The sequence below is a fragment of the Porites lutea genome, chromosome 3 (genome assembly GCF_958299795.1).
Source record: "Porites lutea chromosome 3, jaPorLute2.1, whole genome shotgun sequence".
NCBI lineage: Eukaryota > Metazoa > Cnidaria > Anthozoa > Scleractinia > Poritidae > Porites > Porites lutea.
Window position 1 is genome coordinate 309,371 of NC_133203.1, and position 141,311 is coordinate 450,681.

The 141,311-nt window shown below is 37.8% G+C and overlaps 12 protein-coding genes across 14 annotated transcripts in view; 6 read left to right on the forward strand and 6 right to left on the reverse strand.

Moving 5' to 3' along the window:
* The first annotated feature begins 4,767 nt into the window (after positions 1 to 4,767).
* On the forward strand, positions 4,768 to 8,908 carry LOC140930025 (uncharacterized). The gene is made up of 8 exons (XM_073379683.1): positions 4,768 to 4,836; positions 5,328 to 5,406; positions 6,194 to 6,258; positions 6,805 to 6,848; positions 7,185 to 7,260; positions 8,102 to 8,176; positions 8,314 to 8,445; positions 8,790 to 8,908. The coding sequence occupies exons 1-8, from the start codon at positions 4,768 to 4,770 to the stop codon at positions 8,904 to 8,906; spliced, it is 657 nt and encodes a 218-aa protein (XP_073235784.1). The 3' UTR covers positions 8,907 to 8,908.
* A 6,260-nt stretch (positions 8,909 to 15,168) lies between these two features.
* On the forward strand, positions 15,169 to 25,648 carry LOC140930092 (uncharacterized). The gene is made up of 8 exons (XM_073379753.1): positions 15,169 to 19,272; positions 19,785 to 19,910; positions 20,510 to 20,622; positions 21,185 to 21,252; positions 21,548 to 21,690; positions 22,142 to 22,270; positions 23,240 to 23,351; positions 24,745 to 25,648. The coding sequence occupies exons 1-8, from the start codon at positions 15,243 to 15,245 to the stop codon at positions 25,154 to 25,156; spliced, it is 5,133 nt and encodes a 1,710-aa protein (XP_073235854.1). The 5' UTR covers positions 15,169 to 15,242; the 3' UTR covers positions 25,157 to 25,648.
* A 7,289-nt stretch (positions 25,649 to 32,937) lies between these two features.
* On the reverse strand, positions 32,938 to 58,303 carry LOC140930093 (uncharacterized). 3 transcript variants are annotated; one of them, XM_073379756.1, is made up of 22 exons: positions 58,143 to 58,303; positions 57,829 to 58,017; positions 55,941 to 56,267; positions 54,530 to 54,577; positions 52,690 to 52,746; positions 52,243 to 52,341; positions 50,245 to 50,314; positions 49,638 to 49,687; positions 49,262 to 49,318; positions 48,319 to 48,624; positions 47,537 to 47,791; positions 47,157 to 47,376; positions 46,575 to 46,624; positions 41,989 to 45,690; positions 39,564 to 41,144; positions 38,811 to 38,846; positions 38,409 to 38,477; positions 37,467 to 37,607; positions 37,329 to 37,376; positions 37,143 to 37,232; positions 35,358 to 35,427; positions 32,938 to 34,469 (listed from the first exon to the last, which is right to left on the reverse strand). In XM_073379756.1, exons 1-21 carry the CDS (start codon positions 58,224 to 58,226, stop codon positions 35,398 to 35,400), a joined length of 7,509 nt encoding a protein of 2,502 aa, XP_073235857.1. In that variant the 5' UTR covers positions 58,227 to 58,303; the 3' UTR covers positions 32,938 to 34,469; positions 35,358 to 35,397. The 3 variants fall into 3 exon arrangements, with proteins under 3 accessions (XP_073235857.1, XP_073235855.1, XP_073235856.1); XM_073379754.1 differs by having other exon boundaries at positions 55,941 to 56,276; XM_073379755.1 differs by lacking the exon at positions 35,358 to 35,427 and having other exon boundaries at positions 55,941 to 56,276.
* Positions 58,304 to 58,983: 680 nt separating this feature from the next.
* LOC140930095 (fimbrin-like) lies at positions 58,984 to 63,724 on the forward strand. The gene is made up of 5 exons (XM_073379758.1): positions 58,984 to 59,480; positions 60,028 to 60,308; positions 60,570 to 60,788; positions 61,665 to 62,012; positions 62,739 to 63,724. The coding sequence occupies exons 1-5, from the start codon at positions 59,054 to 59,056 to the stop codon at positions 63,336 to 63,338; spliced, it is 1,875 nt and encodes a 624-aa protein (XP_073235859.1). The 5' UTR covers positions 58,984 to 59,053; the 3' UTR covers positions 63,339 to 63,724.
* On the reverse strand, positions 63,625 to 70,680 carry LOC140930094 (all-trans-retinol 13,14-reductase-like). Its single transcript, XM_073379757.1, has 7 exons — positions 70,213 to 70,680; positions 68,307 to 68,569; positions 67,681 to 67,882; positions 66,580 to 66,780; positions 65,878 to 66,249; positions 65,234 to 65,438; positions 63,625 to 64,470 (listed from the first exon to the last, which is right to left on the reverse strand). Exons 1-7 carry the CDS (start codon positions 70,601 to 70,603, stop codon positions 64,218 to 64,220), a joined length of 1,887 nt encoding a protein of 628 aa, XP_073235858.1. The 5' UTR covers positions 70,604 to 70,680; the 3' UTR covers positions 63,625 to 64,217.
* A 1,964-nt stretch (positions 70,681 to 72,644) lies between these two features.
* LOC140930097 (homeobox protein MSH-B-like) lies at positions 72,645 to 76,982 on the forward strand. The gene is made up of 2 exons (XM_073379759.1): positions 72,645 to 72,988; positions 75,119 to 76,982. Exons 1-2 carry the CDS (start codon positions 72,742 to 72,744, stop codon positions 75,526 to 75,528), a joined length of 657 nt encoding a protein of 218 aa, XP_073235860.1. The 5' UTR covers positions 72,645 to 72,741; the 3' UTR covers positions 75,529 to 76,982.
* Positions 76,983 to 82,279: 5,297 nt separating this feature from the next.
* Positions 82,280 to 89,115, forward strand: LOC140930098 (homeobox protein Dlx6a-like). Its single transcript, XM_073379760.1, has 3 exons — positions 82,280 to 82,413; positions 87,762 to 88,083; positions 88,419 to 89,115. Exons 1-3 carry the CDS (start codon positions 82,369 to 82,371, stop codon positions 88,910 to 88,912), a joined length of 861 nt encoding a protein of 286 aa, XP_073235861.1. The 5' UTR covers positions 82,280 to 82,368; the 3' UTR covers positions 88,913 to 89,115.
* A 13,994-nt stretch (positions 89,116 to 103,109) lies between these two features.
* On the reverse strand, positions 103,110 to 104,615 carry LOC140930026 (homeobox protein MSX-2-like). The gene is made up of 2 exons (XM_073379684.1): positions 104,408 to 104,615; positions 103,110 to 103,579 (listed from the first exon to the last, which is right to left on the reverse strand). Exons 1-2 carry the CDS (start codon positions 104,613 to 104,615, stop codon positions 103,110 to 103,112), a joined length of 678 nt encoding a protein of 225 aa, XP_073235785.1.
* A 5,783-nt stretch (positions 104,616 to 110,398) lies between these two features.
* On the forward strand, positions 110,399 to 119,798 carry LOC140930027 (transmembrane protease serine 9-like). Its single transcript, XM_073379685.1, has 8 exons — positions 110,399 to 110,459; positions 110,913 to 111,267; positions 111,711 to 111,931; positions 115,309 to 115,490; positions 117,291 to 117,426; positions 117,868 to 118,072; positions 119,026 to 119,246; positions 119,472 to 119,798. Exons 1-8 carry the CDS (start codon positions 110,399 to 110,401, stop codon positions 119,792 to 119,794), a joined length of 1,704 nt encoding a protein of 567 aa, XP_073235786.1. The 3' UTR covers positions 119,795 to 119,798.
* Positions 119,799 to 121,920: 2,122 nt separating this feature from the next.
* On the reverse strand, positions 121,921 to 124,795 carry LOC140930101 (trypsin-like). The gene is made up of 4 exons (XM_073379764.1): positions 124,482 to 124,795; positions 123,155 to 123,545; positions 122,601 to 122,824; positions 121,921 to 122,270 (listed from the first exon to the last, which is right to left on the reverse strand). Exons 1-4 carry the CDS (start codon positions 124,672 to 124,674, stop codon positions 121,954 to 121,956), a joined length of 1,125 nt encoding a protein of 374 aa, XP_073235865.1. The 5' UTR covers positions 124,675 to 124,795; the 3' UTR covers positions 121,921 to 121,953.
* A 2,910-nt stretch (positions 124,796 to 127,705) lies between these two features.
* On the reverse strand, positions 127,706 to 132,212 carry LOC140930100 (CUB and peptidase domain-containing protein 1-like). Its single transcript, XM_073379763.1, has 5 exons — positions 132,152 to 132,212; positions 131,298 to 131,321; positions 130,956 to 131,148; positions 129,803 to 130,029; positions 127,706 to 128,051 (listed from the first exon to the last, which is right to left on the reverse strand). Exons 1-5 carry the CDS (start codon positions 132,204 to 132,206, stop codon positions 127,729 to 127,731), a joined length of 822 nt encoding a protein of 273 aa, XP_073235864.1. The 5' UTR covers positions 132,207 to 132,212; the 3' UTR covers positions 127,706 to 127,728.
* Positions 132,213 to 137,445: 5,233 nt separating this feature from the next.
* Positions 137,446 to 141,311, reverse strand: part of LOC140930099 (chymotrypsin-like protease CTRL-1) — a 4,405-nt gene continuing 539 nt past the window's right edge. The window contains exons 2-5 of the mRNA XM_073379761.1: positions 141,019 to 141,216; positions 139,723 to 139,926; positions 138,538 to 138,855; positions 137,446 to 137,584 (exon numbers count right to left, since the gene is read on the reverse strand). Of these exons, the coding sequence (XP_073235862.1) occupies positions 137,469 to 137,584; positions 138,538 to 138,855; positions 139,723 to 139,926; positions 141,019 to 141,216 (836 nt within the window). The 3' untranslated portion in view covers positions 137,446 to 137,468. The remainder of the gene's footprint in view (positions 137,585 to 138,537; positions 138,856 to 139,722; positions 139,927 to 141,018; positions 141,217 to 141,311) is intronic.

Consider the following 141,311-nt stretch of genomic DNA (forward strand, 5'->3'; position numbering starts at 1 on the left):
GGAACAGCGAGCTTGTATTTATTCAGGGGCACCCAACGACTGTTTTCTCTGAAATATCTGAATTTTTTATAGCTTGAGGAAGGCTAGAAATTTCTATATGACCGTTCCAGTTGTGTACAATTTTCGAAGCCTATCTAATAAAATCCCCGCGACTCTCCCAAAATGCCGTCTTGGCGGTTTTTTTGGTGATTTCATTTATTTTTTCGATCCGGTTTTGTTTTACATTTTTATTTTCGCGGCTTTCGCAGCGAGCGATAAAAATTTATTCGTCGAAAGGAATAATTTTACTGTGGTCGGCAAGTCCTTTTGTTTGCGATATAAACTTAATTTATTTTAGTTGTGACGGCATTGACACCTTTGGAAGAAACTGAAGGTATCCGTATTGCGCCTCGCGTTTTCGGAAAACGGCGGCGGGAGGGATAATATTTTCTTCCAACTAGAGTCATTATCGAGGCAAATAATTTTCAATTATCTCGTTTCCCAAAGTGCGTGCTGTTGAAAACCAGTCGGAAGGAAATAAACACTAGCCTCATTGTTCTGGCGAAAATTGAGACGCATTTATTACAACTTGATGACAAGTATAGACCAGTAATCGCATCTGTATAGACGAAATTAAAAATCAAATCCGTGTCATAAGAAAAGGATTATAACGCCCCGCTCGGATACTGCTTGAGGTGCTCTAAAAGTCCCATGCAATTTTACTGTAACGACGTTACAGTAAATTGTTTGGGACTTTTACTACTTACTACTTCAGGCGATTTGTGTCCCCTCATACTCAGGCAACACATGTTCTATACAAAAAGTGTATACACTTTAGTTACAACTACAAAATGTACACAAGGTAAACAATGTGATGTATACTTCAATGTTTGTCACAGTAATACATTTTGTGTAATACATTTTCATAAGGGGCAGTCCTATTACCATTACTTATTACAGATCCCCTTTGTTATCTTTTATATAATTTTTTTTTTACATCAGTTTGTATCTGTTGTATACTTTTTGTACACATCTTCTTACCGCTGTATACAAAAAAAAAAAGAGATGAAAATCAATCACATTTCCTGTTTGTATTTTTTATGTATACATCAAGTATACATTAGGTACTAACAATAGAGTAGTGTAGATTAGAGTAGATTTTTGTATACAAATTATATACAAATCACCCCCATATTTTTGTAAGGGACCCCATTTCAGGGATTTAAAAAAAAGTTCCCTCCACCCACCGATTAAAAACAAAGGTCTGCTCGGGTTTTATGAAGATGGTAGATGTATCGTGACATCTGAATACAACAACAACAACAATAACAATTTATTGTACCCGAAGCAAGAATAAATGTTATGAAAATAGCCTGGCATTGGTCTATACATAAAAATCATGAATTCTGCGTTTACAAGTATGATTTTTTTTGTGACTGTTACCACTTCTTTGTGTAGGGTTTGCAGCTTTCATGGTAATCCTTTTTTTTTGACACTTTAAGCGGGTACATTTGTAGCGGAGCTCCATAGCTAAGTAAATCTATCCATCCCAGAAAATTTGGTAACCACGTGATCTTACACTGACCGCCGACCGTCCGTCCGCACCACAGGAAAACGAATGTTTACTATCACACTTTTAAGCTTGTTTAGGAGCCCAAGAGAAAACTAATTGCACATCAATGTTGTGATCAACTGACAGCTGTCAAAACAGGGCATCCGCTGACCAGTATCACCTGACCGTACCGCGGGCTCAAGTGTCGACCCATCGAGGTAATAATAATAATAATAATAATAATAATAATAACGCGAATATTTATACAGAATAACCTATCAGTTCTAATAAAAAATCTGTTATCAAAAGGGTCCTGTAATTATCTCATAAATAGTTAAAAAATAAAAAATAAAATCGAAAGAGAAAAATAAAATAACACTACGAAATCTAAGATTCAAAATCGGTAAAAATTATTGACTTATAAGGCCGAAAAGAGTTGTGAATTATGGATTACTATTGAAAAAACTCTTTTGGAGTACTCTTAAAAAGAAACTTAGAATTAAAATTTCTCAAATGCCGAGGTAAAGTATTGTAAACTAGAGCCCCTTGAAAGGCAAAACTTCTCCGTCCAAATTCTAATTTGGCTTTGGGAAGTTTTAGTGAACATCCATTGTTTCTAGTGTTAATGCTGTGGTCAATTTTTGTAAAATAGCCTTTAAAAGGGGTACAGACGTTATCCTGAAGACAATCAAACACAAGCTGGCAGGACTCTCTTTATTAAACTCTCCACTGTCTGGACTTGGTAATTTCCACCAAAAGCCATTATGGCTCTTGATATGTTCTCTTTCGCAGTCTCTCGGCCGCCATGTTTACTTGACCTTGCAAGACAAATTTTACTACGTCCTCTACCGTCCCCGACCCGCTAGAATTGTAAATTTTGCTCGAAGACCAAACTGCAACGGAGATTCTTTTCCAGTCCTATGCCGCGACTACCACGATAGATCGCATGACCTGATTGGCTTGCATATCACATTACGTCTGAGGACATGTCCACAAGATTGCCTAGTCCCTGTACGGCGTTTTCCCAAGTCGTGACCCGAAACGCTTTGGCCGCGAGGAAAAATGAGGCCTAGGGACTAGGCAATTCACAAGACAGGACATAGCTACAACGGTACACACTGTGTGAGCTCATACATGAGGTAACTAGTGCTGATCGAAAATGGCGGCAGAGCAAAAGGAAGAATGACCAAGGATGACAGTCGGTAATATTTTCTCATTATGAACGCTGATAGAAGTGTTCAGTTTGCTGTCTTACGAAGGAGTGTTGGGCCATGGTTTGTGAAGTTGTTTTGGTTTTTGACGTTTTTTTACAATGCTGTTTCATAACGATGCTTATAATCCTTTCACTGGCCCTGTACCCTGGGAGAGTTGAAAAAACTGACCCCCACTCCGCGGACTACCCACTGACCCCACTCCGCGGACTACTCTACGGACTACTCCGCGGACTACTCTACGGACTAGTCCGCGGACTACCATGCGGACTACCCTAACTAATCAACCAAATTTACTTTCACGGAGAAAAGAGTTAGAAGAAGCGTACCTGCCTACAAGATCACACTTGACAAACAGCCGCCATCTTGATTTTCGCCATTTTACTCGACCCAGCTCTCCTTTAGCCTCGCCCCAGTCTTCATCGGCCACAAGTCAGAGCACGCCGTTCAGCCAATCGATGACCACTATTGGCGCTGGTAACAGTTTTTGTTATATTCAGCTTAAAAATGTTTTTAAGAACTTACTTATAGCCGTGCTTGGAAGTCACCATATTTTTGGATTCACCTGGCCCACAAGGCCCTTGGAGACGTATTCTCCTACGTAGGGCACGCAGTCGTTATTTGGATCGTCACGCGAGGTTTGGAGAGAAGCGTTGCGTGACGATCCAAGAACGGAAGCTGCAATGGACGTAGCAATGAAGAAGAAGGGCTGGGTCGAGTAAAATGGCGAAAATCAAGATGGCGGCTGTTTATCAAGTGTGATCTTGTAGGCAGGTACGCTTCTTCTAACTCTTTTCTCCGTGAAAGTAAATTTGGTTGATTAGTTAGGGTAGTCCGCATGGTAGTCCGCGGACTAGTCCGTAGAGTAGTCCGCGGAGTAGTCCGTAGAGTAGTCCGCGGAGTGGGGTCAGTGGGTAGTCCGCGGAGTGGGGGTCAGTTTTTTCAACTCTCCCCCTGTACCCTTATGCTGTTGTTGTTTTTACACTGCAAACTTTCAGGATATCACATTTTGAAAGGTCTGAAAACAGCAATGCTCGCTCCAGCAGTGAAAGAAATAACGACGTAGAGACCTCAACTTACACCAGAAATTCCCAGGTCTGAGTCATACACTGTATTCCCCAAACATGTTATTTGCTGGTTGAAATGTCACCTGAGCTTAGGCAACGTTTCTAAAATGAAAAGCAAGTTATCAGCTGAGACGCAGTATCCTCTAGCAAACCATCAGCTGAGATGGGAGGCAATGGCCTGCTATTCACAGTGTGACTGTGGCTTGGAGGGATTCTCACAGTTAGTTTATGGCTGGGAGAACAGCTAGTGGATATAGCTTGGAGGTGTATCTGGCTGCACTACCTTAGCCTGTGAACAGACTCTATTTTAGGGTACAGGGTAAAGAGAAAAGTGAAAAGGGCAAAGCTAGATATCCTGTGATATTTCCTGCTTTTGAGCAATTCAGCAGTTCTGTTTTTTTTTTTCGCTAAGTTCCCATTGTGAAAGGACTCCAGCTGTTCCCTTTATTTGGTGTTCTGAATTGTGATGATTTCCCCTTATCCTGGGTTTAAAATTCTTTTAAAATCAACACTTGAATGCTAAACTCATCCAGGAGTGTTTGAGAGACAAACATTAAACTTGGCATTTTGTGAATGTGGATATGATATGGCTCTTTGACTTTTATCATTAGTCTCAAGATAGGCAATTAGGTATTGATGGTGACATTTTGACTGCATTCTGCTGGTCTTGATCAAAGGATCTTCTGAGTTTACTGAGCGAGGCTAGTAGTAAAACTGTGGATGCCTTTGAAAGATGTAAAATAAACGTCACTCATGGTTAGTGGGTTTCAAGCCAAAGTATTGTTGGCAATGTCCCATGTTGTTTAAGGCAATGATATAGACTTAGAGGTTCAGATACCGTAAATCCTCTATTAACCCCCTTGGGGGAGATTTCTATATTTCAAACACATTTGAGGGGTTGGGGGTTAATAGAGACAGGGGGCCTATTGGAAAGGGGGGCTTATTTAATTTAGTGAAGATGGTGGTATCAGCTCTCCATAGAGAACTAGAGTGTAAAGTGGAAAAGCTCAAGTACAAGAAGTTCGAGGTCATGCGGCCAAGGTTAAAAAAAAAAAAAACGAACTTCCAACTCATGAATAAACTATCCTGGATCAGTCTGAATCAAGTTTTACAGTCGTGATTGATTCATACAGGCTATCATAAATTAGTGAAGAATAATTGGGGGAAGGGGTGGGGGGTGGGCTTAAAAAAGAGGGGGACTTATTAACTCTCTTCCCCTGAAAAGGGTGGGGGACTTATTACAGAGGGGAAGAGGGGAGATTATTTGAGAGAGAGGGCTATAATTTTAATAGGGGATTTATGGTAACCCTGTAAATTTCTTGTTGGTTCTGGGTTCTTTATCAGATGCCTGGTTCTTTTTTATCATGAGTAATAAGCATATCCATTGGAGACAAGAGCAGAATATAAATGCTTCTTTTCTTAAGAGATAATCAGTGGTTTAGTAATGAGTTTTCTTAATCAGTTGTATTAGCACTAGACAATAGTTATTTAAATTAAATATAGAAGGTGATCTCTTAGGGGCAGATTGTGAGGCCAAAACACCAACATAAAAGAAAGAGGAAGAGCAAGGGAATCAACAAAGGCAACAATTTAAGATGTGAGTGAGCAGTTTCATAATGCCTTAAGGGAAAAACCATAAAACACCTCTTATAAACGGTGGGCTTATACATCTTTGTCGAGGTTTCTGGGGGGGGGGTTGTAAACAGGGGGGCTTATAATAGGAAAAGAGTATGTCGTGGTGGCCATGTTGAAGGAGTAAAACAATAGAACCATTTTCCTTTGGGAAATAATTTCAATTTCATACAAATATTTTTGTATTGTTTACTTCTCTATCATGGCCGCCGCACACAGACTCTATAGGAAAAGCCCTTCAGCCTGGTTGTGGGGTGGGGGTGCTTACAATCTGATGTTTTTTTCTTGTTTACAGCTAGATGGGCCTATAATTGGTGGGGCTTATAAGTGGCAGTGATGGATCCACATTTTCTCCCTTTGGGGGAAGTAGTTGATTGAATGGGAGGGGGTAAACAATATCACCCAGTGTATCACTCATAGTCAACATTTTATTTACCTTATAGCTGATTGTTTTCTGTTAATACAATAGACCTCTTTAGTTTGTATGTTTTGTTTTCCCAATAGAGGACTCAGGGGAATTTGCTCCGTTTTCTTTTCATAAATTATGCGTTGGTATGCACATGAATAAGACGAAGTTTGAAAGAAACAATTCTCTAGAGTATCATCACATGACCTGTATTGGGAAAACAGAATATACAAGCTAAAGAGGTCTATTTGCATGTAGAAGCAATAAAGAAACTGATGCAAAACAACTGAATTTTTTCTATACTGACATGAAAGAAATATGTGATATGTATTTTAAATTTTGATAGATGATCCTTACTCTGATGAAAAAATAAAAGGAGATCCTCACAAAACTATCTTCATAGCAAGACTTGTAAGTGATGTTAACTGATGTACTTTGCTCCTAACTGTTGATTCACTCTGAAAGTGGAAGGGTTTCATTTACACTTTATACAATACACTCGATTAGGATTCATTTATTCCTTTATTTATTCATTTATTCATCCATTCATTCATTTGTTCATATATTTTTGCTATACACCACATTAGAAATATACCTTTATTACGGCACATACATTTAGTCCCAAGTTGGAATATATAAAAATTAATTGATATTAGTATAAGTAGCTAATGTTAAATTTTTTCCATGGCTAAGGCAAAGAAGCCTATGTAGAAGCTGGGGACTTATGAACTATAGGCTTCCTAAGAATATAGAATATGCTGTATAAATTGTCGAGGACTGAATATATAAAAAGTTTGTTGGCTATACAGAAAATGACACAAAATAGCCCAGACAAGAAGAAAACGACTGTCTAGCTGATATAAGAGTGTAAAAAAGAATTGTAGCTTGTTTTCCTGTGTTTGTCTTGTCTTTATTTGTAATTTTTTGCTTATGTGATTTTATATGAAATTTTCCAAGGACTATAACACCACCGAAGACACGATATCTGATAATTTAGGGAGGTATGCAGAATAATTTTTTTGTGCTTAGCTAGTCTCTAGTTATAGTACATGACTGAGCTTAAGTTTGGAGCATGCTCATTGTAAAGAAAATGAAAGCACTTTTAAATGCAAGAACATGGACATAGAATATCAGTAAGAGAAAAACTGAATAACAGTGGTCCAAACTACTTCTAACTTGGAGTTTGTTTCATTTACTTTACGTCCTTCCTTGAAGTCCTTTTTTAATACTTCCTTGTCCTGAAGTTAAATTCCGTATTCACAGCAAATATTGCTTCGATCAGTACTGATCAAGTCTGAAAAATAGAACAGATATTTTCTTTTTTACATGTAAAACAGGTGTGGAGCAATTAAAAGCCTTCGACTTGTCAAGGACACAGAATCTGGGAAGTGCAAAGGATATGCTTTTCTTGAGGTATGACGTATGATGTCAGTAGTTCATTCAAAATATTTCTCCGTGTTTGATTGGCTCAAATTCCCTGGCCACTTCCTCATAGCCCGCTAGAGTTTGGAAGAAGTTTGTGATATCCGATCAAATGAAGTCAATAATGCAGGCTATTAGTAGAAAATGCATGGCAACGGAGATGTCCCGGGGGCGGGGTTGTGTTAACTCAACTTTTTTTGGTGGAGCTGGAGAAAATGGGGAAAAATTTCTCACGTTTTGCGAAGAAAAAATAGCCGATCTTCTGCCTAAAAATACTTCAACCCGACGGATAACAACTGCTATTTTCAGAATATCTGCTAGACTGAACGTCCCTTTATATCCTGAATTTTGCCGGGGAAAAGACAGTTGAAGACGGGAACCTAACATCGATCAAGGCAGGTTTTTAAAGAAAGGACTATTTTGAATGAATCATAAAACAATAATTATTATTGGATTTGGCTTTTGTGAGATATGAAGAATTAAACAGATCGGGGGAGGGGGGGGGGGGGGGCGGTTTCTGCCTCCTTCTCGATCTGCGTAAGTTTATTCTTCTGGCCCTGGGAGTTTAAAAGTTGATTAAAGCTATCCTTTGGATTAATCACTATCCACTGGATTGTGCAATTGGGTTCCCTAAGACTTATCTGCTGGATAATGAGTTCTCCATTGGATAGCGCTGTCCAACGTTTGAAAAACTCGGGCGAGATGATAATCAGCCTCCTTCAATTTAATTCTGATCAACTAGATCAGTCAGAAATTATCCAGTGGTATAACCAATGAATTATTGTTTTTGGCAGAAAAAACGGTTAATTTTGCTCAACTCCTAATCTTTTAGTTCTCAGAAGAGAGTCATGCTAAGAAGGCTCTAAGAGAAACCAAAGACGAACGATTGATAGTTGATGGAAAAAAGGTATTTAAGAAGAATAAAGTATGCCAGTTTGTGTTTTTGTTACCTGTCTCAGTTAAGTTACATTTTGTTTCTTATGTGAAGTTAGATTCAACATCGTACTTGTCACAGCAGTGATATCCACTCTTCCTTCTTTCAAGGTTCTTGTTGATCGAATGCGAGGTGGTGTAATACCTTCCTGGCTGCCGCGCAGACTAGGTGGTGGCCTGGGACAGAGGCAGCAAGGAACACAACGAAATAACACCTTTGTTACACAACGATTTACATGGAAGGTATATACCAGTCCCCTCGCTGTTTTTTCTGCTCACATCTCTTTTCGCCGAACGTCTCGAAAAGGCTTCATGTCCTACATGGAAGGTGAAATGAGTGACGTGAAAAGTCCAAAATGAACTAGAGATGACTTGTCCACAAACTGTAAAGTTCTTTCGCTTAGCCCACACCTAGATTACGGTGAACTCTTTTTCACGAGTGCAAGAAGATATTGTTTTTTTTTAAAAAAAATAAAATTCGAAATAAATTCACTTCAACTTTTACGGGGAAAGTAGGGTAAAATGCGTAAGGCTTAATTGATATCCGTTATTACGCTGATAACAGAAATATATTTGTTTTTCATTAGCTTCCATACTTTGGGGACGTATCCCGCATAGATCAGGAAGACATTGACCGAAAACGCCTTATGTGGCTGGAACACAACAGGTTTGTTGAGTATAGGCATAACGTACGTTTCTTGTAGCGTCGGTTGCCTTGAATTGCGGGGGAGTGGGTGAGATATGAGAACAAATTTAATATTTATCAGTTTTAACTGAGTTGGGTTTTGCGTACCAGTTGCCGATGGGCTCAGTCAGTTCCATAAGAATGTTGGTGTTGCGGACGAGACGCAATACATAACATTGAACAGACCGCACTGAACAATACCTACACTGGCCACAAAGTAATCTAGCTATAAACCAACTTCAAGAAACCACTACCACAACTGTTGTATTCTGGGTAACAACATTTGGTATACCACACTAGGAAGTCGGGATAAGGCCAAACACAGAGCCACAGCTACTAAGTTCCCTTGTGACCTGTGGAATGTGAAAATGAGTCGCGAATATGCAGTCGAAACCTGCTTTACGGACACCTCATTATTACGGACAGTTTTCTTTGTCCCTTCCGGGGTAAAGCCCTTACATTGTCTCTAAATTCAACCTGCTTAATTCGGACTCCCCGTTAATACGAACACTTTTTATGGCCCCTTAAGTTTCCGTGCTAACGGGGTTTGACTGTTATTTTTTGCTGTTATGCAGGCGTTCCATGAAAGTTTCCCGTTAAGCGTTTGCAAGATTTGTGTCTATAAGATGGACTGGAATAAACGATTCTTTGAGTTAGTCTGGCGTTAACAGATCTTTCCTTGAATTTCGAACACGGACGCTATGTCTAAACATGATGATAACGATTAAAAGACTGCTTGTCAAAGGTACGTAGAAAACTACTCGTGCAAATCCCTCCGAGAAGGATGACAAGAAAGCAATGAGTTTGCTTCCTTTTTAAAAGCTGATAGACGTAAATGTTTGTTATTACTTAACATTTCTAACTTTTAGCACTCCGAAAAAAGCGATCTTCTGCATCAGCAAAATAGCTCACGTAACCAATCCGTGCGCTTTGCATTAGTCATGTGACTTTCCCTATTTTCAGTAAGGCAACGGTTCAAACGGCTCGAGGTTGAAATGGCCATGAATGTCACGAAAGAACTTTCTGGCTGGCCCGGGAAATCAACTGGAAAAGATGCGAGGTTACTGATTATTAATGATATGTTGAGCGGAGGAAGAGATGTTTATCCTGGCGTGCATTCTTAGAATATTTAAATCGCAAACCTTGGTAAGTGCGTTTTTAAAATATGGTTGTTCAAAATGGTCAAACAAGCTTTTCAAAAATTATGATGCAAATGAACATTTTTTCCGAGGTGCTAACAGTTAAGTAAATTCGGTAGTAACCAACTTAAACAAAGTTTACCAACAAAAAGTTAAGTTAAGAATTTGTTCATGCTCAGCGTGCGTATATCGAGCTATGGATGCACGCCACAATAGGCCACTTGCACTAAGAGGTCACGTGACCAGTGCTGCCTTTAAACAATGAGTTGGAATCTTGCTGATGCCAAAAATTGACAGAGTACATAAAAATTGTCTTACACCCGAAATTTGATGGAAAACACATTTAAAGGAGATATTTTGTGGCACTTTGATTTTTCAACAAAGCAGTATGATTTGTATTGGCCGCCATGTTGGAGGGCATACTCTTGTTCTCCAACATGGCGGCCAAAACTACTTTTTGCTTATATCCTGTTAAACGTTTGATATTTATGCTCAGACGTGCTGTAAACGTTACCACATCATCTTCTTAACATTTTCCTTGAAGTTTAAGTGCAAAATTTGCATTCAGAAAGAGGTGATTCATAATTTTAAAAATCACATTTTGGTCACGTGACCAGCTACGAACTTACTCATTTTAAGAAAATTGTGCGGGTTTGAAAAACCAAATCACTATTATTTTGTTTAAGATATGACTCACTAATTGTTTTTCGAAGGCAAAATCGAAGGCAAAATCATACAACCTTCATTTTCATAAAAACGATGTCACATGATCTCTTAGTGCCAATGGCCTATGGTCTAGTTGAAAGAAAATTCTTTCTGTAAAACTGAGAAAGAAAATTTGCTTATTTATTCGTTAACGATCAATGGAAACTAAGCAGAAACTAAGGTAAAAGAGTCTTAAAGTCCACCCATAAAAGTTAAAATACCCACATGCTCGTAAGAAGTCGTGGAGTATGGTTTGGATTCGCTGAAAAGATGTTTATGTTTTGCTCGGCGAAATCCAGAAAACTTGTGTTTTAGCGAAGCGGACTGTCACCCTCTACTTTATATTCCTTTACTAACAATGGCTGGTCATTACGGCTTCTTGAGAAGACCTGGCAGCAGTTGTTTTTAATATTTGAGTAAGAAATTTGTCTTCTTGTGTAATTTGGATTGTTCGGCGATAACAAAAAGTGCATCATTTTTCGCTATTGAGCTAACTTTATGATTAACTTGTTTTGTAAAGGATAAACAAAGGTTGAAAACGGAGGGCACTTTATACAAATTGGATATTTCCCGACACAGACCAATTTGTGGTCTTCTTCCAGCTGAATGTCAGTCTTTACGGCAGACTTTTCAACGAATCATTCACGCTCTATTATTTGCGAAACAGCTTCACCGCTTTTGCTGTTGGTTTGAGTGGGTAGAAGCTAAATTCCAAAAATGCTAGAAAGTTTTTCATCATTGCCGTCGATTTTTGGGTACTGACTTAGGAAAAAAGACGAAAAACACAGCTGAGCACGTCATCATGAAAAAAATCTTTATTTACTCACGGGCGCAAGCGTGTGTAAATAAAGATTTCGTTCATAGCGGCTCAATAGGAGTTATCTGGGGCAAGCACGCGCGCTATGTTGTAATATAGGTTTTAAGATCAGTGGAGTCTGGAGATGACCTGCCCACAAGCTGTCGAACCGAACACACCGCTTCTTTCCAAACAGGCTACCCTAAGTTGGAGTTTCATACTTGACGATCAATTTATTAAATTGGCAGTAGTGATTAACAGGCAATTTCTCAGTAATGTCCATTTAATGATTCGAGTGCGAGACTTACGTTATTCTGATAAAATATATTTTCTTTTTTTAAAGTGAAAAGCAAGTTTTCTTTAATTGACTTGAGAAAAATAGGACAACCACCTGCTAATCTACAGGATTTTTTTACCACCTTTCTCGGTCTTTTACCTTCTCGTGTTTCCGTCAGTTATTGTTACTCGATTCTAGCCTGTTCCAGGCGTTCAGATAGTAGAGCGTGGCGGTCAGTGGCGAGCGAGTTAAATTGTACACGGAACAGGTTTTCTCGATTCACAGACGAATGTTTGATGTGTCAATAGCAGCATTATTCCCAGTGTTATTTTTAGCTGTTACCGATCATAAACAACCACAACAAAGAATTTCAATTTTAAAGAATATTCCCCGAGGCTAAAATGATTATTTTGTTTTCAAGAACGTTCTCGTTGGTGCAATTTAAGGCTAAAGATTTGTTTGCATAAAAACAAGCCTCTTGAAATGAAGAATTCGTGATGTCATCGGAACGCTTTGGTTCTATGAGCCAGAGTTGTTTTTTCGAGCAGGAGTTTAATGATTAACGATGTTTCAAATAAGACAATTTTATTATTGATGCGTTTGTTTGCAACCTGCCGTAATAACTTTTATAACGAAGATTTTGTTTTTGAGTAATTGTGATCTAAACCCTAGTGGATGTAGAAGTTTCTTGTTTTTACTAAAAAAAAATACGTGGAAAAAAAGACCCTGTAATCGAGGCGCTCAAATATACTTTACTAAAAGCAGATGAAAGAGGTGAACGGCACAACTAGAAGATGGTGATATTTCCTCGATGCGTTTGGATGCATGTGCATGTGAATTACTGAAGGAAACGCTACTGTCAGAATGAATGAAGTGCGGGCATTTCCATAATCGGACCTAAAGATTTGACTTCATCAACAAAAATATTTGGAAGAAGAAATGCCTTGCCATTGGACTTGCTTGTTGTAGGTTTTCATTTGTAAACAGAAAATCTAGCCAACTTGGCTGCTGGGCAAAAAAAGAGGTTACTAAAGATACGTGTGAGTTAAAAGACACTTATTGGATCGAGATTTAGAGCTCTCTTGTTTCATAGATCAGTGGTATTTCAGCTTAATTTATGTGAAAATTACAAAACCTTTGCGGGTAGTAGTATAAACAAATAGCATGATTTGTACGTAATGTTTGGCATAAATACCACTCGTGATGTTCTAAAATTGTCTCAAATTTCACTCGCCTAACGGCTCGTGAGATTGTGTATAACAATTTCGAAATATCACTCGTGGTATTTATGCCAAATATCACTACAAATCATGCTATTACCTATACAAATAGCAACCCTGCTGGAAGCAATAGGTTCTATTTGAATTGAAGCTTCCTAGGAATTCATTTGCAGACTGCAAAGTTTTCAGTGACTTAAAGTTAACTGCGGGGGAGAAAGTGTTTTGTAAAGTTAAGCTGTAATAACACCCTGTGAATCATCTGAAATAACCCTGAGGCTGTCCATTGGTGTTGAAAATTAAACAAAATATGCAAATTCTTTTTTTGACATGATAGACGATCTTGAGCGGGCGATAACTTCTCTTAAGTGCGTCAGTCATAATGGGGGAAACTTGAATTCCTTTATTATTTTTGGAAGCTTCATTTGGGTACGGTAAAGTACGAGTATTTTTGCTTGGTATCGTTTTAACTACGTAGCGGAAAAATACAACTTTTGAAGGTTGCTCCCGGTTTGGTACTAATCTTATTTGCACAAAGGCGGGAAACAAGAAGTTAGATTCAGTTCAAATAACAGCGAAACGAGGTAGGTCGTATTACCTTAGTCAAGATTTTTCTACCTAATTCTGTATTTGCCTTAGCTTCTATTACTATTTTTAAGAAAGGTTGAACTTAAATTGGGGGCTAGATTTTAATCTTACAGTTTTTCACTCACCGACTAAAATGTATTGTCTGATAACAAGCCGAAGGGCCGGCAACTTTGGCTGACAAAAATTGCGCTGTACTGAATGGATTGAAATCAGTGTTTTAATATACTGTGATTATACAAGTAAACGCTATAGAAAGGTTTGTAAAAAGTTGACTTGTAAAAATTTACGTTTTCCACATGTAATTTGTTATTTAATTTTGCAGTCGATATTGATTTTGTAGACTATTTGGTAAATTGGCACCTAACCAGAAAACCGCTACTCATCACAAAGGCTGAAAATGTGACTTCATTTCCACCATCTCGTAAACATTTCTTTAGTTGGCCTTTCATTCCACTCTGCTGTATTTACTAAAAGATGTAGAAGCCTTACATAGTTCAGTTGTGCTGAAACATAAGCAACGCTTTTAGTTTCGAACTTTTATCATTTAAACAAAGCGTGCTGAATCTGTTGGTAAGATATTTTACACAATTTATCATTGGAAACGGGTTGTGTATTTCTCTATAAAAATACTCTTAAGTTTCACGCTATGATGATTTACTAATGACCCGCAGAGATGAAACATTCACGGACAGTGGTGAGTCCAAGCGTTCATCCTTATAGCTGCTGCTTACGTTTTTTGTTTTAGATAAAGCTAATTAAGATGATACTGCTCTGCAACGAAAGTGTTTTGTTCAAGAGCAGGAGTTATGTTATAGTTATTAGATTATGTGAGTCAGGTGTCATCTCGACTCGTTATCTTCTGCTTTGATATCGTCAATCATTGCGCGCATGAAGATAACATTGACCTGAATACCACCACCTGCTTTTTGCTTGGTAACCTGTGACAGTGCTTTCCTTTTGGTGGGCAACCTGTGTTTAATAAAAGTATTTGCATATCAAAAGACTCTCTCTTGACAAAGTCTTAACAAAGTTGATTGTTGCTCGTTTAGAGAAACAATCTTTTTCTCGTTTGTCAATGTGTTTCATTTGTTGCATGCCGCCCTCGTTTAACTTGCCGTTAGATTAATACAGTTAGCTTCTGGTTTAAAAACCATTTACAAAGTTGAACTAAAAAGGGGGCCAGGATGACGTCCTTTTATTACATTTCTTATTTCTCAGTCTTATATGTAATAAACACGGGGTAACAGAAACCTAATTATTTATTATCATGTTTATTTTTGGCCCTAAAAACGTGTGATGTAATTCGCTGATAACAAAAGAAACCACTAGCTAAACTATCCTCCACCTAAAGTTACGGATGTGGAACGTAACCTTAAAGATTATGCTCATAGAAAATCCAGCTTCCGAAAACGGCAGTGTTTTGAAATAAATCCCCGTTTTTATTTAACTGGTATATTCTGGGTTTTGCAGTTACAGGCTGTGTTTTGGATGCAGTCATTGTCTCGTCTTCGTATTGTCTAATATAATTTTGTTGGAATTGTGATAGATTTATTTTTTTGGTTCTCTGTTCCAGTTATAGGGATCCATCTTGTTGACGTCTACACTCTCGCCCGAACTTATTACAAGAAAGAAGATGAGGGGAGTTTGGCTTTTTCTTCTGATAATTACTCCTATTCCTGTCATGGGACAGTTCATATTACCTTTCCTTTATATTCCGCTTAAGCGCATATTTACTGGTGATTTTGGGCCGGATGAAAAATATGACAAAGTTACTATACATCACGTGAAGACTGAAAAAAGCTGGACTTTAGATTTCACATACTCTGAAAACCTAAACGAAATTAAAATTGCAGTTTTTTCATTTGCTTCTTCTTCATCATTCACCGCTGCGGACTTAGAAAACCTTGATTACTATTGGTCTTATAGTGTTCCTTTTAACGAGTTGGACAGCAACTACTCTAATCATTTAATCGCTGCAACGAAGACACCAGCTGACTATCAAAAGGAACTTTTAACATTTGTCAGTCACAAATTCGTTTTTGACCTAGACAAAGTGGCGTCTATTCTAGGAATTCCAGCCATAAATCTGTCGAGTTCTTTCGACCCGGCCAACTGGGAGACCGTTGTTCATGCAATGGTTAGTGAGAGTTCCTCTGCATTTTCCAGACTGCTTGAACTTCCCACCGTAAATGCCTTGGCAGAATTGATGGACATGGAAGTGCCAGATTTTCTTAACGTAAACCTTAGTAGATTCGAAGAAATGGTGTTTCCTTTCCTCCCCAAGAAGGCGATACTTGACAAGAACAGTACTTCTTCTCTCATAAACTCCTCTGGGATCTTGCCCGGAGAATCCTACAGTGATGTGGCCTTGGCGAAGATACTGCAACACCACGAGAATATATCACTTTCCACCAGAGAATTCGGCATTCTGTACAATCTCACAAGAGAGCAAGTCAAGGCAATAGGCAGGTGTACATTCTATCAAATCTTTCGCATGTGTGGTATTTCAAAAGAAACTCTTTTGAGCATCACCTTGCCTGAGGTCTCATGGAAGGTTGTGGGATCTCTGTACATATCGCCGCCATGTCGTGTTTTGATCGGCATTAAAGGAAAATCCATTGCGTCGTTCAAAAGCAGTGTTAACACGCTAAACGCAAGTGTGCTGGAAGTCCTAACAGACGTGTCGAATCTTACATGGCGTCAAGTCTACGAGTCTGTGAATGTATCTCTCCCAGATTGGGAGTTTCTGGATTCCGTAACGTTGCCACAGCTGTCAGAAATCGGTGAAGTTTCCCTGGAAACGTTGCTCAACGACTCAATTAGTGAGGCAGTGGTTCTTCTTTTGAAGCTGCGAGCAGATGGGTCTCTCAATAACAAGACTGAAACCCATCGTTTATTTATGAGAGCTCTTCTTAGAGAAAAATTCAACCTCTCATTAAGTGACGTGGCAAACCAGACTGCTGTAAGTGAAGTGTCCCTTCAAGGTGCCCCATCTTCATTGCTTTTCAGACGATATCTGAACGCAACCATCGCAAACTTTAGATTGAATTTAGGCGATATCGTGTTCTCTTTGCAATTGTCTGAAAAAACACTCTATAACCTACCAAGACAAGAATGGAGAAGTGTAATTGCTACTATTGTTAATTCCGTTGTGCAGTCCGAGGCTAGTGATCTTCAGATATCAACGGAAAACTTACTGACACTTTTGGGTGTCCAAACTGTGGAACTATCGATTGCAAAGTTAAAGGAGCTGATAGAAAATCAAATTTTAGACGCTAAACGCCACAAGACAAAGTTTGAAACCGCGCCTTTAATCATGTATTTGTCTCAGAATCCTGTCTCTGACGATGCTTACCTTAATTCATCTGTTTTCTCTCTGGTGTTGTCAGCAAGTGGATTTAGTTCCAATGAACTCAAACTGTTATATGGATACAATTCAGATCAAATTTTCATCCTTCAATCCTTGCGTATTAATGATTTGCCACTTTATTGTACCCTCAACACGTCTACTGTCAAGCACAAAACACCGTTAAACATTACCGCTGAAGTCGTTGGGACTAGGGAAGCCGCGCCCTTGTGTACAAATACGAATTTTTATGTCTCAGCCCGAAACAAAAACATGTCTCAGTTGAAGTCTGAATTCAGCCTTTTCACGAACTCCAGCGTTTCTTTTGTGACTCTTGTTGAGAAGGTGACAGGTCTTCCATGGCGACGAAACGTTTGGGCCTTTGGATTAAAGATGGAAGACTGGACGGTACTGTACGTTCTAAACGAAGACTCGTACACGGAAGTCACTTCTAGTTTACAGTTAGATCCATACCTATCGACGGCCTTTCTGCAAATACTCAATAAATCAGTAGAGCTAAAGGACGCAGACAATGTAGATATCCGGACCAAGATAATTGAACACCGGGCCGGTACTCTGAATTTTCTTTATGATCTGTTTAATACGAATGAAGCAGAGCTGATGCATTTTGGGAGTAAATCCAAAGCGCAGTATGATCTGCTGTTTCCTATTGAAGTGTTTGCGTTAACGATACAGTACTTAGTTGACAAATTCAATGTGTCCGTTAGCAGGATCGAAGTGTCATTAGATTTGAATCCTGGGGAACTTGAAAAGCTTTCGCCTACTGAGTGGCGCGAGATGATACCATTTGTAAAGAACGAGATCATTCGAAGTGGTCAACATCAGCTGGGCGTAACGATAAAAAATTTCGCTCAACTCTTGCACGAGATACCTGAGAACCTTCAGAACTTATCGCTTGCGCAGCTTGAATCAAAATGGGACAGTGTGTTTTCCAGGCTACTCAGAGGTAAGGAAGCTATTGAGATGGAAACACTACTGCAGATTATAACGGCTATTGGGATAACGAGTGGCTCATTAGACAAGGTTACTTTCTTAGAATTTATCGAAGAAAGGATCAACATCACTATATCAGAAGTTCTACTACTGTACAACTACAGTTCTATCGGAATTGACGTTTTAGGCAACTACACAATTTTGGAAACTCGAGCATTTTGTAACCTGTCTGAAGGCAATTTCCTGAGTAAGCGGCCCCAAGATTTTATAGAGTCATTACTTGGGCTCGACAACGAGATGTCATGTAGAAAGATAGCACTAGTTGTTGCTGCATCGACTTTGACTGTGAACGATTTGGCAGCCAAATTCAGCCTTGAAGTGGCAGATAATGTCAGCTTGCTAACGATGTTTGAAGATCTATTCAAGCTTCCGTGGCCGAAGATTGCATGGGCGGTAAATGCCTCTTTACCAGATTGGCCCATTTTAGGTGCGATAAATTTAAATGATGTCGGTCAGTTTGTGTCGAAAACCACAGCAGTAATGAAAAGTCAGGAGTCATTCAGAGAAATAACGATGCAGCTGTTAAGTCCCTCTAAAAACTCATACTCGCAGTTGTTAAATGAATATCGGGCAAAGATCGTTAGTAAAGCGGGCGAACTCTTCAGCGTCAACTCCTCCCGAATATGTGATAACTGTGACGTAGTAGACATTCTATGGAATTCCCTCAGACAACTTAATCAGCTCATCGATTTCGACCCTCAGATGCTTCCGAATCAGCTTAATGTCTCCCCTTATGAGTTTAACCTAACTGTTCCGTCTCATTGGTCTGTAATGGTACAGCACATAGTGAGGGATGCCTACTTAAGGGCCACTGTAGCTCTTGGTATGGATCGCGATCGATTGTCAAGTTTTTTGCGAACTTCAACTGAGATTGTAGAAAATATGACATTACACCAATACCTAGCTGTTTTTACACAGTCTATCCAACCCTTGATCGTCGCCAAAACTGCTTTGAACAGTTCTCCGTTGTTAGACCTTGTTGCGGCTAAAGGCTTGAATTTGTCAGCTCTGTACAATGAAAGTATATTCAATGTCATCGATGCAATACTCAACATATCTGCACAGAATGCTTCATTCATTTTCAACTGGACTACTGAACAGCAGGCCAAGTTGAAGAACTACACACTAGATGATTTATCCTACTACAAGGGAGTATCCCTTCAGGAACTCGGTAGTGAAAGACCGCTTTCTTTAGTGGAATTTACCATACAGCAATTATTTACCCCACGTACAGTCGCACCACCAACACTTCTCCCGTGCAAAAGAGGAACAGTCAGGTCGGGAAATGACTCAAACTGCTCAGGTAACACACCCTTTTGTGTTTTTATCTGAACTAGAAAATTACTAGATATTCCAATCTCACGTGCTGCAGAGGACTAAGGCCAGCACACGTACTCTCCAAACGTCATGACATCTGTGACTTAGATTTGATGATCAGTACGCGTTTTTTCAAACTTTCACTCCAACACGCTAAACCTGTCAATTCAGGCAAATTCACTTCGAGGTAAGTCCCTAAGGATCGCATCTAGGTCCAGAAAGTGGAGGAAAAATTCGTTGCTCTGTGTTAACCTCCAACGTGAAACTTCAGGTTAAAATATTTCACCTGGCGGTCGTTCATTGACGCCAAACAAATGAGCCAAAAAGTGAGTTGCACGTGCAGTGTTGTTCTTTAACTTTTTTGATGTTTTCGTTGTTGGCGTCCTCGTGGTTGCTTAAGCACCTAATTTTTGACGGGAAAAGGTTGGACTACAACCACAAAGATTAAAAGTTATGAACTTAGTTAACCCATATCTAATTTGCCTTCTAAATACGCAGATGTAGATGAATGTGCTACGAAACAATGCGGTGATGACAGCTTGTGCCAGAACTACCATGGTGGATACGACTGTGAATGCAATGCCATTGGTTACTATAAGGCCAATAACAATAGAGAGTGTAAACGTAAGCTTTTTTTGAAAAACACATTTAAGATAGGTGGAGGATTCCTAAAAGATATAGTGCAAAAAATGCTTTTTGCTTTATTCTGAATCTTTTAAATCTACGCAACGAATCAGTGGAAAAAAACATGTTATGACTTTTTTAAAAATGCAACCGCTTTTCATCGTTAATTTAAGTTCTCATTATTGTTACAGCAGTTTTATAGTTAAGTCTCCACACCGCGAACTCGATATCTTTACACTAACAGAGTCGCTAGGTGTGAAACACCAGATGGAAGATACGTTGTTTCCACGCGCTCTATTATTATGCTTGACGTTATCTGCATACGCTGTATTAGTTTTCAAAAAATTGCAGAGATCAGTTTGCATGTTGTGAATGAATCTCAGGATCGCGCTCTTACGCCATTCGGTGAAGGATAGAAGAGATTTTTAAATGGCTTTGGAGTTGCCTCTGCAGGGATTAATATCTTTAACTTGAGTAGTAACGGAAATGTACATTTGAGTGCGTTCTTTGTAATCCTGAAAGCCCGTTTCTTTGTTTTAAATAGGACAGGCCACAATGCTCGGGCAACTCTTAATTGGATGTTTTTCCTTTCTCTTCAGCCAGCAGGACTTTTGCAGGTAAAATAACCATTGAAAACTTGGTATATAAATCAAGTTACAAGATAAAATCAGCTGGAGATTTCTATGATTTGAAGGAAATGTTCGAAGAAACGGTAAGCTGCAGATAAGTTCCAAAGTAACGTTTCTTTTGTTGCCTTTTCTCCATAACACCTAAAGAAGAACTTCTAATCGCCTGGAAATAGCGATTTTTTTGCGATCCTCTCCACGTTATTGATTAAACGTCTAAGACCTTGCAGTTAATTCTGAGGGGCAAAGTTCCATTCCTTTGCCAGTTCGTAGTAACTTTAACTTTATTAATTATTTAGTTTCAAAAAGTAGGCTCAAAATTAATGAAAAATATTTATACGATGGATGCCGAAACCAGAGGATTATATTGCAACACTCAGTCGGTAGAAAGCCAGGATGCGCCGCAAAATAACCTCAGCTGCAAGTTACATAACAGGTTAATAGATTACAACTAAAAATTGCAATTATTGTCCGTTTTAAGAAACGGTTGAATCCAGCCACTTATAATAAATGGAAACGAAAGAATTTCAGTTAGCGATGTAAATGCATAACACGGTCAAATGTCAGTTTAAGTTTCGAGGGTGTTTCAGTCTCCTTATTGTGTAATGTGTTTGTGTGCATGTTCGTTTAATCCCTATGTAATTTTAGGTGAATGGAAAATTCAAAGAATCTTCAGTCAGGCAATACTACTATGGATGTCGTGTCCAGGATTTTAGGTAACGTAGTTTATGCTTTTACACGTGGAGATTACCTACCATTTTTTTTACGATTCGGTCATATCGACGAGTTCTTGAAAGAGCTTGTCTGATCAGGCTAGCGTTAAAGAGACGTTGTAGGTTTTAATGAATCAATAGGAAACAGGTTGACCTCTTTTAAAACAGACTAGCGGAGGACTTTACTTAACGAAAAGGTGTTGTCTGTGCGTAGGAAATTGGAATTTCTTTTGACCGTCTCTTTCGGAGTATTTGAAGACCTTGCTATATGAAAACTGTATCACTTTTTTGTTTACAGTGACGGAAGTGTTGTTGTAGATTTCTTGATCTACACGAGTCGTGACTTCACTGGCACTTTACAGGATTTACAGGACGCACTTGCAAGTGTTGTAAACAATTCATTCCTTGGTCCTTTTGAAGTCTCTGTTGCAAAGATTTCAGGTAGGTTCGTTTCATATTATCGGTAACTAAGCCGTTTTTGTGTGAAAATATACTTAATTGCAATAACAATTTTATGAAAAAGAACAATGAAAAAAAAAAGGAAAATCAAAAGCGAAAAAAATACTCAAACATTAACTGTTTCTAAATATGACTAAAGCGAATAATGGTCTTTTAGGTGTTATTGATGGTTAATAGGTGAATCTGGAGACGTCAGTATTGCTTTTCGAAATTCCATGCACTGCTAAAAGCCATGAATTGGTTAAGCCAAGCTTCTTAATCTCTCTGTGTTTCTAAAATTTTCCATTTTATATGACAATGTCTTTGCAAGTAGGTGTATGTGGAAATTGTACAATGTCAATTGCACAATTTTGTTTCGTATCGTCTTGAACTTCAAGAATATTTCTTTCCAGAGCAAATGACTAACCGTTAATTTATCTGTCTTTATGTGCAGTTGATGATTTTGACGAGTGTAAAGCTCACCAAGATAACTGCGCACAGCATGCCACCTGCATTAACAAAGATGGATCGTTTGAATGCCAATGTAATGATGGTTACGATGGTGATGGTCTTACCTGTGAAGGTATCTTATGCTCACTTATGTTCTGTTTTACTTAGTTTGGAAAGAAACATTAGATAAGCAACTGGTCAGTAGCTATCGATCCGTGAGTGGTCATACACTTCATCTAGAGCCTCAATATCCGAAAGTAGTCTTTTGGGGATGGAATTTTTTGATTGGTTTAAACAGGAGTAAATTAAAGTCTGAACCTATTGTTGTTTCCTTATGAATAAATGGTCTTACTTGTGAAGGTAACTTATTTTCATTTCTTGACACGTTAACTTAAAGGAAAACATATTCTATTTTACTTATTTCGGTAAAGAACAAGAGATAAAGTTGCTGGTCAAAAGCTATCGATTAAGTGGTCGTACACTTCAGCTGAAGCGTCAATATCGGCAATCCGAAAGTAGTATTGTGGGGATCAAATTGTTGGTTTGTTCAAACAGGCATAAATTAAAGTCAAAGCCAAATGTTTTCTTCCGTATGAATAAAGGGCGCCAGTATTTCTAACTGAAATCACTGAACCGTTACCGAATTATACAAAATTATTCTTTCATCCGCTAATGACCATTATAAATTTAAAATCCTTTCACTCAGCCGCATTTGAGTAAAAAACGCTGTTTGTTTGGAAAGTGTTCTAATTATCTTTCAGCTGGTTTTAGCTCTAAAAGGACTTTGTCACTCGCCCCACAATTGCATTGTTTCCATGCTTTCACGCTTCTCATGTATCCTTCCGCCACCACTGTTACCATCGTTATACTACTAAATGAGAAATTTCTGCAATTTGATTGGCTTAGAGCAGTGGTATTTTAACTTATATGTGAAAATTACACCTTTTGTGGGTAGTAGCATATTTCGAAATATCACTCGTGGTATATATGCCAAATATCAATACAAATGATGGTATTAGCTATACTAATTTCATCGCTAATTATTTCTTCCAAAACCGCGCAATCTAGAAAGATTGTAATACATTGTCTATTTTTTCCTTAGCGGGATTTTTCAAGACCATGTGGTGGACCGTCATAGTAGCTGCATTCCTTCTTCTTATTATGGTTATTATTGTTGTGTGCTTGGTTATCAAGAGACCAAAGCCTTCTGCCAGGTAGGGAACGTCATCGGCTTTATCGTGTTGCGATGCTGTAGCTTTGTTTTGCCACAAATATATAGCACATAAAAAAGCATCAAAAATTAACTAAATCCAGCCCAACTACTGTAAAGCTGACCAGTTGCGCTATATTGCATATCGTCTAGACAAGGTTTTAAGATAGACCGGTCATAAGATTAGCCACAATGCTCGGACAGCTAGTTATTTATTCATTCAAATATGTCTCCGTTTCTGATTGGCTAAAAACCCACGCATAATTCATCATAACCAGTTACTGTCGACCAAATTTGGACGAATTTTGCGATATGTGAAAAATGATACCAATTGTGCAGTGTAATGGCCAGAAAAATGAACAGTTAACCGAGAATACCTGGCGACGAGGTTGCAGAATATTCGCAGTACCGAACAACCAACCCTTTATTTCCTAAACTTGTCGATAAACAGGCAATTGAAGATGAACTTAACATCGATGGAGGTAAGCATGTTTTAGCTTGTTTTTATGCTAGCAATTATTTTCAATGAATGATAAAACAATTGTTGAATTCAGCTTTCGGTGATAACACGCACCTCGATCTCAGTAATTCTTCAGATGATACTAAGCCTCATTCAATAGTTGTTGATTAAAAATTAGTGAAAGCCTGGGTCAAATTTCGAACGTCACATGTCCCGAACCTAATGCTAATGAGGAAAAGCTATTGTTTTCACTCATTAACGCCTGCGTCGCAAGTGGAGGTTGGGTGCCTATGGGCCAGGGGGCTGCAACCGCAATACACCCCAAGGCGGAAGAACACCCACAGGCCTACCAACCCGCAACCCAGCCACGAGCCCCTCGCGCCCAGCCCCCCACTATAGCACCCGTCACACTGAGGCCAGAAGCCCAGTGGAAGTAAAATGAACCAACCCCTGAAAGAATAAATAAATAAATAAATAAATAAGAAAGAAAGCGGAGGGGGGGAGGGGAACCAAGAGAAACGCTACGCTACTGGAATGCCACGCCACGCCACGCTAAGAAAGCTTCGAGTACAACGCAAACACAACGTAGGCACGTGGCCTCCGCATGCGCCAAAGCAACATACCGCTGGACAGGAATCTGCCCCCATGCTCACGAACAATGGTAAACGCTACAAACGCAAACATAGTCACGCACAACGCTACAGTCGACCAACGCGCTACCAAAGAATGCCCAAAACACCCGAGACCATAGCTCCTAGTCGTTAACTACATTAAATATGATTTAATAGTATTTAACATTAGGTTCGGCTGAAAAAAAGAAATCGAAACACTCAGAATAGTAAACTAAACAAGATTATTAGGATTCGTTACCCTTGTTATTTAATATTAAAAACTTCGTTCAGCTAAACATTCAACTACCTTTCTATTTATTGTGAAGGTATGGTCTCGATATGGATGACCCTGCACAACAAAACATCCCTTACCGCAGACGACAAAGTGAAGCCAGCAAAATATCATACCGCAGCGGCGATGTTTATTTCAAGGACAAAGAAGGTAAGCTGAGGCCCGGAACAGCGCATACTGCAAACAACTCAAAGCAAAGACCTCAAACGCCGGATTTTGTCGCTGAAGACGACCTTCAGCACAACAACAATACACGGTATAAAACTCCATTTGAGTTGGCGGTTGAAAGAAACACACGGAGTGACGCCTTTAAGTCCTCGTATGCCTTGGAAAGTAGAACACCATTTGAATTAGCGGTAGAGAGGAATGCAAGGAATGGAAATGTCAATGAACAGAGAGAGGATTTAAATATGACAGAACTACCATATGCATCTATAAATAATTGAACATACAGTGAGTGATGAATCTACATTTAGGTTTCAGTGTTACCGCAAATAGTGTTGTAAACAAGTTGTTCATCGCGTGCATATTAATTCGGTCCGTCTGTAAGTCACTCCATAGCATTCTTAATTTCTTCACGAAAGTAGTGGAAGTCACAAACGTGAAGGAGGTTTGGAAATAGAAGAACTTAATTTGCACAAAATATTGTTAACTTTACCTTCAGATTTCGAAGTCAGCTAAAAATACCTAGCTGGGTAGCTGTGCCGGTATCATATGAAACACCTACTCTTGTGTTTACTATATTACGTCATGTTAGCAAGTGCATAAGTAGCGACTTAATAGTCACTGCTGGGTGTGGTCTTGCTGCCAGGGAGGTAGCCCTATTCTCGAACCGAGGGCTTACTGATAGACCGCAAGAAACGGCTACGTAGCTTTTCACTAAAGCAAATCGTGTGTAAAAGTAAAATTCTTTCAATAAATGTCAAATTCTCTTGCCACACTGCTTTTGGTTTGTTGACCTCTTATACAATCAATCTAGTCTATCTTTATGTCTTAAAATAGATAACAAGTATTACAACAGTATATATTTCACTAGCCATATCATTAGTTCTAAAGCTCATTTATATTGATGTAGAACTTCTATATTTCCTTAGTTTTATTTATTTTGTACCGAGATTTTGTATATTCGGAATCTAATGTTTGGTGTAATTTTAATTTAGATAGAGGGCCACAAGTTTACTAGTTTCTGTAACTATTCCGTGCTACCCTCTTTAAATAAAGTGTATTATTATTCAATCAAAATATTTCCCCGATTCTGATTGGCTAAAAGCATACGCATAATTCACCATAACCAGCTACTGATGACCAAATTGGGAAGAATTGTGCTTTGAATGAACCGATGACCTCAAAAAAGCAGCTTTCTTGCAGGTTAATGCACCGTTAACCGAGAAGACCTGGGAACGAGGTTGAGTTGTTTTGGCTGTGAAAACAAAAATGACGGACTCGTTTCACTCGTTTCAAGAGTACGAACTAGGCGAAATAATAGCTACAAACATGGTAAGAACAGTAAGAAGACAACTCGAAGGGCGATATCTGCTATTTGGATAATATTTGCAGAGCTGAACAACCTAAACGTGCACTATCGAAGATGAACTTAACATTGATGGATCGATGGAGGTAAGCATGTTGTAGCCATGTTTTTAAACTAGGAATAGAGTATTTCGAATGAATAACAAAACGATTATCGAATCCGGCTTTCGTATCATATGAAGAATTATGAAGATCTCGGAGGGTGTTATCCGCCTCGGTCTACGGCCTCGACGGATAACACCTTCCTCGATCTCCATAATTCTTCATAAGATACTCAGCCTCATTCATTAATTGCTTATTATTATTATTATTATTATTATTATTATTATTATTATTATTATTATTATTATTATTACTATAACAGGTATATCTAAAAATAACATTTCCTAAAGCATTAACAAAAAAACAAGGAGTGGATAAAAACGAGAACACATTTTTACAAAAAATATACTTGCTATATAAAAAAATAAGCAAGTTGCTGAGTCAGCAATGGCTTTGGACAAGTACCTTTGTATAACCGAGAATAACCCCTGCTTGCTGAAGTAATAAATGGTAATGCATCATTAGTCTTCTCCATCCTTTTGGTCTCTCAAGACCAACAGATCAGAACGTTGCCTCGTCATTGATGGATGTCGCCTTCAACAGAAGTAAGTACCGTATTTACTACAATAAGTAATTGTTCCCAAACACTTTTTCTTGGCCTATTTGCCTAAAAAGAAAGGATGGAGAAATTTCTAATTTTTGACCAAAACCATGGTTCAACCCCTATAGAATTATACAAATTTTGCGACCTTCTTTATTTGATGTTTTTATAGTCTAACAAGGCTAGTTTTCTCTCTCGATCGTCACCAGACTTCTTGGGCTATTTTGCTTGAAAGAAACGATGAATAAATTTCAATTTTTGACAAAAACCAGAACACCCGTGGAAAATGCAAATTTTGCGATTATCTTATGTTGATGTTCTTATAGTCTAGACAGGCTAGTTATGTAACTAGAACTTCTCGGCTTTCTTTGCCTAAGAAGAAAAAATGAAATTTCAAATTTTTTTACCAAAACCATGGATTTACCCTTTGGAAAAATCTTTTTTTTTTCGACTTTCTTAAATCCATGTTTTTATAGTTTAGAGGGCTTGTTTTCTATCTAAAATATCACCAAACACTTTTTCTCAGACTCTTTCACTTAAAAAGAAAGAATGAAGAAATTTCAAATTTTTGACCACAACCATGGACTAACCCATTTAGTAAAATGCAAATTTTGCGACGTTTAACAAGGTTAGTTTTCTATCTGAAACGACACCAAACAGTTTTTTCCTAGGCTACCTTTTTTAAAAAGAAACGATGAATGATTTTCAAGTTTTGACCAAAATCATGGGCTAATCCCTTTGGTAAAATGCAAATTTTGCGATCGATGTTTTTATAGTCTAGGGAGGTTAGCTTTCTATCTAGTATGTTCTCTCTGCCTATTTGGCTAAAAAAAAAGGAAACCCTAACCCTTTTAACTAAAACCAACGACCAACTAACCCCTCTGGAAAAATGAAAATTTAACCACTTTCTTAAATCGATGTTTTAATAGTCTAGAAAGGGCAAGTTTTTTAATGTAGAACGTCACCAAACACTCTTTCTCGGTCTATTTTGCCTAAAAAGAAAAGATGAAGAAATTTCAAATTTTTGACCAGAACCATGGACTAACCCCATTGGAAAAATGAAAAGCTTGCGACTTTTTTGTATTGATGTTTTCATAGTCTAGAAAGGCTATTATTCTATTTAGAGCATCAACAAACAGTTTTTTTAAAGGCTATTTTGCCTAAAAAGAAAGGTTGAAGAAATGTCTAATTTTTGACCACATTCGCTGACTAATCATTTTGGAAAAAATGCAAATTTTACGACTTTTTTATATTAATGTTTTTATAGTCTAGAAAGGCTATTATTCTATCTAGAACATTACTAAATAGTTTTTCTCGGCCTATTTTGCCTAAAAAGAAAAGTTAAGCAAATGTCCAATTTTTGACCAAAACCATGGACTAACCCCTTTGGAAAACTGCAAATTTTGCGACCTTTTTATATTGATGTTTTTATAGTCTAGAGGGGCTATTATTATATCTAGAACATCATTTCGGCCTATTTTGCCTAAAAAATTATGGACTAAGCCTTTTGGAAAAATGCAAATTTTGCGACGGTTTAATATTGATGTTTTTACAGTCTAGAAATGCTATTATTCTATTTAGAACGTTACCAAACAGTTCTTCTCGGCCTGTTTGGCCTAAAAATAAAAGTTGAAGAAATGGCCAATTTTTGACCAAAACCATGGACTAACCCCTTTGGGAAAATGCAAATTTTGCGATCTTTTTAAATTGATGTTTTTATATTTTAGAAGGGCTATTATTATATCTAAAAGATCACTAAACCGTTTGTTTGCGGCTTATTTTGCCTAAAAAGAAAAGTTGAAGAAATGTCAAATTTTTGACGAAAAGCATGGACTAACCCCTTTAAAAAAATGGAAATTTTGCGATGGTCTAGAAAAGCTATTTTTATATCTAGAACGTCACTAAACAGTTTTTCTTGGCATATTTTGCTTTAAAAGAAAAGTTTAAGAAAGGGCTAATTTTCAACCAAATTCATGGCCTAACCCCTTTGGAAAAATGCAAATTTTGCGACCTTTTTATATTGTTGTTTTTATTGTCTAGAAAGGCTATTATTCTATCTAGAAGATCGTTACACAGTTTTTCTCGGCGTGTTTTGCCTAAAAACAAACGTTGAAGAAATGTCCAATTGTTGACCAAAGTCATGGACAAACCCCTTTGGAAAATGCACATTTTTCGACCTATTTGTATTGATGTTTTTATAGTCTAGAGAAGCTATTATTATATCTAGAACATCACTAAACAGTTTTTCTCGGCACATTTTGCCTAAAAAGAAAAGTTAAACAAATGTCCTATTTTTGACCAAAACCATGGACTAACTCCCATGGAAAAATGCAAATTTTGCGACTTTTTTATACTGATGTTTTTATAGTCTAGTCGGGCTACTATTATATCTAGAACATTACCAAAGAGGTTTTCTCGGCCTATTTTGCCTAAAAAGAAAAATTGAACAAATGTCTAATTTTTGACTAGAAGGGTGGAAAAATTTGGAAAAATGTAAATTTTGCGACCTATTTGTATTGATGTTTTTATAGTCTAGAAAAGCTACTATTATATCTACAACGTCACTAAACAGTTTTTCTCGGCCAGTTTGCCTAAAACGAAAAGTTTAAGAAAGGGCTAATTTTTAACCAAAACCATGAACTAACCCCTTTGGAAAAATGGAAATTTTGCGACCTTTTTAAATTAATGTTTTTATATTCTAGAAGGGCTATTATTATATCTAGAAGATCACTAAACCGTTTGTTTTCGGCTTTTTTGCCTCAAAAGAAAAGATAAAGAAATGTCTAATTTTTGACCAAAACCATGAACTAACCCCTTTGCAAAAATGCAAATTTTCGACCTTTTTATATGGTTGTTTTTATTGTCAAGAAAGGCTATTATTCTATCTAGAAGATCGTTAAACAGTTTTTCTCGGCATATTTTGCCTAAAAAAAAAGTCGAAGAAATTTCCAGTTTTTGACCAAAACCATGGAGTAACCCCTTTGGAAAAATATAAATTCTGAGACCTATTTGTATTGATGTTTTTATAGTCTAGAAAAGTTATTATTATATCTAGAACGTAACTAAACAGTTTTTCTTGGAATATTTTGCTTTAAAAGGATAGTTTAAGAAAGGGCTAATTTTCAACCAAATTTATGGACTAACCCCTTTGGAAAAATGCAAATTTTGCGATCTTTTTAAATTGATGTTTTTATATTCTAGAAGGGCTGTTGTTATATCTAGAAGATCACTAAACCGTTTGTTTTCGGCTTTTTTGCCTAAAAAGAAAAGTTGAAGAAATGTCAAATTTTTGCCCAAAATCATGGACTAGCCCCTTTGGAAAAATGCAAATGTTTCGACCTATTTGTATTGATGTTTTTATAGTCTAGAAAAGCTATTATTTTTTTATTGTCTAGAAAGGCTATTATTCTATCCAGAAGATCGTTAAACAGTTTTTCTCGGCCTATTTTGCCTAAAACAAAAAGTCGAAGAGATGTCCAATTTTTGACCAAAACCATGCATGGAGTAACCCCTTTGGAAAAATGGAAATTTTGCGACCTATTTGTATTGATGTTTTTATAGTCTAGAAAAGCTATTATTATATATAGAACGTAACTAAACAGTTTTTCTTGGAATATTTTGCTTTAAAAGGAAAGTTTAAGAAAGGGCTAATTTTCAACCAAATTTATGGACGAACCCCTTTGGAAAAATGCAAATTTTGCGACCTATTTGCGTTGATGTTTTTATAGTCTAGAAAAGGTATTATTATATCTAGAACATAACTATAAAACAGTTTTTCTTGGCATATTTTACTTTAAAAGAAAAGTTTAAGAAAGGGCTAATTTTTGACCAAAACCATGGACTAACCTCTTTGGAAAAAATGCAAATTTTGCGACCGTTTTATATTCATGTTTTTATAGTCTAGAAGGGCTATTATTGTATCTAGAAGATCACTAAACCGTTTGTTTTCGGCTTTTTTGCCTAACGTCACTAAACAGTTTTTCTTGGAATATTTTGCTTTAAAAGAAAAGTTGAAGAAATGTCCAATTCTTGACCAAAATCATGGACTAGCCCCTTTGGAAAAATGCAAATGTTTCGACCTATTTGTATTGATGTTTTTATAGTCTAGGAAAGCTATTATTTTATCTAGAACACCAGTAAACAGTTTTTCTCGGCACATTTTGCCTAAAAAGAAAAGCTAAACAAATGTCCAATTTTTGACCAAAACCATGGACTAACTGCCATGGAAAAATGCAAATTTTGCGACCTTTTTTATATTGATGTGTTTATAGTCTAGAGGGGCTTTTATTATATCTAGAACATTACCAAAGAGGTTTTCTCGGTCTATTTTGCCTAAAAAGAAAAATTGAACAAATGTCCAATTTTTGACTAGAAGCATGGACTAACCCCTTGGGAAAAATGGAAATTTTGCGACCTATTTGTATTGATGTTTTTATAGTCTAGAAAAGCTATTATTATATCTAGAACGTCACTAAACAGTTTTTCTTGGCATATTTTGCTTTAAAAAAAAGTTGAAGAAATGTCCAATTGTTGACCAAATTCATGGACTAACCCCTTTGGAAAAATGCAAATTTTTCGACCTTTTTATATTGTTGTTTTTATTGTCTAGAAAGGCTATTATTCTATCTAGAAGATCGTTAAACAGTGTTTCTCGGCCTATTTTACCTAAAAAAAAAAAGTCGAAGAAATGTCCAATTTTTGACCAAAAACCATGGACTAACCCCTTTGGAAAAATGTAAAGTTTGCGACCTATTTGTATTGATGTTTTAATTGTCTAGAAAAGCTATTATTATAGTCTAGAGGGGCTATTATTATATCTAGAACATTACCAAAGAGTTTTTATCGGCCTATTTTGCGTAAAAAGAAAAGTTGAACAAATGTCCAATTTTTGACTAGAAGCATGGACTAACCCCTTTGGAAAAATGCAAATTTGGAGACCTATTTGCGTTGATGTTTTTATAGTCTAGAAAAGGTATTATTATATCTAGAACATAACTATAAAACAGTTTTTCTTGGCATATTTTACTTTAAAAGAAAAGTTTAAGAAAGGGCTAATTTTTGACCAAAACCATGGACTAACCTCTTTGGAAAAAATGCAAATTTTGCGACCGTTTTATATTCATGTTTTATAGTCTAGAAGGGCTATTATTGTATCTAGAAGATCACTAAACCGTTTGTTTCGGCACATTTTGCCTAAAAAGAAAAGTTTAAGAAAGGGCTAGTTTTCAACCAAATTCATGGACTAGCCCCTTCGGAAAAATGCAAATTTTGCGACCTTTTTATATTGTTGTTTTTATTGTCTAGAAAGGCTATTACTCTCTCTAGAACGTCACTAAACAGTTTTTCTAGGCCTATTTTGCCTAAAAAGAAAAGTTGAAGAAACGTCAAATTTTTGACGAAAAGCATGGACTAACCCCTTGGGATAAATGGAAATTTGGCGACTTTTTCGAATCGATGTTTTTAGAGAAGGTCGCGAAACTTGCATTTTGTTTAAGGGATTAGTTAGTCCATCGTTCCGGTCAAAAACCATCGACTAACCCCTTTGGAAAAATGCGAATTTTGCGATCTTTTATATTGATGTTTTCTATGGTCTAGAAAGGGTAGTTTTTTATGTAGAACCTCACGAAACACTTTTGCTCGGCCTATTTGGCTAAAAGAAAAAGACAAAGAAATGTCACATTTTTGTCCGATACCATGATCATGTTTTTATAGTGAAGAAATGGAAGTTTTCTATCTAGAACGGCTTTAAAGACTTTTTTACGATGTTTTAAGCACATTTGGAAGTGTACCTTTTCAGTTTGGACCTTCCCTGATCTAAATTACACGTTGATAATGAGACGTAGTTCCATTGGTCATGGAATGTGAAAGAGGAATATCATCACGCGCGAGCGAAACTTGCTTCTCTTGTCATGGGACGCGCGCGCGTTTGCAGATTAGCAGGTTCTCCGTCCACAAGAATAATCAAAGCCTTTCTGTAGTAGTCTAAACCAGGTACAAAAAGGACAAAAACAAATAAACAAAAAACAAAACAACAACAAAAGAAACATGCAGGAATAAGCATCCCAAACCCTGCCCAAATAACAGGCTGGGGAACCAAAGGCCTTTTATTTATGACAACTTATTTTAAGGATCCAGAACTGCACCGCCGTGTTAAGTAAATTTTCACTAAATAAAAAATTTCCATAACCTACTCATCGCTTTAAAAGCACCATCGAAATAGTATTACATTTTAATTATGCAATTATGAACTACCATAAGAACAAGTCAACTTAGAAACAAACAGCATAGATAAGTAAGTAAATAAAACTTTAGAGACAATGCAGCGTATGACCAATAGTGGTGAAACTGAGCTTAAAACTACCAGAACAATTTGATGAAACTCTTGAGTACACGTGTGGTGAGGTTTTTTCTTGGTGTCAAAGAGAATTCTGTTGCGTACGCATTGTAATATCTTTTATATATTTCTGGCTGACTCCGCGAGAGGGCAAGATAAAGGAAACGCTGTGTTCTGATTGGGTGGCCGACGCATATCTTTCCTGCTCTGTTTCTGCTTTTAGTGATAAAATACATCTTTCATTGGCCAAGCATGTTCGATGGCTGGATATTGGATTCGTTTTAAACCCATATCATCTAGTAGCCTTATCAAACGAAAATACGAAACGAAAATACGTTCTAATGGGAAATTAAAACAGCCCATACATGGTTCTCTATTTTATGTGAACAAAGTAATATACCACCTCATATGGAAGTAGTGGTTACCTCGAAGGACGAGTGTCGATGAAATAATAATGGTAAAAAATATATTTTCGAACTCGAGGCCCTAGAGAGGACAGTCAATGTTTTCTTGACCATAACCATAATTTAAACTATTTACAATTTTTGACAAAACAATAACCTTGTATACCTTTACAAAACAAGAGTGGCAGCTTGTTTTGGTTCATTACACAATTATTGTTAATAATCATAATATTAAATAGCCTTTAATGTTGCCACCATAATTCGATATTTGTGCATGTGTTGTTAGTAAAATTCGTTCTCAGGTTGGACCAGAATTTGTTGTAGCCTCCTATGAATAATTAGGGTACAGAAAAACCAACTCCAGAATCAAAGTAAGTTGAATACTGGTTTTACCTGAGAACCGATGTTCAGGTCTACAACAAAAAAGCTTAACGAAAAGAATACAAAACCTTTAAACTTTCTTTTAAAAAAATACTTGACAGTGAGAAACAAGGCCTTTCAAATCGCCCCATATAAGGGAATCCAAGACAGTCTTGGATTCCGGATTTTACGCCGTGGATTCCGGATTCCAGCTACTGGATTCCGGATTCTTGGTAAGTGAAAGGCTGATTCCGGATCCAACAGTTAGTGGGATTCAGGATTCCTTGAGCTGTAGTCGTGATCCCAAAGCCTAGGATTCCGGATACCAAAACTCAAATTTCCAGATACCAGATTCCAGATTCCACAAGCAGAAATTTCCTGGATTCTGGAATGAGGATTCCGCTACATGGGGCGATTTTTAAATTCCACGATTCTAACTTCGAGGGAATCCACTTTTGTTAATACCACGAAGACGACTTCGACTTTCCCTAAAAAATAAAACAAACGAAAACGATTAATGGTTAGGAGACGTAGGCATAAAAAATAACTTGCCAGTAAGGCAGAAAGTGAGCAACACAAAGTCTGAAAAGACTCTGCAGCAGTCAGTGCCATGAGACATTCACTAGGCCAGACAGTCACAGACACACCGTCAGACAGACAATCAATGAGACAGACGGTCAGTAAGTCAGAAAATCTGTCAGACAGACAGTCAGCAAGTCAGGCAGTCAAATAAATTTGTCCCTCAGACAGCCTGATTGACAGAGATACAATCAGTTAGTCAGAGAGACAAGCCACAAAATCAAGATCATATAAAACTATGCGCATATATATGTTGTGGTTCAATTCTATCCTTTGTTTAAATTTATTCCTCTGTTTTGGGGTATGGTAATGTAAACAACATATGAATTACTTCAAAGGGATAAGCGACATGATAAACTCTTTCGCGATAGCAGCGAAATACACTTCAAAAAAAATATTGAACTATTCTCAGCAGATGGGAAACAAACGCTTGATCAAATGAGATAGTTGTTAAGGTGCTATGAGACGGCAGTTCATTTCCCAATACAAAATTGCCCTTGTTCCACTCCACTTTATTGTGGATTCTGGCTCCAAAGAAGTAGAACTACATACAATCTCTGCCTTATCTGTAATGCGGAAAGTTGGGTCTGACCTTCTAATATCCGTATTAAGGAGCTTTGACAGGACCCAGCTTTAGACTATAATTATTTGTCAGAAAATTTCGTATAAAAAAATAATGATCTCTTCAACCTATCTCGAGAGCATACGATCAGCTCCATGTAAACAGCACTGTAAAGTGCTTCTAAGACGACTACCTTGCCCTATCTAAGCTATTTCTCTGATCTAATGATGCTTACATGGCATCTTCACCTTCTAGCGTGAAAAAACAGGACTGCGTTACGACCTAAACGGCGAAAACAAACCACCCTGAAAGGGCAAAACAAGAAGTCAAATGACGTGACACGTATTATGGGTGAGGCAAACTGTTGTGTGACCGATCCAATCACGCAAGGCTTCTGTCAGTACAAGTGTATTGAAAGGCGGCAACTAACTATTTTAACAGACGTTTAGCAGTTCAAGTGATGTCCTTTACAGAGTTAAACGAGGGTTAACTAATTCGAAGCTACATCGATATTTTATACTAAAAGGTAATCTAGACATGTTTTTTTTTTAACAAGAAAAAAAAACTTTACGACAACTTTGTAACAAGTATGTAGTCAAAAGCCATTAGTTGAGCATTGCCTGCCGAAATATAGATTTCTCAAGACATTTTTATCAAAAAGGAAAGTTATAAGAAAGTGCAATGCCAATGCACAGTTATATTACACTGAATTTAACTATTATTTGGACACACAAAACAGAGATTTACAGTTATTTTATTCGTTTACAAACACTGGTCTCCTGCTAAAAGATCATGTTAATACTATCTTATCTTACTGTTTTATTTGAGTTTACGATTTTCAAAACTTAGCAAAGTGCCGGCGCAGATGTTAGTTTGGCCAAACACGTTCAGCGCAAACGATCAAATGAACCACAGCTTGTTCACAATTCGCCACTTGCACATATCCCAAAATGCACCTTGTTTGCCGCCCAAAATTTTGTAAAAGCATTGTTTTCAATTTCTCTTGGGACGGCTGTAACACCCAGGAGAAATGAAAAACAAAGGTTATGCAAAATTTGGGGGGGCAAAAGAGGAGTATTATGGGAGATGTGCAAATGGCGAATACAGATAGCCTGCTTCAGATAGGCGAAAATGCGCACGAGGAAGTCACATGCGCTACGATTTTACTTAGGAATGCTTCAAGGGGCGTGAGATGATTCAGCCAATCAAAAAGCACAAAAATTAAATAATCACAAACATAACTGTTATCATCCCCAGATCACATCATCAAAACATATCTTGACAACGACAATTCTTTCACAATGCATGGAAATCTCTTGATCCTGTTATCTTTTATTGGTGGAACCAATCAGGACAATTTACAGTTATCACGCCTTTATAATTTATTGCCTGCTACATTTGTTAAACACCCAGAGACCTGACGTCAAAAAGTTGGCTTTCTAAAATATATGACGAAATGTTTTAAGGTCGTTTTATAACATATTTAGAGTGTGCTTGATTCCGTTTAGTTTCTATCGACTTGAAGAATATCTAAAACAAACGAACAACAACAACAAACAAACAAACAAACATCAACAAAACCGGAAGGAAGTGTAAAAAGAGAAAAAAAAGGTAGAAGTATACATTTACGGTTTAAGTTGTCAAAGTCAGTCGCGTTGAATGAAGACTTTTATTCACCAATTCAAATATATTTAAATTCGCGAGTTTTAAGATAGGGTTTAATTGCAGTCAAAAGAACACGTAAAAGTAATAGTAGGAACAATTACCATAAACACGTATTTCAAAAGAGCCTATACATTTTCTTATCTCATGAGCAGGTGCCTAACCTTCTAAAGAGCATAATAATAAACAATACCGCCTTATTGTTCAGTAACTTTGATTGGAATAACAGCAATTCTGACTTTCTTTTGTAAAGTTAGGGAAATCGCAAAATTAGGTTTTAGGCACGGTGTCACAATCACCTGCAAAAATTCTGTCAGTGAAGTGCTGAAAGGTGCAGTGTGGTATATGGTCCACTTACCTGACTAACTTGTTCATCCACTTTTTGTAAAATTTCTTTTTGTTGTTTGGCACTAAATCGTAAAAGGGCTACCAACACTTTGGCCATTTGCTAAAAGGTAAGAAAAGAAGATAAGAGGGGCGTACGTAAACCTTGAGAATTTCTGTGTTATAAAATGCGTACGTAGTTCAAATTGCATCTTCTCACCTTTCGCTCTCGTCCCATCATGTATTCGTACAAAATATTTCGAAGATACTGCAAAGTCAAGGAGACAGTAAGTCAGAAAAAAAGAAGACGCGTGGAAGATGCAGAGAATAAGATAAAGAATGAATAAGCAAGTCACACCTCAAATTCTGTCGGCTCAACTGGAGACTTGGGGGCTGGGTCGTACACAGTAGAATTTTCAGACAATGGGTTCGATACTAAATTCAGCTGAGGTGGTCGATCTGCTTTGCCTTTCAGAGGCGATCCACCGAGTTGATCAATCTAAAAAAAAAAAAAAAAAGAAAAGAAAAAAGCACAAGCGACACAATATTAGCAAAATTAGTATTATTATTACTAAGGAGCCTTTTACACGCACTGGACAGAAGCCACAGGTACGTAAAGCGCGGCAGCTTAGTCTAGTCACGCAATCATACAGGTAAAAGATTTACTACTGACTATGAACATTATAAACCCTTATGCAACCTAAAAACATCATGCAAGGGAAAGTAAAGAGAAACCTAAGAGAGTTTGGCCTGATAGCTCGACATACCAATTTCCATGATCACAATTCAGGAGTTCAAAGCTTTGATCCACCTTGTTCAGAACAATAAGTGACAGCACAGTAACTCTCAACAGGGGACAGATGTTTTATAACTGAGTGAAATATGACTGTCCGCATGAGTACAGTTGACTTAGTTCAACGATTTGACCACAAATAAAAAAAAATTCACTTATAAAACACTTGTTGTAGCTTTTCAAAAAGAATCAAGACTTTTTACCATTATTACAGATTTTTTTCAGCCCTGGAAAATTGCTGGGCAAATTCAAGACTTTTTCAATAATTCAAAACTCTGTACGAACCCGGTCACTTTCTTAGTCCTCAATGGTTGTCGAAACGTCAGTCACTGTCAACAACAGTGCTGTTTAGAACCACCCCCACCCGGAGGATCATATTTCACCTTATCTTTGACATGACTACAGGGTTCATACCACTCAACACCTCAGTTAGTGACAAACATTTTTGAAGGCACCACAGGCTCATAACAATAACCTTTTCTGAAAACTCGTTAGCACTGGACCTACTTGTGATTTAAGTGATTCCTCGCGCTCCTTTAGTTGACTGACTTCCGCCCGCAACTTCGTGATTTGATCCTGAGCAAATAGAAAGCAACAGCTTTGAGAAATCCTATGATCTGTTTTCAATACAATGGAATTTGTTTGATAAAAATGACGCACAACCGGAGCAAGAATTGTCACAGATGGTTAGTGCGTGACCTTCTGTGCAAGAGGTCCCGAGTTCGATGCCCACGGGTGTGTTCTCAAATCCTTGTTTCGACTTCTTTCCTCTTCCAAGTAGCTTAAGCAGTTTATAAAACAAGCACGAATACTCATTTTGATTTTTTTGATATAAAGGATTTAGTGAATTATTACTTATAATGTCAAAAACGTTACTTTCCTTTATTAGGCTGCAAAAATGTACCTTACCTTAAGTAGTGTTTGACTTGAATCTTCTGATGGCTCCTGTTCAAAAAACAAGAACATTAAGTAAACTGAACATAACCGCTGATGAGTTCAGATAAAGAAGTTGGAATGTGAAGATGTGAAAGAGAGCTGGCATATTTCAAAAGTTGGACCATCAAAATTCCAAAATCCTAACATAAACTCTGGATTAAGGCAGCTGTAACGTTAAATTCAAGTTTTCGTGGTGAGTTTGGACAATTATGCAATTACGCAAACACTGCAAGATAAAGAAACATCTAGACGTACTGGGCCATCATTTTTTTTTCAAGAACAACATCTTTTATGTTGGTATCAAAGAAGTGACTTTACTCAGGAGAGGAGAAAGGCAGGATTACTGTGTTTTGTTCAGTATTAACGTGCTCAACAGTTCAAAGCCGCAAAAGAAAAAACTTAAAATAAAAACAAACCCGCCAAAAGAAACTTTGTGATGCATTCCCTGTCGCGTATAATCAATGATAAGAATTAACCAATTTCTTAAGTGGTAACAGCAAAGATAAACAAACAAGCAAGCAGCCAAACAAAGTTATAAATAAATGAATGAGTAAATATAAAACACGCTAACGTGATCAACACCCAATAGATATCAGTGACCAGTCACGTCAAATTAAAGTTCTGTTTACTGTCAGGTTATGTGGGTCTTCATGCAGTCAGTCTGCGATGCTGTATGAGCATAAGTGCAGTTCCTGTGCTGTGAGAATTCCAGCGTCCTGGACTTACGCTATTAAGTGAGTTGGACGACCCTGTTCTTTGAAGCTGTCCAGGTTCTGCCTCAGTCAACACCACGCTCTGCGCCTGTATAAAAGACTCTTTTTGATTCAACAACTTCTTCATTTCGTTCTGGTTTTTCTTCATTTGAGTCTTCAACTTTTTTTCGACAGCCGCAACTTCGGACTTTCGGTCTCGAGCCTGTGATTCCAGCTCGTTCTTGTATCTCTCGTGAATTTCGTCGACTTTTGCTCTGTGTTCTTCGTGTAATTTTTCCATATCTTCTTCATTTTTTCTCACCATCTCTTGTATCGTTTCATGATGCTCTCTCTCAATATTCTGTAACGCTTCCGTGTGTTCCCTTTGAAGCTCTTCAATTTCACTGCCTTTTTGTTCTAACCGTTCTGCTGTGGAGTTTTTCAAAACTACCATTTCATCTTCTCGTAGTTTTAGTTCTCTTTGATACTCAATGATTTCAGTTTTATACTCGTCGATAATTTTCTGTTCTTCTCTCTGCCCCTTTTCAATCAATTCACCGACAGTTTCCTGTTGCTCTCTTTCCTTTTCGCTGTATTTTATCTGAAACTCTCGCAGAAGCTGTTTGATTTTTGAATTATATTCCAGATCTTTGTCTGCCATTTTGGCTTTGAATCTCTTTTCACATTTCTCAAGCTCGCCAGTATGTTCTTTTCGTAGATTCTCCATCTCCGCTTCATGCTCATCTTTTAGAGCTGCTTCTTGTTCGTGTAACGCATCCATTTTTTCCACAACTAGGTTCTCAACGTTTTCAGACAGCTCTTTGTTCTGTGATTCAAGGTTGATAATTTGGTTCCGCAACTCCTTTTCTTGGGTTCCAGCTTGACCTTCGCAGGTTTGCCTTAGCTCCGCAAGTTTCGTTGCTAGCTCTTCCTGGTGAACAAGTTTTAAATTATCTACGTCCTCTTGATGTTTCGTTTCAAGTTCTTTAATTCTGTTTTCCGCTGAATGTAAAGACTCCTGGACGTTAGACAACTCAGTTTCTTTCTCCACGGCTTGTGTGTTGATCTGTTTTCTCAAACCAGCAATCTTGCTCTCTGCTTTTTTCTTCATCTCAGTCAACTTACTTCGATACTGCGCCGTAAGTTCCTCCGATTGCTTTTCTAATTGTTTCTCTTTTTCGTCTTGGATCTCCTTGACCTGTTCTGAATGCTCCTTTACCTTCGCTGTAAGCTTTGATTCTAAATCCTCCACTTTGCTTTGTAAGTCTGCCTGAACCGTTTGCAGCTGATGCCGCAGCTCTGCTTCCTTAGAAGCTGCAGCGTCTATTGCTTCCTGCTTTTCTTTGCTTAACTCTGCCAGTTTTTGATCAACAGCTTTGTTGTTGCTTTCTCCAGAAACAATCTTAAGTTGCAATTCCTCTTCGCGTTTGGAGGCCTCCCGGAGTTTGTTTTCATAACTTTCCGTGGTATCTGCTACTTCCTTCCTTAATGATGACACGCACTCGTGCACTGTTATCAACTCTTTCTCGGTGCTGTCCTTACTCTCTTTTAACTCTTTGATTTCTTGTTCATGTTTGCTAATCATGTTTTTTATCTTTTCCTTCGCCTTTTTAACCTAACAGATTAAAAAAAAAGAACACTGTTAACAATGACAGAGATCTCTCTTGGAGCAATAACGAGAAAAACATTGAAGACAACTCATGCAAGCAGATTTGAAGTAAACGATCGCAGATATGAAACTGCCGGTAAAGTAAACAACCATCAGAGCGGCAAATCTTCAAAGGGAAATGATCATAAGCTAAAGGAGGAGTTCACTTATTTAAAAAATTTACGATTAACTTCCTGAACGTACTGGACAAACATCAAGATTGTCTTGTGGACTGTTTTGTTTTGCCGTCACTGGACTTCGAGTTTCACCTTCACAGCTGACTCGTCTCCAGTCGTCTCTAAGTTGTCTCCATTCATTAATTATTTACTAGGTAAGGCGAGAGGGGGGAAGACCTTCTCTTCCTTCTTCCTTCCCGTCATCCCCTTCATTAAAGAACCCGTTCTAGTCTTCCACGCCAAATAATAATAATGAGAGACGAATGGGGAAGAGTCAGCCTTCACAGGCCTTTACAGAAACTACTTTCACCTAAATGAATTATGACTTTCAAGTTGCAACTTTGGCGCAGACTTCCACGATAATCTCAACTGCAGTTAAATAAAAATGGGCATATGATATACGCGGACACCCAACAACGATATGTGCCATTTCTACCCAATAGCCAGAAATTTGGAAATTCACCGATGGACATGACTTATACTGGTGGAGACAGGGTTATTTCCTAAAGAAAAATCTTAGTGGAGGTACTGTATGACGTGTGGAAGAAAGGTACGTGCAGACGACCATAGAATGCAAGACTCTAATTCAAGGGTTCAAGCGTTCCTTTGCCGTGTTTTTATTTTCACCAATTTACCTTGGTCTGAAGCTCTGATATTGTGTTCTGAGCCTCCACCATCTGGTTCTTCGCTTTCTCTTCCAGTTCCGCCCGTTCCTCGCTGTTTTTCTTCTTTAGTTCTTCCAAAGCCTTGGAATGCTCTCCGATCAAATTTCTTTTCTCTTCATCATGTTGCTGCAGTAGGTTTTGTATCTGGTTCGAGTACCTTTGGTTGATCTCGTCGCATTTTCCCTTCCATTTCGTATTTAACAACTGCGCTTCTTGTTCTCTTTCTTTTTTCGCTTGATCTAGTTTCTTCTGGAGATTTGTGGAGGTGGCCTCGGACATTTGCTTTACCTCCGTTTCAACTTTTTGTAGCTCAGCTTTCATTCTTTTCTCTCCTTCAACAACTTTTGCCTTCTCTTCCTGGAGATTTTGAGCCATTTTTGTATGCTCTTTCTTCAAGTTCTTTAATTCTTCGCTCAACTTCCTCTCAGAATCATGTTGCTTTGCAAGGGCCTCCTTAGCTTTGTGTAGTTCGTTAACAAACTTTTCCTTGTCTTTTGCTAGCTCGTGAGCTTTTTTATCATGTTCTTTCTTCAAGTTGTTCAATTCCTCATTTAACTTCTTCTCCACATCACGGTGTTTTGTTTGGATCTCTTTCGTCTTTTGCATCCACGACTGAATTTCCTTGTTATGTTGTTCTTTCAGTTTTTCAGTCTCCTTCTTAAGAGTTTCTACCATGGCTGATTTGGCTTGTTGCATCAAAGATTCAAGCTCAGTCTTATGATCTTCTCTAAGTTTTTCAATATCTGTCTTGAGTTTCTCTTCGGATGTAACTTTTCCTTCACACTCCCTGGATAACCTCTCAAGTTCTTCCCTCTGTTCACTGCAGGACCTACGCAGGTTTTCAATTTCTTCTGTTAGTCTCTTTTCTTCGTGATCGAAAGCTGTCTTAATTTGCTCAGCCGACAATGTCATTTCATCCATTTTGATCGAATTCACAGCCTCTGTTTCGCCTAATTTCTCCTCAAGTTTCTGAATTTCGCCTTTCAACTTTTCTTCTTGGTCTTCAAATGCTAATCTTCTTTCCTCTGCAGCTTTACTAAGTTCATCGACTTGCTCTCTAAGTTTCTTCTCTTCGACATCAAATTTCCTCTCGTTCTCTTCAGCCGCCCTCTGTAATTCTTCCATTTTACTCCGATGCTGCGTTTCTGCTTCCGAAATTTTTACCTTTAGCTGTTCAAACTGCTCTCTCAAACCCTCCTTTTCTTCATTAAACTTCACTCTCATTTCTTCTTTTGACCTGTTGAAATCTTCAGTCTGCTTAGCGATGTTAGCTTCAAGATCGGTAATCTTTACTTTTAAGCCGTGAACTTCTTCGCGGTGCAGTTGCTCCAGACTAGAGACCTTATATTTATCTTCTTCACCAGATTTCAACAGTTCGTCAACTTGCTTTCCGTGGCTCTTTCGAAGCTCGTTCAGTTCAATCTCGTGGTATTTTTTCAGCTTTTCCATTTCTATGTTTTGCTTCTCATAAATCTGCTTTGTTTGCGCTAAATCCTGTTGGTAAGTGTTTGTGACTTCAGCTAGCTTTGCTTGATAACTGTTTCGTATCTCCTCCATCTCATCTTTATGCCGCTGCATTGCTTCATCTAACTTCTGCGTTGCCTCTTTCTTGACATTTTCAACTTCGTTGTCGCGACTCGCTAAATCACTTTTCTGCTGTAAGGCAAGTTCTTCAACCTCGTGAAATGACTGGTTCTTAATGTCTTCGATTTCATGTTGATGATTCTCTGTCAGATAATGTATTCTACTCTCCATTTCCAAGTTAATATTCTCAATTTGTTGTCTAAAGCGTTTGTTTTCATCCGCCAATTCTCTTACCTTCGCATTCGCCGTTTCCTTCTCCTCCAAAACGCCGTTTACTTTAGAATGCAGTTCTTCCACCTGGACTTGTTGAACTTTTTCTTTTTTGCTGATCTCATTTCTTAAGTTCACATTCTCATTCACCAGGTTGTCTTCTTTCTCTCTAGCTTCGTTTAACATCTTTTCCATGTTTTCTTCATGTTCTTTTCGTATACTGACCACCTTTCTTTCCCAACCAAGGTTAAGTTCTGATATTTCTGAGTGATGTCGCTCTTCAGCTCTTGTTAGTTCCTCCTTCCTCATATTTTCCAAGCTAGCTGTAACATCTTTGACTCCCATGTCATGTTGGAGTGCAATTTCGTTTAGTTTTTCTCTCACGACATCATCTTTCTCCTGGAGTTGCTGCTGAAATTCATTCTCCATTTTACTCAACATCTCCTTGATTTCCTGTTCTTTAACCTCCATTGCTTTAGTTTGTTGTTTTTGCTGTGTTGTAAGCGCATCTTGTTCAACCTTCAACCTTTCCTTCAGTTTACCAATCTTGTCATCTCTAAGCGTTATACTTTTGCTCAGTTCATCAATGCTCCGTTGTGATTGTTCTTTTTGTTCTTTAAGTTCAGAACTTAAACTTTCAACTTTTTTGCCTAAACTAATAAGCTCTGCCTCTTTAAAGCCTAGCTCGTCCTTGCCGGCTGTCGTTTTGTCATCGAGTTCCGCGCGCATTTTTTGCAACTCTAGCTTACACTGTTCCTCGACGAGTAATTTTTCCTTCTTGATTTTATTAAGAGCTTCCTCATACTTTTCTTTTAAATTTGAAAGCTGTTTCTCGTAGTTACTCTGACAGTCAGAAAGCTGTCGATGATTCCTTTCTTCAACGAGAAGTAACTGCTCTTTGTATTTTTGAAGTTCATCTCCATATTTCTGTTTGCAGTTTTCAAGTTGTTTTACAAACTTCTCGTTTGCAGAGTTCAATTCCTTTCTTAGTTTGGTTTCATTGTCCATAGATTCCTTAAGCCTTTTTTTGAGTTCAGCGTTGATTCTTTCGATTTCGTTCTTTTTAGTTTCAACGTCTTTGACTGCCATAAATTCTTTTTCTTTCTCTGATTGCAGAACTTTCAGTTCTTCTTCCCGTTTGCTGCTAAATCCAGCCTCAATTTCTTTTATCTTTACCGCAGCTTCTTGTTTAGCTGCCTCAATTTCATTGTCCTTTTCAGTTTTCATTTCCAGAAGTTGTTTCTCCAGTTCTTTGGAGTAATATTCCTTCTCCGTAAGCTTTCCTTTCACGTCTACCAACTGCCGTTCCTTTTCCTTGAGTCGATTATCTCTATCCTTGGAAATTTCCTCGATTTCGTTTAACTTTTTCTGTTCAATGTCCTTAGCTTTGTTCTCAAGTTCATGGACAACACGCTCCTTCTCCGCAAGCTGCTTCTGAAGAGTCTCAATTTTCTTCTCAAAGTCACTCACAGTCGCGCTTTTTTCCGTAGCAGTTTCTTGTTGAATGAGAATCAATTTTTCCTCGAGTTCTTTAGCCTGATTTTCTTTTTCAGTCAGTTTAGTCCTAAGCTCTTTAACGATCTTTTTCATTTCGTTGGTTTTGCTTTCCATCCGTTTAGAGACGCGAGCTAGCTCTGACTGTTTTTCCAATTCAAACTCCCGTTCCTTTTCTTCCAATTTTTTAAAATGAAGTTCCTCCTCCTCTTTCCGTTGTTTTTCAATCTCGGCCACTGTCTGCTCGCTCTTTTTGATGACCTCGGTTAATTCACTGATTTTAGTTTGGTGCATTTTCTTGAACTTGTTCACCATCTTAAGTTGTTCGTCCTGTTTTTCTTGCACAAGATTGCTGTGTTGCTGAACCATCTCGGAGATCTTAACCTACAAGAGAGACATCATTACTTAAAACTCGAAAGAATTGATCGACACGATGATTTTCTTAGCTCTCGATTGAATGCATGTGTTGTACAGCCAAAAAGGAACTCACCTCTGAACAAACATGAAAAAAAAAAAAACGTTATGGTTGAAAGTATAAAGTGCATGGAATATTCAACTGAGGCGAATAGTTGTACCGTAAATCCTCTATCAAGCTCCCTCTCTCAAATATAAGCACCCCCCTTTTTCAGGGGAAGAAAGTTAATAAGCCCCCCTCTCTTTTAAGTCCCACTCTCCTCCCCTTCCCTCCCCTAATTATTCTTCACTAATAAATTATAGACTGTATTAATCAATCACGACTGTAAAACTTCGTGTGGACTTATCAAGGATGGTTTATTCAAGTGTTAAAAGACCTTCAACTTCTTGTACATGAGCTTTTCCATTCTGCATTCTAGGTCTTGATGGAGAAGCGATACAACCATCTTCGCTAAATTAAATAAGTCCCCCTCTCTAATAAGCCCCACCGTGTCTATTAAGCTCCCCCCCTCAAATGTGTTTGAAATAAATAAGCCCTCGGGGGGGGGGGGGGGGGTTAATAGAGGATTTGCGGTAGGTATAGAGCAAGGAAGGAGGAGGGGGAGGAGCAAGGGAGGGAGGGACGAAGCTCGTGACAGCAACAAACAAAAACGAGACTGACTGGCAAACCAAAGCCTTAAGACTAAAGAATCAAGACCAATTGAAGACTACTCCTAGTCCACAAAAACAGATACACCGCAGTGTTGGATACTGAATAAAATGGGCCTATTTGATCTCCCTAGCTCGATACAAGAACAAGGTGTTAAGAGAGTCAAAGAATAGTTATCATTACGAGAGAGGTCAAGGTAACAAACCTGCTCTTGGTCGAGTTTCTGACGAGTTTCCGACAGCTTCTGTTCCAAATCTGTCAAAAATTTTAAGCAAATTTAACGAACTATAATATGTAACTGTACCTATGTATGAACAAGGGACCGGGGTTTACTTTCTACAGAAACACACAAATTTGGTTTCATCAATTGAAGAGAGAAAGTCTTTTTAAGCGTGGTAAATTAGCGTTAACAGCTCAGGTGGAAAAACCAAATTTTTGCTACAATGTTGTCAGGAACATTTCCGCTCACTTCTGCAGTATCCAACGTTTTGATATGACAGATTCAAAGACAGTCTGAAATATTGATTTTTAGTGAACCAACCAATTTATTGAAGTACACAGTCATTTTTGCGCATTAATCAATCACAGCAACCATTACGAATGTACATGTAGTTCAAACGCTCGGTTTTTAAGAACGTTAGGACATTCCTCTTCACGTTGACCACGGAAAATGTTAAAAATATGGCATGAGAAAGTTCCGCGTGGTCATCTGCACAGTAAACGTGATGCCTTACCTATCTCTTCATGAAAACGGTTTCACACTTCTTTAATTCAACGTTTCACTTGCCTTTCTTATCCACTGTAACCTTCTGTAACTCGGCCAGCAGATTGGATACTTTACTGGCTTGTTCTTGCTCTGAGCGCGACGCTTCCGAATGACGGCTTTGCAGACTCTCTGATAATGACTCCAGTTGTATTCTAAGGGCCTGAAGCTCTTTCTCCTTCTCTTTCAGGGCTGCTTCTTTCTGGAGCTCCTTTTCGTCAACCGCAATCTCGATCTCTTTCACCTGAGGCATAAAGGGAAAAGAAGCAACAGAATTTGAAAACTGTTGAAAATTTCTAATTAAAATGAAGCATATTAAAATTAAAACAAACACACAAACAAAGAATCAACCATTACTAAACTGGCAAACTCCTACAGTAGACTAAGGGTGAGTGTTTATGTACCTTCTCATTGTATTTAGCTCTCATTTCTTCCTCCTTGGCCTGTAAAAGTGATTCCATTTCCTTTGCTTTCTTAGTCAATGCTCCCTGTAACTCCATTTCCTTTGTTACAAGCATCTCCTCAAGTTTTTCACTCTTGTCTTTTTGCATGAGAGCCACCACTTCTGCCTTGTCTTTCTTTAGCTTCTCCATCATTGCTTTTCTTTCCTTTTCCTCTGCATTTGCTGTTGCTTCAAACTTAGCAGTCAACTCCTGAATCTAATCAAGAGATTGCTGTTTCAGTACAATACTACAATACAATACTAGAATGCAAAGGGGCAGTAAGCCAAGTGTTCAGAGTAACGGACTTCAGGAAACCCAGAGGCCCCTGAAAAGAAAGTTCAAGCCCCCACCCTAACCACAGGTATGAGTTGTCCTTGGTTCATGAAGTCCCGAGTTCAACAACTTGGCCATACTTGAAAATAACCAACTGGTTTGCTGCCTTCAGCCAGTACGGATTCTTACTTGTTACGTTTATTTCAATCATTAGTTTCTGACCTTATCAGTGGCCCAAAATACATGTCTAACACCTGAGGCTTTTAAGTCTGGCTCTGCATTCTGTAGTTACACTACATGTACAGTGTAATTGTGAATATACTGAAAGTTTTCATACTTGAAATCTGTTTGTATTTGTATACTAATCACTAGGTTTGAGGTTTGGTACAAAAACTTGAAAACATAATTCTGAAAACTAAATAATTAACAAAATTCCTCAAAATAAAGTACATGCATCGAAAAGAGAGTACCTCTCGCTCCTTCTTCAGCTCGGTGATTTCTCTTCGTTTCTCTGATTCCTCCAGCTGCTTCTCCATCTTGTGAAAGAACTCCTCCTTCTCCTTTTTCATTTCTTCATTCCGAGCATTACGTTCTTCAAGAGCTTGTCTCATTTCATTGCTGTTTTTCACTGCTTCATCTTTTTCTCTTAGTGCTGTCTGCAGATTGTCCATCATGTCTTGGATTGCTGTTTTCTTCTCTTGTTCCAATCTTAGTATCAGGGCTTTGGCTTCCCTCATTTGATTTCCGGTCACCTGATCTTTCTTCAAAGTTTGCTCCTGCAAAAGTAACCAAGAGAAATGGAACTGATTGCATGTTGGAAAACACTGTGTTGTGAGAAAACCAACGTACAGTATACAACTGTAGTTGAAAAGGTCCAGGAAGAGATTGTGAATAGATAAACAGCATTTTTGTGCCCAGATACTGCATTAGACTCAGAGGGTCAATAAGTAAATGTGATGGAGTGTACTTTATGCAATGTACAGTAGTTCAAGACCACTCAGCTTTTCAGGAAACTCAACTATCCAGATTATTAACAGGGACTTTTAGATTTTAGTAAAATCCAACTAGTGGTCTATTATCAATGCTGCGTTCTGATTGGTTGAGCTACTACTAGGCTATATGTTATAGCCCACTAGTAGCGAAAAGCTTCGGCTTTGAAAACCAAAACAATGGTGGGTGAATTGTGTTTTCCTACCTAAAGTTGTTTTGTCTCAATATTTTTTACCAACTAGTTGGATTTTACTAAAACAATTATTCCCCTCGCCCTCATGGCATCTGAGTCAACAGCTCATTTGGCCTTTGGCCTCATGGGCTATTGACTCAGAGCCCATTTGGGCTCGAGGAATAATTGCAAAATACTATAGTATGAGTACAAGATTGACCATGAAATAATGCACCACAAGTGATTGTTACCTTCTGCTGATTTAGTTCCTGCGCTTGTTGGTCTACAAGAGCTTGAAGGTTTTCCAGCTACAAAGAAGAAAAACATTTTGATATTATTACAGTATCATAGAAATATTTAAAAAAGCTTGAAAATTACAATTGACAGAAACATGTAACCATGGACATGTTACAGCTGTAGTTCTAACCGACTTACTCTAAAGCTGCATTGGTTAACTGTGTAGTCGCCAATGCAACTCCATGGTAACACGATTACTGACTGGAGGATTAAACTTTACTGTACTGCTATACAATTCATGTCTATACTTACATATAAAGGGAGGCTTTTCTTCTTTGTAAAGCTAGCACCTTAAACTTACAAAAGGATGTAGAAAGATGTTATTCTCACCCTCTCCAGCAGACTTTGCTGTTTAAGCTTTTCCTCATCACTTTGTGATCCTGTAAAATGGTAACATAATTGAAAATACATATCAACATTAAAATTACAAAGAAGATCATCACAGTTAAAGATGCAACTTATGAAGTTGAGAAAAGAAAGCCTAAAAAAATCAGATTGTCAACTAAATTTGACTTGACCTGTACATGAAGAATGTGTTACAGCACGGCTGTCATTAAGAGGCGGGGGCCGTGGAATTTCCCTGACTGCTATGAATGTGGTGCCCTCCTACTTTTATAGGTAAATGGAAGAAAAATGGAACCAAAAGGAATCCCTAGGTGTTTTGTTCCCCACCTACTTGTTGTATTTAACCGGCAACTTGAAATATTAGCCACTCCCTATACAGGTCAAAATGAAATTCAGGATAAAACTTTTTTAACCTAGGTTGATTCTCTATTTTCTTTGTCTCCTAGCCCATTTTATTCATGAATGAGGGCTTATAGGAGACAAAGGAAATTGAGAATCAACCTAGGTTAAAAGAAAAATAAAGAAGAATAAAGCAAACAACAGACATTCAGTATTTCTGTCAAGATTTTACAATACACGTACGAATGCTTACCAAGTGCAGCTGCATCTATGGCATCAGTGGTAGGCATTGCATGAGATCCTTGTTGCTTTAGAAGCTGTACCTATTATTTGACATAAAGAAAAGGAGCTACAGCTGTACAGTAAGGGCAGGTTATTCATGTGCATAGAGGGAACATTGTATCTCCTAAGATACATTTACTAATTGGAAATGAAAAGTGTAACAGATTGTACATGTATTTTTTCAAAATACTAATGTCCCAGATGATGTTTAACCTTTTCACTTGTACTGCTTGACGAACATTTGAAAGCTCAAAACAAATTCTTCAACTTGAGGATCATTTAAGGCTCAGGACAAAGATTAAAAATTGGCACTTATTTTCAGAGTGAGATGTTACAAGACAATCAGCTTGTCCACAGGTCAAGATGTTGTTCACATGCAGCTAACTAGCCCAAAGACAAGTATCAAGTTTTAGCAGAAACCCATAAGGGGTTGAAACGTGTAACTCGCGTTCAATGCTCGTGAATATTCGTTTTGACCATATTTGGAAATCTTAGTGACGGATATCCATTTTCACCAAAATGGCTGCTGCGCGATCACCATGCAGATGTTTTAAGACAAGAGTTCTGCATTTCAAGGTTAAACATACACCGTTAAAAGACAAAAAATGGAAAGAGAAAGTTCAAAAGAATGCTCAGCTTTCTTTTTGTGGAGAAAGGGAAGCTTTTCATCAAGAAATCGTCCTTCGAGGAATTCAACCTTGTTTTCTTCACAGCGGAGCCTATGGTCTGTTTTGAAATGCAACCAAGTCAGCGAAGTTTTTGCTGAATTTTCAGGTTCATTTTGCACCCTATGGCCAAGACAACTACGTTTTTGAAAGGGAATTTATGTATTTTTAAATGTTTCATAGACGTTTTATAAATTTTTCTCTTCGGCGCTAATTACAAAATGTGCCCTGATTTGAGATGGATTTTGTGTTGAATTTTACCATGTGCTTAGCCGATGTCACTTGCGTGAACGGATCCACGATCGATCCAGATAGTGTTTTCCGAATTGCTTTAAAGGATCAACTTTTTTGACTTTAAATAAAAATTTTCAAGAAACGGCTTCTCTGTCTATTGTTTTGAGATTGTTCATTCATAAAATTAGCTCAAAACACGATCGTGACTACAACATCTAAGTTTAATTTAAGCTTTTAAAATACTTCTCACATTCATTACAAGCATCACTTTTTGCAAAAATGTCAGGTTCAGGTTTTGGACACTTTCGATACGCAGTCAATGAATTTTATTCGAAAATATTTTTCACTGTTTATTCTAGACTTTTAAACTCGCAGTATAAGTTTACTGTGCAGAGGGTCAACGAGGCATCGTTTTTTGAAGTGACAACTTCAAGAAGTTGCGAGGCCGTCAATGGGTTTCATAATGTTACGTTTGGCCCGGGTGGTAAGGCAATAATATCCTGCTCAGTGTTTCGGTAATATTCCTGGTTTCAACCTTTGAAAGCTTTCTCGGCTTTGAAAGCATTCCCCCGTTTGTCGGCCATTTTTTTAAGAAGGCGCGGGAAAATGAAGGAAAATTACGTCACGTTGTTTACGAAGTTTGATTGGTCAGTTATCTCTTCTTCTCGTTCCAAATATGGTACTTTCGAAAATGAATAATCACGAGCATCGGACAAAGCAAACATATGAGAGTTACACGTTTCAACCCCTTGTGAGTTTCTGGTTTTAGTTCAATGGTACAGTTGTAAGGCTGTTGTTAATAGGTCATTTCCATGTTCTCAGAACTCTCACGTTCAAAACGAGGCTGTGCCAAACCTTTGTTGACTGAAAATGGGTTTTATTTGGATGAGAATAAAAAATCCTTTTATCATCAATGGCTTCTTACTTAGCCTCAGTTTGAAACAGATGCTTGAGGTAACTTAGAAATTGCCTATTGGCTTGTTACTTTCTGATTTGTAAGCTAAAAAGATGACAGTGTTGGAATGGTGTATTTGGAAGTTGAGTTGCCATTGTGTTAAATGTTTATCCACCTGTGTCTGAAGTGCTTTTATGATTTCCTCTTTTTCATCAATTGACAACTGAAGTGTTTCCTCCAAGTGCATCTTGGCCTGTTTCTCCAATTCAATTGTCTATGAAAAGAGCAAACATATTTGTCAGCTTATAAGCCTCACTTATTTGTTTTGAGAAATCACACAAAATAATAAATATTAATAAATATACACCTGTACTTGAAACACAAACCAACAAAAACAAGGTACCGTGTACTGTACTGAAATAACACATTTACATACGTGTCCAAGAAATATTAACAACACATACTAGCATAGGTCACTCATACATTGTTCTTCTTAGGGGGCCAGTATCTTACACGTAAGTGCAACATTAATAATAGTTACAATACTAAGAAAGCTGAGAAAGACTTTGAGCTAACGACAAGTTGAAGTTGGTAATTCAATATTTCAGTTAAAACAGTTTACCTCCTTCATTTCTGATATTCTTCTCAGTGCTTTATCTTGACTCTGAGTGAGATTATTCTACAAAAGGTACAAGACACTAAGTTGTTGAAGACATGGATAAAAGACAAACCGGAGATCTGTATGTGTAATTACAATAGCAAGCAAAAGGCAAACCATTGTAAAGCCTATACAGATCAGATGTGAAATATTTCATCATAACTGTGGAATGAATCAATGACTACAGATCTGTATCACAAGTTATTAATGAATACTAGCTAGCTGAGCAGGTATTAATTTGTATCAAAGTTACAGTGTGTAATTCTGCATGACTATACTGTTCACTAATTGATCAACCAGTTGATTTATTGTTTTCGTGTGGAGCTTACTGAAGTGACAGTACATATGACTCAATACAACCTATTGATTTGTCATAGCTTAACAACAACAACAACAACAACAAACAACAACAATCAATCTTTATTAGTGCCCCAGGGAAAAAAAAAAGTAAATTACATGTTGACAATTAGCAAGCTGGGGAGCACAGCCACTGAAAACAGTAGATGCTAATCCTGATAAGTGGCTGGCCATGTGGAGAAAAATATTTACATATACGTTAAATAAAGAAATACACACGTACACACACATAAAGTTAAAAAACAAACAAACAAACAAAAAATAAGAAGGGGCTGTGTCCATAATCGGCTGTAAAGAACCAATCCATATTTAGAGACAACAGATTCTTTTAAGAGCTTTTTGAAACAAGAACAACAACAGAACTGTGTTTTTGTTTACTTTGGTATTGACTGAATTAAGCTGAGATTTGACAGCTTGGTTTTCCAGCTCAAGAGCTTTTACGGTCTTCTCAAGTTTGTCTACTCATTTCAGCAATTTGCTAAACTCAGCCCCACTGAAGTTCAATGAGCTCTTAATTGGTTCAATTTTTGATAGAAGTAACTTATCATTGAAGCTCCTCACATGTAACATACACAGCCATTAAATCAAAATAATACAAGAACAATGAAGAAGACACAAATTAATATGACAGAAAAAATTAAAAGGTGAAAAATTCATGTAATTTGGACAGACAGCTTAAAAGGAGTCCCTCTTGCTTGCGGACCGCTGACCAAGACTTACTTAAATAACTTAGAATTTTACAAAATGTTTTAGTATTACACACACACAAAAAAACTATACTGATAGAAAGGATGTTCAAGTACCAATGGTAAGGTCTGCAATTAAATTTAAATGTGATACTTATAATGGGTTAACTAAAGAAAAGGCCAACAAGGCTTCATGGCCATACCACGTTGGAATGATGCTATCATTCAATGTGATAACCACATTGTAATTGATTTCCTATATACCAGTACATCTACAACTGAATCCATGTTTGTATACTTTGTTATTTGTTACTAACAAAGTAACCCCTCCTTCCCTCAGAAGACAAAAACAAGGCTACAGGAAGATAATTTCCACTAATTTTATAACCACATGTAACTGTTGTATAATGTACATTATACACCGTGTAGTTAAAGTAACATTGGTTTGAATTTACTTAATAGTATTAATAGTTCTTGTATATCTTGGTAACAAATCAAACACAACAGGAAATATCAAATTTCCATTGTCTGAAAACAATACCATACATTTAAATCAATAAATGATCTGTTTAAAATGTATTGAAAGGATCAGACCATTACTCAAGACTGAAAAGGTACTTATGTCCCATAGATAATTATACGCATATAATGTATAGAATGCTAAAGGAACTACATGTACACATGTAAAAAAGTTCTTTCCGTTGCTAAGACATTAGTACCAGCAAAGACAGAGTATGTTAACTATTTTCACAACAACTCACCTGTAACTTTTCATTTTCCTTTTGGAGATTCTTGTACGCTTCAACAACCTGAAAGATGAAACACTCAATTTACAATCACTTACAGTACAACTTTACCTTCATACTTGACATTTGTCACAGGGAACAGAAACATTGGTTACCTACAATATAATAACCAGAGCTGTCACTAAGGGCCGTAAAACCTGTTAAAGTGGGATGCTTAAGGTGACACTATAAAGTTTTGGGGAGACGTTACAGGGGAATCTTTATTTGCTACACTGTATATTCTGATAACAAAAACACAAAAATGAATAACAATAATCCTGTTTTCCTCTGCTTTAGTTTTAGTAGCAAATCAACATACACATGTACAGTGTGCATTTTACCTTTTTTAGAGTCATTCTTTCTTTGTCCTCTTTCATAAGGTCTCTTCCCATACAAGATAACATTGTGAAAACATATTTGCCGGAAGTTTAAATCGCAGATACTTGCAGGGTAGCAGAGTGACTCATAAAAATGATAAAACCTGGATATTATATAATTTAAAGTTTGAAGATATCCAACTTCCCAAAGTAACATGATTTAAAACATGTTCCTTGAACAATAAAGATACAAGAGCACTGCCTCAATTTAAAGAACATGTATTGTTAAAAAACTTGCCAACCATGATCACAAGAAGCTTCATGGAAAGAAAAAAACTCAAAATCTTTTCCCCTACAATACAGGCTGTTTAAAGAAGTTAAAAAACATTTCTTTTGCAAAAATATGAGTGCCAATTGTCTCCACACTCTACATATTTTTCCGTCTACAACTACTTTGAAAAAAACAATAAATATGCAAAATGAAGCCATTCAGTTGTCATATCAGTTACCACAAATCATTCAAATTTACATTTTTGTCCTTTGAACATTCCAATCAGCTTGATTAAATGCCCAGACAACTAATGATAGCCACAATGATTTAAACAATTTTGAACATGTGTGACTTCCACCACAAAAACCTACGTGCACAAAAACTTGATTTAAAATGTAACAATAGTAACAGTATTCAACACTGGTACATTGTAACTAAAACAATACATTTTTCTAAACACTACCAGTTTGGGCAAATTTTAGGCATGTATATTTTACAGCTTAATTACGAAAGAAACACCTGTTACACACAGTTTTATTTTCACGCTTATTTAATCAAAAGATTTAGACACATGTAAGTGTGATCTTTCCTTTCACATGGAAATAAAAAATAATAGCAGTTCCCTGCTCTACCTGCCTTGGTTCTGTTAATATTATTTATGCCTTAGATTGATAGCCCTAAAAGGCTGGAGAAATTTCTTTTATATAAACATGTCTACAGAAAAAACAAAAACTTCAATGAATGACATCAACTTGAGAAGTAAACCATATTCTATTTTGTTCTATATTGTCACACTCACCTCTGAAAATCTGGTCTTATAACGCGCCAAAACTCGTTCCTGCTTCTTAAACATGGCCACCAGCTCCTCCTTTGGAACTCCTTCAACCCCCGAAGGTGTCAAAGGGTTACCATGACTACCCTGCTCTGCATCAGACTCCGCATCTGACTTTCCTCCTCCAAGTGAACTAGGACTGGGTGGTGGATCAAAACTATGATGTTCAGCTGTTCTCTTGGGAGTTTCATTGTCGCTCATACTATTCTGTGATGCTGATTTGCTAGGAGTGCTTGTGCTCTTGGGTGGGGTGCTTTCACCAGACTGTGGCTTTTCTCCATTCCTTGAGTCAGTCTGACCAGGCTGTAGAAGATATCATTCATCAACATGTACAACGTTACATGACACTCAATATATCATGAATAAAACACCACTACCAATATCTAACTAACAATATCAGAACAGTCATTTTCTCATTGGCTGCTGCAAAACACTGGAATGTACTTCCTGATATGTTTACTAAGCTGGAACTAAGGAGTTTGTTAGCAGGGTTTGTGGTTTAAAGTTTTAGATTTTTTGGATTTTCATAACTTGTGTTATTAAATTTAAAACATAATTATAGCTTAAGGTATTTTAAATTATTATAATATCATAGCTACTTTGAAACCTTAGCAGTTAGTCATTCAAATTTAAAATTTTGTATTGTAACTTTTGCCTTAATTCTACATGTACATGTGGGATATCTGAAAGCTAGCCATATGGCTAATCATATTTACCATGTCCTATGTCCTATAGTATTCCCTTCATATCATTCCATTGTCAGTTTTTTGCTGGATTTTTGTTGTAAGTAGGGTTTCAATAAATTAGTGTACTGTATATTCAAGTCACATTTTTGCTTCCTTCTGACTCCGTTTGTTCATAAGCTATCTATGATCATTAAAAACTGAATCGTTGGATGATGCAATTATACGGTTATGATTGGCTTAGCCATCATATTATTATATCACTATACCATGATTCCAAATATGGTCAGTTTAGGCATCAGTTCAAGACCTGAAAATGTTTTTTTTTTCATGGAGGAAGGAATGATGGCTAAAGAGAATTGTGTTGATACAGTAATTACAACCTGAGAAAATGCAATTTCATTGGAAGACATGAAGAAAGACACAAAGTTTAATGAGTACAGAATGAGGTTTCCTCCATATTCTACATTCTTATCACACAACCAAGGCTTTTACCCGCATAATATGTCCTAAAAAAACAAAAACCCAACAACAACAATGAAAAAACTGGAAAAAAGTTTATGTCCCCTGGGAAAAAATGTTTCCTGTCATAACATTGCTTAATCAAGAAACTCCTTTTGGGAAGCAAAACAAAATAGTTTTCTTGCAAAAAGTCTTTTGTCAAGAATTATATATAAAGAAATATATATAACATAAACACCCCCCTAAGATACATGTTTTCGTTCAAAAAAGAGATAAATTTACTTTGAATGAGTTAGATATGAGAAGTAAACAAACTCTCTTATTCTTATTTTCATTTATACTATGCCTCTAGGGTTTAACTTTATCACTAGTTACAAATTTCTTTTTCAAAACTTGCTGATACTGATAAAGTTGAAATAAACATACATGTACCATAAAGAGAAGTGTCACTGGAATTAAAAGAAGTACCAATGATTAATGCTATGGTTCAAGGATCAGGAAGCATATTAAAAATTACAAATGCTTGAAAAGAACATGAAAAATTGCAGGTGTCTCGATAATTAAATTGTCGTTGATCCATGCAAATCGCAATCGACGCACAACCAAGTTATCAAATATATCAGAGGCTGCCAAGATTTAAATGCTTGCTAATTCGAGTTTCAAGAATACTGCTTGAGTAAGATCTTTACATGTTGGTAAGCTAACCATACCTTGACATCAAGAAGATTATATACTCGATCGAGAACTTCTCGCGGTGTTGATTTTGCTTTATTTTGTGAAGTCGGAGTTGCTGATGGTGAACTAGTTGTTTCATTCCTTCGAGGAGTTGTAGCAGCTTTCACTGCTGAGGTCGACGGAGATTCAGTGGTACTTCCATTGCTCTTTGGTCCTCTGGGAGACTAAAATATTAACAAGTTAAACAAGTTTACCTACATGAACAAAGTTGCAACACACGACTTGACAAGACGATTTGTCCTTTTACAAGAGAGGCATTCACGCGTGTAACTAGACAAATTTTTTGTACCTGTCCCTCACGCGATTGCTGCCTGAGAGGGCTTTGCTCTCCTTCCGACTCCTCTGCGATCTTTTGCTTTAGTTTCTTAAACATTTCTTCTAAATCCTTTTGATCGAGATCAATACCAGTGACTCTGCCGCCATCTTCAATTTTCCCAAACTATCAACTGGGCATGCGCAGTCTGGTTGAAATACGAACATGCGCAGAGAGGACCTGACACGTCAGCTGTAAGTGAGCACAGGGGTGGAGTGGGGTGCGTTAAAAAAACATTACCTCCTGCAATCCTTCTGCATTGCCTAAAATCAAGAAAAATTACACGAAAAGAATGAAAATGATTTTTTTACAACGACTGAAAAAATTACAAGAGAATAATGTAAATATAATGAATTAAAGTAACATGCCTGTTAATAGTATTTACGTTTTCCCTCTCTTTCAAAGTGAAAACATTAGGAAATAAGATATAAAATGTACGAAATTCATTTACAGAACAAAATTATTTAAAACTGCTGATTTCAAGAAATGTTTGTATTCAATTTAAATAACGATTTACTAAACATGCTAAAAAATAGTATTAATAGTATTTACGTTTTCCCTCTCTTTCAAAGTGAAAACATTAGGAAATAAGATATAAAATGTACGAAATTCATTTACAGAACAAAATTATTCAAAACTGCTGATTTCAAGAAATGTTTGTATTCAATTTAAATAACGATTTACTAAACATGCTAAAAAATCGTACGAGATTGAGACTGAGTCTGGGAACAAGGTGGCTTGCTGGCGCAGACAAAATGACGACATAATCAAAAGGATTGTGACGTAAGATGACGTAACAATTGAGCTTTTTTTTTAAAAAAAAGAGTCGCATGATGATTTATACCGACTGATACTTACAGAGAAAAAAGGGTATTCACAACTCAAAAATGGCGGAAACCAAAGGTTCCGAACTCAAGTCTATGTTTTCGAGTGCTCGTATGCAAGAAATGAAGCAAAACTTTGATAAGTACGCGAAAGGCAAGTCGATAAAATGCGAAGACTTCGGAAACGTGATGAAAGAGTGTGGGGAAGATGTTGCACCGTATCAGTTGAGGAAAATCATTTCTGAAGTGCAAAGCGAAAAGGAAGGGATGATCTCCTTTGACGAATTCACCGACATGTTTTCAAAGATGTCTTCAAAAGCGGTTGGGGGTCGCTACAAACATGCTATCGATAGCAAGAAAGGCGTTCAAAAAGTGGAAGGGGATTCGTCAGCTTCCGCTGAAGGGACAAGACACTCGTTTTCCGATGACGAGCAGATTGGATTTAGTGATTGGATTAACTCTGTTTTAGAGGATGATCCAGATCTAAAAGGTAAAGCAAAAATTACTTGACAGATAAAACTTAGTTTTTTCTTTCCTTAATTCTTTTACCTCGAAGTTTTTAAAAGCAAACGAAATATGTCATAACTTAATGGAATAAAGTAAAGCAGTAATAAAAAATTCTGTCCATTTGTTCACCCGAAATGTGCCCTTTTGGATTTGTCGTCTCGACCAATTCTCTACAACAAAATATATCTGATCTTTCTTCTGCAGCTAATTCATATGAAGTTAATCCTCGCAATGCTTGACTGCAGAAATTGTCGCAGAAAATTTTCACCGAATTTAACACATCGAGACTGGAAATAAACGTTGAACGGGCAGAAGTCGTTCGTGACGCAGTTGTAAACAAAATTGTAGGATTCACATTATATAAAAAATATGAAATAGTGCCAATCTAATCGAACTTTGAAAATTGATATTGCTAATTAAATCCTATAATTAGAGACTTGAGATTAAGATTTTCTTGGCATCATAATGTTATCATAATAAAGTTAAAATAAATGAAGTCAGTATTAATTATATGGTTGTTGCTCTTGTAGGAAAATACCTTCCAATCAAGGAAGAGGAAAAGGATGCTCTATTCAAAGCCATGGAAGATGGTATTCTTCTATGTAAATTGATAAACTGGGCTGTTCCTGGAACGGTTGATGAACGAGCCATCAACAAAAAGAAACTAAACGTGTATAATATCCATGAAAATCAAACACTGGTGCTGAATTCAGCGATGGCTATTGGATGTAACATTGTGAATATCGGAGCGCAGGATCTGATTGAAGGCAAACCTCATCTCGTTCTTGGCTTGCTGTGGCAAGTTATCAGGGTAAGTGAATCAACTAGCTGTAGTCTGAGTGAAATATTAAGACTTACATCATCGCACTTTCGTATAGCAAGCGTTTCCACCCTAGGTCTTTGAAAAGGTCGGCTAGGTGTCTCACTCGGATCAACCACTTTGTTTCCAAGTGTTTCAGAGTAAGTTGGGCTGAAAAACGCCGGTGTCAAGAGACGATCTGTGAGTTTAAATCAATCCTTTCCGTCCAATATTCTGCATTGGTACATAACTTCGCAATATTCAAACTTTTAGATCGGCCTGTTCGCTCAACTAACAATCCAGAGGTGTCCAGGACTTGTGCGTTTGCTTGAAGAAGACGAGACTATCGAGCAACTTTTACGTCTACCCCCGGAATCAATCCTACTTCGCTGGTTTAACTACCAACTTCAAGAAGCCGGACATGTTCGGCGGGTGGCTAACTTTTCATCTGATATACAAGATGGTGAGAATTATAGCGTGCTGCTACACCAGGTAAAACATACGGTAGTTTTAACTCTTCTACTTAGTTCGAGAAAAAATTAATCTGAAAGTACTTATTATTTAAATTCACTCCATTTTCTTGACGCAACCGAGAGCTTTTCGCGCGGCTGTATCTCAGTCTTACTTTCCGCTAAACCACAAATGAAAAACGCATCAAAGAAACCGCCATCTACGCAGGTTATCATTGGTTGATCCAAGCACGCTGTTAATGTACCTTAATGTGTGTATCGCTCTAAAAAGTGTTTGTTTAGGATCGCTTTTCTTGGGAAAAAACGAGCCTCCAAGATAGGCGTGCAGTTGTGCCCTAAAAAGTGATGCGCAAAACGCGCGGGGCACTTGGCTTGTTTTATTTTTTCGACGTCCCTACTATCTGAGAGCCTGGCTCAGGCTAGGAAAACGGCAAATGGCGAGTGAAACGGCGCGTGCGGAGAGCGCGAGGAGACAGCCTTAGACAGTCAGGGCGCAATGGGCCGGTACCCAATGGGCCATGTTCACACGGCAGGCATATTGTCCCGAGAGACTGCAAAAGCTTTGCCTTACCACCGTCGACCTCGCAGTGAAAACCTTGGGAGCGAGGCTAGACAGGTAAAACAAGGCTACTTTAGTCTCTCGGGACAAAATGGCCGCCGTGTGACAAAGGCCCATAAATTGCAAAAGTTGATCCACCGTAGTCCCGGACTAGAGGCAAAGTTGTCATGGATACAAGAGCGAGCGAACAAGCAGGGAAGGATCTAGGGGGTAGGGTTTCTTCCCCTCCCCTACTTAGGTTGTTAATTCATTTGCTGGCAATGTGCGTCAATCCCGTGGGGCTGCTAGCTGTTTACATTCCTTAAGTAGCTCTCTTGTTATTTCAATCTCTGTCAACAGATCGCTCCTGCCGGTCTGGGAGTTGACCAGCCACACCTGAGCGAATCTGACCCCACCAAACTTGCAGAGCTCGTCCTGGAAAACGCCAAGAAGATGAAATGCCGCAAGTTCGTCCGCGTGAAGGATATCATCAAAGGTAACGCTAAGCTGAATCTCGCTTTCTTGTGCAACCTTTTCAACAACTTCCCCGCGCTGGAACCAGCTGAGGAGGAGTTGCCCAATCTCGAGGAAACACGCGAGGAAAAAACGTTCCGCAACTGGATGAACAGCATGGGAGTCAAGCCTTTTGTACACAACCTTTTTTTGGATCTTGATGATGGCTCTGTTCTACTACAGCTGTTTGACCTGGTAAAGTATAAAGCCTAACAGTTTTCTGGAGGGGTTCAACTCCAAAAAACAACACAAATTTTCGAAACTATTATACTTCTTACCGATCATCAATGAGGAAAGGCATCATATATACTACCCCACCCCTGGCTATACTCCATTATTTAACTCATCTAACATTTTAAGGGCAACAAATGTTACCCGTAATAAGCGTGATCCTTCGGGGCGCGCGTCTTAAAAGGCCTACCCACCTACACCCAAGGCTGATGCCCTCCTCTTATACTCTTCATCAGTTTATTTTACATAATCTTCGATTAACGTGAGGGTGCTTAACTCTTAACCATGTTTCAGAACGAAACGTGTCAGGAACTTTACCCCTATAATATAAAACTGAACTTAGGGGAGTAAATAGAGACTGTACGGTAGCTGGGAATGGTGCTTTTGCAGTATTAACAGAGTGAATAACGATAAATGGTTGGCCATCCATAGCTGTCAGGGGAGGATTCAGGAATTTTTTTGACAGGGGGGCTCCAAACACCTGCACACTGTAGCTACTGTTTGACGCTAGTTACCCGCCCCTTGTTCCTGTCCATTAGTTTCTGGTAAGCTTTCGTAGACCCTTTGATCTACTATCTGCACGAGTTACATCTAAAACTTGTATACGTGGTCAATACCGTCAATCCCCATAAATTTACCTTTAGAACAAAAGACAATACCTATATCAGGTTGTATTGTTTACTAACGCAGATAAAAAATGGACTGGTGGATTGGACCAAGGTGAACAGACCACCTTATAAGAAGATCAGCGAGAAAATGAAGAAACTCGAAAACTGCAACTACGCTATTGAAGTTGCCAAAGCGCTCGATTTCTCAGTGGTTGGAATAGGCGGCCAGGACTTACTAGACGGCAATAAGAAGCTGATGTTGGGTATCCTGTACCAGGCAATGCGTGCATATACCTTGGTGATCTTACAGAAATGCGCAGGAAGCGACAAGCCAATCAAAGACGAAGAAATCGTCTCGTGGGTCAACGAGAAGCTGCAACAAGCCGGGAAAGAAAGCAGAATAACCTGTTTTAAGGATTCCAGTATTTCAACAAGTGGATGTGTGTTTGATTTGATCGACGCTATAAAACCGGGTTTCATTCACTACAATATGGTTACCAAAGGAGACACAGAAGAGGACAAGCTGTCTAATGCCAAGTATGCTATCTCAATGTCGCGGAAAATTGGTGCCAAATTATACGCGCTGCCTGAAGACCTGGTAGAGGTGAAAACAAAAATGGTGCTGACTGTGTTTGCTTGTATGATGGCTGTAGATCACGCACTCTCGGCTGCTAAGCCATAAGGACTGTTACTTGCAGAAATAAAAGTGTTGGACGTTTCTCTAAGTTATTAATATCACACGTATTTTTCTTACTGCCAACCAATGACGGTACACATCGCCACATTAAATCAGGAGCTAGGATATTTTTAAACGGCGCAAAATCAGTTATAACAGAGTTGAGTTCTTCTTGTGCGAGTTGAGCTAACAAATCGTTAATATTATCTTGGAATTTGGTCAGCTAGCAGAACACAAACTTTTATTCAGTTTTCTATTTACACTCGATCGTAAGTGAGTCAGTACGTGCTTTCACCCAGTTGGTAATGTTTTCAGCCGAAGCAATAATCAAAACTGGTATGTTGCATCAGAGATGATGTACATTTATTAAAGTTCAGCCCTGGAAAAAACAACTCATGTTAATTTTTAGTTTAAATGATCGTTTTATTCGTATTCCATTTTCTCCTCAGCCCAAATTCGATTATGAACGACTATGAAGACACCTTAACAGCATTGCCTAATAGCATTCAATCTGAAATAATTCAATTATTTCACTTTGTATCAAGCAGTATTTTCTACGAAGAAAGTACTGTATTATGCTGTTAAGGTCGGTCTGTCTCTTCTCCCGAGTTTGACAAAGGATGAAATCCCAAAGTCTGACCATTCTTAAAATAAGTGACTGACCCCATTCAACGGAAAGTTCTTCAGTTGCATTTTGCCAAAGCAAAGGTTCGTTACGCTGCAAAGTCTCAAGAATGGTTAAAACTTTTGCCGGTGATTATATAATCACTTCTTTCCTGTGCTGTTCGTCTTTTAATAAAATGCAATAACACAAGAACAATTTTTAACCATGAAAATTGTAAACTGAGCCACCTTTAAAATACTGAGGTCCATTTCACGCACGGCTCAGCGTGTTTTCTTCAGCTCCTTTTGTAGACGGCTGATGTCGGTGAATAAATTCCTCTTCAATACAGCTGAAGCAGTTATAACACCACTAGTCATAGCTCCTGCAAACCCACAGCTCATGATATCCTGCCCAGTCAGGTATAACCCACGGATTGGGGTTTCCGGTCGAAGCTTTACAGCCGATTGGGGACTGAAGCGATCTACGTGATGGTCAATACCGTAGATCTCCCCACGGGGCGCCGCGATGTAGTACCTGCAAGAAAAGTATCAATTTATTTTTTTTCTACACTGTACTATTTAGCCTGGGACTAGGAACGAGGGACTGGGGAGGGGTAACCCGCTCGGTTCGCCTCTTTCTTCGCGCTCGCCCCGTTATTCATCATTTACCCTGCGAGCATAGGTTTCTCTCTAAAAGCCGATTTAGACTGTAAGATTTTTGCTTACGACTATAGTACGCAACTAGCATGCATCATGACTTCACGACAGATCGTGTCGTGTAAATGTAAGACCCACAACATTCGTACGACACATTGTTGATGTCGCAAGTGAAGATTGTGCGCGTGGGGATGGTGTAAAGTCTTTACGTATGCTAGTTGCGTACGTAAGCAAACATCTAAAAGTCTAAATCGGCCGTTTTCATGGCTTTTAGCGTTTACGAAGTCGTTCGCGTGGCTTGTCTGTCGCGTAGTTGGTTTGTTCATACAACCGACAAGCCACGCGAACGACTTCGTTAATGCTAAATGCCATGCAAGAGAGAAACCTCTGCCCGCAGGGTATTCGTCCTTTTCCCCCTCACTTTGGAGTGTGGTTCCAAGTAATCAATGTTTTGCCTAGTATACTGTAAAACCAAAAGGATTAAGAGGGGAATGAAGTCCATTAAACTTACATTGTAAGGTGTAGTACTATGGGGTAAGCTTTGCATTCCCCTTTACTCTCTTTAACCGTGCCTGCGTAATCCAGGCGTCTTACTGCGAAGATATACTTCAGTGAAATGTAGGTAAATTGTATTAGCGTACCTATTGCTAAGAGGGCTTCCTACATCAAAGAAATCCACCTTGTCACGAATCTGTGGAAAGAGCTTGCAAGTCTGTTCCCATATGCGTTTACCAATGCGGTTTTTAATTTCCTCATATTCTGCGCCTCGCTTCATGACCCGCTCGTTTTCCCATTGCTCGAACCACTCATACCGCGCCAAGGTTATGATCGTGCACGTGGTTTTACCTGCGAATGTTGACGGCAGAATAACACAAGGGCGAGATTAACTTTGCAACAAATCACAGGGTAAACTACAGTGGTTCTACAATTAATTTTGTTGGTAAAGCTTAGTGGGTGTAGATTGATATTGACATTCACCTGGCAGGGTTTTCCTCAGTTTCACCCCTTATGAGTTTCTGGTTTCCTTTACCGTAGCCCGAGTATCAGGCAGGCCTTCCTTTGGGGTATATTTGAGGACATTTGACATTGAAGGGGGAGGGGGTGGAGAGAGAAAGGAAGGAGTTTCTTCGCCCTTAATAATAATAATAATAATTCCGTTATTCACCCTCGGCAATATTTATAGCACTAATGCTAATGCGGCCGAGCAAATGCCCGAAACAAATAATTCAAATTGAACTTAACAGGGTTAAAAATACCAACTATCACAGATGAGGTGTTAACTTACCAGGGTACCGTCTGTCCCATTCAGGATCCTTGGTGGACGGAAATGATATAAACAACAGCGGAATGTCCTCAGTACCAACAGTAGATGCATCCATTTCTAGGTAGTCTTTAGTGATTTTATCCAGATCATCTCCTGTAAAGGCCCATACATTCTGGGCCTTAAGTCCCAACTCTTCCTTAGTGGCCTTTAGCCCTACGTACACAGACATGGCACCGTAGCCATGCCGAACACCTTTAGTTTTCAGAAGAGAATTGTCAGTCACGGTGCTTTTATGACGTAAAAGATTCTCAAACGTGTTGTAGACACCCGCCGCGGAAATTACAATTGGAGCGTGAATATCCACCTGGTCTCCACCTTTCTCAACTTGAACCCCTGAAAAGCATAATACTGCTGTTAGTTCTCCAGTAACGTGAATAACTTTGTTTACAGCCACCCTTTCCTAGGCTGGTCTGGGTACACACTGGTCTCACTTTTTTCTGCTTCCTACACTGTAAATCTTTATGTTGAACTTCACTTAGAATCGTCACCACAGGAAAATACGCCGTGAGATGTTGAGTCCATATTTCTTCCTTCTACAATTGATTTACGTATTCAGTTGCATAAATAATTCTTAATTCAAATGACCGAAGTAAAAAATGTTTTCGCTACCAATGGGCAAAAAGAACACAACGACCAAACTAACAGTTGAGTAAGCTGACTTACCTTGAACTTTACCAGAACTTTCATCTACAAGAATCTTGGAAACATTTGCCCTTACTAACACCTTGCCGCCTACTTTCTCAATGACAGGAATTATATGAAAAGCTATTTCACTTGCTCCTCCACGAGGATATGAAGCTCCATATAAATAATGGTTTGCAAGTATAGAATGCATAGAAAAACTTCCTTCACCTGGCAGGGTTCCTGCTCAAAAAAAAAATGAATAAGAGGACAAAACAACAAAAAAGACTAAACAACTTTTACTGCAGACACAAGGTTTGAGATATGTGGTAAATTCCACACAACTATTACAATAAAAGCCACATCTCCACGACAATAAAGTCCCTTTTATAATCAATCGTTATTTATTAGCTTACGTGGCAGGTGCTGAAAGGGGAAGAGGACGGGGCTTTTGGATGCACAAGAGGGTGAGGGGCAAACAAGGAGGGGGGGAACCCTTACGTGCCTGAATTTTCCCCATACCCCTTTCCCTTTTACTGCCTGCCATGCAGGGTAGTCAATTATCTACAAGGAATACACGTTTATTCTTGGGCAATGCGACTAACAAATCAGCCAGTGGTTGCCCCATACGCATTGCAACACATCACTGCCATCAGGGCCGTCAGTGAGGACAGGGGACTGGGGAGCAGGACCCCCAACAGCTATTATAGGAAACAAAAGGAAAATGAACCAAAAGAACTTACTAGCTGATCAATTCCTGCCAGCTAATTGCATACAGTCAAACCTCCTCTTACGGCCTTATAACAGACACCTCTCTACAAAGGCCACTTTTTTTCGTCCTGCTGGACAAAAAATCCATACATTGACTCTTGTTTAAAACCTCTCTACAACGGCCACCTCTCTATAATGAACACTTTCCTCTGTTCCCAAGGTGGCCGTTGTAAAGAGGTTCAACTGTATAACTGGCAAACCTGAAATTTTAGTGACAGCTATAAGCAATCTTTTAGCTTTTAGTGCAATTCGTTTTGGGCATTTTATGCATTTTTTTGACCCTGAAAAGGTAATTAAAAATAACAGCTTTGATAGTGTCCCTGAAGTGTAATTTAGTTTATATCATCTAGTCAATAAATATGAAACTCATACCATAATCGCCAAAGTTATATGCCAGGACAGTTTGAAGATCTTTATTGCTGGTTAACTCACTCAACACCTCAGACACTGTTCTCTTGGAAAACTTGAAAAAATTTGTCATCCAGTGCACTAGACCAGTCTTGAACATGATTGTTGCAAGCCACACTGGCATCAATTTAAATGCCACATAACCAATAATAGATTTTCGACATTCCTGACCAGAAATCACGTAGAAGTGTGTCAGTGTAACAAGATACTTAAATATCTTTCATGACAACATATAACATTGTTGACCCTCTAAACATGATTTTTATAACTGGAACTCCCTTACTCTAACAATAGCATGTATGTGATCAGCTAGGCCAAGCACTCTAACACTAACACTAGTGTTAGGGTTATGTCAGACACTGTTGATCAAAGTTTCTTTAGTTTCCTGCGTAATGTACTCTCTTTTTCATTAATGATATATTATCGGTATATGAGCAAGCAAACCAATATTCAACTCTTAATCATCAACATCTATGACAAAAATTCCCTAAGCTTAGAATAATTTTCACTGCCAGTTATTCAAGAGAAAAGCAACACTTGCAAACATCACAAAACACTCAAAAAAGCAATTTGAAGCTATTTAAACTCACTTTAAGTAAATCCATGTACTTGTCAATAGCTCCCTTCTCTGCTGGAAAACTGTCACACAAGGCTTTCCTGTATTCACCATTTCTTCCACCACAGACCGGATATTTCCTCTGGTTTTCTCCATCTCCAATAATTACAGTATCAAACTGTGTTTCTAGAGGAGCCCACACCAGCTGACCTTCAGTAAGCTGATCAGAGAGAAGTCGTAACATACCATTGCATTCCATCTCCCCGATGTAGTGAATTCCTGGGTCATATTCATAGCCTGCCACACCAAGAAAGATAAATATTGTTAGCCAACTGATGAGGGAGAAAGCAGTGAAGGAAGAGGAAGTACAATTTTTACTAGGCAGCCAAATTTAGTGTACCCAAAACACTCTTGACTGTAGGGTTCAAATCTGGTTACATTTCTTAAGAACCTTGTCAAGCCCATGGGCTGCTGTGTTAGGTTTCTAAAGCAATCTCATACCATTTCACACAACAGCTGATAATATATAGATTTAGCCAGGGCTAACAAAAATGACTGATTGGGTCTAATTAGCAAAAAACAACTTTGCATGTATCTGCATATATCTGGACGTAGCTAGCGCGTGTCAGTAAATGGAGAGACATCGGATTATTATCCCTTGCCATTTGGTGTTCCTCAGGGTTCGTGTCTTGGGCCCCTACCCTTCAGTGCCCTGTGGGGCTGCCCTCGATGCGCCTAGCCCCCGGCCATGTATTGTCCACTTCTTTGGTGATTTAGGACCTTTGAAATGGGGTTTTTGGCATTGTGAATGATGGAAAATAGGCATTTTTCATCAGAACATCTGTTTCTAGTGGAATTGTCTCCATGTCACAAATGTCATGGAATTTATCGCTGCCAAAAGAACAGACCCGGTCAAGAGAGGTTTGTCAACCTTCTCTTTTTTTCTCTCTTCTGTCATCAGGGTGAAAAACTATCGCTAAAAAAAAAGGCATTAAACAGTGCCTAGGCGGTCTGAAATACAGTCAGAAGACAAAGAAAAACAAGAAAACCCTAAAGGTAAGCTTTAAAGCAATATTCAATGCCCATTTTGCTAATTTGGTGACCAAAGAATATTTCTCATACAATGTCTTCTAATTTTCTTGCTGTATGAATAACTAATTAGCTTAGCAGGGTAGTGTTATTCTCGAGTTCTTGGTATCCTATGAGAGCTAAAACAAAGTCAACACACAAATAAACAAAAGAAAATACTAAATGCAAGCTTAATTAATTAGCTAATATCATAGGTGACGAATTACTCCTTAATTTTGGCGCGAAATTTCAGCGTTAATTTGTAATTTCACATGTGAAATTATAAAATTGCCATGGCAACCCGTCCGTACGTCTCAGTGTCAAGATGGCCACGAAGTTTTAAAATGCTGTGAATGAAGATGTCAGGGCACAAAAAGACGCTTTAGAAAACCTGAACACACAAGAGAACATCAAGAAGGATTCTAACAGGTATTTTGCCGGAAAAGTCTAGAAAATTCTGAACTTTATAAGTCAAATTTAAGGTCTAAACATTTGAGAGAGTGGAGTTCTCGATCGTTACGATCCAAGATAAACATGTCAAAAATCCAAGATTGCTAATGTTATTCGTCACCCATGGTATTAATAGGTAATCAAATGGTATACTCGTGAAATTAGGGAATAATTTCACTTGCGTTTTGTCCAAATCCTAAAGGCGAGGGAAATTGTTAGGATTTGGACAAAACGCGCGTGAAATTATTCCTAATTTCACACGTCACCATTTTATTACACATACTAAGTAGAGCCTCTCATAGTTAGCTTGGGCTACCTGTGCTTGTATGCACGATAAATGGGCAGTGTATGATCTTACTCTTTAATAACAATGTCTCAATAAAAATCTCTAAATTTAATCCCTTGATTTTCTTCTTTTTTACCTTTGTCAACGAAGGAGTGGCAACAGCCTCCAGCTTGATCGTGTTGTTCCAAAACTAAAACTTTCTTCCCCGATTTAGCCAAAAGCGCTGCAGCAGACAGACCTCCAATCCCGCTACCGATTACGATGGCATCAAGGTTCTCAGGAACTTTACGAGCAACAAATCCTTGCTTGATAACTTTATCTCGCTCTCCTTGATCAAGAACCAGAGGTTGCACAGATCGGCGGCAGTCGAACGCGAAAGGGTTCGAACCACGCTTCTTTAGCTTTCGGCGAATTCTTGGGACTATAAAAAACATGGTAAAGAAAAGGAAACCGGACAGGAAGAAAGCTTTGGGATAGGTCCTTCTAAAATGAAGGAGAAGTTCGAGGAGTTTTTCTATTAGAGCCATTATTTTCCTTCCCTGTTTCGTTTAGATATGATCTTGCCCAATTCCCAACTTTCGCAATCCCGTATCAAGACTCCTCGATCATTTCCAGTCGTATTTTTAACTTGCACGCGCAGGGGGTGATGGGAAGGAAAAATTGCAGTATGCCGTTCATGTAATGGTCAATGAAAAATTACGTGAAATAAACCATAATTTAAAAAAATTAAGAATTTTTGTTCTTAAAATTTCTTCTTTAACTGTTCCGTTACTTTGCTTATCAGATAATACCAAAGCCGTCGCTGGAGTTCTACATGCAAATGGCGTTTTTTGGGCAACGTTTTCGATTATTGCTTTTATGCAGATTCCTACTTTATACGTTTTGACACTGATTGGTTTTTACTTTCGGCACTTGCAATTGGTGACTTTGGACTAGGGTGACATTCTGAACCATTTCTCAGTGTCTCGTCTGAACTGATAACTGCAAGAATTCAGAAGATAACTTGCATAGACTGCAAAACAGTCGATTTTTTTTCTCAAAATCAGTAAAGAAATCGGTAACACGTGGCATAAGAGTCTTTCGCGCGCGAAGCGCGCGAACCTCGCTCCCTGTTTTCAGTCTTGTTCCAGACCTTTTGTTTGATTGCTCGTGCGTACTTGAATACGCAAAAATACGGACTGTTTTGCAGTCTATAACTTGTAGAACTTAAGAGTTTTAGAGAATTTTGGCGGAATTTCGCCGGAATTTCGCCTAAGGACGGACACATTTAGTAACAGTTCAATTTCTAACTAAATACAAATGACACTTTATTCTCCTCTCTGATTGGACATGCTACCTGTCAGCCGGAAATGAAATATGATTCCTCACGATCTTTAAACAATGACGTGAAAACGACATCATGTCTGTTCGATGTTTTGAAAGCATTTTACTCAAGCATCAGATTGCCTAAACTTTAAGTCAAATATACTATGACATTTTACATTTTAACTTTACTGACAAAAATATGGTTTTATTTCCCTCCTATATTAAGGCAGTTTGTCACTGATGCACGTCTAATCGTCCAAACTTTCGAACCATGGAATGTACCTTTCGAGTTTCTTTGAACTGCCGACATACGGACCCTGAAGCGTTTTGCGAAGACAAATATTAGAACTATTTATTATGGCCAATTTTGTCTTAAAACAAAAGTTTAATAACTTGGTAAGTTCAATCAATAGAGTTGTTCCACTGCATGGTAAACTTGTGAATAGGACATAATGGCTTTTATTCCAACGTCCCTTACTGTTTTTGTGGTCTATTCCATACTGTTTGCATAGCGAATATAATATGCATATCTCTCTTATTAGAGTAAAACCGCGAAACTCAAGCGATCTTTTATACTCATCATAGTTAGAAACGTTAATTAAACGTAGAAAACAATAGCTCTTTTTAAACACGCTTTATTGCTGTCTATTATTAGAGAAAAGAACAACTGTGCCTGCTGCAGCTAGGGAAATAACACTCGATATCCCACTGAGCGGTTATTAAATGGGGTAACTTTTGAACAAGCCGATATTAACGAAATCCCGGTACAATGAGAGAAGAAAGGAGACAAAAAGGAATTGAATTTTTTATTTGAGCGTCAAAATTGCAAACAGCTACAAAATATCGTCATAAAGGTTTAAATTGTTTAGGTTAAATCATCGGAGGCTTATCACCATTAAGAGTAAACGGATAATTCGGTGTGCTAATAGACGAATAATGCTGCCGCCTAATTGTTTCATAATAACTATCGGCGTGAATTTCATTGTCCACTGCTAAACATAGTAAGTGACTGTTAAGAGAAATGCTAAATGTTTATCCTATATGCAACCAACAAACTCCGAATGTTTGCAAAATACATCTTAGCTTTCTTTAGACTTTTAAAAGAAAATCATCATTTAGGTTTCGTCTTTTTTTAATAATTTCCTTGACAAAACGTTTGCCAGTGGCTGAGTTTAATTAATCAATTAACCAATGAAATGCGCTTTATGCTAATAAAAGTTTCTACAGAGTGATATCGATCAGTATTTAACACATTTCCTGGAGGTCAGTTTGGTCTTTACAAAGTTATATTGACTCTGCTCGTATGAAACAAACAAACGGTTGAAGACTCTTACTAAGGCGGCTTCAGCTAGTGCTGATCATGGACCAGCGACCAAGGTATAACGCTTCATCTAGCTTCTCTATTGATAACATTTTAAGCGACAGGAAAGAAGAACAGAGGTCTAGCTTTCCTTTTGAGTACCAACACCAAGGCACACCTGACTACCTGCAACACAGTGCACACACAACTTATCCACCTCAGTTTCATCATCACCCTTTGGGTTCTGCGTGGTCTTCATGTCAGCCTTATAGTTGTCCCCCGTTTGACAGATCTCGGAAAACGACGGGTAAGTTTATTTAGTGTATTTAATGAATCACTTGACTTCACTGACTAAGAATAACAACCTGATTATTATTATAATAATATAATGAGAACTTCTAACTGACAAATTAAAACAAGACTACTCAAGAAGGCAAACAGGAGTAATCTAATCATCTGTGTATCCACTGTAAGTATCAGTTGATGTCAAATGAATTTTCAAGGAGATCACAAGCCTTATCAATGATTTTCACTAAAAATTTCACCCATCGTTATTGATCATGTTGTTCAAGAGAAAATAAACTGAAACTAAAAGCCAAGACCGGAAAATAAATGTAAAACGAAATTAGTCTCTAAAGAAACTTAGCGGGTACCACATTGGTGGAGAGGTCGGAAAAAAGAAGTATATCTTATCACCTGAGTTAATGAATAATCAATTAATGGAAAACTGAAATTTCGGATCGAAAGGGGAAATTGACGCAGAAAATAAAGTTTCCGGAAAAATAAGCAATATTATCCATCCAAGGGAGTATTGGATTAGGAAATAAAGTGCTTAATTTCTTACCCTTTCTACATAATATCTGAAAGTTAAAGTAACTGAAAGTTTTTTATAAGAAAAGAGTAAAAGTAGGGAAGGCCGAGTCTTAATCAGTGATTGTGGTGGGCACTCACTACTACAGGACAATTGCTTGAGGTAAAACATAATATTTAGTTGGTTAACTGTGATTTTGTACATGAGTTTGACCTAATTTCGCAATGGCATCAAACGCGCAAGTAGATTTGGGTAAATGCTTTATTTGCATGTACAGGAGTTATAACTGACTTTAAAGATTTGAATCTGAACCGTAACTAGTATCTGACTGAAGCATTTTAAGATGTCTAAGACATGAAAAGTACTTTCCTTTGGTGCTGTTTCTTATGATGTACTTCCTATAACCAAGAGCCCCTTCATCCTCTCTTGCTATAACTGAGTAAATGAGTGACAAGAAAGCAACACAATAGTATACAAGAATGAAACCAGAATAATGAAAGCCTGATTTCCGGTTAGAAAACTTTGTTTTGGAGCTTAGTTATTCTTTAACTGGGAACAGTGTCAGGTTTTCTTAGATTGCTATTAATTGTTTGTCCATCCGATCAGGACATAACATTTGCCCTAGCTATAGCTACAATGTAGGTTCAACTTATCTTAACAAGCGCTTTTAAGGTGTTTGAATTTGCATTAGTTGAAATGTAATTGTAGTATAATTAAAAGTTACGCCGATCATTGAAGTGAGCTAAACAGAGTTTTTTGTTGTCTAAGATACCTAGTGTCGGTTAACGTGGCCCTTAAAGCAGACTATGTTTCAGTTCTGTTCAATAAAATAGCACCATCAGATAGTGCTTAAAAAAGATTTCATTTAAAAAGTCACTTTAAAGGTTGACATCAAGAGGCCCGTTTCTCGAAAGTCCGGTAACTTTTCGGGCCTGAAATCAAATAGGTATTAAAATAAAAAATCTGAATAAAAGGGCGGGTCCTAGATGACAAACCAGTCTGTTTTGTTTTGTTAACTGATAGTTTTATCATACTAACTGCAAACTACTGAAACCTCGATGCTAAGCTTCCGGGCCTGTTAATTATCAGGACTTTCGAGAAACGGGCCCCAGATGCCACATCTTGAAACTGGGCCCGAAAGAATGGCACTTAGCAAATAACTGATGACCAGTAGGAAAAACTCTTTGAATTATGCAGAGGTTCACGCAACACGTAAATATAACTGACTGGTTCCTCTTGTCGGATCTCTAATCAAAGAGATGCTGTAGCCAGACGTCACTTAAAGTGTAAAATAAAACAAACCTAAATGTAGGGCTTGCACTACGCTAAAGGGCTGATTTATTATAGGCCAATATTTCGCCTAACAAAATTAAATTTAAATTTAAGGAGCCTATAAAAGATATTTTCTCTCGGTATAGCTCTGGTCCTGAGGAAGGCTAGGAAGGAAATATTGGCCTATAATAAATCAGCCCTTTGCCGTAATGCCAGTTCTGCATTCAGTTTTATTTTAGCTTTTGTTGATGACCAGTAGCAATCCGTTATGGTTTTGAATGTAATTTTGAGTCCATTAGGGATAGTACTTGCTGACCTATTAACAGGTAAACTTGTTTCGACTCTTTGTTTCAGTATTGCAACACGAGAGCAGTGCGCGCGAGCGAAGAAGAGGCCGTGATCCAACGAAGAAAAGAAAACGAACTGCATTCACCGCAACTCAAGTGAAGGAACTTGAGGGAGAATTTCGAAGAAGCAAATACTTGACAATTTCGCGTCGAACAGAACTTTCAAAATCTCTCAAGCTAACTGAAACACAAATCAAAATTTGGTTTCAAAATCGCCGCACTAAATGGAAGAGAAAAATCGCCGCTGAGATGGAATTCAGCGCGCACTCGCCTGGAAACTTGTATGGTGGTCCCCCTCATCCGGGACTTCATCACTGCAACCAACATTGTCACCCTGGTACGCGCGCCATGCCATATAACATTTGCCAAACAGGTTTCAAACCAGTTTTTTGTCACCCCCAAGTGCCATTCACCTAAATAGGCGGGAATAATTATATGGTACAACTGAGGTGACTATAGGAAAAAATGGTTCATCGGCGAGTATATAAATATATATCCTAGTTCAAAGCATATCTGATCACTATTGCCCTTCAAATGAACATGCAGTTGATGGGAAATAGACAGACTGTAGCTAAAGCGACAACTTTGGTTTAAAGGTACGATTCACACCCTCAACGCGGAGATCTGATCTCACTTGTGACGATTGACTACACTATCTAAATGCAATTTTCGGAAAGTGCGCAACATATGAAACCAACGACTAGATTTCCGTATACCTCTTTGGCCTTGTTGGTTTACAGATTACAAACAATACGATGTTGCTCTGCTCTAGAACACTATTTCTTTTAAATTCCTCCATCATGCACGTAATTTGGGTGTATATTTTATAAAAAGACAAACACAAAAATGTCACTCGAGAACGTAACATGATTTGAAATGGAACAACTTGCTGGTATTGATATCTTTGTTGTTTCCCGGCCGCTCTTGTTGCATATTGATTTGTTTAAATTTCTGTTTTATATATTTGGACCAACAAATCAAAGCATGAAGTCAGCCATAATTTAAAACCCTGGCCTCAGTTGCTCATAAGGTGGATAGTGCTATCCGACAGGTAAATCACTATATTTTTTAGTGGATAACGCAACTGGTTTTTGTAATACCTATCTACTAGATAGTCATTTATCCAGTCGATAGCGCGCGCTAACCAGTGTTCGAACAACTGAAGAGGTAAGGGAAATAAACATTGTTATCATTCGATGCAAATTTTTTCCTTTTCATTGGCCGAAAGCCCACCACTTGACCTGAAAATAACTGTCTACAAATAATGGTCTGCTCATTCGCAATGTCGTCCAACTGTGTTTGGCTGCAAATAATATTATCCTCATGCGTAAACCAAACCACGCTTTTCTCCTTCTTGAGATCGCTATTGCATGGAAAATGGCAGATCGCTTCGCTTCCCGAAGACATTCATTGAAATCCGACTTGGTGATTGAATGATAAAACAATTATTGAACTCGGTTAACGTTATGGTAAAATATCATTGTTTGTCTATTTCTCGCAGATCAATTATTTGCCGAAGCCTCCGGCTTTGGCAAATAATTGATCTGCTCACCACTGACAAATCACGATATTTTGTTCAACGTCGTCCAATAACTGTTAATGATATGTCAAAGTCTGTCGAAAAGAAGTAGTGAAATTGACGATTTACAATTCAAAAGGAAAACGGGTACAATAATCTCACTCCTTCAGCACACCAATGAAATCGGGGACCAAACTCTTTCCCTGAGACATGCGGCTCCGGGAAGTTATATATTTCGAAGGATTAAGATGCACGTTGGCACGTGGATGATCGTTTGCTTAAACACGAAATAATATCCTGAGACGAATCTCATTCTGTCAAGTTCCATTGCATTTCTGTTCCCTCCTCTTAACTGATAAAAGGGGGAACAGCGAAATTCATGGCATATTTAGTTAAACTTTTAAATTTAACTGAGGCAGAGTTATTTAAAAATAACTCTGCCTCAGATAACTTTGGTTGCATGTCAATAGCTTTCTGTTCAATTCAGTCTTTCGATTCGAATTCAGATTCGTCACTTTCGTCATTTCACTATATCAACTTAAATGTCTTTACAGTCTTTAAATGACCCTAAAACTGGCATAGGAAAAAGTCTCACTAGATAGTTCAAACTTAAGTTTTGCTTTGTTTAATATTTTGAATACAAGACCTACCTTGTAAACTGAACTATTATCGTGTTTATGGTTTGAGTAATTTACATCTTTTGTCTTAGCCAAACGCTTATTTCTAATATACGAAACTAATGCATTCCGAGTGGGCCTCACTTTACTTGCTTTTAAAGTTCATATGTTTACTGAGTTGAAGGAAAGAAGAGATGTATTACCAAAACAGTTAACTTAAGTCACTTTATCCTGCACACTATTAACTTCAGTTATTGATACGATAATTTTGTGGACGTTACCATTGTCGGAGAAAATAATGAACACACCTCTTTTTGCGGTGTGAAACGAAACCAATATACTCAGTCTAAGCTTTTGCTGGTAAAACATTTTCTGTTCCCCATGTTGATATGCTATAGACTGAATACAAGACAGATTCATTCTGATTATAACCAAATGCGTGAAACTCGAGTTACAGCATTTCATCTACAACTTTGGTTTCAATACAAGATAAATGTTATAGAAGTAGATAATGTTTGACCAATCATTACCGAAACACCCCAACTTACACAATAATAACTGATAATCGGAGGACGTTTCCTATGTGTGCACGATTGTTTTTACGGTCATATTGAGGCAAAGATCAATAGCAATAGTGGACCCACAATCATGCAGAAAATTAAACCCCAGAGCATGTTATTGTAGCTCCTTTTCTGACAAAGAAAACACATGCGTTCAGTTTAAAATTATTTTGTGCAATGTTTCTTTCAATTATGAGGTGTGCGGAGCGAACGTGTATTTTAACACTATCTGCAATAGCAGGATAAATATATTTTAAGATAATGTACAACGTGGGATAAAGTAACACAATATAGGGTCGGTAATACCATCATATCAAAACCGCAAACAAAGATAGCAGGAGGCCGGCCATAAACAAAACCCTTTTAGTTAATGATCGATTTGTAAAATCCTTTATCGAGACAAACATGTTGGGTTAACCACCATATTTAATTGCCACGTGACTGACAAGCGCGCACCTGACCCTCTTGTAGCTCTTGCCAATTAGGTCCTATGCCACCCCCTATATCACTATACAATAAAGACATAGCGAATATTCATGTTTACCATGCGCCGATAAAAATTGTTATAAGCGTAGATAGCACCGTTCACTAGACGCAAAGACGTTTTTGAGCGATGCTCGTCGACCGGAAGTGGTCATTCTTGGGAAGTCAGTGGTTTTGCCCAACACTTTCGGCTTCAGGTACATCGCTAAAAAACGTCTTTGCTCTTATCCAGTGGATAGCGTATTTGATTTACTGGTGGGTCCAACTTCGAACAACAGGTTTGTGATATTGTAAATTATCGTGCGTTCGATTCTTAGGTCTTATAGTAGGCTTTCAAAAGAGCTTTACAGTGTAACTTGCTCTTTTTAAAACTAAAGAAAAATTGAAATACAGTATTATTTTAGAAAGCATTATATTAATAATTGGCATTTTTGTGAGATAAAAAATCGTGTTAAGTCATTAAGTCCTCCGAGAAGACACCCCGACATGGGAAATAGCTGCAGATTTTCCCCGGTGTTGGCGTTGTTTAACCTCGTCCCCAGGCTTTTCCCTATAGAAAATGGGAGAGGCGGAAAAAGCCTGAGGACGAGGTTCGGTGTTGTGTGGTCAGGACAGGTGTCAAGCTAGAAGGCTGTGTCCAGGAGAGAACAGCTGGAGGGTCCGAGGAATTGAGCCACGCTCAATACCAACAGCGTACATATGCTGCAATTGAGACCGAAAGCGGACTTCCACTCGAGTATTGGGCCCCGTATCTCGAAAAATGGTGGAACTCAAGCCCAGGGTTAACTCCCAGTGTGAATCAGAGTCTTTAAAGCGCGGCGATTATTTCTAGGCCCTTACTCTGAGGTGCAGTTATGAAAACCCAACTGAAATGATCGCTAATCCACTTTTCAGGAAGCGCCTGAGACATGGTCTTTATAGTCAGAGTAGTAATACAACGATCTAAGATATCCGTCTCAGTCCATTGTCTTTCAAGACAGAAGGAGATGTGATAATTGGTCATACTCCTGCAAGCTTTATATAGCAGTCGGTTAACCAGCCAAAGTACATTACATCATTGAAAAGCTGCAATCGGTTACTTAGGGTTTGTAAAACTTTAGGATTAAAAAATGGCTTCTAGTCAACGGAGTCGAACTGTATGTTCCAAATATTAAACCTATGGTTATCCACCCTAGGGCCCACTCGGCTAGCAAGCATCTTAATCCTGACCCGCAACCCCAAAGATGGCTTAACATTGCAGCTTTCACATACTTCGACCTTTAGTTTGTCAATTTAAACTTTCTACAGCTTGGTAAGCGAGGTATAAAGAAAAAAAATGTAAAAGGAAAGTTTGAATTCATTGTATTTCATATCGTAATGCAGTTAACTTGTTAAAAACTGCTTTACTGCTTCGGGTTTATTTTAATTAGTAACTTTCTTTTGGCTAAAACTTTTAACTAAACGTACGCGTCTGAAATTCACAGCATGTGACTTTTTCATTTGCCTTTTCAAAAATCGGCTGCAAGCTGATTAAAATTATTTTTATTCACAAATATTTTTATTTATATTTTTTTTATTTTTATTCACAATTATTTTTATTTTTCAAACAGGTTTTCTTTTCGCACAGTGTTCGCTTTTCGGGGAAAAAATTCTTCGTGATCACTGCAAAAGATTTTAAGAATGATTTATGCCGTTTCTATAAACAATGCTAAATGTCCATTTGTTTCGCTACACTGACAATTTTTAATAAGTTATTATTTCTACTATGGAACTTTCACTCCATTTTAATGACTTCTTGGCGCCGGAAAACTAACTAACTCGGGAAATTAAAATTGAACGGCTGAACTGGGTGTTATTAAAAATTAATAAAAGTAATATTTTCCTTTCAAGTTTTGCCTTTTCTTCGTCAAATAGTAAACAAGGCAATTTGGTGGAAACTCATTAAGTCTATGTCAGCAAAATTCTAGTAGGGCAAAATGACGTTCAAAGTCTTTTAAAAACTTTGAACTAACATGTATAATTGTCCTGTCAAATTTCCTGCCTTTCCAACTTTCAGTTCCTTGCAATCGTATTCAGCGGTAATCGGCTAACTTAACATAACAGTCTGTTTACAGTTCTGACGACAAGAGAACTTTTGAAAGTCTGGCCCGTCTACAACTTTTACCTTAGATAAGACATTATTTTGCTTAGCACCTGCAAGGTTGAAACATTGACACCTGTTTTTTCGGCAGTAAACATCTAATACTTTCTTAACTAAGCTTCTTTCCATTTTAGGTTATCCTGATACAACGCAGTTAAGTGTCTACTGTTTAGACAGTAATATTTCGTGAATATGCCAGAATGTCTTTTCTCCCTCCGTCGATAATTCCGGTCGACGCTTGTTTTTAGGTCTTACCTTGTAACTGAGGACTAAACGATCAAGAGTCCGCCAACTTGGAAACAGTAATCCTATCTTTTAAATTAATCATATCGCTTTGGAACACCATTTGTTTTTCCCCCTTTACTACGGCTTCACCGCTGCAGTTAATTTAAACTCCACACAGTTGCAAGGACACGAAAATTCAGCCAGCTTCAGAGAACTCGTTTAAATGCCGTACCGTACTTTTCGAGTCCTTAACTCCCATTTTAAGTGTTCGATTTTTTCAGTTTTATTTTGGTTGCAGGTTTGAAGCTCATTTAAGGTAAAAAATTTAAAGCTGTGCAGACTTTAAGGCTAAAAACATTCAGTAAAAAGGCCGCTGACTTTGTCATGATAGCTTTGTACCCTTTAAGTTTAATATCGATAATTACAGTTGAGAACTGTGCCTTCACTGCCCCTACATATCGCTTGGTTACGCCTTTTTTATGGTCACAAAAAGAGTTGACTTAAATCATCATCGGGAGGGTAGAAAATATTTTTAAAAGCCAGACCGTTACGAAAGCGCCAAAGCTGTTTACACATTTTCTTTCCCATAAAGCGACTGCCGCAAATCGTCGGTAATAGTTCACCGATGAACAATACTAAGCAACACCATAAAATGATCAGAAATGAAATGAATAAAACATTTAGCCCTACAAAAGAAAGAACGATTGCCCTGATTATCATATTTTTATTTCGAAATGGAGCCATATGCTAGTTGTACATAGTGTTCCATGTAGAAAAAATGATGAAGCAAAAATTACAAATAAGCTTTGTACTGAATCATTAATTTTACATCTTCAAGAACAATGCATACATCTTAAGATATTACATTCGTCTCATAGTCCGAAAAATAAAATTCTGATCTTTTATAAATAACGGGTACATATTGCTGGAAAAAAATCTTCGAAATGTGTCAACAGTTTGATTTCTGCCCTCTTCATAACCCGTTTTTAATATATGTTCAAAGGTTGTCTAGTTGAACCTGACTGTGACTCCAATTGCCCGAGACCATCTGTTTTAGATTCTTAATTTTGTTCTTTTACAGAATAAAAGGTTTGAAATCCAATATGAGTAATCAATTGGACGTGGCAAAATTCGACCAAACTTTAACTGACTTTTTAAATGTTGCTGGCTGTAAAACTTTTCAATACCTGTCATTGAAAATGTTTTTGTGATTTTCGGTGAATTGACAACGCGCAGAACAATTACCAACAAAAGATGGCAAATCACCATGTGAATTTTTCATTTGAGAAAACAAAAGACCAATCCATCATAGAACACTATGTGAAAACAGTAGCTATTTCAAAGAGCTTAAAGTGTTTTGTAATTTTCCTAATCTTGTGTCCTGATCTATTTCTTCTAAATGGCTGGATTTAGGGCAATTTTGAACACCTTCTTCGCTAAAACTCTTCAAATTTCGCCTTTAAAGCATCAAGAAAACGTTTTCCAACACGAAAATTGTCCATGCTTGAGCATTTATGGTTGTTAATTCGCCTCAATGTAGAAAAAAGGGCGAATTGTTTACCGCGCTGAAGCAATAAAACAAGTTATCGTAAAATTTATGGTGAGTCGTTTGTGTGACAGTTAGTATGCGTAGCAATATATTAGCTGAATATAGTTGAAGAACTCGATATCATTTTTATAAGGAATACTGGCAACGAAACTGATGCTAGTTCTGTTTTGTGCCCGTGGTCGGATATGTTAGAAAGTTATTTTCACTGGAAGTGGAAATCTCTCAAAAGCGTAAGTACTGTAAACATCTACCGAGTAGAACTAAGATGTGAAGTTCATTGCAGTTCTTAAAATGCAGCATGTTAGTAAGATCAATATAAAGTCATGTTTTGGCTTCCCTGAAAATCGGTGATTGGAAAACACAGTAAGAGGAAAACGTCAAGTTCCTTTTTCTTTCTTCGCAACCATGTCAAAAGAATTTTAATAATTGGACGACGTATCAAATGCTTCTCAGTGCTGCGCTCATCTGGACAAAAATGATCCCAAACTGAAAAGATAACAATTGGTTTTATGTTACTGACTGTTTAACGTTAGGGAGCAGAAGAAGTCGACAATCCTTTAGGTGGTCAATTTATTTTCTTGACTCATTTAAATGATAAAACCAAATTTTTTTAGTGATGCTGAATCTCAGCGTATCAGAATCCGCTTGAGTCCTTTACTCCTAAAACGTTAGGCAGGCATGATTTCCTTCACTCGACTGAAATCTCAAAAGTCCAAGTAGCTTATGAAATGCTGAAAAATATATTTATGAAGCACACTAACTAAGACGCTAGGTCTCTGGATCACAACTTGCATATTCGGATCTTTTAGAATTACGGTCACATTTCTAATTACCAGCTTTGCGAGAGGTTTGCACTAGACTTAGCTACATAATTCCGGAATTTTGGGGTGGAATTTTAGACATCAAAAAGAATTTTAGAAAACCTCGGGAATTTTAGAAAAAAAATTGACAAATTCGAGAATTTTAGAGCAATTTGAACATTCACCCGACATTTTGGCAACATTTTCACGGGCGAAAACGTTGACAAAACGTTATTTTTTTGTTATTCCTACCAACCAAGAGAGGGCTCAGTCCACTCACATGCTACAGCAGTTTCTAGAGCACTAGAGCAGGATATTCGTTTGAAAAGGAAGATAAATACATACATAAACAAACGTAAAATGATGTTTCTTGGAACCTTTAAACATTGGTAACAAACGATGTTTTACGATTACAACTCATTCTTTCTTGTTATATCGCCATCAAAAATATGAATTTTTTTGAGAATTTTCTGGAATTTTAGAGAGTTTTGGAGAATTTTAGACATTTCTAAAAAGAATTTTAGAGCTTTTCCGGGAAATTCTGGATAGAATTTTAGGCCATACTTCGGGAATTATGTAGCTAAGCCTAGTTTGCACGCTAACTCTCGATCAAGGCAATCGACAGCTAAGCTGTCCCGCCAAAGGAATGTCCTTTTAAAGTGTTTTTCACGGAAGAAATTCCTTTCCTTACTTAGGTCGATTCTCTAAAGTACAACCAGAGCTAAAACCTTGAAATGGCTCAGTTTACAACTGAGTACTACAAAGAGAGAAAAGAAGTGACTACCAGAGTTGAATGCCCACTATATCTGTAGCTAGAGGATAAAACTAATCTTCTGTTTGCGTCACGCGACTGAACTAGTCAGAGTCGAGCATGGGTAGTGGTCGCCATTGTTTACGATTAAATAAGGTTGTCTCAGAAAAAAGTCAATTCTTATCGACGGCACTGTTAAAAGTGATGTTCACCTGTATTGATCTCACGGTCAGCACGGTCAAGATTACTAAACGTACAATGAAAAATCAACCTTCCTATTGTACACAATTTCAAGTGCTTCGAGAATTCAAAGAAATAAAACACAGCAAGTATAATTCACTTTACAACTAAGGAATAAAAAGAATTTTCTATCCTTTTCGGTGGCCACAGTTTATCCAGTTCATGACTTAGTGCCTTGTTAAAACCTAAATTCTAACTTCCTCTTTTTCTCAGTTAAACTCCTTTATCGAAACGATAGGCAGCCATGAATAACTTAAATCTGCTGCAGTGTAAAAGGCCTGTATTAAAATTTTATAAAATACCAAAAAGAAGGATTTACACGACAGTGATTAGTTTGATATATTCCACAGCTTTTACATATTAAACGCTGACGATCTAGGATTACTTTACGACTCGTTTTTAGTTCCATATTGTTTTCTCAACAGAGTTACACATCGTGAAAACATTCAGCTGCTATTCAATAAGGTCACCTTTTGAGGGAGATCATATCATTGCGTGATCGTTTTCGTGAAGCATTTTAGTTGCTTCCAGAGAACTTGCTGATCTCTGTTAGTTTCGAAACTGAGTTTAGTTGATGACTGTCAGCTATTGTCCTGATAACATATAAGCAATAGAACTTCAGGTAACGTATACTACTCTAACTAAGGTTTCTTCATTAATTTTGGAAACCTTTAACTGAAGTGAAGTTAGAAACAGAAAATCGTGTGAGGTTTACGTTTACGAAATGAGAAGACGTGGTTCCTTTGTATAAAAATAGCTCAATTGTCTTTTATTGGGAACGTTGTCCTTTTATTAACAGTCTCATTGCTTCATATTTCGGCACCGGGATGCTATAGTAACATAAAACTTTTTAAGGTTTGTCTACGCACGACTGACACTACCACGCACCAGTCATAAGAAGGATGTTTAGTGATCAGGCGTACAAACCGCCAAATTTTATGTTTTTATTTACAATTTACTTTTGATTTTGCATGCAGGTATAATTTTAATTCGAATACGAAGTGAGCTTCTTTTGTTAACGTTTTGAACAGTTTATAGTGTTGTCTGGCTTCAGTTTCAAAACTATTATTAAGTATCAGTGTTATGTTTCAACCAGAAAGATAAAACGTTTTGTAAAGACTTTTCTAATGTCGGTTTTTAGACTGCATAAAAGTGAAAAATTCTCACTTTAGTTGTAGTTTTTTTTAATCGTTGCTCACCATATTGCCACACGAACAAAACATATTAAATGAATGTCTCTGGGAATACAGAGCTGCCACCAATTACAGTCTTTTTGTGTTGCCAATGCTTTTTTCTAGTGGAAACTTGGTTAACTTAAGTTGTCCATTTGTTTAGTTTATAGCTATTGCCGAAAAGAAAGTCACTCTTTCTTTTCTTCATTTCATTTCATGATGTCCGCGGGACATCAATCAGCGAAGGGGAATCGTCAAAATATGCCACTCAAAGCATTTCCATGATAATAAAAATGAAAAACAGTCTTCTAAGCCTATAGACTTGAAGTGAACCGTTTCTTTGAACAAAAGAACAGTGGGTTAAGAAGGTTCAATTTTATGATTATGATGACTAAGCAATGGCTGAATGTTTGTAACTTTAGTGAGGAAATTTTTGTGGTGAGTCAACAAGAGCGATTTCAGTCATTTAGCGCAGGCCCCTAGGATTGTTTTCGGGCTTCGTTGAATGCAAACACGCGAAAACTTACGAGTATGATCTCTTATTTAAACAGATGGTCCTCATTTTGATTTCGTTGGAATTGTCGATGTCTTTCATTAGACATACATCAGGAGAATGCTGCTCGTACTTGAAAAACTTGAAGTTACTTAGTCTCATATCGTTTTCATACATTTTGTAAGAGTCACCTTAAAATGTTCTTTTTTGCCCAACAAAAAAATTTTTTTGCGATACCAACGCGCGAAACTGTTAGCAATTTCCGGGAATAAACGTTTTCTATGTAATTCATTTCTTCCTCTTAAAAACAAAGGCAGAGAAGAAAGAGTAATTGAAAAAGCGTATTGTTGCTGTAAAATCGATATGGGAAACAGTACTAACCGGCGATAAATGCATTCTACGCGTTCTCATTACCTAATGAGTTCTACTTATTTTTCTTAAAGCAGCTTGTTAAAAAGTGTTGTTATTCCGGCAATGATAAGAGGGAAGCAGTTACAGAAATGAAAAATTGTAACATTAACTCGTTGGTGCCAGGCGTTGTTGCTCACTAGTTGTACTGTTCGACGTACAGACATCTGAAAACAAGAGAAGATGGTTGGTAAAGCATGAAAGAGAATTACACTTTTAAATAAAACTCGGCAACAATTTGAACAAGCCACATAAGGCGTAAAAATGATTAAAATTTTAATCAAGTCAACTTAGAAATATTGTTCATTGCCCAGACAAATTATGAATTTATTTTCTTAGGGCTTCCGCACATTCAAAGTAGTAAAAACATTGAGAAAATGAAAAAGGTGTATACGAAGTCGAAAAACGCGCTCCTCCCTAAGCAAAAATGGTAGAAAAAAGTCGACGAGCGGTGCATCTTAGTTAAGATTTTAGACTCAAGATGGAAGCTTGAAGTCCAATTGATTCTTTATTGCCACTTTTAATATTTTTCTCTCTGTCTTCTTTAAGAAAAAGGAAGTCAAACCTTTACATAATTACGTCACCGCAAGGCACGAATTAAATGCCTTTCACAGTTAAAGGCCCAGTGGGGTAAATAGTTAATCCGACTTTTTATGGTGTAAAAGGGCATTGTGTCAACTAAACAGATCACCGGCTTTGCTTCCTTAGTAGCAGAAATTTGTTTTTAGCGTTCATTTTGTTTGCTCAAGTTCGCGTCAAGTCACTTTTTCGAGCATTTGAGGACAAGTTAACTTGGCTGTAATGATACATTGTTGTTGCCAGTTAAAAGGCACCGCTAAATTACCTTGGGTTGTTTTTACACTTCGTTTTCTATAAACGTTTAAAGCAATTATTCCCCTAAAGACAACGGTTTGTAGATGGCATTGTTTTGCGCTTTTGAATAAGGAGCAATTTGGGGTTTTTTGGGCCCCCTTAACAGTATAATTTGCCATGGATTTTGATATTCTGGCGTCAGTTATTAGAAATTACACCCATCATTTTCAAATTGGTTCTGAAGCCGACTGCCATTATCGATTTCTCTTGTCTTTTCGAACAGGGAGGATGGCCGCATTTCCCGCGCAATGCCTTGAAACGGACATTTCTATAGCGGTTTAATGAAAAAACCACTTAGCTTCAATTAAACAACATGTGTTAATGATCTTGCAACCAAAAAAGGGCTGGATCAATGTTGTTCCATAAAACAATTAATTTAGCGACGCCAGTTTAAGAAAATCGGCTGCCTTCTTTTAGCAGGTTTTCCTGAACAGTGAAATTCGACTCAATGCAGTTGTCTAGATCCTTGACGCTTCAAGTCAGTTTGCCCGTGCTCACTGACTCTCATCAACAATGGCAAATTATACAGGCATGATAAAGACATTCTGACAACAGCAGCTGCCTTTGTTGTGTGTGAAAGCTATTAGAAGATAAAATACAATGTAATTAGAGCCATATTATCATACCGGCCAATTAGATTTGCATAAGCTATTCTTGCGCGACTCCGCTTTTCGCAAACATACAAATTAACAGACCACGCGTGGCTCATGAGTTTTGTTGTTTGACACAGAGCCACTCAGGTGGACGTTACGATCTCATATCGAGGTTCTCATCAGTGAATTGTCAATTTTGTCACATCTGCGAGTGCGGAACTCTTATAATTGAGTTGTTTTACATTTAGCGCGACCAAATGAACCTCAACTTCCAAGCCGAGTACTTCGAGCCGCCAGCAGCCTGCAAATCCGCCTTCATGGAGTTGCCTTCACCACCGGGCACGCATAGTTACTCCAGCTACAACTCTGTGCCGCCAAATTACAACCCTTACACGGCGGCCATGAGGTATTACCATCACTCTCCAACAAGCCAGGAGTACTCACATCCGTGCAACGCCCGAAACTCCTTTCCGATGGCACCGGTTTTAAGCCATCATCCACTTTCACATCATCCCTACTTATCGCCACCGTTAACAGCATTTGGGGCTCATCACGAGTCACCTCTCGACGGTAAGTCGACTTAACAATCTTTTTTAAGCAGCAATGCAGCCCTTTTTCAGTGAAAAAACTTGTAAGTGGGTTGTAAGCGCTCTAATGCCCCCCTTGTTCGGAGTAGTTGATACAAATTAGAGAGGTTTGTGGACTCAATAAGTCTAGTAAAATACTTTAGAAGTGTTAACATGTATTGTGAAATGGCAGGAAAATTAGTTCTAAGTGAACTGTTAAAATAGTTCAGGGCCTTTTGTCTTGGAAGTTAAGCGGTGAAATGATACAATTTATAGATGTCACTTTAGTCGTTGTTGCTTAAGGAAGGAATTAACCTGCTAAATTCTTTTTTATTGTAGAATTGAAAGGAACATGTGACGAACCAAGGTTAAACGGAAAAGGGAAAAAGATTCGAAAGCCGCGAACAATCTACTCAAGTTTCCAGCTTCGAGAATTAACAAAACGTTTTAACAAGACCCAATATCTTGCTCTTCCTGAGCGGGCTGAGTTGGCCGCCTATCTTGGTCTGACACAAACCCAAGTGAAAATCTGGTTCCAGAACAGACGTTCAAAGTTTAAGAGGAATGGTAGTAAGGGAAATGAGGAACTCAACACAAGTGATGGGCAAATTAAAACTGATAGCAGGCCAGGGTCTGCTTCGGAGTCACCTAACGACGTTTGGTCAAGCGAGGAACAATCAACAAGCACAGGAAATCGCGATTCAGATACACCAAACGGTATTGCCATATTGAGCAGTAGCAAGCCAGCGATTCCAGCACAGAGCTTAAGCCAGTGGTGTTTAGCAAGTGCAATTAAGTCTCCATTCCTTACAGAGCGTTGTAATAGAATGTGATGGCTTCGCAAGCAACCACTTTAATTCTAAAAACTCTGTATAAATGTACAAACTTTGCGCTCCATCAATGATATCAAGTTATCAGCTGCGAACAGTTATCTGTTACTAAGTGGCCTTATGAACTATAAAGAGATATCGGTATAATAAATTTTAATCTCATAAAATGTTGAAAAAGTTTTAAAAATTAAAGACTGTAAATACGATTCATTTGTGTCATAGTTTAAGTTGCTGTCTACTCTGTTAAAATCTTTAAGGAATCTTTTGTTCCAGTATAGCTCACTTGTAAAGTGGTAAAACAGTTCTGCTGTACACTGACTTAAACGACACCAAATCTCGTCGTCTTGAGTCGAATTGCTTCATGAAGTTGCTGACAGTCTAAGATGAACGTCTTATCTGATACTTAAGGTAACAACGTAGACTCATCATTCAGTATAAAGTGGAAAAATTCCGTCCTGAATTGCGAAATACAATAGCAAATTTTTTGAGTTCTGCTTAGATATCAGACATTGCGAGATTTGGGCGCATATATGTCTGTTTCGAAACGAAAAATTAAAGGGAAAATAACGTATTTACTCTTATCTATTATTTATAAAAGTATCAATGACATTTAGCAATGCTAAAGCTCTTGGTACCAGATGAATAAAGGACCCGTTATCAACCGTAAGAGATAATTTATTTTCCTGCGACTTAGTTTTATTTAAAAAATGCAGCCATGGTCTCTGCCTTGCTTACAAAAGACCGGACATGTGTAAGCTCTTAGCCTAACCTCAAATGACTCTTGTGTTTTACCTCACTTGTTTTTGCCAGCAGCTTGAAAGAGATATTTTTATTGTTCTTTCCTCGACCTGTTATACAAACAGATCGTCATTACAATGGCATCGTGCATTGTTCCCACTTCTTAGGCAGGAGATAATGATTATTTTACGACACAACGGTAAAATTATAACATAGATACATAGACTCTAGAGCACTCGAGAACGCCCGGTCAAGTCCACAACATCAATATCAGTAACAGTAAAAAATGAGTGATATTTGCCTTGAGCTGTGGTATCAAGGACATTTTTAGCTGACTGCTTTTTAGGTGATGGGTTTATATGGCCCATTATCAAAACCAACATTTTCTTAATACCAACCGGAGATCTATTGTTTAGTGTTGATTGTTTGTTGTATTGGATATGTGTCTTGTATGCATGTGAATTGCCCTGAACAAAAAGTGGTTCATTATTTCTAATACGCTGAGTGTTATCGTTCGAGCGAAACCGGCTCTCGGTATTTATTTCTTACTGGGTCTATTTGTTCGCGAACTTTTAAGTCGATATACTTAAAATCTCTTCGTACGCAGAATAAGGTAATGTTATGTCATGGTCTTTGAAAACAATACTGTTCGAAAGCTTGAGAAAATTTTCTTTACAACGCTCCACTATTTAATTCTTGCTCAAGTTATAAATGTCCCCTGTCAACAAAATAAGTCGAAAAAGTTGTTAAAAGTGTTACATGTGATAAAGAAAGTACTTTTACACCGAAAAGTGGTAATTCCTCAGTTGAATTATCAAAGTGCCAAACTACAGTCATTAATTAGAAAAAAGCTCACGTATGAGCGCGAAGAAATATGGAAAAAGAACACGAATTTAGTTAATAACTGAATTTACTTTAACTCTGTAACATCCTCTAATTCACCCTGTATTTACCGACCAAAAAACGACGAAATTTTCTTAATTACCTCTGGATCCCGCACATAAAGCGTCTTATTTATTGGTAGTTAAGAACATTTATCACGCTAAGAGAGTGGTCCAAAGCATTTAAGAGCTAAAACATACGCGTGTTAGAGTCGTTTAAACACCACATAATAGTTTTGTAAGAACCATCTATCAATAAGAATTAGGCAGGTGAAGGTGCTTAGTTTGCACGCATTAAGAGAAATCGCAGTAGGGAATACTCAGCAGGGGATTGTGTCCATTTAACTAAAAACCAGCGACAATATTAAACTTACGAAATAAAAACACAATGGACATTAAAAACGTATAGTCTGAGTTGATGGATTGTTTCTGCTTGTGATCGCCGGCGGCTTGGTGCAACGACTGTCAGCAAAGACTAACACTGTATGCTGATAAGCTAACTGCGAGATTAGAATAATCCACGCCGCTGGTCTGCAGTCTTTTTAGTTGGGGGCAAGCTGAATACCTGCATGTATATCCCCTATTAACATTTTAATCACAGACTTTGTCCAAATTAATAAATTGAAAAGATCTACTCGTCCAACACAGGAAACTTAATGCTTTATTTAAGTGTAAATTTCTATGCCAAGTATTAATTTTAGGAGATATTTAAAGCAAAAGTAAAATGTTTACAATAGACTTTTCCGATGCTAGAATGCAAAAAACAGAAGTCAAGTTAGCTAATGTCAAGTTTTCAAAAATATATTAAACATTAAACACTCCTTGTGATTTTCGCAAATATTCCATTCTAAAAACAGATATTATGAACAGGTATACTATCACATGATATACAAGCATATAATCACGTATACCTTGCTCGAGTTTTTAACCTTAATTCTTGGTAGCCAATTTGTTTGAATTCAGTATTCAGTTACTCTTTGTAACTGAGTTTGTATGTACTTCACGCGACACGCGTTAAATAAATGAAAGTATAAAATCGTCCGTCCGGTCATTTTACTCTTTTTCAACGTCTGTTTCCTTAGAAGTGCCTTAATTGCTGCAAATTGTCATTAATATCAACACGAGTGTATCGAGATAAATGCAGGTTTTGAAGACAATACACCGATTTTTCGTCTATGAGCCAAAATATATTGGGCGATCTGTGCACGTGCTGATGAAAACGCGCTCGCTGTTCAGTGAGATAGACTATTAAACCCTACATCGCGGGTTAGGTCAGAAAGGTTTAACCAAACCAAGAGGGCTTTGTCTATTTGTCATAACGCTACTAGGCTTTAATAATAAATAGGACAATGTATTCAATAGCGTGCTATGGATAAGCAAAGCTCTAACTGATGTTTTGACAGTTTCTCTGTGGGACGTGTTAGCTGACTTTTTTTTAGTTTTATTCTTAACGTGTAAAACAGAAACCTTAGATGACTTATCGTCCAAACTATGACAGTGAACACCTGCAAGCTGCTTTACTAATTCATAATGGTTAGCTTTGTTATCACGAGTTATGATCGTATGCTATTATTCCGCAGCACTAACACGTATAACTTAACCTGTTCTTTAACACGTAAAAAATATTTCACGGACTTTTTAAATCGATTTACCCATTTCAGCAAATGGGATGAACTTCTTTCAAACATAGCAAGTTGCGCCCCAAAGCTACAAAGCAGGAAACGTTTGTTCAGTTGCGGTCAGATGCTTCAGAAATGCTAATTTATCACATGTATATTATCATTCGCTCAGCTTTCAAGTTAATGGACTAATTACTAAATGGCCTTCCAAGCCCAATTTTCGCATACAATTAACCATGAAAACAAGTAGAAAGGCAATTTAGAATATCCTTTAATGGCTTAAAAGTGGCAGGAAACGATTGAGTTGACATCTTATTGACCACAAGTATTATTGGAGGATAATTTGTGTCAACAGTTAAATCGCGCAAGGGTGATATTAATGATAATTTAAAAAACACCAAGTTCCAGGCCGCATTTGGGTGAGGCGAGTAAACTTTGTGGGTTGGGCTCCTCGCAAGAGAGATATTTGTTCGCGAGTTAGGGCTAGGAAAAAAACATTAGCTTAATAGACGCAAAAAATTGTGTGGAATTCCGAGCAGTTTGTCGACTTTTGTCGAGCCATTTCTCCTCTGAAAGGTTCCTTGTTTTCATCCTGTTTGCTCATCTTTTATTTACGAGAGAGCTTTTCAATTAAACGTCGCATTAGCCTGAGTCCATTTAGTGATTCTGTTAATAGAGTTTATTAACAGGAGTTACGGATCACAGCCAATAAGCCAACCGAACAATGGTTTCTAATGGAGGGTCTCGAAGTGTATTTACAAAACAAAGCCATCGAGTCGTTTGCACAGACTCCAAAGTTTGTTTTGTCCAAGGGTCTTTGTACCATTGCTAATTTTTTGTTTAAATAGCTTTCTACAATCAATTGTGCTGTCAAACAAACGTTCATAGGCAAATAAGGAGAGAAATAATGATGTTAACTTCAGAATAGAAACGTGTTTTTCATCGGAATTACGTGATCTGATTAATAATCGAAACTCTATTTACACGTTTTTCACTTTTCTACATGGGAAAAATCCGAGAGGTGATTGTTCTAGAGATTTTTTACAGATTGGGCGTTAGGTGTTATCATCGCGCGTGAAAAGATGTGGTATCAAGATGTTCATGTCTAACGGTTTTTAAAAGCGCGGCTACTCCGTTGTAATTACAGGGTATATAGCTAGTAATAGGCTGCAAGCAACAGGACCATTGAGATAATTGCCGAATTTTCGGATCTCTCGCTGCGCTAATTTGCCTGTCAATTGTTTGGGTATCAAGCCTTGCTGACATTACAGTTAATGGCCCAGTAAAGGTAGTAGATAAACTCTTAGTTACTGCTAAAATTTTACCTCGCCAGGTTAAAGATCTGATATTGACCTGGCATGTTTTTAAAATACATAGTTTTATTTTAATTGTTTGATATCTCATTTTGTTTGTTATATATCAGAGGGGTTATTCACTTGCAAAGTGTTAAGCAAACATTGTACTTTAGCGATTACTCAAGTCGAGCTTTGAATAAGATCAATATTATTTGGGTTGAACATTACGTTAATACGTTTCGATATCCGCTTCAGTCCAAAAGTTTTAAACAACGCTTTCAACAAAGGTCTTTGTGAATGCAAAGTAGGTAATTAAATTGCTGCGTTCTTACTATGGCAAATGTGCTAATGCGGAGAATGCCGAAACTCAATCAAGACTATTAAATTTGTTAATTACAAGTGCATTATACAGAATCTCTCATATCCAACTTAATAGACACTAAGGGTTTTACCCTATAAAGAGATTCAGTAACAGAAAAGACTACTTTGGGAATTCATTCTTAAGCGGGTTGACTCATAAGTTACTAGTTTTTGAATTCATTTGAACAATACAATGTATATTTTTACACTTCAAAGTGCAGTTATACGAAGGCACAATTCCAAACGGTGCAAACAGATTGGTTTAATATTTTACAAATCGCTAATAAGCTGTTAATGGTGTTTGGTGCGTAAAGAAGCTGCAAATCGTCCTTAAATTTGACAAATAGAAGCTCGTACTTCAGATACTCTTACAATTTCAAGAAGTAACTATCTTTAAGAGTTAAAATATGTATCACTGGTTATTTTATGTGAAGAACTCATTCAGCTGTGAATGAATGATACGCGAACGTCTTATTGAGCTAAAAATGAAATACTGACAAAAAGTAATGACGATGATGATAATCAAAAAGGGGGATTTGAGCAAAAGTGGGATTGATAATGATTTTACAGTGTTGATGTGACGTAAAAATATTACGAGCGTTCTAACGTACTACTGGATTCTTGACTTTTTAAACAAGAGCTTTGAATGAAACTATAGACGGTTAAACTCATGTTACTCTTGTTAAGTCAACTCGAACCCTCCTCCACTTCTGAGTGTCAGAGTCCTAAGAGACATTTTTGCCAGAGGGTATGTAGACAGACAGGTGCCTTTAAACAAAGGTGAGTTTCACACATCAAAAAAGCTTTAAGTGCCTGTCTGGAACTAGCTCCGTTCAAAATGACAGGCCAATTTTACTGATAAGAACAACAAAACCGCGCGGCAACTTTTCGGTTCAGTAACTAGGATAAAAGCGTAATTATTTCAATTTTGCGCCAATCTCTTGTCATGAGTTTTTATTCAATTTGCAACCATTATTGATCCACGCGTAAGTTACATTACTACCTGGAGTGTGCTTGTTCGCGGAAAAGACTCCGCCGTTGCCATGCCGTCAATCAAGTCCCAACCAGCGCTAAACGGATGTAACACTGCCAGACCATAGCGAAAGTGCTGTCATTCCTTTGTTGTGAAACCTTTTCAGGCGCACCCACCCTTATCTGGGCAAGGCAGGATGTTCAGTCATTTTTTCTGTAGGAAAAAACGCAGGAAGAATCACTTAGTTTGACTGTTTTTTATCTGTAAGTGTTTATTGCAAATGTGTTGTTGGACAGAGGTAAAATAAAAGGAGTAAATCGGGAATTGTGAGCGGGGACTAAAGCATAGTAGTTTAATGAGGAACTTGAAAGTGATATTGTATCAGATACAAGAAAACAATGGTTTCCGTGATGACTCATGTCTACCACAGTCTCAACTGACCCAAAGGTGAGTTACAGAGATTAAAATCATCTCAAAAAAAGAACTGTGAGGTTAGCGAAGATTGTACGATGAGTCGGTGTCACGTTTATGCAACCCTTCCTGTCTTACCAATCATTACTGTACTCAGTAGCAGTTCTCTCTTAGCTTTTGAGCCACCCGCCTGTTATTCTTTGCCCCCAGCTGGCCGAGTATCTATGACGAAACCCACTAAGCCTCTGACGTCATTATCGCTACTGATGTTTGCAACTAATTTTCAAAATAAACTCTAGGTTTTACACAATTAATTTTGAACTGACTGGTGTTGAACCAGAAACGTCTAGAAAAGTTAACGTTTCGCTACAGGACAACTCAGTTACAATCAAAATGATATGCATATCTTGCTACATTGTCTACTTGGCTTATGTTTCGCGTAAAATGGATTCCTTCCTCCCCTTTCTCCTCCAACTTACGTTGGCCTGAACATTTTCTCTCTACCTTCAAATAATGATTTCATAAGAAACTCTGGGTGAACGATCATGAAAGGAAAGTGCCCGCTTTACACTTTCGTGCACCATAGCACGTAAACATTTTCACCCCGGGATGTGCCGGGTGCAATAGCGTCATTGGTTGGATACAATACTATGAAGCGGTAGGTTCGGGTTCTGGTTTCCGCTAAATGCTTGCGCTATACAAAACAAAACATCGAAAGTTTCAGTTACGTTTGTGTTCGATCGACCACAGTATCAGGATACCTTTTCCAATAATGGGGTTGGTTCCGCCGAAATAGCCAAATGTGCATTTTAGAACAAATTGTGTCATCTCGTGTGACACGCGCGCAATTTTTGCGAGGGCCCCAGGAAACAATAAATAAACAAAATGGCGTCGGAAATTACCTCCGTAGAAGATGAATAAATTCAATTTCTTTCATCATTGCCTCCTCTGAATTTGAGACAAGACCTTGAGGAGAATTTCGGTGAAAATAACTCTAAATTAATGTGAGGACTGTGATTTTGATTCTATTTTTGTTAATCACCGTACTGAGAGTGTTTTTGACAAATCCAGTGATGAAGATATGTCTGAGATATCGTGCAATGGATATCCCGTCGGACGAAACAAACAAACAAACAAACAAAAAACTTGCGGGTAAAGGAAAGGGCGGGAACTTGACAACAACAAAAAATAATTAGAGCTAATATTTCTCAAATATATCTCTGAATTCATGATAAATGCAGCTCTACCAGCTTCAAACAGCGTCTTCTGGCAGAATGTTACAGAAATAGTACTTTAAACAAAATAATAATTTTCCCATGTATTTTATTGGGAGGCCTAGGGGCATGTCCCCCTGGAAATGTTTTTTTGGATTTTTAAAAACTCCCTCAAGTCCCTTTCCTGGGTGTCTGAGTCATTCAGACAGGATATTGGTCAGATTCCAAATATTTTTGTTTTGAAAAATCTGACCGGTTTTCGTAAACGGTGGAAACCAGTGTGGAGCTGCGCCTGTTTCCCCTCCTTGGCTTGTTTCCCCCTATTCATACTGCTGGCCCATTACAGCTTCACGAGGTTTCTGCGCTAAACATATTTCTAGTAATTTTTATATAATATCGGCTCATTCTTCCAATATGCATGGATTTCCTATCGAGATATGAAGCACTTGGAAAGTTTAGAGAGCCTGAAAGTCGCAAAACGATCGCCCACCTCCTGAATTCCACACGAGAGGCGCGAAAATTTGCAGGTTCCCGCGCGAGTTTGTGACCTTGAGGGTGGCGCAGTTTGTTCTAAAAATAGCACATTTTTCGAGGCCGCCATCTTGTTATACAAAGATAGAGATGCTTCTGTAAGCGTTAAAAGACTTTATTCTGTCACAGGGACTCAACCGGTGGGAGTGGGGCATGAATATGCCTTGACCGAGTTCTTAAGAGCTTCCAGCCTTTCAATAACTGGAAGTAAATTATATTTTAAAATAAGCTGATTTTACATTGTTCGTTAACCACATCCTGTGTCTTTTCATCACAGTAATAAGACTCCTTCGTAAGCAGCGTGGGGTCAAAGGAAGGATTCCTTCTTGATTGCTTCCCGACTAACGGAACCTGTTTTAGTATGATAATTAGCAAACAACCCTGCTAACAGAGGTCTCTCACTGCGCGAGGAAATTGATGGGAGAGAGACAGACCTCCGCGGGCCCCTTAGGAGTTTTCTATCACGTATGCACTGGCATTTCTTTAACAACCAGAATGTTTTAGTCAAGTTAGACACAACGTATACTGAACCGGTTTGCGCGATAACAGCTGTGGGCTCAGAAATTTCCAGCGTCCAGTCTCACCAGGGCACGCGCATTCCACATTAAGCAAAAGCGGTTTTGAAACTAATAAGTTTCGACCTGAGATAATAATGAGACGGAGAAGGAAACGCCCAGTCTAGCTCTTGGGATTTTTGAATTTCACCAAGGTTATTTCTAGATCAATTAAACGCTTGAAATTAATCGAAAGCAAGAGAGAATGATCATCCTCTCTTGTCAAAAGTTGGTTTCCGGAAAGGGCAGCACGTGTGCTGAATTGGGAAAACAAAGCATACAAGCTAAAAAGATCTGCTGCTGCAGAATATACTCAAGAGGAGATGAGGACCAAAGACTGGGCACTACACTATGAGGACGGGTGTCCCTAAGGATGAAGACTTAACCGCGATGCATAGATATGAATTCAAAAAACGTTGCCTTTGCACACTATTTAACAATTATTCCTCGAGCCCCAATGGGCTATTGACTCAGAGGCCATGAGAGCGAGAGGAATAATTGTTTTAGTTCAATCCAAATAGTTGGTTAAAAATATCGAGACAAGACAACTTTAGCTAGCAAAACGCGATTCAGCCGCCATTGTTTTGGTTTTCAAAGCCTGCGCTTTTCGCTACTAGTGGGTTAGTAGTAGCTCAACCCATCAGAACGCAGCACTGATAATAAATCGCGTAATAAATCGCGCCTCTTGCAACAAAAAATAATAGAAAATAAATAAGTGAAATGGTTTGGTATTACATTGGTATTTAAATAATAAATAGAACATTACATGACTTCTTGGAGATACGAAATTTCTCTTCTCGTGTTGAAAACTATTCAAGTTTTTCAAACTCGAATAGAATTCGAATATCGTATCGCCAGGGGGCCATGTAACATCTTCTATTTACCCGACAGCTAAACGATATACGAAAATAGTGGAGACCTTTAAGAGAAGAACAGTACTGAGTTGTTCACGTAGGACTGAAATATTCATTTTAGCCAACGAGGCTTTCAAATAGCAGTGAAGAATAAGAAGAAAGCCTGGAAGTTTTTACACGGAAGTAGGTGACGCAAAACTTGAATTGACGATTTTCTTGAAAATGATAATTTAGGAACTTTGTCCCTTTAAAAACATTGCAAGAGATGAGATCTCTATTTCTATGTTAGGTGTAAATAATGAGATCTAAAGAAAGACACATTCAGTGGTTACTAGAGGTTACGGTCTACACTAAGATTCTGAACATTAAACTGAATCTACACTGAGATACGTTCCCCTGACCTTATTATGAATTTTGATAAAAAAAAAACAACAAAAAAACCGATTTACATGCAGTTTTCACAATATTGACCTGCATTTTTTTTAGGAACAGTGCTATCTGTTTCAGAAATAATGTTAAAATATATCGCCAAAATCAACGTTGTTTAGAAGGAAATATATTGAAATTCTGTCGGAAGATTTTACGAAAAAAAGTGTGGTATAGTCCATAGTTTGCTTTGTGTTTTAGCTGAACTATTATGTTTAAGGAGCCCTGCTCGCAAAAGAGTTAGACTGCCCACTTAGAAATCCCGGATCAACCTTTCTACCTTTCCTGTTGTAATGAAAAAAAAGGAAAAAAGTTTTTTCTCTACTTCCCTTCCCTGGTTGTTTATTGAACACAGCGGAGTCCTCTCTTTTCTTTCTTGTTCTGAAAACTAGACGAAACTCTAAGCGAAAAAAGGGTAAGCCTCGTATTCTGCTCGCAGCAATATGTTTGGGAATATATTCCACTTATTGTTGAACTGGCATAGCAGGTGGATCGATCAGATATATTTAGCAATGTTTTGGATAAGAGATGATTCGAGATGATCTGAAGAATCATGCACATTGCAGATTGTCCTCGCTCGACGGGTAACACTCTCAAAGATCTGTACAGATTATACGAAAGCCTAGTCCAATAATTTCTTTATTATTCACTCACAATAATTCTTACTTAAAAAAGCAAGCTAATACACGTTTTCCTCGATCGATGTTAAGTTCCCGTCTTCCTTTGCCTGTTTTTGGACCAAATCAGGATGTAGAGAGATGTTTAGTCTAGTGGTTATTCTTCAAATAGCAGTTGTCTTCCGTTGAGTTGTATTTTGCTGTTCTTAATATGGTTTCAGGCAGTAGTTCGCCTATTTCTTTTTGGCAAAAACACGTGAAAGCTAAAGCAACAAAATCACAAACGTTTTCCAAATTTGGTCATCGCTAGCTGGTTATGAAGAACATTTAAAAAATATAATAATAATTATTATCTATTCCGGAATAAATTCAATCGAACGGAACCCCCAACGATATTTGTGCCTTTTTGCTCGCCTCATTTCAATGGCAGCAAACTCTGTTGAAAACGAACAGGACTTAAGATGAACACGTGAAAAATATCTAGACTGGAAGTAAATCTTTTCACGAAAGTTAGGGTTAGGTTAGGGTTAGGGTTAGCCTTGGTTATCATTTAGTTTAGGTTATCATTTATCATCATTATCGCCTTGGTTATCATTTAGTCTAATTTGAAGACAGGTTTTTCTTTTTTTTGTTCTTCTTCAGTCTATCGTTCTAGCAAGTGATGTTGCTCTAATTACTTTCCGAAAGCAGTTATTATCCCTAATACTATGAAATTTAGCTCTACCTTTATTAAACTGCTAAAACGTAACTCGTGGTTCTTGTTTTTAACTGAAATGTTCTTTTTATAATTACAATTTCATATGACCTTAGTTACTTTATTTACTACTTTGAACAGAAATGGTCCCATCACATCGCTAAAATCACACATATTATCTCGTGAAACCATGATTTAAAAAGATCGATGAGGAATCAAGGATTGCTTCACAAGTTTTAGTCTAAAGAACTAGTAGCTAGACTTAAAAGCCTACAGGAGGCCGCCCAGAAGAAAATTTGAGTGAGAATCAGATTGGTATTTGCGTGGTGTTAATGCTATAAGGTAAATGACACAGACGAGTAATTTTAGGAAAAAAAGGTCTTTAATTGTAAACAAATAAGGAAAATTAATGACACCTTTTTAAAATTACGTGCTTAATTTGTTCCATATCCTTTAGATTTATTCTTAGGAACACTGAACAGCTTTTTCATAGCTGATGTTGCTTGTGGGCATCCTTTTAACTTTTCACCTGCCCAGATGTATGAGGTGTGTCCTTGCACTGTTGAACAGAAGATCTCCCCATACATGTCTCCTGTAAGCTACTGACATTGCTTTAACCATTGTTTTTTTTTCTTGATAATGACTTTTTGCAACCCTCAAGTTGTTTTCATATACCTACTATTTTTGGAGGTTTCACCTTCGCGTCGGATAAGCGCTTTCAGTGAAATACCATCAAAATACCTAATTCACTAGGTCAGTTGGGTAAGGAGTTGTTTAGTTTTAAAGATGACTTGCTACTCGCCTTGCGCGGTCCAGAGCATTAATTTCCACTTTTGGAATTGGCATGGAAATCTTGTCGAGTTCTTATGGGTCGTTATTCTACTATAGAGGACAGTGAGAGTTGTTATCTCGTTCAACGCCTTATTACAAGTGCTTCCATTATGCATTTTATCACAAAAAGTCAGATCACGTGGTTACAAAGCAGATTACACCATTTAATATTGATAGCATGTATTAATTAACCATCAACTAAAAACACCACGGTCTGTTGTATTTCGAGTTTTTCCAGCAGTCTTTGGCCGCCTTTTAGTAAAAAACACAATGGAGAAATGGTCAGGAGACGATTAATCGGCTCCTGAAATGGTAGAAGACTTGTGCATAAGATGATGAACAATGCTGTGAGGGAACATCAAATCTATTACAAATTCATCACCAGTCTTGATTTTCATTTAGCGTAATATATAGAAATGCAAATGTAAAATGGTGAAAGTACAAAGTAATCTGCTCATTTGATTGCCACTTCACATCGTTACACCGACAGGGTCATGAGTTAGAATCACGCAACCAGATTTCAAAAGTGACTTTCAAGGGAGAGGAAGGTTGGAGGAGTTGAGGGGGGAGGGGGGAGAGGAAGGTTGGAGGAGTTGAGGGGGGGGGGGGGGAGTAGGGAGGGGCTGGATCCGATCGGCGCCTAGGTGGGGTTAAGAATTTCGGCAGTCTCATTAGAGAATAGTTTTTATGGAACCTCCTCAAGCCTTATCAAGATAGTGTATAAATATTTATATAAATATTGTCTTGTCTTGTCCCGTTCCCCTATTTTAAGCCTTAAATAGGTTTTGTACGCTATGTGATGATCGAAACTCTAAATACAGAATTTAGTTTAGAATCATTAATCTACGTCTTGTCGTCAAATGTCCCTATAAGAAGCTTTTAAAGCATGATCTTGTTACAGAAGAATCAACGAAGACTATTCGAGTTCTTAAAATGCTGTTATTAAAACACTCCTTTATGTTTTAGAACAGACTTTAAACCACAGATTGAACATTGCGGAACATCAAAGTTGGGCCGCAAGTAAATTAGATTTGTCCTAAAATCGATTGATATTTGATTGAAAGGAAATGGCGTGGAAAAACATTTAATCGCTCGACGTTTTCAGCTGTTATTGTTTGTATGTGAGGGTCTCTCAAGGTTAACAAAACTGTTCATTGCAGACTGATAGGATTTTAATTAGGCACTTGAATAATTCAAACTCACTGGTTGATTGGAGTCAAACTAACGTTTGAAGGCGAACTTTGGTGTTAACTAGAAGACGGTAAAGACAAACACCTTTGAGAAGAGTGACTTTAAAACCTTTAAAACTGATTGCTATCTCATTTCAACAGTAGAAAAGTGCTCATTGCTTAATTAGAATTGCTTTCTTTGTTGGTCGTTGTTTTGCAATAACAAAGAAAACGGAATTGAAGAATTTATATAACAGCCCAATTTAATTTGATGCCAATGGCACTTTTATTTAACGCTTACCTACTTTTTGTTCATAATTTGGTGATTATTCTCTCAATGAAAGGTTTATGGTTCAGTACTTGGTAACTCATCCATAAGATGCAATTATACATTCACCTCTTAATTAAAAATATCTGTGGCATAGCCGCGGCTTTAATTATAAAATCTAACAAAACCAAAACGATCACACAGATAAGAAAATAGATCTCAATTAAGTTAGGCCAGGTTTGTTTAATATCGTCGGCGAGCTTAACGCCGCGCTCACAAGAATGCAAATTTAGTTTATTTAACGGCAATTTGATTTGCAAGTACAACTCCAAAACCGTAAATATCAGGAATGTTACGCGGTTTTTACTACATTGCCAAATACTAGATTTTTGACCAAACGTTTATAGGAAGACAAGTCTGTAATATTCTTTAATCTTTCTTCTGACAAAAACTATTCTTTATGTTATTTGATCCGAGATTAATTTGTTTTCATGAGCAAATATACATACTACACAGGCAATTTCTTCACCAAAGAATTCACACAAAGCAGAAGGGTGTACCATCAGTTAACTACTGTGAAACCTTTGAGGGGTAGAAAGCTAAACCTTTCGTGAAAGGCAGTAGGAAGAGCTCTGAAGATGCTTTTTACATTTTGAATTGAAGGGATCTAATTAATTTTTCAGCTAAAATGTGTACTAAGAAAACACGTCAACGTTACAATACACATCCAGTGTATCATGATTTACCGTCATCGCGATTGGCGCGTTAAGGTGGATAAATGCTGAACATTTCAGGCCTCAGCGTCGAATAACCTCCAATAGAATGGCGGGGTGGAGAAGCGGCATATTCTGGTCGGTGATAGACGGTAAAGGGTGACGCCGGCTGAATAAAGCTGGATTGAGCCATTGAGTTGTTAAAGTAGTACTTAGGCCTTTGGTAAACTGGGTGTGAAGGGACCAAGTATCCCTGTGCTGCAAGAACGTATTCCGTTTCTGAGGCAAGTTTGCGTTTCCATTTGGTACGACGGTTTTGAAACCATATTTTAATCTGTGTTTCTGTTAGACTGAGCGACTTTGAAAGCTCCATTCTGCGCACAACACTAAGATACTTGCTCTTCTGGAATTCACTTTCCAGAACTTTGATTTGTTCATTTGTGAAAGCAGTTCTTGGCCGCTTCTTTACGTCTGGGGCTGGTTGTCGATCGCTGCCATTTTTTTGTGCTTGGGAAGAAGATCCTATAAAGACAATAGGAAGCCTTAGCTTAAGGCGGCTTTGAGTGCCTCTAAGTATTAAAGCATTTCTTACTAAATAAAATCTCTTTCCGTTTGTCGTTTTTATTCTCTTACATTTACAAACGAGAGAGCTTTGACATGTAGAAGTCTCACATGATCTGTGCTTTGCTTTTCGTGAAAAACTAATCGGGTTTTTCTTATTCTAGGTTTTAATTTAGTTTCTCGTTCTAGTCATGTTTCCAAAATTGCACAATTTTCCTCCCGGCTATATAAATTTGCAGTTCACAGGGGTGGCGTTATGTTTGGCAAAACAAAATAACAGCCTAATGATTGTGAAATGAATAAAAGTGAATCTTTTTCAAAGGGCCAGCAAGCGGTAACCTTTATACACTGCTTTCGGGGGAGGACATCAAGTCACTTCTTTTCATTTCTTTGTCAATGTTTTCAAACTGCACGTGGTTTGCCTCTCAACAAGACCCTTAAGAGGCATGCTGAGGATATCAAAACTGTTCTTTTCTAATTGGGTAAACTTGTTTCTGCTTTCATGATTTTAATCATCACATCGACAAAGAAGTCTCTTAGTCTTCAGTGATAGGAGGTTAGGGAATGGGCTGAAGACACTGTGAACGTACAACATACAATTAGCTCCACTTATATACCTAGCATCTAAAGTTATTTAATATTTTGAATCATTACTTAGTCTCTGAAAAGCAACGTGAAGGAAAATTTCTCAAGCAGATCAAGGCAACGTCACTGATCCATTGACTCCACAGAATATTAACAGCGATCAAAGCAACGTAGAGTCAAAATCTGCCTTTTTTTTTTTGTTACCTTGTACAAAACGTCTCTTCTTGTCTATGTTCACCGTTCCCTGGCCTTTGTGTATAACAGAACTTGCTTCACTTTCGGCAGAACCAATTTCCAGGGATGAGAGCTGATAACAATTAACGTTCGCGGCATCATATGAGCTTGTACTCAGGATTTCTTCGATTGAAAAGCTACCACATTTGGCTGCAACTGGACGCTGTTTTTCTTCCATCTCTCTGTTACTGTTTCCGCCTCTCTTGTCCGATCTGACACAGGCAGCTTCTTATCTACTTCTTTGAGGATGACAACATCAATGGCCGCGCGTGTAATAAGCATCAACCAATAACAAATGTCGCAATTGTTGAAATATTGTAATGAGTCACGGAAAAAAGAATCTGCACTGAACAAAAGACAACAAAACGGGCTATTTGCTTTCGTTTATTTCGTTTATAAACAAAGTTTATAAATTCAAGAAGTTGCTCTCCTAGACAGCAGAGTAAACTTAACGCCTTAAAAGACATATGGAAGTTTAAATTGGACCTTATAAAAATAACTACCGTTGTAATAAACATCATAAAGTTATTTGATAAACTGCAATTAAAAAATTAAGTCCTTAAAGAAATGTTTGCTCTTATTTTGCTATTTAGAAGTCCCATAACTTGTATCGTTATTATAATTATTATCCTTGTTGCAAAGCACTGCATCGCTATTAAAGTAGCCTAAGGGAATTTTCTTTTTATCTTTCAAGAAAAAATATTACAAAAGGCTCGACGACCCGCTTGTGCAATAAAATTCACTGCAGGGAGTCTATCAACACAGGAGCGTTTATTCTCCTTGGCTCATTAAACGTAGGAGTATAGTTTGCATGCAGTGAAGGGCGAAAAAACACGTGTCAAAAATGGAACAAGTGAAATCCCTGATTCTATTGTCTACGTGAAGTTGTTTACGTTTTCTTAATGAGTGTTAATATCATACGGGTTTGAATTACGAGTGTCGTAATGGATAAGAAGGAAAACAAGTAAACAGATTTTCGGGAATGTACTGATTTTTAACTTTCTAGAAAGATAAATGGCTGGCATGCTCGGATTCAGAATCATACCCAAACGTTCAACTCATTTACTGACACTTTGAACCTAACATATAGAAGGCATATCTCAGCAGCATCGCGGCAAATACGACCGATTTCCAAAAATTTGTAGTAGTTCAACACCTTTCCTGCTGTTCTTTGCTTGACGGGTCGACTTGACTTTTTGTTAGTCTACAGCTAACTCGCAAAGTGTATAATGCTCTCCTTGTTACCTAATTAGTTTCTATTTATACTACAACGAGACTGCCTTTGGCTCTCTTCTATTGTTAATTGAATTATGAAGATCTTTTCACTCGGGCGAAATGCAAACATAACTGATTTTCTGTGGTTTTCCCTTAGCCTTCACTGCAGGCGGACACTTTTTATATATATATATGAGAATATACTTTATAAGAATATCGAGGCTGATATTTGCGAAATGTTAAGAATATGATATGACAAGAATAAACTCAAGGCTGAGATTTTGAAAATCATACAATATAATGACATTATTCCTCTCTTTTTTAAGAATAATGCAAGAATATTTTCAGCCTAAAATCACCAGGAAAATAAGAAAAAAGAGTGTATTTGATTTTGAAAACAAAGGGAGATTAGCAGTAAATGGAAGAAGGTCATCCAATATAACCCAGAATCATTCGGGGCCTAGACTTTCAGAAACGCTCACAAAGCTTTTTCTCGGTCCATTTTTTTCCCAGTTTACTTCTCAGGCCGTCCTTGTATTTTTGTGAAAGCATATAGCACATCTATTTTGTCCATAAGTTGCATCGAGTTCAAATTAAAGAAGGTCACACTGTTTGTTGTACGTTAACCCTTTGAAAGATCGCGGACAAATTGCCTTAATTTAATAATTCATTTCCGTCTTATATGTAGTAGTGGATGCACAGTTTTAGACATAACGTTATAGAGCGTTTTCATTCACGTGGACATCATCATCTATGCAAAATTATTGGAACTAAAGAAAGCGTCTTCATAAGAAGAGAGTTCAACTCTCACAGGACTGGGTTGGAACACCAAGATGGCCGCTGTTTCTTTATTTTGAAACACCAATACGGCCACTGTGACGTCATGTTAAAACTGTCTATAGTTCTTTATGAAACCAGCACTTTCTATGACAAAACTTTATCATGCAGATATATTTCTTTTATGCCATTTAATTCCCGTCATATAATTTTTAGGTTCCTTCCCCCTTCCCCCCCCCCCTCCCCCTGGTTCAGTTTTTGCCCACTTGTTTGCCAATTTCTCGCGCGACCAAAGCCAAAAATCCCGATCCTCTGTCTTTCTTTGCTCTGAAACCAAACGGAAACGCTCGCTACACAGGCTAAATTTATTATTGCCCACTTAATTAAGATGGAATATCTCAGTATTACTGAAACCCTCCTGCAGTACACCCTTCTTGAAGTAAACCTAATTGGAAGAAAATCAAAGAACTCAGTGACTCGATTAAAAACGATTTGTAGGACAGTAGGCTGAATTACCTTTGTTTCTCTTCCAGAAAGTAAACAAAATTTCTTTTTTCATGCACAAACTTGATAACACCGTTATCGTATCGTGCGTGAAAATCATTGAACTCAAAATGAATTATTTCCAAGTACTGTCAAAAGAGTTTTATAAAGTGCTTAAGGACCTTCAACCTCATTTAAATGCACAGCCGGGCTCATTCGAACACAATATTCCCTTGACTGAACAGAACAAAGAAACCTTGGCATCAGGTCTCTAAACAAAAGATCCTTCGCCATTTTTTGCACTCATCCATTTACCGATTCAAACATAGCAGTCTGCTGTGATGATGGCGGAAATGGCGGCCATAACAATTAAGCAGCTGTTAACCCTGGCTTTTTATCCTGGCTACATGTTAATTAGCAGGAAAACAGACTTATTGTCGATCATTTTCTTGCTTCTCACCATGCTTTACTCTTCTCCCAAGGCATGCGCATACTGAGCGATAACTATGGAGTTAGAATACAAGAAAGTAGGGATCTCAGCAGGCCCAACTAAAAGCCAGCTTACATCTAAGAAATCGTGTCCATCTGATTGGCACCCTAGTGTGCATATTTCGAGTTACTCTAAAGGTTAACGAATGAAAAGTTAAAAGTGTGATGTTTAGACTTCGCAACAAAATCTTTTGTTTACCTGTATTTCTACCTTAAGGCTACGATTCATTTTTTGCGGTTAAATTTTGCGAGTGGAAACTGCGGCGTACAGTATGTATTCTAATTTTGCGATTTTGTATAGATTTGGTTGAAAGAATAGGGAACATTTCGAGAGTACAAATTTTGCGATTTGCTGCTGAGGAACGGTTGCGATAACTCTTTGTGTGTCCTCTGTTCAGTTTGCCTTGGTCCCAGTGAAACGACATGTTGAAATTTACTTACAGTATCGGTAATAGTAGAATTTACCCACTACCATTACGCTATTGCCTGCGAACGCAGAGGTATTTCCAGTCGACGCCTCTGGAAACACGTCTGCGTTAGTAGGCTAATCACACTACTGATTTTGACAATTCTAAACTGTATGTCTCCCTGTTACCATGCTTTTTTTCATTTAATGCGTTTTTCCCTTTCGTTGGTTGTTAAAGTTTAAAATAAGAATCGTTATGTAACATTTCTCTTTTCTCGGTTGAAAGGATCTAAAAATATATTATTGCTAATATAATTTCCGGTGGTTTGCTGGCCCTCCTGACAGGACTGCCTTTTCCCCTACGCTTTCTATAAAGCAGATGTTTTCTTTATCACTTGTTGACAAAGAAAACAACGTACCTGTACCAAGAAAAATGGCCAATTGAATAAATGAATGCTGCATGAAGTTTTTTCTAAAAGATTTCAGTGTTAGACACATAAATCGGCCTAGGTGTTTGATTTCTTTTAGCTTTCTTGCCAAGTTGTTTTATACAGAGGCTACGGGCGAACAGCGTGTTTTTTCACGATCGCGATCAATGAAGAACGTTGAAGCTCTATCAAAAAGGACAAACTCAGTGATAGAATCAGACAGGCAGTGACTATGAAGAAGCCAGCATCAAATTACGCAATTCGATTTAAGTTACAAACTTTTGCTTTTAGATTTTTGTTCATAACTGACAGTTCTTTGGTCTTAGCCTTTTAAGTACTGAGGCGTTTGGTTTGTTCTTCCACGGTTCCAACAAGAGTAGTTTTCTAGATAAAATTAAAGGAGCAGCTCCGAAATGCGATCATCTAGGTTTCCTTAGAACCTCACTAGCTTTGTAAACCATACTTTTGCATTAAGCTCTGCTTGATTAAGGGCCATCTACGGTAAATAATATTGTAACTTCTCACCATCTGCTACAGTTGGCGAGCTGTTTGATGCACAGAAATGTTAAAAGGGTTGCATAATTACACGAGATTCCGTAGAATCTAGTGTCGTAACATTGAGGGGATAGTTCTATGCAACGTTGGCCATAAATCATTGAACACTGAGAGAATGACCAGAGTACTTGGTCAATACATGCGAGTAGTTAAATTTAACACCTTACCGCAGTCCTAGCAAAATAATGGTTTTGAAATTTTCTGGAAAAAAAGTAAGAATGAGTTGTCATTGTCATGTGCACCGTATTTAGCTTTAAGAGGTTAGGTCTTTCAGAAATGTTCGGCAAGGGTCTTTCACCTGCGAATTAAATATGTTTCCATTTGCCTCAACTATATTTCTTAGCCAAGTTTAATTTAAATGTCGAACTTTACATGTGTTGAATCTAAAGCAAACAAACGAGACAAAAATTTCTCTTTAGCATTAAATTCGGTAAATGTGAAATTCGACGTTGAAAGGAGGAGAATGTTGATGGCTGGCAACAGAGCCTAGAGGTAACCATAGTTGTCACAGTTGTCTTTGATTCCTTAGGAAAAAATATTATTGAAATTTTTTTGTAGATGTACAGTTTAGTATTTCTCATGCTAGCTTCTTTGCCTTAATTTCATTTTCAATTACTTAGTCGCATTTTGATGTTATAAAATACCCTCCGAGACCTTGAATCCCTAATTTCATTCTTAACTAACCAGTAACATTTTGATATATGAAAAATGCATTTAAAGCATTTAAGGCTGTCGACAGTCTTATTTTGTTACGACGCAAATAAAAAAAAGAATATACTAAGTTTATTCCTGTGATCAAAGAAGCTTGGAAGCATACGCTCAATGAATCGCACTCGTTCTACATCAGAAGAAGCAAGTATCTGAGATTATTTCTAGCTGATGAAATGTTTGTCTTATATCATTTAAATATTATCTTAAAGAGAATACAAACAAATGCCATATCGCTGCCTTTTTAACTTGACTCATTTTCGTTTTCTTTCAATTTCAAGTATTTTCTATAACAACAGATATTTTCTCAGCTTTAAAAAAACTCCTTTTACCATACCGGCCACCATAACATGAAAAGGTTCCGTATTTTGTTAAACATCAAATGTGAAATAATTGCCAGAAATTGTATTTGAACAGGTTCTTTCGCCGTTATATTGGCGACACTCAACTTTTACTAACAAAGAAAAAACTCCTCTCATAGTTATAAGTTAACATCAAGTGAGCGTTAAAAATAGTAGCCATTAATCAACTAACATTTCACCCGAATTAGGTTTTCAAGAACCATAACACTAAAATGAGCCTTTGCAATCATAAAATAGTTTTCAGCAGTAATATGCATTTCCACCGAACATTTGCTCAGACATTCCAGATGTTCTTACGTTTCAGTGTTTAACAAAAGTTTTTCGAATAATAGATGTTTGACCGAGCGTATTCTCTTGCATCTACTTTTCAAACTCTTGCACATATGTGTTAAGTGTAACTAGGTAAACTTCTATTCACCCACACCAAGCGACTTGTATACTCAGGCAGGGCTTAGATGCTGAGGTATAGACGTGGTTAAGTATATATAGAGCTTATTCAACAGCACTTTGTACGTTAAGTACAGGTTCACTATCCACCATGAAGTGTTTAGTAGCTTTCTGTGTTCTGGGTGTTGCAGTTTTGGCAGGTTTCGCCCAAGGTGAATGCTCTCACAATACAAGTAACTATATTTTTATTCTAGTCATAGTGTCAAGGAAGGTAAAACTCTTTAACAGTCTTAAATTTTGCGAACGTACTGCTATCAAAAAACTAATTCAGCAAAGAATTCCTTATTTTCCTGTAGAACTATCTTTTCATTTGTTGCAGATTCTAATTAAAACCTTCTGTTCAACGTTTTTAAAAACGTTTTTTGTAAGATGGCATATTTTTGCTATTCCTTTTTCCTTTTTTTCGCTATTCATTTTCATTTTTTGCACTCTTCATTTTGGTAATTCTTCGCAATTCATTTACGTTTTTTGGGCACCACCCTAGGGAGCAAGGGTAGTGCAGTGTGGAGAGCATGCGCGATCGCCTCCCACCATTGTCGGCCCGGGTTCAAAGGGAAGGAAGTTGTTTTTTTACTCACGGTTTCCTTTGTGTTTTACCGATTCAGGTTGTGAAGATCTTAATGCAAACTGTCCCTACTGGGAAGGTAAGGGATACTGTAAAAAGGACTATGTTGCTTACATGACGAAAAACTGTAAGAAGAGCTGTGGCTTATGTGGTGGTGGCGGGAACAGTGGCGGCAACTCCGGCGGAAATAGCGGAGGATCCGGTCAGTGCGGATATAAACCGAGTAGCAGAATTGTCGGTGGTACCCAGGCTCCCAAAGGTGCTTGGCCTTGGCAGGTTCAGCTACGAACTTCTAATGGTTTCGTTTTCTGTGGGGGAACTTTGGTCGCCCCTCAGTGGATTGTTACTGCAGCTCATTGTGTTCCAGGCAGAACCCCATCTACACTTTTTATTAGGTAAGGATGTTGCTGGAAATGAAAACGGGGCGAGTAAATACACAGTCAGCGAAAAAAAATGATAATAAAGTAATTCACTCACTTTCCATTGTAATACAGACAGAATTTCTAAAACTGCAACTTTAGAAACAATGAATTTTTTCAACATAAAGCAATATGAAATTCTGTGCTTTCCTACTAAAAAGGCTTATCAGACTCTTATCAATAATGATAGCTGGTCAATATGGCAGAATTACAAAAACCTGTGATGTTGTCTTTAGACAAGTAGATATTGAATAACCAGAATAACTACATCGATAACACAAGAATGCTAAATTTTATTCTTTGGTTAAAAGCCTTATGTAAATTAGTTAAAAGGCAATAAATTCGTCATGAAAGCCTTTGTGAGCGTTTCTAATTTTCGAGAGTGTTTTTGATGTTGATTTTGAACTTTTAATTTAAAGACTTGGAGCTCACTATCGTAGCAGCAATGTTGGAACAGAACAGGATATCCCAGTGGAGAAAATCATCTCTCATCACAGCTACAGAAAGCCATATGGAATGGCCCACGATATTGCTATGGTCAAGCTATCGAGGCCCGCTACGCTTAACAAAGCCGTTAACATAGCGTGTTTGCCTAGTTCCGGAGGAGATGTTGCAGATGGCAAGATGTGCTGGGTAACAGGTAGGAGAAATGAAAAACTGAAATGATCAAAACTTCCTAAACATTCCGTGAGCTTACAGCTCAACAGGATCTACATGGAAGTGCGAAGAAACTGAGTGCATAACGGGTACATTTATTTTAACTGAAAAGCCAGAGGAGGGATTTCAATTGCGCCTCAGTCAAATATAAGGCGCAATGGCTGAAGCAGTAGAATGCTGATTACGAGGAAAATTTTTTGTTTAAAGAATCTTCATGATCATGCATGACTCTTGAGGAATAGCTCACTAACCATTTGCACATTAGTTTATCAGTTTCTATGGCGGAACTGTCAAGTTTTACTCTCCACTAAATAAAGACTCCACTTCACATCCCCCATAATACATCTTGTTTGCCCCTCCCACATTTTGCTCAAGAGATTCTCTTCAATTTCTCTCGGGGCGACTTTAACTCCCAGGAGATATTAAAAAGAAAGCTTATACAACATTTGGGGGGCAAATAAAGTGTCATGTATGCAGTGTGATGTGCAAATGCCGAATATCTAAAATAATATGGCATAAGGTTACGGAATTCAGAGCACGTCTAGACAGCTTTCAGTAGACATACTAGTTTTTTCTGCGATTATTTAAAGGAATCCTTTATACGTTGTAAGTAAATGGGGGAGGCTTCCTAACCCAAACAAAGCACCGGAGCTAAACTGCAATTTCTTTGTTGTGTCCGTTTGTAAATGTGCTGAGTATATGCAAAATATTGAGAAGTTCTGCATGACAATGTGTAGTTCACGCAAAGAACAGAAGCGAGTTTTACATTAAGCATGGGCCAAAATGGCACTTATTAAGAAATATAAAGATGTTTAGTTTTTAACGGAGGCCTATGGCCAACTGACTACTTTACATGCAATAGTTCAGTGACGATGTGACACAGTGTTGGGCTAATAGAACTATGGAAAGACTGAAAGATAGCCATTTGATAACGAACGTAAAATCCTTCAAGCTTGCCAGCGCACATTCGCTGAACAGAATAAGAAGCCCAGCTCTGTTACCACTGAAACAACTCAATAACCCTCTGACAAAAATCACTACTTATCAGGTATAGGAAAAATCAAAGTTCAACCTTACCAATTTGCAATTCCGTATCCAGAAAGAAAAAGCTGCGGATTCAAAATATGCGGATACGTGTGGACGTAATGTGGACGTGGCCTTTGTTCCACAATGGAGCATTGTAGCTTGCGTTCTTTGTTTCAGTTTTAGACCTCGTGATGGTTCCCCAGAGACGTTTCTTTTTTCGTCGAATTTTTCCCTATCCACGTGCATATGTTTGCGTAATTAATGAAAAGGCAAAAAGCAAATTTGAATGAGGAAATCACGAGGTCTGAATTGAGAAAAACAAAAGAAAACAATCTTTATTCATCAGCACCATCCTTTAATATTTTTTTGGATGCCGTTAGTCTGAGTTTCTGAATCGAACACGCTCTTAAAACACGTATACATGTTTATCAACCATTACAAACAGAAATGCAGTTCTCATTAAAGCTGTTCAAAAATACTTGCACGAAGGAAACAATGCGCTCTGATGAGGACTGCATTTCGGAGAGCACATTTCTTCTCGTGTCTTCTTGTTTAAGTGTAACCAGAAACCCATAGGGGGTTGAAACGTGTAACTCTCATATATGTTTGCTTTGTCCGATGCTCGTGATTATTCATTTTCGAAAGTACCATATTTGGAACGAGAAGAAGAGATAACTGACCAATCAAATTTCGTAAACAACATGACGTAATTTTCCTTCAGGTTCCCGCGCCCGCTTAAAAAAATGGTCGACAAACGGGGGAAAAACTCCCGAAAGCCGAGAAAGCTTTCAAAGGTTGAAACCAGGAATATTATCGAAACACTGAGCAGGATATTATTGCCTTACCACCCAGGCCAAACGTAACATTATGAAAGCCATTGACGGCCTCGCAACTTCTTGAAGTTGTCACTTCAAAAAACGATGCCTCGTTGACCCTCTGCACAGTAAACTTATACTGCAAATAGGCTTTTAAAATTCTTATGTTAAAAGTCTAGAATAAACAGTGAAAAATATTTTCGAAGAAAATTCATTAGCTGCGCATCGAAAAGTGTCCAAAACCTGAACCTGACATCTTCGCAAAAAAGTGACGCTTATAATGAATGTTGGAAGCATTTTAAAAGCTTAAATTAAACTTAGATGGTGTAGTCACGATCGTGTTTTGAGCTAATTTTATTAATGAACAAACTCAAAACAATAGACAGAGAAGCCGTTTCTTGAAAATTTTTATTCAACGAAAAGTTAATCCTCTAAAGCAATTCGGAAAACACTATCTGGATCGTGGATCCGTTCACGCAAGTGAAATCGGCTAAGCACATGGCAAAGTTCAACACAAAATCCATCTCAAATCAGGGCACATTTTGTAATTTTTCTTTAGCGCCGAAGATAAAAATTTATAAAACGTCTATGAAACAATAAAAAATACATAAATTCCCTTTCAAAAACGTAATTGTCTTCGCCATAGAGTGCAAAATGTACCTGAAAATTCAGCAAAAACTTCGCTGACTTGGTTGCATTTCAAAACAGACCATGGGCTCCGCCGTGAAGAAAACAAGGTTGAATTCCTCGAAGGACGGTTTCTTGATGAAAAGCTTCCCTTTCTCCACAAAAAGAAAGCTGAGAATTCTTTTGAACTTTCTCTTTCCATTTTTTGTCTTTTAACTGTGTATTTTTAACCTTGAAATACAGAGTCTTGTCTTAAAACATCTGCATGGTGATCGCGCAGCAGCCATTTTGTTGAAAATGGTTATCCGTCGGCTAAGGTTTCCAAATATGGTCAAAATGAATATTCACGAGTAGTGAACGCGAGTTACACGTTTCAACCCCTTATGGGTTTCTGGTGTAACTTAATTTGGGAACATTTCATTTCATGAAAACAACTTGTGTTTGCCTTGATACTATGCCAGCCGTCTAATACTCACGTGAAGTAAAATTTAATGTAAGAAGAGGAACATCTCATAGTTTCAAAAACCCTTATTTTTAAAATGAAGCTAAGTGAAAGATATTTCATGCAATATATGTACTTATTGCACAAAAATGAAGGAAAAAAAACAAACAAAAAAAAAAAACAATGACTCTCATATCGGAGATTACCCATATCTTCCTTTTGAGACGGTAGTTAGGGGTAACTTAAAAGAAATCAATTATATTGTGCGTGTCATGATTATGTTTAAGTAGCATAATTTAGCATACATTAGTGTTGCACATGCCCATGTAAAATCATTGATCCTTGCCTTACGCTTGTTTAGCTCACACCTTGCAAAAAAGAGACGAAAACAGGGAAAAGAAACAAGCGCAGAGCAATTATGGTACTGATTGTCACATTGTGTTAATTTAGGGTTTGGAAGACTGGCCTCGGGTGGCGCCATGCCTACAGCCCTGATGCAAGTTTCTGTGCCAATTGTGTCAGAAGCCAGCTGCAGACAAGCTTACGGTTCATCTATCCATGACTCCATGGTCTGCGCTGGGTTAAAGGAGGGTGGAAAGGATTCCTGTCAGGGAGACTCTGGGGGACCTATGGTTTGTGAACAAAACGGAAAATTCTTCCTTGAGGGTGTTGTGTCATGGGGAGTTGGTTGTGCCAGTCCAGGAAAATATGGCGTTTATTCTAATGTACGCTACTTGAAGCAATGGATCGATAGTACCATGAACAACAACTAGACTGTCAGAGAATCACATGTAATTTCATGACATCGAGAAGCAAATTAAAAACAATAATTCTTCAACTTTCGTGTTTTTTTTTCTAGGCTTCCTCAATTTAAAATCCTGCCTGATCAGTCTAATTAGTTTCTTGCTGAACATATAAATAATAATAATAATAATGATATATAATAATGATAATAATAATTATTATTATTATCCTTTATATCAAGCCGCAGTTCTTTCTCTCTCGTTAGTACAATGTCGTATCGAAAAATACGCTTACTTTTAAATGAAGATTTATTTTCCCGCTATCTCATGAAGTGAAAACAATCGAAAGTCGATTATCGGCCAATTACCTACAACGCTCGATTTGATATCACTCGTTTCACTTTAATAATATCACATAACAAACATTCCACTTGACAAAAGGTATATACTTCATCTTTTTGTACTGAATAAGACACCGGGCATGCATCGCTGATCATGAGCAGACTAGAAAGACCAGAGACTAATGGCCTTGGTTCGTTCTTGGTGGATTATTCTCCAGATTACTATTTGTTCAGCTTTTAAAATTTTCTTTAACACACTACCGATACATAAGGCAACTGATGAAATTTCCCAGTAATCAATTGAATTTTAGTTAAAACTTGCACCTGAATGAAAACAAAATATGACTTTTATTGGGATTTGAATCACCGACAGGAGCCGATTACCTGTAATAGGCTGCTGTCACCGATCAAGAGAAAAATTTGGCACAGTTTTTTTAGAAGTTTGCATAAAAATGAGATAAAAAAGTTATTACATAACTTTTATGTTGTTAAACTGAATTCAGTAGTAACAATAACTATTACAAATCGATAATAATTAAAATCAATAACTATTACATTGTTAAAACTTCGGCGATCATTAATCAGCTGAATTTGTTCAGATTTTCAAGGTGATCCACCGGGGTTTCAAGTTCAATATTAATGAAAAAAAAGAGTCTTTACACTTGCGCTTTTAAAATTTTATAGCAATTCCTGACTTTTAGTATAGGTGGTGGAACAGTGAAAAATGTAACAACAGATGATTTTGTTGAAAGGAGCAAAGAAACAACTGGGTTGTCTTTGCTGCCTCAAAAGTACCATACAGTCACAATGATAAACAGTCAAAATATTGAGACAGCGCTTAAAACCTATGTTCAAAGCAATCTTTTTGTTGAATATAAAACACAAAAGCAATTGTCTATTTACTCAGCCTCAGTGTTTTATATTGAAATTCTCTCAACTAACATTTAGCAATTGCATCAAAAAGAAGAACACAACAATAAAAAATTAGGTTTTTATATCCTAATGACGGGAAACGAAAGTCGACTGGGAGCAATTTCGAGCAAAAGTTTTGATTGTAGCAAGATCGACGAGAAGTTCATAAATTCAAAATAACTTTGCCTTGTCCAAATATGACTTATTAAGAAACTATCTCAAAAGTGATTACAGAAGATCTAATCATTTGGTTTAATTAACCCAGCATCTCAGTTAAAGTGTGTAAATTTCATCCTAGCAAATGTATGCCTTTTGTTTGCACGGTGGATCGTAGTGGTTATTAGTGTTGACAGACCTGTCTATAGAAAATAAAAAATTAATCAAGGACTTGGATGACTTTGCTTGTTCAGGCAATCTGCATTGACTCATTTCCTAGGCATATAAGAAGCTGCATGTGTTTCTGCAGACTAGATACCTGGTTCACACAGCATTAAGCTGGACACAGTTCATCATGAAAGTTTCAGCGATTTTCTGGGTCTTCTGTGCAACTCTCCTCGCCGGTTACGGGGATGGTAATTGTCCTTTTAAAACAATATTTTTATTTTCAATCATTTGTCTAAATATTTAGTCTCTTAAAAGAGCAATGGAAAGTAACTGTGATCGGGGTCAAACCCGTCAAAGAAGGCAATCCGATAAAAAACAAACTTAAAAATCGATAAAGATAGAAACTGAACATAAAAGAAAGTATGATGACCGAAAATACTTTCGTATCGAAAAAGAATCGTTCCATTACTGATGCAATATTCCTTTTCGTCTCATTAGAACGTGAATGTTTTGTTTCTTTTTTTTTAAAACTATTATAACGGTAATGATAAAATATTACCTATTTATTTCTTATATATATATTTAAGTATCCGGCATGTACGATTGAAGGAATTTTAATGTCGAATTATTTTTAAAATTGGAGAACTACTTCATTTAATAGCCTAATTTATCATTGCACACATGTACAGGACGGCGTTGTGGCTATAAACCTAACGTACGAATTGTAGGAGGTACGGAAGCGCCCCAAGGAGCTTGGCCGTGGCAAGCACAATTGAGGGCTATATATACAAGCTCTGATGAGCAGTACTGTGGAGGAACGTTGGTTGCTCCACAATGGCTTGTCACTGCTGCACATTGTGTGACCGGTATGAAGCCCTCAGACTTCAGAGTGAGGTAGATGAACATACGAGTATTATCGGTATTAAGAGGTTCATTTTAGTTTATTCATTTCATTTCTTTTTATGCGAGCTTATGAATCGTGATGTTTTTATTTGTTATCTGATTTTTTATCTATTGTGTACATTTATCTATTTTGTAGTTAGCGTTTAGTTTTAATGTCAATTTCTTGTGATTATTTTTACTTTTAAGTTTTATCTAATTTTTGTAAACATCGCCTTTGAATCTTGTAGAAAAGGCGCTATATAAATGGTTATTATTATTATTATTATTATTATTATTTATTGTTTATAGATACAGCTAATGTTCGAATTAGCGCCAGGGGAGCGGGGTGTCGAAAAAAGGTTGCCGATAGGGGACGTGGGAGCACTGACTTCGTTTTTCGGAGTTCGGAGCTTAAAAAAACATTGTCTTATTCCAAATAAACTCAGGCTGTGGCAAAAGAATAACGTATCCTTAAAGCGAAACAATTTTTTTATGTGACCACCCTCAAAGTGCTGTTTCCTTTGAGGTCCTCTTTGTTCTGTATTGAAATGATACTGATCTACGTATATACTATACATTCAGTATTTTTCCTTTCTATGGTGACAATTTGGGGTGGGGCACTTATTCGAAGGAGGGAGCTTATTTGGAGGTGCGCGCAAAATCGAGAATTTACAGGAAAAGACCTTTGGAGACGACACGGTAGATTGATTAGTACATTCTAGAAAATTATGTGCGATGCGTTAGACTTTCGATAAAACCGTAGAACAGTATTTTAAAACTTTCTCACAAAGGATTTAAAATGTTTCCCAGCAAAAAAGGTTCGTCAATAATCTTCAGTAAGACGATACGTTTGATGCCTAATTTCAAACTTACAACAGGGCTAAAAAACCGAAGAGAATTAAGTTATAAAATAAAATTAAAATATATCTTTAGCTTAATTTCTCTTCTTGAATTTAATTCTGTAGACTTGGAGCTCATTTACGCAATGGCTTTGTAGGAACGGAGCAGGATTTTGAAGTGGCAAAAATCATATCTCATGACAGCCATCACGTTCCTGTCGCAAATGCTTATGATATCGCCATGGTAAAACTTAAGAGGCCTGCAAGATTAGACAGAGCTGTTAATCTGGCATGTTTACCGCAGTCAGGAGGAAGAGTCAAAAATCGGAAGATGTGTTGGGTAACAGGTATGCTTGAGGAAAAGAATATTAAGGCTGGCTGGGGAGGGATTATTGTAAAATCTGTCAGCGAAATTATTTTCGGCTTTGCCGCAAGACTTCACAAAGGGTTTGGTTTCTTTTACTGAGTTTTGTACTCAAGCTCGTTTTAGAGAATTATATACTATAAATTTAGAGTTTTTTTGGCTGTTAAGTTTTTTTGACGTTTGTATAATGGCACCCTTATTATACTAGGTTTCGGAAAGCTGTCATCAGGTGGGCCATACGCTACTGCGCTTATGCAAGTTGAAGTTCCAATTGTATCAGATAACAAATGTGCTGCTGGTTATGGTTCAGACCTTCATGAATCCATGATTTGCGCTGGATATAAAGAGGGAGGAAAGGATTCCTGCCAAGCAGATTCAGGTGGACCACTTGTCTGTGAGAGAAATGGACAGTTTGTTCTCGAGGGCGTGGTATCGTGGGGTCACGGATGTGCCTGGCCTAAGAAATATGGGGTCTACGCTAATGTGCGCTTCTTAAAGCAATGGATTGATGATACTATGAAAAATAACTAACATACCCAAGTGTACATGAGTACATGGGTTACTGGATAACAAAGAAATAAAAAAATCAAATTATTGATTTGCGTTTCTGAATGTCCATGCAGGTTTTTAACCCTTTCAAAAAAAAACTCCCATTCAAAAATAGTGCTGAATGTAAACATTAGTAAACTCCTCAAATTAAAACGAGCTAGTGCTACAGGTAGATCGGCTACAAACAACCTTGCGCGAAGGCTACGAGCAAACCCCATAAAACTTTTCCTTCTATTTTAAGGGAAAATTTTATATGACTAGCCTGTGTACAGACGTCCCCCCTCCCTCTCCCGATTTTTCCTTGATCATGAGGGAGGGGGACGTATGTACACAGGCTATATGACAGATAACATGAACATTACGAGATATGCTGTTGCAGTCGGTTCTGTAATGTCATACTTCATCATTTATTCATTGATCGAATGCCACCAATAGCAAACAAAATATTTCAAAAACTATCCATGTATTGTTTAATTTTGGAGACACACAGTCCTTCAGGCTAAAAAGATATATTTTTCCTTGTCGCTCAATATCACAGATTTGAAGAAATAAAAGGTAGCATAAACTGCCATTTACGCGCGGTAACCACTTAGAGAACTGCTAATAGTTGGACAGCTTTATAACTGAGACTCATCAAGGAGAATTTTTGCCGTATGAAGCAAATTAAGCTGTTTCCAGTTCCTGCCCAAAAAGAACCAAAAATACCCAAAACGTTGTTTACAAGTCGAGCTCTATGCATGCGTTGATTTCTGATGGCAAAGAACGGCCTCCGAAGTTCTACATGCGCAGAAGGCCAAATTTCGCTCCCATCCCTGAAACGTTTCTGCGGTAGGCAAACATACTTCTCGATTTTGGAGTTGGGTGGAATGTTAGGGGCAAAGTAAAGTAATTAAAAGTAAAACTTTATTTACACAAGGTAACCCATTCAGCTCAAAGGCTGGTCTCCATAGTGGCCCTGTATCTTAAAAATTAATTCACCTTCAGAATTATTATAAAATATTACATTTCAAAGCCTAAAATATAATAAAAATTTCAAGTCATGATAAGAAGAAATTTCTTGCTCGGCGGCAGAACGTCTAAATCTTATCACCCTTCACGATGTCTAAGGCGAGTTTATTAAAAAATTTTGCGCCAGTAAACAGAAAGGTTCTTTCCCCAAGATTCTGCTTAAATTTTGATAGAGACAGCCTCATACTTTGCCATGTGGAATAATTTCCTATTTGACCCCGTTTTTTGCCTTTTTCCCCCACTGCGGAACCTGGTCCCAGGCTAGGCAGATCTATTCTGTAGGCGCTGTAGTCTATCCATGTCTTGTTGTAGAAGATTACTCCAAGCGATGTCATAGTAGTAATCAAATAATGAAAGAATTAAAGTGTTGTGAACAAGTGTTGCTGCCTCTTTTGTGACGAAACTTCTAACATAGACCACATCCAAGTTTAGCCGTTTAAAAAGAGAAAAGAGACATTTTAAAGTTTTTTTGAAAAGATTTAGTGCCGTTTAGGTTATTTATCAAATTTCGTAATTCATCCTTTCTGTGCTTTATTCCTTGACGTTAATATCATAGAGCTTAGCCAACGAGAAAGGTGACAGCAGAGAAAACTTCACGTATAATCAGATGAAGTGATTTCTCGTTCTTTCCTTTTAGAAATTTGGACTAATTATCGTGGAGTTGAATGGTTAGGGGCTGCAGCATTCAAGTTTAAAAAGAGAGAGTCGTCGTGGTCGATATGGATCCTCATGGAACGTCGTATATACAGTGAAGGAGGTTTCAGTTGTTCAAGAGTCCTTCAAGTCATTTTGTGCTAAATAGATGAGTGGAAAGCCGAATCCTTTTATTCCTTGGAAAGGAGTATTGTTTCCCTGGAATACACAACCTTACAAAAAGAAAAGAAAAAAGAAGAGAAAATGTTTGGGAAATTGTCTCCAAGCGTTAAAAAACAGCGAATCTTTAACTGACACAAATGAGGACCACCGTTTTTTTTGAAAGGTTAAAATTTTCATTTCCGCCTCTTATTAGAGTATGGAATCCGAGCCAAGTTTACAATAATACACATCGATAAAATAGTCAAATATAAACTGCATTTTTCTGCTCTTTTATTTATTCCCCTTTGACTTTGTACCAAGCAGTTGGTTTCTTAAAATCAGCTCATTTCATCATCAATCCACTTCCTTAGGTAACGAACTCTGGCGTAGACGCCATATTTGCCTGGGGCGGCACATCCATGTCCCCATGACACAACACCCTCGAGATAGTACTTTCCACCTGACTCGCAAACCATGGGGCCACCAGAGTCCCCCTGACAGGAATCCTTGCCACCCTCTCTTACACCAGCACAGACCATGGAGTCATGAATGGATTTGCCATAAGCATATTTACAGGCACTTTGGGAGACCACGGGCACAGAAACCTGTTGGAGAACGTTTGGAGACGAACCACCTGAGGAGAGTCTTCCAAATCCTGAAGGTCCAAGAAAAAGAAAGACGAAAGAAGGATATGTCGTGGACGATAGAACAATGGATTTGTCCTATTTTAAATGATATATCAACAGTAAATTAAGACGTCAACATGCGAGGGTGCGACTGGCAGCATCTATCGGACCATTTACGAGCTTATTCTGGCCGTCATATGAATGATGTGTGTAAGGAAGAGTATTAAGAGCTAAATACCAAAAAAAGTAACTGAAAAGTTATGACATTCAAGACTTGATTATGATATAGGGGGAATTAAGAATTGCCTGACTTTTTCCCTCTATGGTTAAACTTGAGAGAAATTCACGTCGGTTTATACCTGTTACCCAGCACATCTTGCCGTCTGAGACAGTACCGCTTGATCCTGGTAAACACGCCAGGTTAACAGCTCTGTTAATTTGAGCAGGTCGTTGGAGTTTGATCAATGCGATATCATGCGCCAATCCATAAGGTCGCCTGTAGCTGGGATGAGAAATGATCCTCTCCACGTATAAATCCTGCTCTGTTCCAGCGTCGCTTTTAATGCGATAGTGAGCACCAAGTCTAGAAAATTGAAGAACTTTCTTCTAAAAATCAAATTATTTTCTTCAAATAGGCATTTTCAATCACAGGGGGAAAATATCACGAGGTTGTCGCAGTTAAACGCCGGCAACTAAGAACAAAACGGACGGTTTATAACTGGGACGATGGATGCCGTTAGTTGATTGATCAACCACTGATTAAATTCGACTGATTACGATTAACTTCCATGCTTCCGACTTAACTGCTTAACATTGATTTCCCTTTGTAATTGCTTTGATCATATTACTTGGTGTGTATGCACATATATTGATTATAAATTAAGCTATATTTCTTTTCTTAATACGATCTCACCTGACACGAATGTCTCTTGGAGATTTATTAGGTATGCAATGAGCAGCTGTGACAACCCATTGTGGTGCAACTAAAGTTCCTCCACAGAAAGGAAAGCCTGAGATAGTCCTTATCTGTGCTTGCCACGGCCAAGCTCCTTTAGGGGCATCGGTACCACCGACAATTCGAGCGCGAGGTTTAATTCCACATTGTCCCGAGCCACCGCCACCACCGCCACCACCGCCACCACTGCTCCCACCGCCACTACCGCCACCACCGCCCCCACCGTCCCCACCGCCAGTACAGTAACCACAGCTTTTCTGACAGTTACTCCTCAGGTATTTTTCATATCTTCCCTTACAGTATCCTCGTTGTTTCCAGTTAGGGCAATGTCCATTCTTGTCTTCACAACCTAAATTATCAACCAAACGCTCTTTAAATGTGAAAAAAAAAAAAACAAAAAACAAAAAACAAAACAAGCACAACTCGACTCATTTCCTCATTCGAAGGATTTCAATCAAAAAAGAACAAGGGGGATGGAAATGGAATTCGTGGACTAAAAAATTAAGATAGCAAGCAAAACTACAATAACTTTGGACAGGGTGAACTATTAACCAAAAAGAATGCACGGTTTAATTAGGATATTCAGTATTCACAGTAAATCTTGGCGGCTAGCAGAGTCTTCGTGGCTTCAGTAAAGATTTCGAACGAACTGTTTCCGCGCTTGAAAATCACGGTAATAAACAACTTACATTACTTCGGACGAGATTCGAAACAAGAATGACTTTTGTTGCCTGAAAAGAGACTTAAATTCTTTCTCCTGTTAGTCGCGAAGTTCTGAACTTCGTTCACACCGATTCTGGCAACCTCATTTCAAATTTCTATACATATAGGGTAATCATTGCAACGTAAATGCTGAATTCGTACAATTTGACTTCCAATTTTCTTACAAACCTCCTCGTCAAAGTTCTGCGAAAACCTAGTTATGCCCAGATTGTCCCATGAGCCGGAGAGCAAACGTTTCTAGAGCATCACGGTTATCATTGTAGCTATGCTCCAAGCGCGCTTCATCACATTTTTCCAAATTTAGTTGTCAAAAAACGTACACATCATAGAATCAACTTTACTCACAAGCTTAAGGGTAATCGAGACACAAAGCGTGTTACTACGTACGTTAACCCGTATACGTTAACCCCGAGATGTTAGTGTGTGATAACCTTAAAATGGCTTTTGGATCAAAATAAGCTAATTATATTCTCTTTTCTGTTACAGGACTTAAGTATAAAAGCAACCTTAAAGTTAAATTTAAATTTAAGTGACTGAAAAAGTACAAAATAAAAGTAATTACCATTTGCGAGACTTGCTAAGGCAGCAAGGCTCAACACACACACAACCAGTACAGACTGCATGATAAACTGCTTTATACAAAGCGGTTTGCAAGCCTCTGAGTTTCCACGCCTTTTATGCACAAGAGCCATTAAAATTGCGAACCTGAATAACCACAGATGGAAAATCCAGTAAATAGAGGCTTGCGTAGTCATCACAATATCTGTCAGAAAATAATTTCTCGAGATGGTCCCTTAGAATTTGGTTAAATAATAGCTTTTGGGCTGTCATTTATTTGGATATGATTTCATTTGTCAGTGGTGATGTTTGTTGTTAGATTTGCAACCTACCCAGGACATTTGCACAACCGAGGTAAATCATACATTACGTGTTTTCACGCTATTTAAACTGAATAGCTTAGTAAAATTATCACCAACAGTTATATCGTTGCCAGCTTGTTATTTTACCTCAGAGGTGTTATAGAATGCAAAAAGCGGCTTTGGTAGATAGTGCAGGCTTTTATTGTTTGTATGCTAAATATAAGGCAGAGAGTCTCTTTCATACCGATATGAATATGTCAATACCCAGTGGTATAATACCCAGTTGTTTTCCGTACACATTTCTACGAAACTGAATAAACATCTAAAAACGGCTAAATTGTATGATCAAACCATCAAATATTTTCTTTTTTCTCCCTCTTTCTTCATGAAAAACTAAAAAAGCTCTTATGCATACTTTTTAGCTGTCATTATCATTTTCGTTTTTATTTTTGGGAAGAGATTTTGATACAGACGGAAAATAAACTATGTACTCTTGTTTATTATTTTTGCTGGTGTCTCTTAGTGCCTCTGTTCATATGAGCGATCTTATCGCTGGACGAGTTCCACCCCGAGGCAAGTTTCGTCTTGGGGCGCTTTCCATTTGTCAGAACTAACCGGCCTGACCATTCCAGTCATAACGAGAATTTCACTTTAAATCAAAACTATCCAGCCAGATCAGTCAAATCCTTAATAGTATGCACGAAGGAGATGGTGTTTCACCAAAAACTCTTGGAGAAAAGCACAGTTTTCATTGTCAAAATGACTGGTCCGGCTATGGTCCGGCCGGCCAGTTCTGACTTTTGGAAAGCGCCCTTGGTGTCTGGTTAAAATTTATCTGTAGATGAAAAAAAAAATCAATGGATAAATCTTGCACAGAAAGACCTATTTTCAACCTACACCTTACAGAATCATAGCCAATATTTCAAGTGTCAGGATAGTACAATCGAAATGAACAATGAAAAAGAGACAAAACTCATATCGAAATGGAGTCATTCTCGTAGACAGGCCCTTATATGATGACATGATTTTTCAGTCGAAGGATGCGAATATAAAAACAGGATTTCGAAGAATTGAAATTATCCCCCGTTCTGACTATTACTCCTAAGACTATCTTCAAACGATAATTTACACCTGCAAGATTGTGTAAACTTAACAACTTACGCTTTTCAAAATTATATTTGCTATCAAATTCAATGCATCGCATATTAAAATTAAACTTAGCTTTCAAAAGGAAAACAGAGGGACATATTAAATAAACCTTGATTCAAAACTGGTTTAAAATTCAATTGTGTGCCCTTTGGGTTTCTTAAAATTAGTCTGCAATTTTCACGGCTAAGCCGCTTCCTTTGTTCTTAGTTTTAAATAAAATATTGTGAAGAATTTGTTTCACTTCAGAAGAAGTTCATCGTTTTATTGCGAGAATATATTTGCGCCCTAAGTAAGCGCAGTGGTGGGGATTTAGCAAGTTTATGCCCCCACCCGAACAAATATAAAGTCCTGATGAACTTTAAGAACTAGGTTTCACAACTACTACCTAGCAACAGCCTGTATCTTGCATATAACGCTAGCATTTGAATTTTACCGGTCATTCGCTGTAATTGACCAACAATTAATTGTTTCTTATAAGTTTGACTATAGCAGCAGACTGACAAATTATAATAGCATTGAATTTCTCTAGTTTCTCTATCATTCTTCTTTCTGTATTCCCTTATTGTTTGGTTCAGTTTACTGATCGATGCAATCATTACAAGCAAATCAGTTATAAGCAGAAAAAAAACTAGGCTATTTGCCTTTGAACAAAGGAGTGTTGCAACCATCTAGTAGCTTTTGGCACAAGTTCATGGGAAGCTATTTAATCTGAAAGTTGCAATCTTCTCTTTCACAATATATTGGATAGAGCTATCCTCTGGGACTCGTATTTTTACTAAATCCCATCAAAAACTGATCCAACGGTAAAAGCGATATATGCACGATATGCAGTAGAGCTGAATAAATATTTATCTAACCGCAGGTTTAAATACAAGATTATCAAACCAATATAAGAAACAGCAGTTACTTGAACAGTGCGTCTTTGAAGACACTTTAAAAAACCTTCTATCTCCTTTTTCATTTTTCGTGTCTATTAGACTAATATGGTAATCTAGCTGACGAAAGTTAATGCAAGGATCTAAACAAATTATTACAAAAAAAGAGCTTATTTACGTTTCATGGTAATCCCAATTAACTCTTTAATAACCCTGTAAAATACATTGAAGGTTGCATGATGATGATGATGTTGATTATTGGCTGCCTAAAGAAAGTCTTAAGGAAGAAATGGAGGGTTTGAGACCAAGCCTCGAGAATAAATACAAGCAGGAAATCTCGCCTTTGTACAGATTGTGTGGGAAGAAAACCGACTCTGTCTTCCCGATATCATTTGTAGTTTGCATATAAATAGAATACAACCCCAGCCATGTCGAAAATATGGCCAGAATTTGAAACACGTTTCGTAGAGGGCTGTGGAGTTCGAAAAAAAACGACATTGCTATCATAGGATTTCACAATTCAGACTGATCACGTCATTTAACATCGTCAGCCTGACTTAGTGTTTTTCGATAAGAAGCAAGGACACTTAGTGTCATATATATAAAATACATACCGGTCCCTGGGGATGCCCATATAGAAGAGGATCAAATGCCCATTTGGATGAAAAAGAGAAGGAAAAATTGGAAAAATGCAAGGATTTATGAAAAAAAGTTGCTCGACAAGGGCCGGAGTGTATATGCTACAGGTATTACTGACTGGGTTGGGGGTTTGGGTATGGTGACGGCAACTTTACGAAGGAATATTCTTTCGTTTGCAGTTGATAATAACCGTTGTTTTTTATTTCCTTGCTTTTTGATATAATGAGAGGCATGAAAAGACAAGCGGGCAATTTTTTATTCTCATTAGCCCATAAGGATTTCACTCCTAAAATCGGCTTATTTTTCCATCAATCCAATTTTTTAAGTAGCGGACTCTGGCGTAGACACCATATTTCCCAGGGGAAGCACAACCGCTACCCCACGAAACCACGCCTTCAAGGAAGAACTTGCCATTTTGTTCGCAAACCATAGGTCCTCCAGAATCTCCCTGACAGGAGTCTTTACCACCCCTATCGAGTCCAGCACAGACCATGGAAGTGTGGATGCTGGAACCATAGGCTTTTTTGCACCTGGCTTCAGAGACGATCGGAACAGACACTTGCATGAGCACTTTAGACAGCGATCCTCCTGATGAAAGTGTTCCAAATCCTGGAAATTATGAACAGAAGAAAAGGGAGGAAAACTCAGAAAAGGGACTTGTAGCATCAATATCACCTAACCACGATGATAATAAATATGTTACGCCAAAAGTGTGAATATAGTGAGCAATGATTGCGATTGTCGTATTTTATTTGTCAAATTTTCCTATTATTAATCAGAGGTGGTTGAAATTAGGCTTGACTGTTTGTTTCAGGGCATAGAATACGATAACATGTAGCCTGTGTACAGACGCCCCCTCGCCTAAAAAATCGATTTTTTAGGAGAGAGGCAGTTTGTACACAGGCTAGATAACATGCAATAAACTGAAACAAAACAACATTAACAACAACATCAACAAAATTCCAAATCAGGGGGCGTCTGCCTTTATAACTTTGCATTCAGAATATGAAAGCAAGCTTTTACAGATTGTACTAAGCCTCAATTCAAACGTGGGCTTCCCATCTTTGCATGTGGGTTCACGAGCTACTTCACTGGTGAACCTTAGGGAGGAACCCGTCCCAGAGGCCTAGTTCCCCACTTAATTTTTTGAACAAAATGAAGTCTAAAAGAACCGTACGAGAAACTTTATTGTCAATGCCCTTCCTCCCTCTAACCAATGGGCATAGATGAGCGCTCCCCCGGCCCCCCCTACTTGAAGATCTCAATCCGCTACTGCTATGAATATTTAAACGGAAGTTAAGTTACTTTTAAACTCATAATCTGCAAGCCGCTTTTTTCTTAGTTCTTATTTAGTACACAAATGGGAATTATGGTCCCAGGCGTTCCTAGCAGAGACCGTGGAAACTAGAATAAGCCGAATCGTTGCGTGACCGAAGGCACGTATTTTTGCGAAGAAAGCTTAGGAAAGATTAATGCGATTTAGAGCTTTTCCGGAAAGGGTTGGTCCACGGATTCAATCGCCCGAAACTTGATTACTTTGGAACAAGTGAACACTTCGGTGGTCGAAAAAAAAATTAAATCTTGATGGTGAGGCTCACTGGTCTTTTATTGTATGCAAATGAGTCTTGCGGTGTGTGGTTTACTTTCGGCGATGATTAAAAGGACGCGTCATGTGCTTCACGAATTTTCGTGTTTTTATACACGCGTACAGCCTGCAACTGCAAACGTATTTCCGGTCGTCGCTAACACGCGTACTAAATCAATTCAGAAACAAATCGTCGAATACAATATAAAAGTTAAATATCCTGAAGAATACTCGACCGTTGATAAAGTAGGAAGTGAAAAACCTTTAGGGAGTAAATACTGTTTCGTGTAGAATTAGTCGCCTCCTCATTTCTTATCTAATCTCCAAGCAACAGGGGCACCCAACGAGAATATAGTTCAAAACCACTTAAACATAGCATAATTAAACGTATTTTAGTATTTAAACGGTAGATATAGGCATATTTTTATCCCCTAAAAATTTTTCATCTGTTCGGATTTCCTAGCTGAAAGTCTAGTGATCCGAAAATTATAGGGATCAAAACTTACCTTTTCGAAAATTTCAGCCAGAAAAAAGGCTTCCGAAAATTCTAGGTGACCTTTTTAGGGTAAAAATCCGTTAAAAATAGGCAAATATACCATTTTTTGGATGTTCGAAAATCCTAGGAGAGGCAGGCAAGCAAGGAATTTTACAACAAATGTTTCGAAAATTCTAGATCTCAAATCGTCTTCCGAACAGATATTCTTCCGAAAATTGTCGTTGGGTGCCCCTGAAGCAAGCGAGAGCTGGAAAGCTTTTAAGAGCGTTCTTGTTATACCTGTGACCCAGCAATCCTTATCATCGATTTCTGTCACATCTTGGCTGTAGGCAGGCAAACAAGCTAGTCCAACTTTATCATTTATTTTAGCGGGCTTATTCAGTTTCAGCATAGCGATGTCGTGAGCCAGTCCTCTGGGTCTCTTGTAATTTTCGTGATTGATGATTCTTTCAACTTTAAAATCTTGCACATCTCTACTTGAACTTGAACGATAGTGAGCACCCATTCTTTGAAATAATAAAAAAAATCACATGGAAAAAACTTGTTATGTACCTCTTAGTAATTTGTTTCAAATTCTTTAACCAAAGGATGATGAGAAGCGTAGCTTCCCTGTTAGTAGAGGCTTGTTTTCCCTGATATTCGGCGGGAGGAAAAGGTTATTAGCAATAGCTAGAAAGTAGTTGAGTATTTAGGAAAAGGGTGTACAGTAACCGAAACTCGGAAAATAACAGGTATATGACAGGGTTAGAATTGAAAATAGTGGAATTAAGGACGAGTACCAAAAACCATAAACCTATATCCCTAAGAATTGACTCCGGGGAACATTGGTTGGAGGCAAGAAATGAGTTGACCACTACGCAACCCTTAATCTACAAAGACTCAGGGTCTTATTAATGAGAAATGAAGGTACTTCCTTTGCCCTGAAAACGGCTAGACCTTCGCGTGGTTCCGATGACCACGTAAAATGGTGGTCTCGTCTCCAGTAGAGAAATAAAAAATACTGTCTTCAATTAGTACTTTCGTGACGCTCAAATAAAGTGCATTTTTAACTCCTCTTACGGGGATTATCAACCAATGCCTAGTAATGCCTAAGCGGGAGGTCGCGGGTTCAAACCCAGGCCTGACCAACACTCAGGGTCTTATAATGACTGAGGAGAAGTGCTGCCTTTCCAATGACATCTGCAAACGGTTAGTGACTTTCTAGTCTTCTCGGATAAGGACGAAAAATCGTAGGTCCCGGCTCACAGCACTTCTCGTGGGACGCAAAAGAACCCACACTACTGTTCGAAAAGGGTAGGGGACGTAGACCCCGGTGGTGTGACCAACCTTTCCTGGGCTGGACCGGTTATCTGTAAGGACAAACGTAAATTGGAGCCCAACTCTGTTGTGTGTTAATATGTTAAATAATTGTAACGTTTAAACCACATCATACCTTACTCTAATTTGTGAGGAAGACTTTCGATACACACAATGGGCTGCAGTTACAACCCACTGAGGATGGACCAATGTTCCTCCACAGAATGTAAACCCTGAAGAAGTTCTGACTTGTGCTTGCCACGGCCAAGCTCCTTTAGGAGCCTCTTCTCCACCCACAATTCTTGCACGCGGTTTATTACCACATTTTCCTGATCCACCATTACCATGAGTAATATAACATAACATCACATGATATAACATGAGTTATTTGAGGATATTTTTATTTGTTAACGCTTTTATTGTAACTTGAACTATTTAAATAATAAATAACAACAGTAAAAATAAGCCAATTAATTACCTCTACTACGGCCATCACCATCACCTGAAGACACGAATCAAAAATAAGGGTTTTTGTGTTCTTTTCTAGTAAATAGTATATTTTTTTCTTAATCCAACTAGTCTTTATTGGATGAAGTTATCTAATTAAAGAAAGATGAAATCGTACATATCATCTCAGAAAATATTTCAGGCGTCTCGCGTAAAGAGAAAAGTGCATTTTTTATCTTCCAATGGATCGTTTGATGCTGTCATTTGATGCTGAGTACGCACGTTAAAATTACGCGACTCGTGCGTTCGTGCGTAGAATAGACGTTCGCAAATAAAAAAGACGCATTGTACGAAAGATCAACTCCACGTTTAACCACCTCATACCTTATCTCTATCCTATTTACGCAATGTGTGTACAAGCACGTAGTAATTACGCGATAGTGGAGGTTCACCCTAAAACTTAATCATTTACAAGATATTTTTCATGTAACAGTCAGGAGCGGTAAAAAATTAATTGTGCACATCCTCAAATGATCCAAAATCCGATTTAAGGTACGTAACCGGGTCTATCCGGAATCATTTTATTCCATTTCTAGAGTGGAATTCATTGAGAACAAAAGAAACCCTTAGAGGTTCTATCTGTTGTAAAAATACCTATGGAGGTACTAAATTTTTGATTTTCATCACAATGTTTTAGCCTCTCTTTTTTCTACCTAAAAACGAAGACGATAGTCTCATTCAAGGAAGAAAGAGAAAACGCACACAGCCATAAAAGGTTGCGACTTTCGTTACTATGTTTTAGCCTTGGTTTCTTTCTACATGAGAAAAAGACAATAGCAATAATCTCAATGGAAGAAAGACAAGAAATTCAAGTGAAAACTTTACCTTGGATGAGCGAGGATGACACAAAACACACCAGCAAAGCGAGAAAAAATTCCATCTTGGTTGGTGAAGATTTTCATCGAATGCGCGCAAAAAGCACTTGTTTATATCTAGACGTAAGTTATCTAGCTGTGTTTAAGCTTTCCATTTGGGTAAATTCGAGATCACCTGTATCCATACTAAGTTTTTGATATGGCGCAGTTTTCTATGAGACTCATTTAGAAAGGAATTTAGAAAACTGAAGTGATTGTGACAAAACTGAGTAAAAAATGGTACGTTTGCACTTCCAGTTGAAACACCTGAAGGTTTGCCTTTTGGTTAAAATGCTCTTGTTTATACAATTTAAAAGTTTTCCCTCGATCACAAAATTACTGTCTATACGTGTTTTGTTTATAAAATGGGTTGAAAAACAACTTTGCTTAATTCTTTTATAAGATGCAGGAACAGTTTAAATAGCTGGAGATCCGAATCCAAACTAGACTGAATCGTTCTTCGACGTTTTGCAAATATTAAAGACAGCCGTTCATTGCAAGACTTTTGATATACAGTAAACACCCTATAGGTACTATGAAATCCACGTATCTTTCCAAGATAGTATAGGTTCAATGATTTTTAAGGGTTTTTATATAATTATGTGTGAAATTTGCGGGTTCTTTAGGTTGTTTTTCCTTGTTTGTAAATCAGGTTCTTGTTCTAATATTACATACATACATAGCCCTTTGTTATTGTGTCTGGTCGTTCTAACGCCATAGGCACTAATTGGGGTCACGAATTAAAATAAACTAAAATACAAGATTATTTACAACACATTTCTTGAAATTACCTAGTAAAATATGCAACTTCGAGATTAAGAATGTATAAAAACATTTTTCTTACAACGGCCTAAAATATTCTACCAACCAAGACTATAGATACATTATATAAGAAATTATCTAAATAACAGCTATCTAACCAAATACAAACGATAGCCTTAAGTTCTTGTGAAAGGTAAGGATTAATGCAACACGGTTCTAGGGAACTCAACAGTACGGTTGGGCTGCAAGACGAACGTTTCTCATACTTTAATTCTCTTTAATGCAGGTGCACCGAAGGTAAAAGGTTTCAGCAAACCTTTAGTGTTCGACTAGAAAAATGTCTAAACCCTCGCCGGTTTCATGTACTTGCTTTAAGCACCGAAAGGAAGGTTAGTTTCGCAATTTTATTATTTCGAGAAACCCCCCTTCTAAATTTTAATTGCTTTAATATTAATTTTCTACGCTTTGCTTTATGATTAATGATCTTGAACAGTCTCATTCCACTGCAAAAAATTAATAGGAACCTAGCCAGCGTAGCTCAATCATCAATCATTTTCTTTTCAATGCAAAAAAATACTCAAAAACATTAAGTTCATCATATACACGAAAAGTTTTCAGATACATCATGCTTGTTGACCCACAATTCGCTTTGCTTACAGAATGTCTGCACTGATCCAAAGTATATTTTGTATAAATATTCTGTGCAACTCCAGAATACTCCAATCATAACAGTTTAAATGCGGAAATGAATGCGTTTATAAAGCTGTGTTTAAGCTTTCCATTTGCGTAAATTCGAGATCACCTGTATCCATACTAAGTTTTTGATATGGCGCAGTTTTCTATAAGACTCATTTAGAAAGGAATTTAGAAAACTGAAGTGATTGTGACAAAACTGAGTAAAAAATGGTATGTTTGCACTTCCAGTTGAAACACCTGAAGGTTTGCCTTTTGGCTAAAATGCTCTTGTTATACAATTTAAAAGATTTCCCTCGATCACAAAATTACTCAGTCTATACGTGATTTGTTTATAAAATGGGTTGAAAAACAACTTTGCTTAATTCTTTTATAAGATGCAGGAACAGTTAAAAATAGCTGGAGATCCGAATCCAAACTAGACTGAATCGTTCTTCGACGTTTTGCAAGTATTAAAGACAGCCGTTCATTGCAAGACTTTTGATATACAGTAAACACCCCATGGTACTATGAAACCCACGTATCTTTCCAAGATAGTATAGGTTCAATGATTTTTAAGGGTTTTTATATAATTATGTGTGAAATTTGCGGGTTCTTTAGGTTGTTTTTCCTTGTTTGTAAATCAGGTTCTTGTTCTAATATTACATACATACATAGCCCTTTGTTATTGTGTCTGGTCGTTCTAACGCCATAGGCACTAATTGGGGTCACGAGTTAAAATAAACTAAAATACAAGATTATTTACAACACATTTCTTGAAATTACCTAGTAAAATATGCAACTTCGAGATTAAGAATGTATAAAAACATTTCTCTTACAACGGCGTAAAATATTCTACCAACTAAGACTATGGATACATTATATGATAAATTATTTAAATAACTGCTATCTAACCAAATACAAACGATAGCCTTAAGGTCTTGTGAAAGGCAAGGATTAATGCAACATGGTTCTAGGGAACTCAACAGTACAGCCGGGCTGCAAGACGAACGTTTCTCATAATTTAATTCTCTTTAATGCAGGTGCATCAAAGGTTAAAAGGTTTCAGCAGTGAAACCTTTAGTGTTCGACTAGAAAAATTCCTCTCCAGGTAAATGAACCTGAAAATAAAGGCTAAACCCTCCCCGGTTTCATGTATTTACTTCAAGCACCGAAAGGAAGGTTAGTTTCGCAATTTTATTATTTCGAGAAACTCTCCTTCTAAATTTTAGTTCCTTTAATATTAATTTTCTACCCTTTGCTTTATGATTAATGATCTTGAACTAATTCCACTCCAAAAAATTAATAGGAACGTATAGCCCGCGTAGCTCAATCCAAGTCGGACTGCCAAGGAAATCGTTTCGTAAATGGTGAACTGGCAGCAAGTAGTTAACAACCCGTTACGATTAACCTACTTTCCCGTTTGCACTAGATCTTTTCTGTTTTTGGATTACATTGAAACGAATCAGATTGAATTTCTCCAACTGTAGACTTGCACGGTAAGAAATGTTAGGGCTCAGTGGATAGCTCCTTCTCTCGTGTATTTGGTGCTGTTTTGTATTGCACGTTCATTGATTCGCAAATTGTAAAATTTTAAAGCTCTTGCCTGGACAACATTTTGGAAATTAGAGCATCTTTGGAAAAGCCATATCTCATGACTTATCTCCAATAAGGTGAAGCTTTTCGACACAGCCAATGTCACAGTATTTCTGTATGGCTTCGAGTCATAAGTCATCTCCAAGGACAAGGAGAACAAAATCAATTCTTTTGGCACGTCCTACTATAGAATTCTGTTAAACATCAAGCGAATTGACAGGATGCCAAATGCTACCATCTAGAGCCTCACAGAAACAGCTCCCCTTATTGAAAGAGTCAGGCTTCGGCAATTGAGTTTCCTTGGCCATGTGCTCCGCTTGTCTGGGTAAGAACCTGTCAGAGAATTTGCAATGTATGTTCCTACTCATGGAAGGAGGAAATCCGGAAGACAGTGAACCTTGGCCCGGTTGCATAAAATCTGCTGTTAAGAGCCCACTTAAGTAGGTCACTGACGAATCCTTTATGGGTACACTTACGGATGTTGCATGGAACGCACTTAGCACTCGCGTACGGGCTTGCTTAAGGGCACACGTAACTTTGATATAGTACTTTATTGATAACTCACTCTTTTTTTTTAAGCTAACCATCGGTGAGTGTAGGAAAGTGTCAAGTCGTTTCGAACACTTTTAAGCCTCTCAAAAAAATTATAAAATTTGCATGCAATCGTTATTTTACTTCAATATCTACTGAAAATGATAGTTCTTCTTTTTTCTCAACATCGGCTTTAAAGTGTACATCAGAGGTAAACAAAGCGTATTGGAGTAAATTACGTGAAGAACAATACTTTTTTTTTTCACTTCTCAGTAAAAGGTCTCGTTAACTTTAGTAAAAACAGTAAGGATACGGGAACTACAAAGTTACCGTGAATTTACGTGCCATTTTTCCCGTAAAAAGAGTTTTATGCAACACCCGCAATTTCTGTTGCATAAACGACACTTTAATGAACACTTACGAAAATCGTAAGTGCAACCACGTGGTTAACGCACTGAAGTGAATTCCCTAAGTGGATCACGTAAGTGTTTTAATGCAACTCACTTAACTTACGAGTAGCTGAAGGATGATGATGATGATAAAAGGCCTCCCCCAACCTTAAAATTAGGCAACAGGATACCTCACTGTTACCAGCATTGTTTTTGTTATTCAAATTTGTAACAATTAAAACAAAATAATATTTTGTTTCAAGAACAAGTGCGCTTCTGAGTGGCCTTCAATATCGATAGGTGACGTCAGCGTGAGTATCGCTATTTTTAACGTCGTAGTGGTGTAGAAATGTACCAATAAGTGTGATGCATACACGTGCACGGAAGTCGTTTTTCTCATAAAAGCTTTTCACGCTATAGTTGCCGTCGTCGTCATAAATGCTTTAAGTCCCAAATGAGCTTCCTAGTCCAAAATCTTGACTAGATTAGTGGCTAGCTTGGTGACAACAAAGCAATAGCGCGCAGTCAAGAGGTTGATTCCCACTCCCGGACCTAGTAATAAAGAAGACTTGATTGAACGGGAAACCGCGCAATCAGAGTACACGTTATGTGCACACCAGCAGCTAAGTTGCATGATGATGATGGTAATGATGCCGGATGATTAACCATAATGATAGTGATAATCATGATGAATGCCTGAGGGAAGGAAGCTTCAAGAAAGAAAGGGAGGCGCTAAAGGCCAACATCGTCATAGTCAGCAGGGGCGGATCTAGGGGGAGGGTGCAGGGGGTGCGCACCCCCCCCCCCCCCCCCCCTGAGATGACCTGCGGTTTTCTTATACAACTGGTATTCTGCCAAAAAAAAAAAAACTATGTGGTTTATTGCTGTTGAAGTAGAGCCAGAGACGAGTGCACCCCCTCCTAAAAAAAATCCTGGATCCGCCCCTGGTCAGCCTGGCATAGTGTTTTTCGATAAGAGGAAAGGTCACAGTGTTATATAATATACATACCGATCTCTGGGGAACCCCATATGGAAGGAAAAGAGAAGGAAAAATTGGAAAAAATACAAGGAATTTTAAAAGAAGGGAAGATACTTGTCTAGGGAGTGTAAATGTTACAGTACCAAACGTAGCACAGGGTTGGAGGTTTGAGTACGATGACGAAAATTTTATAAAGGGGTCATTTTCTTTCGTTTGCAGTTGACAATAATCGTTGTTGTTTTCCTTTATGATATAATGAGAGTCATGCAAAGACAAGCAGGAAATTTTGATCTTATATTCATTTTATTTATTTGTCCATAAGGATTTTACTCCCTTTGACTTCTTCCTCCTCCTCCTCCTCAGCCGCACACTTTACAGCTTTTCATGCAGTTTGCCTCCATAAACTTTTGATATCTGCCTTTGCAATATCCACTTTGGGCCCAACGCTGACAATTTCTGTTTTTGTCCACGCAAGCTGATAAACAGGACAAATTAATGAAAGTTAAATGGACTAACTGATCGGTATGTTGGTTTTAGGAAATGTCACTTGTATGTATGTTGCTTATTTGTACTTAAATTTTGCATGATAAGCAGCAATCTACTACTTAAAACGGCACGTTTACGACCAACATAAATAATAATTTAACTAATATAAAAAACTGAATGGTTCTTTTCCTTTCAATGTAAAAAAAATTACTCAAAAACATTCAGTTCATCATATACACGTAGAATATTCAGATACGTGCTTGTTGACCCACAATTCGCTTTGCTTACAGAATGTCTGCACTGATCCAGAGTATATTTTGTATAAATATTCTGTGAAACTTTAGAATACTCCAATCATAAAAATATAAATGCGAAAATGAATGCGTTTATAAAGCTAAATCATAATAACTTAACACCACCGCCGCCACCGCCACCACCTAATGAGACGAACAAAAATAAGCCCTTTATGTCTTTTTTACTCAAACAATATTTTTCTCCTAATTCAACTAATCTTTACCGGATGAAGTCATCTAAAGAAAGATGAAATCATACAAATTAACATTATCAGCAAAACATTTCAGACGTATCTCGCTTAAAGGTAAAAGTACATCAGTTATCTTCCAGTAGTTTCAGGCGGTCATTTGATGTTGACATAAGATAGGCTAACAAGTTGTCAAGAGCTTATGTTATGTTTATGGTTCTGGTATCTTAATTAAAAATAGAGAGAGTAAGAATCATTTTAAGGTAATTTCTCAAATTAGGTATGAGCAGATGAAAACGGTCTAAGATAATTCACAAGGATGGAACTGACATCAAAACAATTGTTGTTCTGTAGAAATAATGAACCGCAAACAACCAGTAAACAGAAAGCCTGTTCACGTGATACAAACTGGCATTTGCTGTTTTCCTTAAAAGTGATTCTCAAACTCTCATTTAACTCACCTTGTATTAAGTCGTTGATCCAGTTCACGTATGAGCTGACGCGAGCATACACGGAATAAGTGCTTCCAGGACATGTTCGGCCGGTCACCCAGGAAGCTGCACCGCGTACTACCCACTTGTCACCTTCCATACACGACAAGGGCCCTCCACTGTCACCGTTACACACACTACTACCCTGTCCCCCTACACAAACCATGGAACTTTCGTCCACGAATCCTCCGTTTCTCTGACGGCAATCACTGTGACTGGCCACTGGAGCCGCAGCTTGTTTAAGGTAGGGAGAGAGGGCGTTGTTGTTTGGATTGATTCGTCCCCATCCTAAAAGCATGCGCCAAAGAAAAAGGCATAAGTTAATGATTATATAAACAACCATAACATGCAGATACTAATGGAGGACAGCGTCCGATGTTCTCGTTATCTTCTGAGGTTACCTCACCACCACCGCCTAGTAAATTTGTTTTCGAGGAAGTCGAAAAAACATATATTTCAGGGGAAAAATAAAAGAGGTTAGTAAAAAAGGGCTACAGCGAAGACGTGGAGACTTGAGTTTATGTATACGAAATTCTTTTAATGGTTCAGTTTTAAACTAATAAATAATGCATCTGAAAAATACTTAGCTCTTATTAACCGACCTAGCTCGGTTAATAAGATGTTTATTATATGGCCATGCCTCAAAAGGACTGAAAACAAAAACATAAATAACTTTATTTGCTTCCCTTTGCGGGCTCAAGCATTTAGCTGGCTTTCGTCTGTCACTGGACTCAATTTTGCCAACGTTTGTTCGTTTTCTTTACCTGCTTCCTCGTGGAGGTCCACTGATTCTTCCATTTAGTATTATTAATAGGAACGAGCCAATTTTTTCATATTCTTTGTTTGTAACGTTTTGAGGACAACTGTTACAACAAGATCGGTCTAGATGCAGGTCTAGATGGGAAAATCTAGACCGCGGTAAAGATCAATTTTAGCCAATCAAATTCTTGAATTTGTTTGTTTCCAGTCCTTTTGAGACGTGGCCATATAATAATAGTTGTTACTAAGGCAAAAGGTTTATCATGAATGCTCCGTGAAAAGCATTAGATAAGATTTGGACTGTAAACTGAAAAGAAATATTAACTTTTTAAAGCTGTACTACGGTTGTGTGTACCATGCAACAAAAATGCGTCAATCTCACATCATATAATTTACCCGTAACGTAGCATCTTGTTCCTGGTCTAACACGTGACCCATGGCTAGGCAGACAGACGGTTCCAACTTTATTGTCAAGATTTGCCGGTCGCGCCAGTTTCAACACAGCTACATCGTGACGCAGATGTTGCATACTGAACTGAGGATGTTTGATTACACGGCTCACCTTGTACACCTCACCGTCATTTGTTCTTCTATGAGCACCTGTGTCAAATATTAAACTGAGATTCAGTATAGGAGGAGACGCGCCTTTTAACTCATAACGGGTATCGATACGCTACTATTATGTATCCTCTGTGTCATATATAAGAGAATATTTAATGTGTTCAAGTCTTTTTTTTTTAAAATGAGGATCTTCTTTCAGTACTGGTAACCCCTAAATGAGGTGCCCGGTTTTTTGTGGCATGCCCGCTCGTGCTAATCGAGTCCTCGTAGAGAGTTCGAAAAAATACCCCAGGTCATAAGTCCCTAGCAGCGCCAATCCCATTATCAAAGTAGGTGAGGGCGGGGGGTGTGGTAAAGTAAGCATCCCCCCCTGTACCAAAATAAAGAGTAGAGAGGGGCAAGGGCTTTGGATGAACGCCTGTATGTCAATTAAGCAATAGAAAACGTTTTCCGTGTTTGCATAGCCTGATATAAACACGAGAGGGGTTGGGAGAATTCGAGACAGTTATGCAAACTCGAGACGAAGTCGAGTGTTTGCATAACTGTCTCGAATTCTCCCAACCCCTCGAGTGTTTATATCAGGCTATGCAAACACCGGAAAAAAGTTTTCTATTGCTTTTATAAAATGACTTTTTTGAGAAAAAACGCAAAACTCTTTGTTATGGCAATAATTAAAAGAGAAATTCTTACCAGTCGCTAAGTCTTGTACACGAAGTCCTGCACTCGTAATCAGTTCTTGTGTTGCAAAAAGATGCTTTCCAAAATACGGATTTTTCTCGCTTAAAATGTCAGCTTAAGCGAAAAAAGTTGACAGAGCTTGATTGTAAAGATTTTCCACGTTTCAGCCGACGAAGGAATGGGTAAATAAAGTAAACTTGTCGAGTTTTGATCACTAAAACTTTTTTTCAAATTCGTGCTTGCGTGATTAGCGCAAGAAAAGCAAAACATCCACGTCGCAACCATGTTTACATACTCTTATGCAAACACTCCTATCAGCCAATCAGAGCGCGCGTACTATGTTAGTTATTTTATAAAGAGTTGTAATGAAGCCATATGAATTTCATCCACGCCCGCATGAATCTATTAAAATGCATTAGGAAGAAAAAAATTATTTCAAACTCATTGACTTACCCAAAGCAAGTGAGTACCGATTGGGATCACTGCTCCCATCAACACAATGTGCGGCAGTTAAAGCCCAGTGCTGATTCAGCAGGGAGGCGCCGCATATGTGGCCTCCATTTACTCGAAGGGATAACTGCCACGGCCAGGAATTAGGACGTGCCACTTCGCCCCCTACAATGCGCGATCCAAAAGTTTTCCTGCCACACCCTGTTACACAAGAATACAAATCGTATATTTTTCAAGTGATAAATCATTGAAAGATCACACTATGGAAAGTTGTTTACACGCAATCGCTTGCAGGA

What these genes read in the sequence shown, in the direction of transcription:
- LOC140930094 (XM_073379757.1), bottom strand. Translation starts at nt 70,603, where the DNA reads ATGGCTCTAATAGAAAAACTCCTCGAACTTCTCCTTCATTTTAGAAGG. An exon ending in AGTACATGGATTTACTTAAA is followed by an intron (nt 67,883 to 68,306) that starts GTGAGTTTAAAT and finishes ATTTCTGGTCAG; the next exon opens with GAATGTCGAAAATCTATTAT. An exon ending in ATGGGACAGACGGTACCCTG is followed by an intron (nt 65,439 to 65,877) that starts GTAAGTTAACAC and finishes CAACATTCGCAG; the next exon opens with GTAAAACCACGTGCACGATC.
- LOC140930025 (XM_073379683.1), top strand. Translation starts at nt 4,768, where the DNA reads ATGGTGGTATCAGCTCTCCATAGAGAACTAGAGTGTAAAGTGGAAAAG. An exon ending in TGATAGTTGATGGAAAAAAG is followed by an intron (nt 8,177 to 8,313) that starts GTATTTAAGAAG and finishes CCTTCTTTCAAG; the next exon opens with GTTCTTGTTGATCGAATGCG. An exon ending in CACAACGATTTACATGGAAG is followed by an intron (nt 8,446 to 8,789) that starts GTATATACCAGT and finishes GTTTTTCATTAG; the next exon opens with CTTCCATACTTTGGGGACGT.
- LOC140930100 (XM_073379763.1), bottom strand. Translation starts at nt 132,206, where the DNA reads ATGGAATTTTTTCTCGCTTTGCTGGTGTGTTTTGTGTCATCCTCGCTC. An exon ending in TCCTCACAAATTAGAGTAAG is followed by an intron (nt 130,030 to 130,955) that starts GTATGATGTGGT and finishes ATTATTTCAAAG; the next exon opens with AATGGGTGCTCACTATCGTT. An exon ending in TAAGGATTGCTGGGTCACAG is followed by an intron (nt 128,052 to 129,802) that starts GTATAACAAGAA and finishes CATAATTTCCAG; the next exon opens with GATTTGGAACACTTTCATCA.
- LOC140930098 (XM_073379760.1), top strand. Translation starts at nt 82,369, where the DNA reads ATGTTAGAAAGTTATTTTCACTGGAAGTGGAAATCTCTCAAAAGC. An exon ending in AGTGGAAATCTCTCAAAAGC is followed by an intron (nt 82,414 to 87,761) that starts GTAAGTACTGTA and finishes TTTTACATTTAG; the next exon opens with CGCGACCAAATGAACCTCAA. An exon ending in TCACGAGTCACCTCTCGACG is followed by an intron (nt 88,084 to 88,418) that starts GTAAGTCGACTT and finishes TTTTTATTGTAG; the next exon opens with AATTGAAAGGAACATGTGAC.
- LOC140930092 (XM_073379753.1), top strand. Translation starts at nt 15,243, where the DNA reads ATGAGGGGAGTTTGGCTTTTTCTTCTGATAATTACTCCTATTCCTGTC. An exon ending in AGGAAATGTTCGAAGAAACG is followed by an intron (nt 20,623 to 21,184) that starts GTAAGCTGCAGA and finishes ATGTAATTTTAG; the next exon opens with GTGAATGGAAAATTCAAAGA. An exon ending in CTCTGTTGCAAAGATTTCAG is followed by an intron (nt 21,691 to 22,141) that starts GTAGGTTCGTTT and finishes CTTTATGTGCAG; the next exon opens with TTGATGATTTTGACGAGTGT.
- LOC140930095 (XM_073379758.1), top strand. Translation starts at nt 59,054, where the DNA reads ATGGCGGAAACCAAAGGTTCCGAACTCAAGTCTATGTTTTCGAGTGCT. An exon ending in ATAGCGTGCTGCTACACCAG is followed by an intron (nt 60,789 to 61,664) that starts GTAAAACATACG and finishes CTCTGTCAACAG; the next exon opens with ATCGCTCCTGCCGGTCTGGG. An exon ending in TACTACAGCTGTTTGACCTG is followed by an intron (nt 62,013 to 62,738) that starts GTAAAGTATAAA and finishes TTACTAACGCAG; the next exon opens with ATAAAAAATGGACTGGTGGA.
- LOC140930026 (XM_073379684.1), bottom strand. Translation starts at nt 104,615, where the DNA reads ATGGAAGAAAAACAGCGTCCAGTTGCAGCCAAATGTGGTAGCTTTTCA. An exon ending in GAAGAGACGTTTTGTACAAG is followed by an intron (nt 103,580 to 104,407) that starts GTAACAAAAAAA and finishes TTGTCTTTATAG; the next exon opens with GATCTTCTTCCCAAGCACAA.
- LOC140930101 (XM_073379764.1), bottom strand. Translation starts at nt 124,674, where the DNA reads ATGACTACGCAAGCCTCTATTTACTGGATTTTCCATCTGTGGTTATTC. An exon ending in CTTAGCAAGTCTCGCAAATG is followed by an intron (nt 123,546 to 124,481) that starts GTAATTACTTTT and finishes TTGATAATTTAG; the next exon opens with GTTGTGAAGACAAGAATGGA. An exon ending in CAAGATGTGCTGGGTAACAG is followed by an intron (nt 122,271 to 122,600) that starts GTATAAACCGAC and finishes TTGGACCTTCAG; the next exon opens with GATTTGGAAGACTCTCCTCA.
- LOC140930093 (XM_073379755.1), bottom strand. Translation starts at nt 58,226, where the DNA reads ATGTTTAAGAAACTAAAGCAAAAGATCGCAGAGGAGTCGGAAGGAGAG. An exon ending in AGGAACTAAATCAGCAGAAG is followed by an intron (nt 48,625 to 49,261) that starts GTAACAATCACT and finishes TTACTTTTGCAG; the next exon opens with GAGCAAACTTTGAAGAAAGA. An exon ending in CGTCCAACTCACTTAATAGC is followed by an intron (nt 38,847 to 39,563) that starts GTAAGTCCAGGA and finishes TTTTTTGAACAG; the next exon opens with GAGCCATCAGAAGATTCAAG.
- LOC140930097 (XM_073379759.1), top strand. Translation starts at nt 72,742, where the DNA reads ATGGACCAGCGACCAAGGTATAACGCTTCATCTAGCTTCTCTATTGAT. An exon ending in CAGATCTCGGAAAACGACGG is followed by an intron (nt 72,989 to 75,118) that starts GTAAGTTTATTT and finishes TCTTTGTTTCAG; the next exon opens with TATTGCAACACGAGAGCAGT.
- LOC140930027 (XM_073379685.1), top strand. Translation starts at nt 110,399, where the DNA reads ATGAAGTGTTTAGTAGCTTTCTGTGTTCTGGGTGTTGCAGTTTTGGCA. An exon ending in CAAGATGTGCTGGGTAACAG is followed by an intron (nt 111,932 to 115,308) that starts GTAGGAGAAATG and finishes GTGTTAATTTAG; the next exon opens with GGTTTGGAAGACTGGCCTCG. An exon ending in GAAGATGTGTTGGGTAACAG is followed by an intron (nt 119,247 to 119,471) that starts GTATGCTTGAGG and finishes TTATTATACTAG; the next exon opens with GTTTCGGAAAGCTGTCATCA.